Source organism: Euleptes europaea, chromosome 1 (genome assembly GCF_029931775.1).
Source record: "Euleptes europaea isolate rEulEur1 chromosome 1, rEulEur1.hap1, whole genome shotgun sequence".
NCBI lineage: Eukaryota > Metazoa > Chordata > Lepidosauria > Squamata > Sphaerodactylidae > Euleptes > Euleptes europaea.
The window spans coordinates 181,989,284-182,110,586 of NC_079312.1; the positions used below are offsets into that span (position 1 = coordinate 181,989,284).

Genomic DNA, 121,303 nt, shown 5'->3' on the forward strand with positions numbered 1-121,303 from the left:
GCTTGGGCGGCCTCAAGTTTCAGGGCAGCGGCCGCGGTCACAAGTGGTAGAAGTTCCTTCTCCAAGAGGGCGAGGAGCGGTTCAGACTCCCCGCCCAACAGCGGTTGAACCTGGGCCGCTATCGCAGGTGCATCAGTCCTGAAAGTTGGGGACAACAATTGAGACAGAGTGGCTACCGTGGTATCCTTCGTTAGTTCCACAAATAGGAGCGCTGTCTGGATAGCGATCCATTTCGCCTCTGCTTGACAGCCAGCTGCATTTGGCACTAAAGAAAAACTTGCCGGTGCGGCTCCTGCCATGGCTTCTGTTGAGTGAGTCTCACGAGCAATAAGTTTATCCAACAAACCAGTTAGTATTTGTAAATCCTCCACCGCCAATCGGGCATCATCCACCAACTGATCAAGGGCTTGGAGGTCTAAACAGGCGTTGGCATCCTCGACGTCGGACATCCAGGGAGAAGTCACTAGAGAACGCCACTGGGTCTGTATTAATCCATTTAGATGACTAACTTCCGTGCTAGTCCTGCTCAGCTCAGCTACAACGTCCCGTACGAGATTGGGATCGTCTTCCAGGGTTCTTCCAGGAACCCGCAACCCGGGGCTCACAACCGGCGGGCTTGGGGCGAACCACACGGGGCTCCAGCCCCTGTCGAATCACTCGGAGAGCGCTCTCCTCGCTCCCATCCGAGTGGCAGGCGAACCCTCCAGGGCTCCAGCCTGACAGAGGAAAGAAGGGATTGCTGTCACAATGTAAGCCCTTGGTCCAATATGAACCAGAAACCACATCAGAGACAATCAGGTCCAAAGAAGCTGGCCTTTACTGGTCAAATAGGCAAACAGAGCATAATAGGAAGGGTGACAGCAATGAGGCCCGCTGGCCTAGGCTTGGTAATATAAAAGCATAGGAAAAGGCAAGAGATTACAAAACACAAACAGCGCTGTGCTTCTCACAGCTTCAAACGGGTTGAGGAATTCATAACAGTCCTTGAGTCTGGTCAGTGGAGAATGCAACTTACAGAGATACAGAACGAAATCTACTGGGAAACAGAAACCAAGATACAGGCCTGACAGTGAGCTGGGTTCAGGTGAGCTTAGTTGCTGCTGGAGCTGAGTCATTGAAGTGAGCTGGTTCTGCATCTACTCTAGCATCCTCATCAGGACTGGTGTGTGGTTCTTCCTGTTGGGGTTCAACTTGGCCTGGATTCTTGGCCAACTGAGGTTCAGGAGGGACTGGTTCTTCCTGGCATGGCTCTTCCTCTGATGAGTCCTCACCCGGCGAGGACTGGGCCCCAACGTATAGTTTCAGTCTGAGATGCCTCCTCCGATAGGGAAACCACACTGTGATCAGCAGACAAGGATGAAGTTGATTCCCAGTTCGGTATTTTCTGTTCCAGGTTCTATGTTCTCCAACCTAACCACAAATATTATTTCACTTTAAATAGCTCTGCACACCACAGGGAATGTTTGGTCACACCAGCTGATGCATTCATATGTAGCTGCCTTGGTAACCCTCCTTGTGAATAAATAAACCCATACTGCACACTCATTCCTGGCAGTGGGAGACAATGCCCAGTGGAGTGCCCTACAGTGGAGTCCAGTATTGTGGCAATCAGTACAAAGCCCGGGGGGGGGGCATCACATAGGTTCACATGTGCTAAGTAGCTGAGGAACTGTAGGATGGATCCCACCATCCTCTAAGGACCCTTCCCCCTTCCTCCAACTTATGTGGCTGTTCTCCGATGGGAAGGCTACTTAAAAGAAAGCTACTTACTTGAGAGCCAGCCTGGAGTAGTGGTTAGGATGCTAAGATAGGATTTGGGGAACTCAGGTTTGAAACCCCACTCATGCCACGGAAGCTCTTTGGGTGACCTTGGGTCAGTCATGCTCGCAGCCTAACATACCTACCAGGGTTGTTGTGAGGATAAAACAGAGGAGAGGAGAAGGATGGAAGCTGCTTTGCATCCACACTGGGCAGAAAGGTAAATAAATAAGTAAATAAATAGAGTAAATAAGCACATCTTAACAGTGTGAGGGGGTTTGTGTATGTCAGCGGAGCTTGGAACAATACCATATGGGGGCTAGACGGGTTCTGTCAAGAGACTAAACTCAAGACAGAATGGTCACAGCTGAGACACCAGACGAAGATGCATCCACCCACTTCAGGGATCAATGGCCACGTCCCTGTCCACAGGAGGGCAACGAAGATGGTGAGGGGTCTGGAGGCCAAATCCTATGAGGAAAGGTTGAAGGAGCTGGGTATGTTTAGCCTGGAGAGGGGATATGATTACCATCTTCAAGTACTTGAAGGGCTGTCACAGAGAGGAGGGAGCCGAGTTGTTTTCTGTTGCCCCAGAAGGTCGGACCAGAACCACCAACGGGTTGAAATTAAATCAAAAGAGTTTCCGTCTAGACATTAGGAAGAATTTTCTAACAGATAGAGCAGTTCCTCTAACTGTTAGCCAGTTTTTCTCCCTTGCCCCAAGCTCAGTACTTTTTTCACCTCCCAGAAGGGTGCAGACCTCTTCCCCTTCAGCTCCCTTCTAGTTTCTCATTTTCACTACAACTCTTTAGTTTAACTCTTCTGTAGAATTAACCCACCTTCTTCTCTGCAATTTCGCAACCACCTAAACCTTCTTTGCCTCCTTGGCCAGCTTCCTTGAATGGGAGGGAAATCCCCTGGCTTGTGGCTGACCTGGAGAGAACAGGGCATTTTCTGCTCAGGACAGTCCGGAGCCCTTCGCGCCTCTATTGTCAAGCGATGCCCCTTCTCAGAAACCCCACAGCAGTAGTCATAAGACAGAACACTTTTCACCTCTCTCTTATTGTTTTTTGCATTTTTTGACAGCCGGAAGTAGAGAGAGCAGAGAGTTTCTTTCTGATGAGGCTGTTAATATTAAGACTGATCAAAAGGTGGTGTGACTGAAACAAGAGCATTTCAAAGAAGCATTATTAGCCTGAGTGCTTTGAGTTTGTGTGACCGTTATGGGTGTGGGTATTTTAGGGAGAGCTTGTGTTGCTTTCTGATTACAGGGAGCCATGAGGGTGGGGGTCGTTGTGTGGAAGGAGTGGGGGGGGGGAGTGCTTGTGTGGGACATTTTGTTTTAGCATACCTTTGCAGAACTCCAAAGAGAGACTTGTTTAAAAAAAAATACAGAATATGGATGTGTGCTTTGTTGAACTGTACAGCTTATGTGAGGGGCATACTGATCTCCTCCTCTCCAGCACAATGGAGTGTTGAGGACTTTATTTTACTGCATGGTTCTAAGTTTTGTAGGGGAAATATCCAGCATTTTTTCACAGAAGAAAAGACAGGTAGGCATGGGCAATAGCAGTCAGGGCAATAGCTTTTAAAAGTTTTATTTTAGCAGTTAACACACTTACAGAAGGAGAGAAAGAGTTAAAGCAGCCTGACTGTCCCCCCCCTCCTGCTTCTTCACATTTCCAGTAAGCAGCAGCCTATGCAAATGTATATTTCACCTTTCAGGAAGTAGCTAGAGAGGCTTAGAACTGCAAATATTGTTTTAAAAAAGCTTTGCTTTAGCTGCGACAGAAGAAAGTAGGAAGAAACATTCAGCTTTTCTATCTGCTTGAGAAGGAGAGTGCAGTTTCCATTCATTTCCTGATTGGCAGGCAGTCAGGGTCTTAGGAAAGCATTTGGGCAAAAATTAGCTCAATGGGTAAGAGCCAGCATGCAAAAAAGCAATTCTTTAACAGCTGGAGACAGAGAAAAGACTCTTAGGGATGCCTCCCTAGTTTCCCCCCCCCCCCCACTTACTTGTTCCTACAAGGGGCTGGTGGAGAAAAGTTTTTCGTTAGCCTGACTTTTCAGGAACTTCCAATATCATCACTCAACTCATCCCCTCCCTTTACACCAGGGGTGGGGAACCTTTTTCCGCCAAGCGCCATTTGGATATTTATAACATCATTCACGGGCCACAATCAACTTAAAAATTAGCCGACCAAGCCCCAAGCAGGCAGCTGCCCCAGATGACACCCCCCCCGGTGCGGGCAAGCAGGCAGGCATCCAACCGGTGGCACACTCGCCCACCTGGTGGCACAGGATGGTCTGTTGAACAAGCTGGGTGTAGCTGTCCAGTCGCACACCGGAATTGCTCTTGCTCCACATGGCCGGGGCCAGATTCTACAGCCGGCTCCTGCTACCTCCGCCTGCAGGGATGAAATGGGGACACACTGGCTAAGAACTCCCCCCCCCCCACATGCGCGCATTCTGGCCCTGCCCCCTTTAACCCCTCCATTATCGCCACTTCCACCCCCAGCCCTCTTGTAGTACAGAGGGAATACGTTTCTCCATGGCCAGGGTGGGGAAAGGTTAATAGTTTCTTGGGCGGTCCTAGCAGCTCCATAGCTAACGATGCTTCTGCAAGGGAGAAAAAAGGTTCCTTTTCTCAGCAAAACAAACTCACATCCGCCTTGAATAGAGGCTATTCCTGTCCATGGGAGGGGGTGGATCGCCAGTCTTAGATCCTTCTCAGCTAGAGATCTGCCAGGACCCACGAAGGGCCAGACCAAATGATTTCGCGGTTCCTTGAACAGCCCCTGGGCCTGACGTTCCCCACCCCTGCTCTAGGCTGATCCTGCATTGAGCAGGAGGTTGGACTATATTGGCCCCTTCCAACTCTATGATTCTGTGGTTGGATGGATCCACCCCATCACTAGGAGCTCTCCTTTGTTTTTCCAGAGAGAGCATTGCTTTTAATGATGAGATCTCTTTATTATGAATCACTGCCAGTGACTGCCACCTTTGGACTGGCAAATATGGGCTTGTAGCAATCAAGGTAGGGTTTGCCCCTATGGGCATTCTTCCCACCAGCAGTGATGGGTTTGGTGCTCTGCCATCGCCACCTACTGGGCATCAGAGGAAGTTTCAGGTGAAGCCATACTGGATCCACTAAGTGGGACCAATGACGAAATGAAGTATAGTAAAATTCTCTTCCACATATGGACTAATGCTGCAGATCTCTCTCCTCATGGTATAGCTGTTACCCTCATGGATGTAGGCACACTGCCATGCATCTTGAAAGTGGTCCTTCGTGGGTGTGTCTGCTGACTTCAGACCTTGAATCCATTCTAGTCCCAATGATTTTTTTCCACAGTTCTTGAATTTCTCCACTTTTCCAAAGCTCACAAAAGTTTGCATACCTTTCACAAATGGATAAGTACCTTTCTTCGGAATGAGTTTCTTTTGGATGCATGAAGATCCTACCGCTTGTCTCTTCAAACCAGATACCTGGAGTGGCAGGATATAAACGTACTAAGAAATTGTGAAACTTGATTATCCAGATTGACTGTGACCATTGAATGCATACACAGAGATCCTGTGTATACTTAAACTGGACTGCTTCAACCAGCAGGGTTGCTTTGGCCAGTTCTACGAAGGGAGCAGTTGATCAAGGAATCCCACTTACGATGAAGCACCTGCAACCCCCCCTTTAAGTTGCAATAAGTATGTATTTATTTCAACTAAGTTTAAAGCAGCTAATTGCAAGATGTTCTACCGTGACGCAACCACTAGGATTGGAATAGGATTGGCAATAGGCCTGAATAGTTTCAGAGGGTAGCCAGGTTGGTAGGATTGCCAGGTCCCTCTTCGCCACCAGCGGGAGGTTTTTGGGGCGGAGCATGAGGAAGGCAGGGTGAGGGGAGGAGCTTCAATGCCATAGAGTCCAATTGCCAAAGCAGCCCTTTTCTCCAGGTGAATTGATCTCTATCGGCTGGAGATCAGTTGTAATAGCGGGAGATCGCCAGCTATTACCTGGAGATTGGCAACCCTACATGTTGGTCTGCAGTAGAACCGCTAGATTCCGGTCCAGGCCCACCTTAGAGACCAGCAGGATTTTTGGGGGTGTGAGCTTTCGAGAGTCAAAGCTTCCTTCGTCAGATACAAAGCCTTGAATCTAGAAAGCTAATACCCCGGGAAATCTTGTTGGTTAAGGTGCAATGAATTTGAATCTAGCGGGCCTGAATAAAAAAATGCTTTGCCCTTTTGTGTGTGGGGGTGTGTAGTGCCATCAAGTCGCTTCCAACTTACGGCAACCCTATGAATTAATGTCCCCCAAATGTCCTATTGTTAACAACCTTGTTCAGATTTTGCAGACTACAAGCCGCGGCTTCCTTTATAGGGTCATAGAATCATAGAGTTTGAAGGGGCCATAGAGGCCATCTAGCTCAACCCCCTGCTCAATGCAGGATCAGCCTAAAGCATCCCTGACGAGTGTTCATCCAACCACGGCTTGAAGACTGCCAGTGAGGGGGAGCTCACTACCTCCATAGGCAGCCAATTCCACTTAAAGGGGGAGAGACTTCAGTGGGGGAGAATGCCATAGAATCCACCTTCCAAAGCAGCCATTTTATCCAGGGGAACTGATCACTGATGCCTGAAGATCAGTTGTAATAGTGGGAAATCTCCAGGTTGGCAACCCTATTCTGAGCAGAGCAGAGTTAACGATAAGAAGAAGAGTTGTTTTTTATATGCTGACTTTCTCTACCACTTAAGGGAGACTCAAACCGGCTTACAATCACCTTCCCCTACCCACAACAGACACCTTGTGAGGTAGGTGGGGCTGAGAGAGTGTGACTAGCCCAAGGTCACCCAGCTGACTTTGTGTGTAGAAGTGGGGAAACAAATTCAGTTCACCAGATTAGCTTCCGCCGCTCATGTGTAGGAGTGGGGAATCGAACCGGGTTCTCCAGATCAGAGTCCACCGCTCCAAACCACTGCTCTTAACCACTACACCACGCTGGCCAAGATGAGCACCGTGTAGCAACATTTGCTGTTGTCCTGGGCAGGCTGTGCAAAATGTTTTAGGGTTGCTAACTTCCGGGGTGGGGGTGGAGATCTCCTGGAATTACAAGAGGTCTCCAGACTATAGAGTTCAGTTCCCCTGGAAAAAATGGTTGCTTTGGAGGGCGGGCTCTATGGGATCATATCCCTAAGGAGCTCCCTCCCCAAAGCCCACCTTTCCTGGGCTCCACCCCCCACAATCTCCAGGAATTTACCAACCCGGATTTGGCAAACCTTTGAATGCAAAGCCCCATCTCTCCAAAGTCGACATCACCAAAGTGCCCAATTTCTCTGTTCTAAGCATGTGCAACATGAGATGGGGAGGGGGGGTGTAGCTCCAGGCCAGGAGCTGGGGTTGCCAACCTCCAGGTGGGGCCTGGAGATCTCCTGCTATTGCAATGGCTGCTTTGGAGGAAAGACTCCCCCTGAGACCCCTTCCCTTCCCCAACCCTCCCTTCCCAGGCTCCAGCCCCCAAATCTCCAGGAATTTCCTAACTCAGGGTTGGCAATGGCAGCCCTACCAGGAACTCCGGGATTTGAGTGTTTCTTCTCTCTCGTTTCAAGAGAGGCTGAATTCTGGATGGCAGAGAATGGCGAAAGACAAGTCGGGGAGTGTGGGTTAATTTTAACTTGGCATAAGAGGAGCCATCTTTAGGTTTCTCTGGCTGAAAATGAGCCTTTGTACCCTGGAAAGTTTTTATGCTGGCTTTGCTATTCTAAAAGGACCAACTGTCAAAGAAAACAAGGCCTCCGTCCTTGGGTGCTGATAAGGTGGCATAGAGGAGAGTTTAGAGTCACCCTCCCTGAAGCTACAAGAAGCTAGATACAGTTTCTAAGCTGCATGAATGCGTCAAGACTTGCGTGCGTCTGCTTGGATGGGATCCTTCCTCTTTTGCCGCTCTTCCTCAGTAGCGCTGTGATGTCATCGAACGCTATAAGGGTTCAAAATATTGTCGAAGGCTTTCACGGTCAGAGTTCGTCGGTTCCTGTAGGCTAGCCGGGCTGTGTGCCCGTGGTCTTGGTATGCGAAGCGTCAGGGAAGAAAATACCAAGACCACGGTCACACAGCCCGGCTAGCCTACAAGAACCGAAGCTGTAAGGGTTGTCTGCATCATGAGCTCCTGAGAACTTCCCTGCCTTCAAGTGACTTAGACGAGGTGAACTTCTCAGCTCGAGCTTGTAATAAAGGGGATGCACTAAAACAGGGGTGGGGAACGTCAGGCCCGGGGGCCGTATAAGGCCCGCGAAATCATTTGGTCTGGCCCTTCATGGGTCCTGGCAGATCTCTAGCTCAGAAGGATGCTGCCCTGCCTGAATCTCTTGGGTCCAGCTGGGGACAGCAGAGCTCAAGAGTGAGTCGCTCTATGTGGCAGACACTCGGAGCCGTCTCCGGTCGTGCCTCCTGGCTAAATGTTTGACCAAATATAGCAGGCTAATTTTTAAGTTGATAATTTTGGATGGCCCACGAATGATGTTATAAATGGCCCTTGGCAAAAAAAAGGTTCCCCACCCCTGCACTAAAACGAATGACAAGTCAGCCCATTGGAAGCAATGGGAGAGGCTGCACAGTACATCCCCAATAAAGGATCACTGTAAGGGCTCGGTTTTGTTTGGAGCCCCCTGCCTTGGCACCTGCAATCCACCCCCCCCCCCGTCAGGAGCATAAAACCCTGTGATCCAGGGTTGCCAACTGTGCGTTGGGGAGGGCAGGGTTGCGGGGCGGGGGGAGACCTGGGAGGGTATAATGCCACAGAGGCCCCCCCTCCAAAGAGGCCATTCCCCCCCCCAGGGGAAAGGATCTCGGCCACCTGGAGCTCGGGGGTCCTCCCGGGAGGCCTCCAGGCCCCAGCTGGAGGTTGGCCCCACGAGCGCCGCGTCCAGCGCCTCTCCCGCCGGGCGCGCCCGCCCGCAGGCTGCCCAGCGGCCGGCTGCTGCTGGAGCTGGAGGTTCCACCGGGCGGCTGGACCACTCCTCCGCCTCCTCCTCCTCCTCCTGCCGCGCGCATCCGGGCTCCGGTGGGCGTCCGCCGCGCCGCGCCGGGGACGAGGAGGAGGAGGAGCGGCGGGGGAGAGGGCCGAGCCCGGCTTGGACTACAAGGCCCGGCGTCCTCCGGCCGGGGCGGCCCCTGTGGCCGGCTGCAGCGGGTGGGGCGAGCTGGCCGGCGGGCCAGGGCAGGGCAGGGCAGGGCAGGGCAGGGCCGCGCCGCGCTCCTGCGCCCAGGTAGGTGCCGGCCGGGGGCTGCGCGCCGGAGAGGGGCTTTGCCGGGCGGGCGGGGGCGGGCGGGGGCGGGCGGCGGGCGGCGTGGCCCCTGCCCAGCCCAGGGCCGGCCGCACCCGCCGTGGGGAAGAAGGGGCCGGGGCCAACTCTGGGGAGGGAAAGACCTGGGGGGGAGGGAAAGACCTGGGGGGGGAGATGCCCTCCAGCCCTCCCTCCCTGCCAAGCCGCCCTTTCCTCCCGAGGAAGGGATCTCTCTAGGCAGGAGATCCGTTGCAAATCCCGAGAGATCGCCAGCACCCATCCCACCCCCCGGGGGTTGGCACGCCTGGGTTCCGCCAGGGTGCCCTCTAGGGTTGCCAGGTCCCTCTTGGCCACCGGCGGGAGGTTTGGGGGGGAGGGGCTTCAGCGCCCTAGAGTCCGATGGCCAAAGCGGCCATTTTCGCCCGGGGAACGGACCTCTATCGGCTGGAGAGCAGTTGCAATAGCAGGAGATCTCCAGCTACGACCTGGAGGTTGGCAACCCTAGTGCCCTTGGCTTGGCCGGGAACAGCAGGGGCGGCTTCTGCAAGAGAGGCGCGCCGGGGACTGGGGACCCCTCCGATGCCCCGCACTTTAAGCCTGGCGTGGGGGGGGGGAGCCCCATGCCCCCCACTCGGCCTTTGGAAGCGTGCCGTTTGCACCAAGGACCTAGTTTTCCCGAGCCTGACTTTTAAACCCCCCTCCCAACAGATTAACTATGGGGGGCGCGAATCCCCCCTCCCTGCAGAACTAACTCGATTAACTGTGCTCGTTGAGAGTTAAGTCCGTCTGTGTCGGAAGGGGCTTGCTGCCAATTCAGCCCCAGACAACAGGATTCCGGCCTTAGCGAGGTCACCCCTGTGCCATCGGACAGGAGCGGGCACGCGTGCATCGTGCCCCCCTCCAGGGTTGCGACCTGGGAGAACAACCCCTGCCAGCCCCAAGTGAATCTGCAAGATCGCCTTCTCCTTTCTGACCTCCCTTCCTAAGACTTAGCAGCACAGAAAGGAAACAGGTGAAGGTTTTCCTAGTATGAAGATGGAAGGTTTCAGGGGAAAGCCTTGTCTCCCGAATGGATGTGTTCGAAGCGTGGAATCGAGGATCTAGAGCTGGAAGGGACCACCAGGGTCATCTAGTCCAACCCCCTGCACAAGGCAGGAAACTCACAACGACCTCCCCCCACCACACACCCCGGTGAGTGGCTCCTACTCCATGCCCAGAATATGGCCAAGGTGCCCTTCCCTCTCATGATCTGCCTAAGGTCATAGAATCAGCATTTCTCACAGCCATCTAGCCTCTTCTTAAAAACCTCCAGGGAAGGAGAGCCCACCACCTCCCGAGGAATCCTGTTCCACTAAGGAACCGCTCTAATGGTTAAAAAGTTCTTCCTAATGTCTAGACGGAAATTCTTCTGATTTAATTTCAACCCGTTGGTTCTGGTCCGACCTTCTGGGGCAACAGAAAACAACTCGGCACCCTCCTCTCTATATGACAGCCCTTCAAGTACTTGATGGTTCTCGTGTCCCCTCTCAGCCTTCTCCTCTCCAGGCTAAACAAACTCAGCTCCTTCAGCCTTTCCTCATAGGACTTGGTCTCCAGACCCCTCACCACCTTTGCTGCCCTCCTCTGGACACGTTCCAGCTAGGCTCGAACCACGGATTATTGCAGCACACTTTGCATGCAGCTACGTTTTGACAATGCTCAGAAACTGCAAATGTCTCAGTAGTGTGAATGACGGTGGTGGACTCGTAGAAATATAGAGCTGGAAGGTACCTCAAGGGTCATCTAGTCCAGCCCCCTGCAGAATGCAGGAAATTCACAACTACCTCCCCCCCACACCCCCAGTGACCCCTACTCTATGCCCAGAGGAAAGCAAAAAAAACCCTCCAGGATCCCTGGCCAATCTGGCCTGGAGGAAAATTCCTTCCTGGCCCCAAAGTGGTGATCAGTCGGCATTACCCTGTGCATGTTAAGAAAGAGCCACAAGAGCTATCTGATGGCCATCTTGCCTCTTACTTAACAACCTCCAAGAAAAATAAGAAGTTGGTTTTTATATGCCAACTTTCTCTACCACTTAAGGAAGACTCAAACCGGTTTATAATCACCTTCCCCTCCCCACAACAGACACCCTGTGGTGTGGGTGGGGCTGAGAGAGTGTGGCTAGCCCAAGGTCACCCAGCTGGCTTCCTGTGTAGGAGTGGGGGAATCAAACCCGGTTCTCCAGATCAGACTCCACCGCTCCAAACCACCGCTCTTAACCACTACACCAAAGAAGGAGAGCCCACCACCTTCCGAGGAAGCCTGTTCCACTGCGGAACTGTTCTGTCAGTTCCCCAAAAGTCATTTCCCACCTTGTAATGCTCCCAGCCTGTCCTGAGCTGCAGTGGAAAACCACATCTCAGCTTGGCCTGATGTTACCTGCTTAAGGTTGAGGAAGCCACAGGGGCTCAGAAAACTGGCCCTGCCCAGAACATAATGGTAGTGGGGGGAGGTGCTGTCAAGTCACAGCCAAGTTATGGCAACCACATAGGGTTTTCAAGGCAAGAGACGAAGAGAGGTGGTTTGCCACTCCCTGCATAGCGACCCTGGACCTCCTGGGTGGTCTCCCATCCAAATACTAACCAGCACCAACCCTGCTTAGCTTCCGAGATCTGACAAGATGGGTTAGGCCAGGGCACCCAGAACATACAGGCAATAATAATGTAGAGCACAGTGGAAACAGAGATGACTAAAGCATCTTGTTCTCTGCAATGCATTCTGCATTTTTTCCCCTCCTTCCCTCTCAGGCTGTTTTCTGTGTTGACAAGGGGCTGTGGCTCAGTGGTAGAGCCTCTGCTTGGCACGCAGAAGGTCCCAGGTTCAATCCCCGGCATCTCCAGTTAAAGGGACCAGGCAAGTAGGTGATGTGAAAGACCCCCCCGCCTGAGACCCTGGAGAGCCGCTGCCGGTCTGAGTAGACAAGACTGACTTTGATGGACCTTGATGGTCTGATTCAGTATAAGGCAGCTTCATGTGAGCGTGTAGGAGCATTATGGGATTTGGTCTGCCCATCTGTTACCGTGTCTCTGTCTCTCTTGCAATTGCTTCATAAAGGCAGCTGACTCTTTATCACTCAGGTGCCATCTGTGTGGGTTGTTTTTTTCTAATTCCCTGGCCTAGTATCGCTGCCCTAGAAGGCAAAATTGTCTGCCTCTGCCGGCAGCAGAGGGAAATTCCCAGGCCTAACCCCCTTGAGGTTGTTCTCCGTAGTATCAACACACTGTGTGTGTTTATTTAGTACTCAAAATGCTTCACATGTGTTCTCTCAGAACTGTCCTACTTCCAGGTGGCCTGGTGAGGCTTGAGGGAGAATGAGTGGCTTTCCTGGGGCTGCCTCTTAAGTCCACAGTGGTGGGGGGTAAGATTAACCCCGGGGGCTTCCTTGTTCACAGCGTGGTTTCTTTTCCATTACGCTACAGCAGCTGTCGTAGTGCCGAGCTGTTCTCTCTCGAGCATTCGTCCTGGCTCTCACTTTCCTTTTCCCTTCCCTTGCCCGGGTGCAGGATGGCTGTCCGGAATGTGCTACTGACTGGCTGCTCCTCTGGCATCGGGCGAGCCCTGGCATTGCGCCTGGCCAGAGATGAACTGAAGCGCTTCCGAGGTAAGGAGGGGCTACACAGAGCCCGGGGGGGGGGGACACGTGGGAGTCTGGCACCTCGGGAGAAGTGGATCCTCAGCCCCAGACTTCATTCCTGAGTCTCCTGTTGCATTAAATCCTCACAAAGTTTTGTGCCCATGTAGTACCATGTAGGGGCCGTGGCTCAGTGGTAGAGCCTCTGCTTGGCATGCAGAAGGTCCCAGGTTCAATCCTCGGCATCTCCAGTTAAAGGGACTAGGCAAGGAGGTGACGTGAAAGACCTCCGCCTGAGACCCTGGAGAGCCACTGCTGATCTGAGTAGACAATACTGACTTTGATGGACCGAGGGTCTGATTCAGTATAAGGCAGCTTCATGTGTTCATGTGTACCCAACCTTTCAAATGTGAAGATGAGATGAAGAGGTGGCTGCAATGTAAATGTTAAGAACATCCGAAGATCCTCAGCGTTAAGAATATCAGAAGATCTAGATCAGACCTGTGGTCCATCTAATCCAGCATCCCTGTTCCTCTGGAGGGCCAACAACAGAGCACAGAGGCCGAGGCCTTCCCCTAATAACAACATCAGGAGATCCTTGCCGGGTCACACCTGTGGTCCATCTAGTCCAGCTTCCCATCTCACATAGTGGCCAACCGGTTTCCCTGGAGGGCCGACAACAGGGCATAGAGGCCGAGGCCTTGATAACCTCAGAAGAGCCCTGCTGGATCAGACCAGTGAGGGTCCATCCAGTCCAGCATCCCGTCTCACACAGCGGCCAACCAGTTCCTCCAGAGGGCCAACAGCAGGACACAGAGGCCTTCCCCTGATGTTGCCTCTTGGCACTGGAGTTTAAAGGTTGACTACCTCTGAATGTGGAGGTTCTCTTCAGTCACCATGCCTAGTAGCCACTGGTGGACCCACCCTCCATGAATTGGTCTAATCCCCTTTTAAAGCCATCTCTGCCTGTGGGCATCACGACATCCTCTGGCAGCAAACACCACAAATTTTAATCACTCGCTGGGTAAAGAGGTATTTCCTTTTGTCCATCCTGAATGTACTGCCCATCAACTTCATTGGGTGTCCTCGAGTTCTAGTATTATGTGAAGGGGAGAAAAAGCTCCCTGTGTCTGCTCTCTCTGCCCCATGTGGTTGTCACCTGCGATGAGTACAAATCATCTCCCTGTGACGGGGCGAGGAAGATGCTTTTCACGGTTCCTTGTGTTTTAGTTTTTCTGACCACTGATGACGAGCATGGGTAGGCAGGAGTAAATGGACTAGCAGGAAATCACCGTGAACAAGGAGCTGTTGTGAATTTACCTGCAAAGCTGAAAGTAAACAAGGTAGAGAGCAAAGTTAGAGCCTTGTCCCTGGCATAGAATCATAGAGTTGGAAGGGGCCACAGAGGCCATCTAGTCCAACCCCCTGCTCAATGCAGGATCAGCCTAGAGCATCCCTGACAAGTGCTTGTCCAGCCTCTGCTTAAAGCCGCTCTGAGCCCGACCTTCGGGTTGGGAAGAGCGGGGTAGAAATGTAATAAATAAAGGCTGCCAGTGAGGGGGAGCTCACCACCTCCCTAGGAAGCTGATTCCACTGTCGAACAACTCTTACTGCAAAAAAAATTGTTCCTAATATCCAGCCGGTACCTTTCCACACTTAATTTAAACCCATTATTGCTACCAACAGGAGCAGCTCCCTGCCCTCCTCTAATTGTCAGCCCTTCAAATACTTCAAGAGAGCAATTCTGTCCCCCCTCAACCTCCTCTTCTCCAGACTACACATTCCCAGGTCCCTCATCCTTTCCTGGTAGGGCTTGGTCTCCAGGCCCCTGGTCATCCTCATCGCTCTCCTCTGCACCCGCTCCGTTCTGTCCACATCCTTTTTGAAGTGAGGGTGCTACTTTTTTGTGTGTTCAGGAAGATGTTGTTGGTGTTCTCACGTGGGAGAGCACCAGATAAGTGACATTTCTGCTGCCCCGTGGAACAGTCCGCTCCAGGAACATATGTTTCACAAAAGGTTGCCAATTATGCATCTCTTGCTTCTCTTTTGCCTGGTTTAACCACAACACTGGACACTTAAAAAAACAAAACAACCACAATACACTAACTTGGCCTTTCGGAGCCTCCTAGCAATCGACCTGGCACGTATTTATTTATTTTACTTACGAAATTTGTGTCCCGCTTTTCTGACCTGACAGGGGCCACCAAGGCTGCTAACAATTTGAAACAGACGTGAGAAAATCGCATATTTTAAAACCATTCAGATCAACCCCTCCCCCAAACACACAGCATCAAAACAATTGAAAACAGAGTTAAATACCTACAAAACATTAAAACGGTAATTAAAATATTTGGTTAGGAAGGAGGGATCATTGAGTGAATGCCAAATGAAATGAAAAAGCCTTCGCCTGTTGGCGGAAGATGGCAACAAGATGAATCTCCTCGGAGAGACAGTCCCAGAGCTTTGGTGCCACCACCGAGAAGTCCCTCTCCCAGGTTGCCGGCCACCCAACGTAAGCCAGGCAGACGTCACCCCAGCCCATTGGCTGACCTTCGGTATTCCTGAGGGGACCCCTTCCGGACCCCTTGGCTGGAGTACAGAAGCTTCCTGGAATAATCCCCGGCTTTCCCTTTCTCTCTTTAGTTATTGCCACTATGCGGAATCTGGAGAAGAGAGAAGCCCTAGAGAAGGAAGCCGGGCCCGTCTTGGAGGAGACGTTGGAGATCAAGGAGTTGGATGTGGGCAGTGAGGACTCGATCCGCCGCTGCGTGGATAGCATCCCCCAGCGCAAGGTGGACATCCTTGGTAGGAAACCCTCTCCTCTCCTGCTATATCTCCAGGAATCCTCCCCCTTTGTTCTTGGATGAGCATTCTTTGTTTTCTTTCCAATCCTGCTGTGTTCAGCCCAAACACTGCTGGGCTTAGCCCAAAATCTCATTTGCCAGCCCCTGGATGAAGCCACCGTGGCAATTGAGCAGAAGTTGGGGAGACAGCATGGTGTAGTGGTTAGAGTGTCAGACTAGAATCTGGGAGATCGAGGTTCGAATCCCTGCTCTGCCATGGAAGCTTCCTGCATGACCTTGGACTAGTTGCACACGCTCGGCCTAACCTCCCTCACAGGGTTGTTGTGTGAGGATACAGTGGAGGAGAGGAGAATAATGCGAGCCACCTTAGGTCCACATTGGGGAGAAAGGTAGGGTATGAATGAAGTAAATAAAGTTCTAAACTTCAGAGTAAGTGGTGTAGTGGTTAGGAGCAGCGGACTCTAATCTGGAGAACCGGTTTGACTCCCCACTCCTCATGAGCAGCGGACTCTAACCTGGAGAACCGGGTTCTGTTCCCCACTCCTACACACGAAGCCAGCTAAGTGACCTTGGGCCAGTCACAGCTCTCGTAGAGCTCTCTCAGCCCCACCTACCCCACAAGGTGTCTGTTGTGGGGAGGGGAAAGGAAGGCTATTGTAAGCTGCTTTGAGACTCCTTAAAATCACAGAATCATAGAATTGGAAGGGGCCACCAGGGCCATCAAGTCCAACCCCCTGCACAATGCAGGAAATTCACAACTACCTCCCCCACACATACACCCAGTGACCAGAAGATGCCCAAGGTGCCCTCCCTTTCATCATCTGCCTAAGGTCACAGAATCAGCATTGCTGACAGATGGCCATCTAGCCTCTTCTTAGAAACCTCCAGGGAAGGAGAGCTTACCACCACCCAAGGAAGCCTTAAAGGTAGAGAAAAGCAGGGTATAAAAACCAACTCTTCTTCTTCTTCTTTCTTTGCAGTGAACAATGCCGGCGTGGGCATGATCGGCCCGGTGGAGAGTCAGAGCCTGGCCTCTGCCCAGCGCCTCTTTGACACCAACTTCTTTGGCGTGGTGCGCCTGATCCGGGAGGTCTTCCCCGACATGAAACGGCGGCGCCAAGGACACATCGTGGTGATGAGCAGCGTCTTGGGGCTGCAAGGTGAGGGGATGAGGGGAAAGGAGGAGTAATCTGGCATGGCTGCAGATGTCGAGTGGGAGGGGGAGGAAGGCAGGCAGCAAGAGGCGTTGCTCACAGCGTCTCCCATACGTTCCTACCTGGGAAACTACGGTCACAGGGAGAGGCCCTCCTGACTGTCCCATCAATCAAAGAAGTCACCTGGTGGGCACAAAGAGAAGGCCTTTTTGGTGGCAGCCTCACAGTTATGGAACAACCTCTTCAGCGAGGTCCACCTGGCTCCCCTCACTTTCAATCTTTAAAAGAAGAAAAAGAAGTTGGTTTTTATATGCCAACTTTCTCTACTGTTTAAGAGAGAATCAAAGCGGCTGACAATCCCCTTCCCTTCCCCTCCCCACAACAGACACCCTGTGAGGTAGGTGGGGCTGAGAGAGCTCTAAGAGAACTGTGACTAGCCCAAGGTCACCCAGCAGGCTTCATGTGTAGGAGTGGGGAAACCAACCCGGTTCGCCAGATTAGAGCCCACCGCTCCAAACCTCTCCTCTTAACCACTATACCACACTGGCTTTCTCAGTTCACCTGGAGAAAATGGCCACTTTGTCAATTGGACTCTATGGCATCGAAGTCCCTCCCCAAACCCTGCCCTCCTTAGGTTTCACCCCCCAGAAACCTCCCGCTGGCGACGAAGAGGGACCTGGCAACCCTACTCAGAATGCGTGCACCCGTGAAGCCGCTGTGTGTTTGCTCAGCCTGGCTGGGCCAGCGCTGGCTTTTTGGAGAGGCAGCGGCTGCAGGTTGCCAGCCAATCTGTAAGGGGTTTCCCAACCCTGCCCCTGAAACCTGTTTGCCTGGAAATTCCGGGGACTGAACCTCCAGCAATCTGGAGGTGTGGGCCGTCTGCATGCAAAACACTGAACTATGGCTTGGGTCTCCAAGGTGTGCGCGTCCTAGTCATACTTTCAAAAGACCTTCTAAGAACTTGTGAATGGGGCCTGCCTTGAATTCCCTTCTTTGAGAGCCAGATTTCCCTCTCTCCTGCAGTGAATGCAATATATATATATATTTCTTTACATGGCAATTGAGCCCTGAGTCCCAGTAAGAAACCGTGGCTATAAATTAAGTGGAAGGTGTGAGTCACCACTTGATAAGCGCACCGTGTATATTGCTGTTAGAAGAAGAGGAGGAGTAGGAGTTGGTTTTGATACGCTGGCTTTCTCTCCCACTTAAGGAAGAATCAAACCGGCGTACAATCACCTTCCCTCCCCCTCCCTACAACAGACACCCTGAGTGGTAGGTGGGGCTGAGAGAGCTGTGACTAGCCCAAGGTCACCCAGCAGGCTTCATGTGGAGGAGTGGGGAAACAAACCCAGTTCTCCAGATTAGTGTCTGGTGCTCATGTGGAGGAGTGGGGAATCAAACCTGGTTTCTCCAGATCAGAGTCCACCAAACCTCCACTCTTAAAGTTACCACCCCCAGGGAGAGGGGCTGTGGCTCAGCGGTGGAGCATCTCACTGGCAGTCTTTAAGCAGAGGCTGGACAAACACTTGTCAGGGATGATCCTGCATTGAGCAGGAGGTTGGACTAGATAGTCTGCAAGGCCCCTTCCAACTCTATAATTCTATGATCTGTTTGGCTCCCAGGAGGTCCCAGGTTCAATCCCCGGCATCTCCAGTTACAAAGGTCCAGGCAGTATGTGATGTGAAAGGCCTATGCCCGAGACCCTGGAGAGGTCCTGCCAGTCTGAGTAGAAGGTACTGACTTTGATGGACCAGACTCAGTAGACGGCAGCTTCATGTGTTGGAGAGGGGCTGTGGCTCAGTGGTACAGCCTCTGCTTGGCATGCAGAAAGTCCCAGGCTCAATCCGGACATCTCTGGTTTAAAAGGATCAGGTGGTAGGTGGTGTGAAAGACCTCTGCCTGAGACCCTGGAGAGCCGCTGCCAGTCTGAGTAGACAGTATTAACTTTGATGGATCGTCGGTCTGATTCAGTAGAAGGCAGCTTCATGTGTTCCTGTGAGTCCTCCAAAGCTTCAGTCTTGGAGCTGCTGCCAGGGCCCGATCAGGCTCTTCTAGCTCCGTCCTTTAAACTTCCAGCGTTGGGGCTGGATTCCCCAGGCAGTTAGAAACATAGAACCGTGGCAGTGCATTGTATGCACACTGGTGAATCCGCCCAAGTTTGGCACCAAGAGAAATTAAATTTTGCAGAGTTCTGTAATACATGTTTGTAAATGATTTTGGGCCATGTATTCTGTTTTGGTGGTTCCGAGGGAGAGGCAAGGTACTGTGTGGAGCACTAGAGTCCTGGAAGCTTCATTCAGCAGATTTTCTGTGACTTCTGAGATTCTGCCCAGCCTTGCTTCAAGCCTGCTTCTGAATATATGTATCTCTGTGGCTGGTTCTCCCCCAACGCCATGTTTCCTGCAGGTCTCTTCTTCAACGACTTCTACTGTGCCTCCAAATTCGCCGTGGAAGGATTCTGCGAGAGTCTGGCCCTGCAGGCCCTGAAGTTCGGGGTCAAGTGAGTTGCAGCCAGTCCTGGCTTGGGGCCGGGGGAAGGGTCCCGAGCACTGATGTTTTCCTAAATGCCCCGTTCCTTCATCCTTCCTGCATACGTTCTGTGTCCCCATCACCTCTGTTACGCTTCCCTTGGCCCTTTGCGGCTTCTCAAAAAGCTGTCAGTCCTAACTGGGCACAGGACGGCAAGCAGCATTGTAGGGATTGGGACTATCCTGGCAAGAGTTCTGAAATACACGTTTGCTCAGTCCGTCCCCAAACTGAAGGCTTCTCTTCATCCCCGGGTCCCTCTCCGTGTTGGTGTCTTTACTTTTCGCTTCTAGAATGTAGCGCTGTCCCATAATCAAGGCAAGCATTTTCCTTCATAAAGCACAGCTTTGCATACGAGAAATGCGAGCCGGGAATTTCCACGCTGGCTTTTTGAACCGCTTGATTGGTAGCCACTAAAGGATTCTGCTCCGGTGCCAGTCAGATCTGAGAGTGCTGTTCTAAAACTAGGTTATAGATGCCAGGGAATGTGGGGCATTATTAAATATGGGGGGGGGGGTTCTTGGGTCAGTCAGGTTTTTAAAAAACAGACTTGGTACCAAGTTCGTTGCATGATACGTATGATGTATACATTTGAGGCTTCCTTGGGAGGTGGTAAGCGCTCCTTCCCTGGAGGTTTCTAAGCAGAGGTTAGATGACCATCTGTCAGCAATGCTGAGTCTGTGACTGTAGGCAGATCATGAGAGGGAGGGCACCTTGGCCATCTTCTGGGCATGGAGTAGGGGGTCACTGGAGGTGTGGCGGGGGGAGGTAGTTGTGAATTTCCTGCCTTGTGCAGGAGGTTGGACTAGATGACCCTGATGGTCCCTTCCAACTCTATGATTCTATGTTGAACTGGATCAGGAGCACAGTGCTGGTGGGGGTGTTAACTCCCCTCAAAATAAATCTCCCCTCCATAGCTTGTGTTTGTACCAAAAGGGGAGAAACTAGCAAATTAAATTACCTTTAGCACCATGATGCAAGTCCTGTTCCACACACACACAGAGTTGTGTTTAAGGCAAATGAAAGAGACTGTGTCTGGTCTGACCCATGAGACACAATCCGTTCTAGCAGCAGCATAGAGACTGCATCCCCAGTTGGGATTCATTCCTCACAAGGTTCCTGTTGTGGGGAGAGGAAGGGGAGGTGGTTGTAAGCCAGTTTGAGACTCCTTAAAGGTAGAGAAAACCGGGGTATAAAAACCAACTCTTCTTCCTCTTTTCCTCTTCTTTTTCTTCTTCCCTCCTTTATCTGATTCCTCAGCATCAGTTTAATTGAACCGGGACCGGTCACATCAGAGTTTGAGAGGAAGCTCTACGAAGAGGTAGACAACATGGATCTCTCTGCGGTGGATAAAGAGACGCAGGATCTGTTCCAGGGCCTCTACATGACCTACTCCAGGGACGTCTTCACGGCACTGGGACAGTCTCCGGAAGAGGTGGCGGAGGTAAGTCCCGACCCCCGGCCCCTTTGCGCATGGGGAAAACTGGCCTCCGTTGGGGAATGCGAGCCATGCGCTGACATGCCAGTCCAAGGATACCCTCCTCTTGCCCTTGCGAGAGAAAGACGGCATATAAAAACCAACTCTTCCTCCTCCTCCTCCTCCTCCTCCTCCTCCTCCTCCTCCTCCTCCTCCTCCTCCTGGCAGCATACCATGAAGGTCATCACGTCGGAGAAGCCTCCCTTCCGATACCAGACCAACAGCCTCTACACGCCCATCACCACCCTCAAGCACGCAGACCCCAGCGGGATCCTGCCCCTCAACGCCTTCCACCAAATGATCTTCCAGCACGACCGGCTCTTCAAAGCCAGCCTCAGCCTCCTGAAGATGCTCCAGTGGAGGAAGAGGAGGGACCTGGACCACAGCAGGGGCCCCTGAGAAGGGCAGGCCAGGCCCTCAGCTCTAGAGCTGCGTAGTCGCCGCTTAGGACACTTTCTACTTTAAAGCTTCCTAGAGGATTTTTTGCGTTGAGTTTAGCACCCCCTCCCCTCGGGTTCTATATACATTCCAGATGCAGAAGCACTCCCATACCCCGCCCCGCACCCTGAGGTGAGGGGAGGAGGCAAATTTGGGGCATCCTGAAAAGGGGCAGGCAGAAATGGGGTGGTTTGGTCCTCAGCCAACTGTGCCCTGTGCATGATGCCGTTTGGATTTTCAGCCTCTGGTCCTTGGGTATTTCGGGCCGGCCCTGGGAAAGGACTGGACCCTGCTAAGGTGTCAGAGGTCTAAGATTCCACAGGGCCAAGCCACCTGTGTCTTCTGAGTACTTCTAACATCCTGAATTGGGACCAGCCGCAACATTGCTTACTCTCCTGATGTTTTAGGAATCTCGTTATCAGAAGCACAGATTCTGACCCAGGCAAGCAGCAAAACGTTGTTGGATGTATCTACTTCCCGTGGGTTTCAGTTTAGGGATGGAGAGGTGAGGAGGAATACGCATTCTCAGGCCCCGGAATAACGTGGAAAAGGACCAGTCCTAGTTTTTCCATAGCTGCCCACTGCAATGGGGGCATAGTTTTGAATGCTCCTTTTTCGTAAAAAGGCTCCCTGTGTATAGTAAACCAGGACGTGATAGAAGGGAGCTTAGCCTAGCTCTTTCTACTGACTTGCTGCCTTAGTACACGCAGAGAGGTTTATCTTCATTTATTTAACGGATATCCTACCTGTCGCATAAGGAGGGTTGTGAAAAAAACAGAAGTCATCCAGTTGAAAAAAAACCAATACTGCTTGGACCAAATTAGGAGCCTATTAAAACCTAAAACACATATACAGAAAGATAGCATACATATAATCACAGTTAAACAAACCCGTAAACCTTAAAGCCGCAGCATATATCGAACCTATAAACGATTTTTTAAAAACTGTAAAATCTCTGACCAACATATAAAACAGTAGTCCAAGGGCCTTCCTGAAGAAGTGAAGCTTTTAAGTTTCGGTGAAAGATTTGCAAAGCAGGTACTGGGAGGGAGACAACGGCTCCGACCAGAGCTTTTGGGGGTGACCCCTGATCCTGGGCGGGCCTGAATAGAGGAAGATGATCTCCCGGTACTTCAGGTCCAAGTCGTTCAGAGCTTTCAAAGTTATAAACCAGCACTGTGAATTGTGCCCAGAGACAAATGGGCCAAGCCCTGGACTTCAGCACCAGTCGGCATTCCAAGCCACTCCCTTTCGGCTCCAATTGGCATTTCCAAACCGGCTTTGAAAACAGACCCACCTGGAGCAGCCCGGACTGGACGGCCCCGCGCACACGTGCCGGCAGAGAGGGTCTGCTTTACCTGGGCCCCATCCACTGCTGGTGAGCCAGTCCGAACTGGTAAGAGGCGCTCCTGACAACACCTGTCCCCCGTTTTCTTTTTAAAATGTATTGATCCTTACTTATATGGGGGAACAGTGAGAAGCCAAGGAGCTCCGTGCCAGCTGTTGGCTCTGCTGCTTCGTTGCTCGCAACTTTGCCCACTGCCTCTCTTGCTAGTGGGAGAGGGGTGCTCGGGAGCCATGTCCTCCATCGCCCAGGTGCCCGGTGGATTCCTGTGGCCCAGCCACCCCTCTCTGCAGGCTACCAACCACGTTGGGGGTTCAAATTCTTCCAGAGCTGTCAGGAAGCCCTTTGAAACCATCTCCCCCTCTGGAGGGAGACCTTTTTGAAAGTAGCCTTTATCCTTTTAAGAGAGCTGCTGAGCCCCCACTAGATACAGATCTTAAACCTTTCCACACCCTCATTATGACTTGCCCGGCACACCCAGAACATCAAATGGAAGATATCCCGATGCTGAGGTAATCCCAGCATGGTGTAGTGGTTAAGCGCGGTGGACTCTGATCTGGAGAACCGGGTTTGACTCCCCACTCCTCCACGTGAGCAGCAGATGCTAAGCTGGAGAACTGAGCTGGTTTCCCCACTCCTCCCCATGAGTGCTCTTGCTTGAAAGTTTACTTATTTAAAACATTTTTATGCTGCCTTTCCAGCCAGGTAGGGTCCCCAGGGCGGCAAACATTCAAACATGTCAATATTAAAACAGCATTTAAAATAAAATATGTATAAAATAATTTAATAAAAACATATAAACGCACAATACCCAAACCAAGACATATAAACGCACAATACCCAAACCAAGAAGGAAGGGCCAATAACTGTTATTGGGGGTGTGCCAGGCAAAACAAAACAAAAAAGTCTTCACCGGCTGGTGGAAGACACTGATAGAGGGAGGCAGACGAATCTCCCTGGGAAGAGAGTTCCAGAGTTTTGGTGCCACAACCGAGAAGGCCCTTTCTTAGTTTGCTACCCGTATAGCTTCCGATAGTGGGGGCACCCAAAGAAGGGCTGGAGCGGATGGGTAGGTTCACATGGGAGAAGGTGCTGCTTAGCCTTTTGACCAAGATATCAAGTAAGGGAGAAGATATCATGATAGACTGAAGTTAGCCTCACTCTCCCTGCCTAAGGAGCTAGCCTTAATATCCCTCTTTTTGAATGCCAGCTCTTAGAATCATAGAGTTGGACGGGACCACCAGGATCATCTAGTCCAACCCCCTGCACAATGCAGGAAATTCACAACTACCTCCCCCACACAAACACACCAGTGGCCCCCTACTCCATGCCCAGAAGATGGCAACAAAAACCCTCCAGGATCCCTGGCCCATCTGGCCTGGAGGTAGAATTAGGACCACCCAACTTCTCTGCTTTCCTCAGAGACGCACGCCAAGTTGGTATGTTCGTCCAGGATTAAAACTTTCATGGCTGTTTTTCCCCGAATCATAACCTGGCAATGAAAACCAGAGTATGAAACTCCACAGGCTTCTTGATCTGGTCCTACTGCTCGAGAAGAGGTTCAAAAGGGAAGCAAGCCCAGACTCTCGTAGGTTCCCTTTTCGTGATCCAGCAGGTCCCATTCCCGTTGCCGTACTTCCCTCTCCTTGGTATTCCAGGAGTGTTAAAGTCACCCAAAGTGAGCATTGCCCCCTAACTATCTTCCAAACGTATAACCTGAACCTAAAAACAAAATAAGTTCAGCTTAAAAATAAGAGATCCCACCAATCCTACCACAGTAGTGTGTTTCACGGAGATCTAGCTCTGAAGGCATTCTCTCATGGACCAAACACCCCGTTCCTGCCCCCTGCGGCAACCCCAAAGGGGAGAGATTCCCTTTTGGCGCTGCCAGAGACCGGGGGAACTACCCAGCCCCTGAAAGCGGTGGCTGGCTAGCCCGGCAATCGAGTATTGTTTGCCCGATTCCAAGGTGTGAGAAAGTGTACAAGTTGGTCTTCCATCGGACCTCCAGTGCCTGCAGCGGCCGAGTTGGGAGGAACACAGTTTTCAAGGCCTGCCATTTTGCCAGACTGAGAAGAGCTAATGTTGGGGAGAGGAAAGAAGGGGGAAATAACAAGGAAAGAAGCTGCTCCTTGGGTCTTGTAAAAGCAGGAGCGAAGAACATAAAGTAAGAGGGGAAATTGAGGGGTGGACAGCAAAGAAAGAGCAATGAGTTGATAAGAGGGGGTCCGGCAGCACAAAGCAAGCAAGCAGTTGCCAGTTAAGTCTGACATCGCCAGACACCCTGGGCTGCCTCTAGGGCTGCCAACTCCAAATAGGAAAATTCCTGGAGATTTGAGGGTGGAGCCTGGGGAGGGGAGAGAACTCAGCAGGCCACAGAGTCCAAAGAAGCCATTTCCCCCAGGGGAACTGATCTCTCCTCTGGAGATCAGTTGTAATTCCTGAGGATCTCCATGTCCCACCTTGAGGTTGGCAACCTTGTCTGCCTCTCGGCTTGTCCCTTCGCACAAGAGGAGGGCTTAAGACAAGGAGGAGACGGGGCCAGTTTCAAACCACCCGCTCCCCCATGAAGGTTGCTGACAGGCTTGGGGTCAACCACGGTCTCTTAGCCTAACCTACCTCTTAGCATTGGTGTGAGGAGAAAATGGTAACCACAAGGGATGAAAATATAATAAAGTGTCTTAGGCTGATCTTCAGTAGGACGGTCTTTTCTTTTTCTGCCTCCCTGTCTTGAGTTCTTTCCTAATGTCCCTTTTATTGCAGGTGGAACAAAATCCATTAGAAAAGCGGGTTTTTTTTTCCAAGGGGGAAAGTTGTAGGGGTGTACAGGAGGGAGGCATTTGTTATCAAATACAAGAGAGTTTCCAGTTCATGGACGTGGGGTTGGATCCAGCTTGTGCTGAAGCGCTTGCGCCAACAGAAATGCAAGGAAAAGGGCTTGTGAAGTAGCCTTATTGTGTTCCCACTTCTGTTCCCGCTTGTACGTGATCTCCTGCAACCATCATCTGGGCATTAGATAGGGTGGAACATGCTAGGTGTCGCATAAGACCTGCTTGAACACATAAAGCTATCTTATACTGAACCAGGCCCTCGGTCCATCAAAGTCAGTACTGTCTACTCAGACCGGCAGCGGCTCGCCAGGGTCTCAGGCTGAGGTCTTTCACCTCACCTACTTGCTTGGTCCTTTTAACTGGAGATGCCTGGGATTGAACCTGGGACCTTCTGCATGCCAAGCAGACGCTCTACCACTGAGCCATGGCCCCTCCATGCTTGCACGTGGCGGGATCCAAGCTTTGGACTGGTTTTGGTGAGAAGCTGCCTTTGTTTTGCACATGTTGCTATTTGGTAGTAGGTTCAAGAAATCCTTCCCTCAGCTGTCTGGTGGGCTTATTAAGGTTTTCAGAGCAGTAGTGTACAGAGGAGGAGAAGTTTCTTGAATAATTTAATCGGACTTTGGGGGGAAACTGTGTTTTGCATGGCAGCATTTGCAAACAGGTAGCCATTTTGGCAAGGTCTTAGAATTCGTACTACATTTGTGGGTAGCAAACTGCGGCTGCTTGCAGGTAAGATACACAACTTGGTTTGGAGCTAATATCTCCTTTGCAGAATTTGGTTGCCTTGTAGAATGGTTAAGAAAACGCTTGTGGGATGGTTAAGTGCCGGCCAACACCTTTCTTGGTGCCCGCCAAGAGTTTTTAGAAGGTGGATGGGGCTTCTGATTGACCGCTAAAGAGCTAATTGACTATGCAGCGTATACTGACGTTGTTTCCATGGTAGCTGCCCCACAGTGTTTGTTTTATTCTCTTTTACTGCAGTTTACCAGTGTATTTTTAAAAAACTGCCCCTCTTCTCCCCTGCACTTGGTTTTCCAGCATGGTGGTTTGGAGCGGTGGACTCTGATCTGGAGAACCGGGTTTGATTGGCCACTCCTCCACATGAATGGTGGAGGCTAATCTGGTGAATGGGATTTGTTTCCCTACTCCTACACATGAAGCCAGCTGGGTGACTTTGGGCTAGTCACAGCTCTCTTAGAGCTCTCTCGGCCCCACCTCCCTTACAGGGTGTCTGTTGTGGGGAGGGGAAGGGAAGGTGATTGTAAGCTGGTTTGATTCTTCCTTAAGTGGTAGAGAAAGTCGGCGTATAAAAACCAACTCTTCCTCCTCCTCTGTATTTGACTCTGCCCCCTGCGGCAGCTATTTGGGGTTAAGAACATAAGAAAGGCCCTGCTGGATCAGGCCAAGGCCCATCAAGTCCAGCAGACTGTTCACACAGTGGCCAACCAGGTGCCTCCAGGAAGCCCACAAGCAAGACGACGGCAGCACCATCCTGCCTGTGCTCCACCACACCCAAAATAATAGGCCTGCTCCTCTGATACTAGAGAGAATAGGTAAGCAGCATGACTAGTATCCATTCTAACTAACAGCCATGAATACCCCTCTCCTCCATGAATATGTCCACTCCCCTCTTAAAGCCCTCCAAGCTGGCAGCCATCACCACATCCTGTGGCAGGGAGTTCCACAGTTTAACTATGTGTTGTGTGAAGAAATACTTCCTTTTATCTGTTTTGAATCTCCCGCCCTCCAGCTTTAGCAGATGACCCCGCGTTCTAGTATTATGGGAGAGGGAGAAAAGCTTCTCCCTGTCCACTCTCTCCAAACCATGCAGAATTTTGTACACCTCTATCATGTCTCCCCTCATCCGCCTTCTTTCCAAGCTAAACAGCCCTAAGAGTTTTAACCGCTCCCCATAGGACAGTTGCTCCAGTCCCCTAATCATTTTGGTTGCTCTTCTCTGCACCTTCTCAAGCTCTGTAATATCCTTTTTTAGGTGTGGTTTCACAGCCCTGTGTCAGAACTGCAAAGTTGTGCCAGCTTCAAGCTCGAAACAGTCGGGGTCTCCTGGAGTCATGTCCACATAGGGCTCATTGGAACATCCGACCCCAAAAGTTCCTTGGGCACCTACGGAAGGCGCTAGGCCCTGGTCACCCAGGAGAGGGCGCCAGTTGGCATACCTGCCCAAGCAGTGCCAGGGCTTTCCCCCCTCTTGGTCGGTTATTGTCTTTTAACTCCTTGCTGCCTGTAGGTTTCTTGTATATTTCCTTCAGCTGTGTCCTTGGTGAGAAAGGAGGCGACTAAATATTTCAGTCCATAAATAAAAGCACTCCCAGGCGCAGTAAAGAAAGTCCAAACCTAACCCTACAGAGGCAGATGATGGGCAACCCGGCACTCTGAAATCAATGTTTCCTGCCCCCCACCCCCATCTGTACAGCGGTCTGTTGCTCAGGGCTTGTAGTCCATTGAGTCATAGAGTTGGGAAGGGACCCCCCAGGGTCATCTAGTCCAACCCCCTGCACAAGGCGGGAAATTCACAACTACCTCCCCCTCCACACACCCCCAGCGACCCCTACTCCATGCCCAGAAGATGGCTAGGATGCCCTCCCTCTCATGAACTGCCTAAGGTCATAGAATCATAGGGTTGGAAGGGACCCCCCAGGGTCATCTAGTCCAACCCCCTGCACAAGGCGGGAAATTCACAACTACCTCCCCCTCCACACACCCCCAGCGACCCCTACTCCATGCCCAGAAGATGGCTAGGATGCCCTCCCTCTCATGATCTGCCCAAGGTCATAGAATCAGCATTGCTGACAGGTGGCCAGCTAGCCTCTTCTTAAAAACCTCCAGGAAAATTCGCAGTAGAAGAGCTGGATTCGAGTCCAGTCGCACCTTAGAGACCAACAGGATCTTTAGAATCATAAGAGTTGGAAGGGACCCCAGGGTCATCTAGTCCAACCCCCTGCACAACGCGGGAAATTCACAACTACCTCCCCACACACACACCCAGTGACCCCCTACCCCATGCCCAGAAGGTGGCCAAGATGCCCTGCCTCTCACGATCTGCCCAAGGCCGTAGAATCAGCACTGCTGACAGGTGGCCACCTAGCCTCTGCTTCCAAACCTCCCGGGAGGGAAGGAGAGCCCCGCCGCCTCCCTCTACCTAGAATGGCGACTGCCCTCCCCTCCAGAGGACGGAAGGCGAGCGGGGCCTTCGGAGGGGGAGCCTCCCGGACCCCACCCCCAAATCTCCCGGCCCGGAGTTGGCAGCCAGGGAGGGGACGCTCCCCGCCGCCGCCGCCGCCGCCTGCGCCTTTAAGGCTGGCGCCGGTGGGGGGGGCGGAGCGGGGGGGGGGCGTGTCCCGGCGGGGCGGGGGCGCCGCGAGTCGAGTCCTCCCTGCCGGGCGGCGGAGCGTCCGGAGCGCGGCGGCGGCGTCGGCGGCGTCCAGCATGGACTGGGGCAGCGAGCTGTGGGTGAGCGGGGGGGTCCCCCACCGGGGAGGGGGGGTCTGGCTTCCTCTCGTCCCTCCCCCCGCCTTGCCCCCAGCCCAGCCCAGCCCAGCCCGTCGGGGGCGCGCAAAGGGAGGCCGGGTCCCCGGGTCCGGCCCGCCGCGATCCCGTCGCCAGCTGTTGCAAGGAGAGACCGCCCCGTCCGTCCAGCCGTCTGTCCGTCCGCGGACTCCGGCCATCCCGCAGCCGCCCCGCGCCCTCCGTGGCTCTGCGTGGCCGGGCTGCGCTGGGGAGGAGGCGCTTCCCCCGCTCCCCCCCCCGGCCTCTGGAGCGCCCCTCTGGACGGGCTGGGGGGAGGCGGCGGGGGGGGGTCTGGGCCTCGGGGGGGGGTGCGGGGCGCCCCTCTCCCCCGCTCGCGGGTTGCATTGGCGGTGGGGTGCATGCCAGACCCGAGGGCTACACCAGAATATGCCTCGCGTGGAAATCGGGTCCAGTTCCCATTCGTTTCAGCGGCATTGCTTTCCTTTTTTCCTTCCCTTTCCTCCCTTAGAAGCTCCTTGAGCCATTGATCTTGAGCAGCATATGTATCTAGTGTTGGAAGGGATACAAGGACTGCAACAAATCTTGCCGCTGACAATGTAGCCTTGGGGTCCCTGTCGCTTAGTGGAAAAGGCATTATGTCAGACACAGAGGCATCGGATTTGTATATTAAAGGGGGGAGATATAGTGCAATCGAAGTTCCTCGTAAAAGCAGCGTTCCAAAACCCGATTGCATCCCTGGCGCAGGTCGGTCCGCGCCTCCTGTGCGAGACCCCAGCGGCGTTCGTGGCCTTGCCAAGCTCCCGGCGGGGCCTGGAGGGCTCCCGGAATTGCGCCTGATCCCCAGGCTGTAGAGGTCAGTTCCCCTGGAGGAAGGAGCTTTGTTGGAGGGGGGGCTCTATGGCAGTGTACCCTGCTCAGGACCCTCCCCCCCCCAACTCCCCAGGCTCCACCCCGAGGTTCCAGGAATTTCACAACCTGGTGTTGGCAACCCCACATGTTCAGCGGTCCTCTGGAAATGGGCCCATGGCGACCGGTCACCACTGTTTGAGTCTGTTCGTAGAGAGAGGTGGGCTAGAAACGTTGGAAAGAAAGAAATGCCTTTTGCTCTTGCCTAATTGAGAATACGTCGCGTAGGATGATGGCTCTGTTGGGGGCAACTCTGGCTCCTGCACCACCACCCCAACTGATGTCAGCCCCTCCCCCCCAGCAGACCCTGCCAGGGTTGGCACACAATAGAAAAATCCAGGCTACATTCAGGAAGTGGCATTTAGCAAAAGACAGTAAAAAGCAGAAAGGCATTCTAACCTCAGCTTTTTTGTCTCCCTGAAATCTGGCGCGCACCCTCCATGGGTGGTACGGATGGGTGCCAGGGTGGTTGCCTTGCAGCTGTCACATACTTACACACAAACACACACATCGCCAAACAGGGTGCTTTTAATCCTCTCCTCTCCAGTTGCGTCAGAGGTTGTGGGACCAATGCGTTCCTTGGGGCTTGGCCGCCCGAACACCCCTGGCCAGCCCACCTTGAGTCCCGCATAAGTGTGCTGCACTGATTTGTACTCAGGACATGAAAATACACCAATTTGTCTTCTGGTGACATCCCCAGGCTGGCTGGGCGTTCCCACCCATCCATCTCCTAAAACTCTCCCTCTTCCTTCAGTGACCATTTGGCTGTTGTTATGGCTGGAACATCACAGCACCAGAAGCGAGGTCTGACCCAGCAGGGCTCTTCTGAGGATCTCATCAGGGGAAGGCCTCGGCTTCTATACTCTGTTCTTGGCCCTCTAGAGCAGTGGTTCCCAAAGTGGGCATTGGGGAGGCAGCGGGATACCTAAGGGGGCAGCAGGGGGGTGCTAGAAGTGGGCCCCTTCAACTGTGCTGTTGGATAGTGTAGGGGGTGCTGGGGTTGAGTTTGTGGAACCAGGGGGGGGGCTGCCCAAAAAGTTTGGGAACCGCTGCTCTAGAGGAACTGCTTGGCCTGTAGACGGGATGCTGGACTGGATGGACCCTCACTGGTCTGATCCAGCGGGGCTCTTCTGAGGTCCTCATTCTTCATGATCCTCTTCTTCTAGCACAAACTACTGATAAGGGTTGGCCAAAGCTGGGCAAAATCTGCATGCTATTGAGATGAGCAGTTAGTGGGCACTGAAATGCAGCTGAGCCCAGTATGGAACGTGGCAAAAGCACCGTCTCCACTCTAAATGACGTTGGGCAAACGCGATGGTTTCTGTCTGTCCAAAGGGTTTGTAATTTGCCCGGTTCTCTGAACCTCCAGGGAGATGATTTAGCCCTGGATCCTAAGCAGTATGAGCGGAGCCTTCCAAGGAGGAATCAACTTCCCTGCCTCTCTTCCCCCCCCCCCGCATGGCACCCCCCAAGGCTATGCTCCTTTGGGTCCTTGGACCTGAAATGTGGGGAGCAAACTGGGCGTGTGCAGTGGGAGGCAGGAATCATTCAAAAAAAAAAATCAATGCTCTTCTTCTGACTTTTTGTAACGTAAGCCCCTGTGATCTCCTCCTGCCCTTTGGAGCAGTAAAAGAAGAGCCCTGGCCCTCTTCCATGTGGGGTGACCCTTTAGACATCCGAAGAGTGCGACCGGGCCTCCCTTCGGCCTTCCCTTCTTCTGGCTGAGCATGCCCAGGGCCTTCCCTCTTGCTTCGTGGGGCTTGTCTTCTAGACACACGGCCCTCTTTCTTCCTCCACTCTGAATCTTTTCCAGTTTTTCCACAGAGGTAGTTTCAGAGCATAGCTGTGTTGGTCTACAGTGGAAGAGCTGAATTCGAGTCCAGGAGCACCTGAGAGACCAACAAGAATTTCAGGGTACGAGCTTCCGTGAGTCAAAACTCTCTTCGTCAGCCATAAGCAGAAATGGAGATCTCTGAGTCCTTCTATCCTAGTCAGGAGCTCTGACTCCCAAAAGCTGATACCTTGAAACTCTTCTTGGTCTCTATGGTGCTACTGAACTCGAATCTAATTTCTCCACAGGTTTTCTTAAAGCGTGGCACTCAGAACAGGACACTCCAATTGAAGTCTGGATAACTAGGAGTTCTTGTGGGTTGGATCCCTGTGCCCTGGGTGCTACAGTCGGGATTAATGCTAAGAGCGCCAGCATGGTGTAGTGGTTAAGAACGGTGATTTGGAGGAGTGGACTCTCATCTGGAGAACCGGGTTTGCTTTCCCACTCCTCCACATGAGCAGCGGAGGCTACTCTGGTGAACTGGATTTGTTTCCCTGCTCCTCCATACAAAGCCAGCTGGGTGACCTTAGGCAAGCCTCTTTCTCAGCCTCACCTACCTCCCAGGGTGTCTGTTATGGGGAGGGGAAGGGAAGGAGATTGTAAGCCGGTTGAGTCTCCCTTAAGTGGCAGAGAAAGTCAGCACATAAAAACCAACTCTTCTTCTTCTTCTTCACTTAAGGAAGATGCAAACCGGCTTACAATTGCCTTCCCCTCCCCACAACAGACACCCTGTGAGGTAGGTGAGGCTGAGAGAGTGTGACTAGGCCAATGTCACCCAGCTGGCTTCGTGTGGAGGAGTGGGGAAACAAATCCAGTTCACCAGATTAGCCTCCACCACTCATGTGGAGGAGTGGGGAATCAAACCCTGTTCTCCAGATCAGAGTCCACCGCTCCAAACCATCGCTCTTAACCACTGCACTGCGCTGGCTTTACATGTTAGGTTGCCTTTAGGGAGAAGAAAGGATTTGAGCAGTTCTAACCTTCTCTTTGTACCCAGTTCAGCAGATCTTCTCCCAACACAACACAGAACATTGGAGTTATATCTTTTGCTCCTGGTGGGGTAGACTCTGTATACAATCCAGACAATCCGTGTTTTCCTTATTTATTGCATTTCTATCCCGGCCTCATTCCCGGCAAACCGGACTTCCTTCTAGGAAGGCACTTTCTGTTTCCTTGGGATGTAATTTGGGTTGAAGCTGAAATCTCTCTAGGCAATGTGGGACCATGAGAGTACCTTTAACTTTTCTATTAAAGTTGGACTTCCTATCGAATCTATGCATTTTTTAAAAATTGTGCCGTCCTACACAGGGTTACTCCAGTTTAAGCCCAATAATTTACATGGATATAGACTGAGTAACGCTGCATAAGATAGCAAGATTCAAGTCCAGGAGCACCCTCAGATTTCCAGGCTATAAGCTTTGGAGAATCAAAGCTCCCTTTTGTCAGATACCATCTTTGTCGGATTTGTTGTATCTGACGAAGGGAGTTTGACTCTCGAAAGCTCATACCCCGAAAGTATGGTTGGTCTCCTGGGTGCTTCTGGACTTGTCTCTAGCAGTCCTAAACTGTAAGTTGAAATTTTGTTTTGTTTTGTAATGTATTTTATTTACATACAGTAGTAAGTCACCTTGAGCATCATAAGGAAGAAAGTTTCAGAGTTGTCTGGCTTGTGGGCTTCCGAGAGGCACCTAAATGACCACGGTGTGAACAGACTGCTGGACTTGATGGGCCTTGGCCTGATACAGCAGGGCCTTTCTTATGTTCTTATGGAGGATGGGGCTAATAGTCCAAATGGATACTAGTCATGATGCATACCTATTCTCTCCATGATCAAAGGAGCGTGCTGAATATATTAGCTGCTGTGGAACCCAGGCAAGATAATGCTGCTGCAGTCGTCTTGTTTGTGGGCTTCCTAGAGGCACCTGGTCGGCCACTGTGTGAACAGTCTGCTGAACTTGATGGGCCTGGGTCTGATCCAGCAGGGCCTTTCTTATGTTGTTATGGTAGCCGTGTTGTTCAGAGGTAGAAGAGCTAGATCCGAGCCCAGTAGCACCTTAGAAACTAGTTGGTGCTTTTTTTTTTTATGCCAACTTTCTCTACCACTTAAGGAAGACTCAAACTGGCTTACAATCACCTACCCTTCCCCTCCCCACAACAGACACCCTGGGAGGTAGGTGGGGCTGAGAGAGCTGTAACTAGCCCAAGGTCACCCAGCTGGCTTCATGTGGAGGAGTGGGGAAACCAACCCGGTTCGCCAGATTAGCCTCCGCCGCTCATGTGGAGGAGTGGGGAATCGAACCCGGTTCTCCAGTTCCACCGCTCCAAACCACCACTACACCACCACGGTTGGTCTCTAAGGTGTTCCTGGACTCGAATGTCGCTGCCCCACTGCAGACCAACGCGGCCACCCACTGTCTGCATGGGATTTTACAGTTAGTTGTCTGTTAGGGGCTACAAGGAAATACGTACTCCTGTACCCCCTTCCGGTGGCTCAGTTATCCTGAAGTATTCCCTCCGCGGTTGTTGGGACCTGTGCTTTCTCTTGCGTCAGCATCTGTTTTTGCTTTGCCGTGAGCATTGCAGGAAGATAAAAGGTCCTCAGGGTGTCTTTCCCAGCCCTTTGAGCAAAGCTCCGGTGTCTAATCTGACTAGAACAGAGATTAGCCCCGGCCTGGTTGCTGGAGTGGAGGAAGCTATTTCTGCCATGGATACCCCCCTCCCCGCCCCACAGTAGCGAAAGAGCTGGGGCGGTTGCGTGATCCCTGGACTTGTCAGGGGAAGGAATATTTCAGCGCCCCGCAGATTCAGTTTCTTAGGACTCTCAGCGGCAGTCACAAAGAAAGCGAAATTGCTTCCACATCTGCAAAGCGTGACATAAGGAGTCTAGGGAGGAAGTGAAATTTGGCACATATCTGGTCGTTTGGCTGTTGGGCAACTTTGACCCAGGCTGTCTTAGCAGAGCAAGGACAAATTTTATGGTGGGGCCTGAATTTGTTGATGGGGAAAGGGGGAGATGTTTACTGGGGCAGGATATTCTGAACTGGAAGTCTGGTTCTAATTTAGTGGATTACCTGGGCAGGTAGCAGGGGTTGGCGAAAGAATGCAGGTGGTGTGTGATCACACTTGAGCTACACACAGGCATATGGTGTGTAAAAGTGTGGGTTAGGTCCTTTTCATACCGGTTCTGTAACCTACTTTAGATTCTGAAGGCAAACGAATTTTTTTTTTAAGGTTTCATGCACCTTAAGGATGAAGTGCAACAAAAACAAAAAGATCAGAACAAAACAGGTTTTGGAAAACCCAGATTAAAGGGCCAGCGTGGTGTAGTGGTTAAGAGTGGTGAACTTTAATCTGGTGAACCCTGGGCTAGTCACAGCTCTCGTGGAGCTCTCTCAGCCCCACCTACATCACAAGGTGTCTGTTGTGGGGAGGGAAAGGGAAGGCGATTGTAAGCCAGACTCCTAAAGGTAGAGAAAAGTGGGGTATAAAAACCTATTCTTCTTCCTCCTCTTCTTCCTCCTCCTCCTCTTCCTCCTCCTCTTCTTCTTCCTTCTGTTCCTCTTCCTCCTGTTCCTCTCCTCCTCCTCTTCTTCTTCCTCTTCTTTCTCTTCCTCTACTACTACTACTACTACTGTGGAAGGACAGAGTGTTGTCCTGAAGGTGTGTGTAAACTTAAAAATCCATTTGCCTTCCGAAGCCAGAGTGAGTTGAAAATCCTGCATGAGAGAGACCCTAGCCTACCTCACAGGGTTGTTGTGAAGACAAGACTTGGAAGAGGAAACCCTGTATGCTGCTCCTTGGTAGAAGAGTTGGATGGATGAGTAGATAAAACATGGCTGGGGAGGGTTGGCAGCCTTGGGTATGGTTCAGTGGCACTCCCGGCTGCCTATTGGTTGTCCCCCCCCTTTGCAAATGTTTTGCCCCTGAATTAAGCGGCAGGTCCCTGCTTGCCAGTCCAATGGGCAGCTCTGTGGCCGCCTGCCAGGCAAATTAGACTTTCTTTTTGGAGTAAGGGACGAAGAGGAAGCTATACTGGTTTCTTCCTGCCCCGACCTATTCAGTCTGCTGTCTATTGTTTTTTCAGCCCTATGGCTGGGCGAGGTCCCTCGATAAATGTTTGCAAGCCCTGGGGTAGCCAGAGTCTTAAATGCACGGTGTTGAAAAGCGGCTGTGTTTGTATTGTTGAGCTGGGCGGAATCAGAGCTCCGTCCTCGGCTGCCCCGGTGGCAGCTGTTGGTGTGTGGTGGGGTCCCGTCCTCCCCCTTTCACATTTCCCTTGGCAGGCGCAACCTGTTTGGAGGCCTGATGTGCTTTGCTTTTCCCCATGGCCTAAGAGGGTGTTTCCTGCAAAGAGTTACCAGAGTGACCCTGGACGATTTAGAATCATAGAGTTGGAAGGGACCACCAGGGTCATCTAGTCCAACCCCCTGCACAAGGCAGGAAATTCACAACTACCTCCCCACACACACACACACACACACACACACGCACAGTGCCCCCTACTCCATGCCCGGAAGACGGCCAAGGTACCCTCCCTCTCACGATCTGCCTAAGGTCACAGAATCAGCATTGCTGACAGATGGCCATCTAGCCTCTGCTTAAAAACCTCCAGGGAAGGAGAGCTCACTACCTCCCGAGGAAGCCTGTTCCACTGAGGAACCGCTCTGACTTTTAGAAAGTTCTTCCTAATGTCCAGACGGAAACTCTTTTGATTTAATTTCAACCCGTTGGTTCTGGTCTGACCTTCTGGAGCAACAGAAAACAACTCGGCACCATCCTCTGTATGACAGCCCTTCAAGTCCTTGGAGATGGTTCTCATATCACCTCTCAGTCTCCTCCTCTCCAGGCTAAACATACCCGCCTCCTTCAACCTTTCCTCCTAGGACTTGGTCTCCAGACCCCTCAACCATCTTTGTTGCCCTTCTCTGGACACGTTCCAGCTTGTCTACATCCTTCTTAAATTGTGGTGCCCAAAACTGAACACAATACTCTAGGTGAGGTCTAACCAGAGCAGAGCAAAGAGATACCGTCACTTTGCAGGGCCTTTTCTCTTCCCGTCCTTCCTTCTCTTCCCTGCCTTTGTCCTTCACTCCTTATCTCTCCCTGGTTAGGGATGGGGTGAGGAAGCAGCCACAGCGAGGGTACCCAGCCTTTTTGAGCCCATGGGCACCTTTGGAATTCTGACATTATGTGGCGGGCAGATGAGAATCTGTTTATAAATACAGTTCTCGGGATTTTTTTTTTAGAATGCTTTTTGCAATATCAGTCTTAATGCATTATCTCCTACACACAAATATTTGGATTCCTGCTTACTTGTGTGCACTTTCTCCCTAATTTTTCCCCCCAGGTGACGTTTGCACAGTTGTATTTAACTTTAAGTGGTTTTTCTATCTGGGCACAACCTTGGCCTTTAGCGAGGATTAGTTTCTCTTTTTAGGCATGGTAGGCACAGTGACACAATTTCCCAGGGGATGTTTTACTCGTCTTGTCTGAAGCCTGAATTAAATTCCCTGCTAGAGCAGTTCCCCAGCTAGAATGGAAAGAGCACCCCTTCTCTGCTTTGGAGGGCCACGTGAGGACAAATTTGTTAAATGAGTTGTTTTGGCTTCAGTGAAGCTTCATGTAACTCTCATTACATTCAGGTATTCTTTTCAAATTAAAGGGAAAAGTAATGAATGCAAGGCAGGTCTCGATTCCCTTCCACCATTAGAAGAACAGGGGTGTACCAGAGTTGTACCAGACTTGTAGTCTCCGTTTCTCTTCCTTTCCCTTTCCTTCCTTCCTTCCTTCCTTCCTTCCTTCCTTCCTTCCTTCCTTCCTTCCTTCCTTCCTTCCTTCCTTCCTTCCTTCCTTCCTTCCTTCCTTCCTTCCTTTCTTTCTTTCTTTCTTTCTTTCTTTCTTTCTTTCTCACTCTCTCTCTTTAGGAGCATGCTTAAGACAAGTTGCGCTCTGACATTGAAAGCTTTAAAAGAAAATTCCTGCACAGAATTGTGCCAAGAGGTGCTGAAGCCAACCTATATCCCTTTCTACCACTCCGTGCCATGCAGCAGCTAATGTTGAACTGAATGCTGCCGAGCACCAATGTTGCTAGGGCTGCCAACCTCCAGGTGGGGCCTGGAGAACTCCTGGAATTACAGCTGATCTCCAGACTACAGAGATCAGTTTCCCTGGAGAAAATAGCTGCTTTGGAGGATGGACTGTAAGAACATAAGAACATTAGAAAGGACTTGTGGATCAGACCAATGTCCATCAAGCCAAGCAGTCTGTTCACACAGTGGCCAATCAGGGGCCTCTAGGAAGCCCACAAACCAGACGACTGCAGCAGCATTTATCCTGCCGGTGTTCCACAGCACCTCATACAATAGGCCTGCTCCCCTGATCCTGGAGAGAACAGGTCTGCATCATGACTAGTATCCATTTTGACTAGTAGCCATGAATCCCCCTCTCCTCCATGAACATGTCCACTCCCCTCAAAGCCTTTCAAGTGGCAGCCATCACCACATCCTGGGGCAGGGAGTTCCACAATTTAACTATGCGTTGTGTGAAGAAATACTTCCTTTTATCTGTGGCATTGTACCCCGCTGAAGTTCCTCCTCTCCAAAAACCCACCCTCCCCAGGCTCTACCCCCAAATCTCCAGGAATTTCCCAACCTGGAGATGGCAACCCTAAAAACTGCCCTCCCTGTGCCGCCCTCCCCACCGTACAGCTGATCAGCGGCTCACTTGAGCAAACTCCCTTCATTAATCAATGCCTCAAGATGCTCACAAAGTTTTCCTGCCTAACTTATTTTTGAGAGTTCTATTTATTTTAAAACTTTCAAAGTAATCGGACAAAGAGACGAGGTTTTATTAGTTCATTTATTCTCAGATAAACAACTCTAACACTGGTGCGGCTTGCTGCCCACCCAAGGTTGGGGGGGGGGTGTCACCCCGGCTCCGAGCGTGGCCAGCGCTGCTGCCTTAGGATCTTACCTGTCTATTTAAACAGCTGCAGTTTCTTCCCGAGGGTCAGGTTAGCACAGTGATGGCGAACCTTTTAGAGACCGAGTGCCCAAACTGCAACCCCAAACCCACTTATTTATTGCAAAGTGCCAACACGGCAATTTAACCTGAATACTGAGGTTTTAGCTTAGAAAAAACAACTTCCCTGGACTACCTGGTGGGCAGCGGGGAGTCCAGGGAAGGGGGCAGGGCCTTTGAACTGCTCCACGCTGCCTGCAAAAACTGCATTAGAACAAAAACTGCATTAGACCTAATATAGATGGGAACCAGACATCCATAGTGGTACCTTCACATTCAGAGGCAGTCTACCAGTTGTGGGAGGGCTGTATTCTCCATTCTTGAGGAAGTCCTGGAGAGACCTAGCAGGCATTTGCTGGAATCAGGAAAGTTTTCAGGGAGGGACGGAGGGAGGAAAAGGAAAGGAAGAAAGGAAGGAAGAGCTTTCTGGCCAGGGAAGGAAGGGGGCTTCTGGGCTGGTGAGTAGGGCGGCAGCCACCTCGTGCGCCAAGGAAAGGGGTTTTTGGTGGGGAAGGGGGCTTCTGGGCCAGCATGAGAGGCAGCTGCAGCCTCTCAAGCTGAGGAAAGGGGCTTCTGGCGGGGGGGGGGAGAATGAGGCTTCTGGGCCAGCGCGCTGCCACCTTGCGCACCCAGGAAAGGGGTTTTGAAGGGAGAGGGGAAAGGGGGCTGCAGGGCAGCTGCCTTGCGACCCAGGAAAAGGGTTTTTGCCCATGGAAGGCACCGAGGGAGAAAGGGAAGAGGGCTGGAGGGCCGGCTCGCGAGGCGGCAGCCGCCTCGTGCGCCCTGCAAAGGGTTTTTTGGCCGGGAAGGGGGGAGGGAGAGGGAGAAGGGGGCTGGAGGACGACAGCCGCCTCGTGCGCCCTGCAAAGGGGTTTTGGCTGGGGAGGGAGAGGGAGAAGGGGGCTGGAGGACGACAGCCGCCTCGTGTGCCCTGCAAAGGGTTTTTGGCTGGGGAGGGAGAAGGGGGCTGGAGGACGACAGCCGCCTCGTGCGCCCTGCAAAGGGTTTTTTGGCCGGGGAGGAGGGAAGGGGGAAAGAGAGGGAGAAGGGGGCTGGAGGACGACAGCCGCCTCGTGCGCCCTGCAAAGGGTTTTTTGGCCGGGGAGGAGGGGAGGGAGAGGGAGAAGGGGGCTGGAGGGCGGCAGCCGCCTCGTGCGCCCTGCAAAGGGGTTTTTGGCCAGGGAGGGGGGGAGGGAGAGAAGGGGGCTGGAAGACAGCCGCCGCCTCGTGCGCCCTGCAAAAGGGTTTTTGGCTGGGGGAGGGAGAGGGAGGCCGGAAGACGGCAGCCACCTCGTGTGCCCTGCAAAGGGGTTTTTGGCCAGGGAGGGGGAGAGGGAGAAGGGGGCTGGAGGGCGGCAGCCGCCTCTGCGCTCTGCAAAGCGGTTTTTGGCTGGGGAGGAGGGGAGAGAAAGGGAGAAGGGGGCTGGAGGGGGACAGCTGCCTCGTGCGCCCGCAAACGGTTTTTTGGCCGGGGGAGGGAGAGGGAGAAGGGGGCTGGAGGGCGGCAGCCGCCTCTGCGCTCTGCAAAAGGGTTTTCGGCCGGGGAGGGGGGGGGAGAGGGGAAAGGCTGGGCGGCGGAGAGTCCAGGGAAGGGGGCGGGGCCTTTGAACTGAGCAGTTCAAAGCTGGCGGCTGGGAGGGCAGGGGCCCCGCCACCCAGCTGAGCCGTGCGTGCCAGCAGAGAGGGCGACGCGTGCCGGAAATGGCACGCGTGCCATAGGTTCGCCAACACGGGGTTAGCATCATAAGCAAAGTGGTTCATGGATGCAAATCCTTGCCGATGGTCCTGGCAGTCAAAGCAGCTATCTGCCAGGGAAGCTGTAAGCTCCGCAACAAAACGAAACACCCCAAAAATGCCATCTCTGGCCCTGAAACTGACTCTCCAGCGTTTCCTTCCAGGACATTGGCATTTCTTATAAAAGCAGCTGACTTCCTGGCACGGGTTGCTGTTCCTTTTTTGTTTGCTTGTTTGTGTTGACTTGGATACAGTCTTCTGATCTCAGACTTTCTTCCTGGTCCTTAGCCCGACCACATCTGTATACAGGCCACGGGGTGGGGGTGGAATTAGATTAAGCAGAGCTTTTTCCTAGGGAAGAAGCAGGGTTATGCCAGATGGAATCGAAACTGGTCGCTAACATAAGGGTGCTCATAGCAAGGGCTTGTGTGAACAAGGAAGTGGAAAATTCTCTTGTGCCCTCCTGAAAGTGTCCCCCCCCCTCCCGTTTCTAATAATGGGACTTTTTGCTCTTATTTTTGGAGCGTGTTAAGTTTTGTGTTTCATTTTCTTTGCAAAGAATGGAAGGGTTGGGTTTTTTTTGCATATGTCTAGCAGGAAGTAATTGATTCAGAGTACCAGTACTGAGTAACAAAGAGCTGTTTCCTAGTTAGTTTCTATGGGAGACAACCTCTGTAGTAGCCAAGGAAGGGAATTGAGAGAGAATAAGCCTTAGGCATAATGGGGGAGGGGGGAATTGGGGTATTTATTGTATTTTCTCTGTGTTAGATTTGGATTTGTAAACTGACCCAAGGGAAAGATGGGGTGTACCTATTTTAATAAACGATACACAAATATAACTCAGATGTACAGATTCTCCTGCGTTTGTTCTTCTCTTATTCGCAAATGACAATTCTGCAGGTACGCCTAAAATACAAAATATGAAATATGAGCATTCTGTAGGGACTGGAATTGAATCATCTGCCTCTTGAGTATACCTTGCGTGGCAAAGCTAGGTTTGCCCTGTGTATCACGTAAAGATGCAAAAATTTCTGGAAATATTGCCGCTGTTGTGGGGGGGGACAGGTGTGATTTGGGGGGGTTGTTTTTAAAAAAAAGGAAATTTGAGGAGAAATTCAAATGTATGCAATTCTTGCTTTCCTGTCAAACCTGAATTTATTCAGTTGTTTTTGAGAACATAAGCTGCTTCATTTATACAATTGCATATACAATTGTACCGTTTATCATGATGGTGGCATTTAAAAGGATAAATGCATTACAGTCACATCCTAAGCCAAATTACCTCCTTCAAATCTAGGGTTGCCATCTCTAGTTTGGGAAATACCTGGAGATTTTGGGGGCGAAGCCTGTGGAGGGTGGAGTTTGGGAGGGGAGGGGCCTCAGCAGGACATAATACCATAGAGTCCACCCTCCAAAGCAGCCATTTTTCCCCGTGGGAATTGATCTATGTGGCCTAGGGATGATTTGTAATTCCTGAAGATCTCCGGGTTCCTCCTGGAGGTTGGCAGCTCTGTTGTAAGCCCCTATTTCAATGAACCCAGAAGTGTGTAACTCTGCTTAGGATAATATGGTTAGTTTTTTACAAGCAACATCTGGACAGAAACCGTTTCATGAAACAGATAGGGCTACTGCCAACATTTTCCTATCAAGTTTGTAACACTGAGAATACCGCAGTCTTTAACGAGGATAAATGATCAAAGATGTTAAAGTATATTCATTGTTGCCAGAATTATTTACATTTAAATGAAACCATGTTATTTGTTGTATACATAGGAATTATCATTAGCTAATGCTATAGGTTGTCTTGCATTAAGTTCGTGTTTTGAGTGAGTAAAATCTTGTCTTGATAAGCATTTTACTAATTTATAATAATAATAATAAAATAATAATAATAATTCATAAGAGTTTTTCCCAGTTCTCCCCAGTTTTTCCATCTGAAAAATTGGTCCGGAGGGGAGGGGAGTCTGGGTGGGTGCTTTTAAAAGAATTGCAAACTTTCACATTATGAACTGAGACAGATCACGAGAGGGAGGGCAGGAAGGGTTGTGTTAGTGTTTGGCTCTTGCAGCCCTTTCTTGCATGCCCAAGGTAAGTACCAATCAGCACTTTGAGGGTCAGGAAGCAATTTTCCTCCAGGCCAGATAGGCCAGAGATCCTGGAGGGTTTTTTTTTGGGGGGGGGGCATCTTCTGGGCATGGAGTAGGAGTCATGGGGGGTGGCGGAGGCAGTTGTGAATTTCCTGCATTGTGCAGGGGGTTGGACTAGATGACCCTGGTGGTCCCTTCCAACCCTATGATTCTCTGATTTGATGATCATGTCTAGAAATGTGTGAAATAGCCTTCTGTGCTTTGGGAGCAAAACTAGCAAGAGGACAGGTCCGTCTTGTGGGTGATAGGAAGGAGAGTGAGACTATTGCTTTGGTAGCAGGTTCTGTCCCTAGGCCCCAGCTGATGGCTGGGCATTAGCTGAGACCGCAATTGCATACCTATGGGAAAGTCAAGGAAGGCAGAACTGTGAATGTCAGTCACTCTGTCCTTACAGCCATCTCTCCGTTCAGGAACCTGCTACAATCGTGTTTAGAGCCTTTCTCTGTTTTGCTTGTAAACACTGTTAGTTGGTAAAGGAGGGCTGGAAAGGCCTTTGAGTAGCTCGTGTGAAGTTGGTCTTAAAGCCATGATCTGCATCTGCATGGGGATTTCCCCCCCTGCATGGAATATGGGAAGCCCCAATTTACTGGGAGCCTCCATGAGATTCTGAGCTCATTCTAAGCATGACTCCTCAGCCTCCTGGGTCTGCTCTTTCCCCTTTTTAACACCTCCTTTGACATGATTCAGAGGGCGGCTGCGGGTGGAGCATCAATGTGGACTCTACAGGGAGCAGAGCTGAACTTTGCTTGCCGAATAAGAACCAATTCCAATCTCCTTGCTGGATCAGACCAGTGAGGGTCTGTCCAATCTAGCATCCTGTTTCACGCAGCTGCCAGCCAGGTGCCCCTGGAGGGCCAAACGAACAGGTCACAGAGGCCGAGGCCCTTCCCCAGATGTTGCCTCCTAGTAGTATTGATATTCAGAGGTTCACTGCCTGTGAATATGGAGACTCAAAAGAGTTTCCGGCGAAACATTGGGAAGACAGTTAGAGGCTTCTTTGGGAGGTGGTAGGATCTCCTTCTTTGGAGGTTTTGAAGCGGAGGCTAGATGGCCATCTGTCAACAAGGCTGATTCTGTGAACTTAGACAGATCCTGGGAGGGAGGGCAGGAAGGTTTGTATCAGTGTTTGGCTCTCATGGCCCTTTCTTACATGCCCAGGGAAATGCCGATGGATCGCCGCTTTTGGGTCAGTGAGCCAGGCCAGATTGGCCAGAGATCCTGGAAGCATGCCCCCCCCATCTTCTGGGCATGGAGTAGGGGTCATTGGGGGTGTGGAGGGGGAGGTAGCTGTGAATTTCCTGCATTGTGCAGGGGGTTGGACTTGGTGACCCTGGTGGTCCCTTCCAACTTCATGATTCTATGATTCCTTTTAGTCTCCGTGGCTAGTGACCATGAATCTGCCTCATCCTTAAGGTCCGTGTTTCCTTCTTTTCCCCCCTCTGCCGCTTTGGTCCTTTGAAGTGGCTTCCTTTCCCTTTCCCAGTTGAGCCATGCTGTAGGTGGTTTAGCTGGGAAAGGAAACAGAAATAGAGATTTGCTGGGCTGGGGAGCGGGGGCAATCTCCCTTGCATTGGTGGGGGCTACGGTCATGTCATGTGCACTCCAGTCCTTAACGGGGCCCAGTATCCCGGTGGGATTGCCCCTCTGTTCACTCAGAAGAAGCGAATCGTGAACACGTCTCTTTGCCTTGATGCCATCCTGCTCCAAACGTGGAGTAATAAGTACAGCACGGGTCTGTTGCTGCGGAAGACATCCCTCTTGTTTAAATAGGGAGGCAAAGTCCATCGACATCCTCCGTTAAACATTTCATGGGAGAGAGCTGTGAGTTAGAAGCATATCTGCATGTGGGAAAGAGCTTGGCTGGTATCAGAGAGACTGTGGCCAAGACGTGTGCTTTTTTCTTCTTCTTTGTAGCTGGCGTAAAAAGTTGACTTGGGCCTCTTGCTTTGGCAGAATCAAGATATGTATTCTGCAACCCTCTTGTCAGTCGTTGGGTTCGTGTTTAACCCAGCCAAGTAAGAATAGCTCTGTCGGGGCTGGCGGGCCAACCAGGTTCCAGCGAGGACATGCTTTTTGGGAGCCGAGTAACGGGATCCCTCCGGAGCTGATGGCTCAGCACGGTCATGTCCACGGTCAAGGATTCTTGGCTTCGCTCGCAAAGGTTCAGAGTCCAGCCGATGTCCAGCTGCCGCCTTCTATTGTACCTTGGAAGATGGGCTTTGCCCGGTGACCTGGACATCAGGGCAAACTAGTTAAGGAAGCTTAACTGTAGTTTGGTACGATGTCTGAACGGACAAGCCGTGGTTTTTGATCAGCTGACAGATGCAGAAACCATGGTTTGAAGGGTTTGAAGGCTGCAAGCTGTGGCTTGTGCTGTGGTTTGGCACCGTGTGCAAATTGACAGATTGTAGCTATAGTCGCTGCTGCAGTGTGGAAACAGGAGGGCTGAATTGCTGGGAAACTAAACGAAACAAGCGGCTGGCAGTATGGATCGGGTTTGGAATGAATGGATGGTAAACCACTGTATGTGGTGTAGCCAGTGTGGTGTAGTCATTAGTGTGCTAGACTAGTATTTGGGAGACCCAGGTTCGAATCCCCACTCTACCATGGAAGCTTACAGGGTGACCTAGGGCCAGTCACACTTAGCCTAACCTACCTCGCAGGGTGGTTGTGAAGATAAAACGGAGGAGAGGAGAAAGATGTACGCCGCTTTGGGTCCCCATGGGGGAGAAAGGAGGAGTAGGGAGGGGCTGTGGCTCAGTGATGCAGCATCTGCTTGGCATTCAGAAGGTCCCAGGTTCAATTCGTGGCATCTCCCATTAAAGGACCTGGCGCCAGGTGATGTGAAAAGCCACAGTGGTGGTAGCTACCACTGAAACAATGATATTTTAATCTTCCCAACCAATCAGATCTGTTGTGGCCAGTTGGGAGCCCTGTTGGGCAAGTACCCCACCCGCTTTCTGAAAAGACTTGTTGGGCACCACGAAAGGTGTTGGTGGGCGCCATGGTGCCTACGGGCACTGCTTTGGGGACCCCTGCTGGAGGCACAACAGCTAATGCTAATGCTTGGTCCTTTGCAATTTTTTGCAGACAGCTTTCAAGGTGACCCAGGCCGGTGTGGCGGCCACCTCTTACTTAGGCAGAAGTGCCGATAGATTTTGTCACGCGTACACCTGAGCCATGCCCTGGCCTTTCCCTTCCCTCCCTGGCACTGAGAACTTCTCTCTGTGATTCTCTCTGTGGCTGGAATTGTTTCAGCACAGTGGGCCCCCTTTGCTGCAGATGGGCTGGGTCGAAGCGGGCGATAAGTGGGCCGTCAGAGGTGCTTGGATCTGCAAGCGAAGGGCTGTCTGAATCAGCGGCTGGCGCTGCGAATGGTTTAGCAGACCGGTTCTTTCCTCCTTAAGTCTGGGGCAGCTGCCTTGCCGTGAATTTACGCCTGAACTTCTCAACTTTCTGTGCCGCTCTGCCCTGCTTGTATCCTAAAAATAATCCATGGTGGAAGCGGTGGGTTGGCAGAGGCACCGGGCAGCAGATGCCAGCTTCCAAGGGCAACTCTGAACGCCCTTCTTTTTCCATATCGCTGGCAAATGAGCAAGAGTTTAGATGTGAAAATCTTGGGATTTCTCGGTGGCCGGCTTGGCCAGCGGCTTACAAAAAGGATAGGATTCCCCAGAAGAGAGGCGTGTATCAGACGAGGAGGATGTGTGCTTCGCTGCCGTTCTTTTCTCTCTTTCTGTAATCTCTCCCCACGTGACATGGCCTGGATCCAAAAGGCCTCTAGAAAAACAAGCTTTGCGAAGGCACAAACGTTCCCAGGCGGCTGGCTCAACCTCTTGCCTTCGTCCTGCTTCTCCTTTTTGTGAAAAGTCCAGGCTTTGGGGCTTTCCTTGATACAAAGAAAGGGGACTGGCTGTAGCTTTGTCAGGTTTGGCATCCTGTTCAGCATGGGTACCTGACTTCTTTCCTGCCCTGGGTCCTGTGATTCAGGTGTGAGAGCAGGAAGTTGGGGACTCAGGCTCTCTTTTTGGTAGGTGTAGGGGTTTATGGAAAGCCAAACTTCACAGTCCATCAGGTTTCTGGACCCTGGTTGAGGGTCTGGGGTGGCACAACCAAAATGATTAGGGGACTAGAGCAACTGCCCTATGAGGAGCGGTTAAAACGGTTGGGGCCGTTTTGCTTGGAAGGAAGGCTGTTAAGGGGAGACCTGATAGAGGTCTAGACAATTATGCATGGTGTGGACAGAGCGGGCAGGGAGAAGCTTTTCTCCCTCTCTCATAATACCAGAACGCGGGGGGTCATCTGCTGAAGCTGGAGGGTGACAGATTCAAAACAGAGAAAAGGAAGTATTTCTTCACACAACGCAGAGTTCAACAGTGGAACTCCCTGCCCCAGGATGTGGTGATGACTGCCAACTTGGAAGGCTTTAAGAGGGGAACGGTCCATGGATTAGAGGATGATCAATGGCTACTAGTCAAAATGGATACTAGTCATGATGTATGCCTGTTCTCTCCAGGATCAGAGGAGCACGCCTAATATATGAGGTGCTGTGGGATACAGGCTGGATGGTGCTGCTGCAGTCGCCTTGTTTGTAGCTTCCTAGAGGCCCCTGGTTGGCCGCTGTGTGAACAGACTGTTGGACTTGATGGGCCCGGGTCTGATCTAGCAGGGTCTTTCTTATTGTCTTAGGTTCTTATTATTCTGGACCAGAATATTGCTCCACCAACAAGGAGGGGGACTCCAGGGTTTCATGTTTTTGTGCACCGAGAGAGATCTGAGACACGGAGACATCAGAAGGAATTGTGGTTAAGCAAGCTGAAGGCACTGTTGTGTGTTTCAAGCTTGACTAATGGCTGGCTCCCGGGGCAAGTTTTGGAGCCGGACGGGAAGATCTGAAGCGCACTGTTTCCTTTGAGTGTTGAGATACCGCCAAGCACTATTGTGCTGGGTTTGCAACTTAATTCTCTGCCTGACAGTCGGGCAGAGTCATTCCCTCCTCCCCCCCCCACATTTTTGAGTGAAAGAAGGAAGAAGAAGAGTTGGTTTTTATATGCCGACTTTCTCTACCACTTAAGGAAGAATCAAACTGCCTTACAACCACCTTCCCTTCCCCTCCCCACAACAGACACCCTGTGAGGTAGTTGGAGCTGAGAGAGCTGTGACTAGGCCAAGGTCACCCGGCTGGCTTCATGTGGAGGAGTGGGGAAACCAGCCTGGTTCACCAGATTAGCTTCCGCCACTCATGTGGAGGAGAGGGGAATCGAACCCGGTTCTCCAGATCAGAGTCCACCGCTCCAAACCACCGCTCTTAACCACTACGCCATGCTGGCTTTCCCTGATGCACAATACTAGACTTCAGTGGTTCTCTGCCACTTCTAATCTTACTGCATTATTGGGGCCTACTTGCCAAGTAATGGCACAGATCCCCCCCTGTCTAAAACAGAATGATCTCACTTCAGTTAACCCTGAACAAGTTTATATTTTAATTCTTATTTTAGTGTGTCATGTACCATCAAGTTGCTTCCGACTTATGGTGACCCTATGAATTAACGACCTCCAAAACTCCTTTCCTTAAGAGCCTGGCTCAGGTCTTGCAAACTGAAGGCTGTGGCTTTCTTTATGGAGTCAATCCATCTCATGCTGCGGTCTTCCTCTTTTCCTGCTGCCTTCTACTTTTCTTAGCGTGATTGTCTTTTCCAGTGACTCTTGTCTTCTCATAATGTGACACGATAGCCTCAGTTTAGTCATTTTAGCTTCTAGGGTCAGTTCAGGCTTGATTTTATCTATAACCCATTGTTTTGACTTTTTGGCAGTCCACGGTATCCATTAAACCCTCCTGCAACACCACATTTCACAGGAATCAACTTTTCTTCCTGTTGGCTTTTTTTCATTGTTCAGCTTTCAGACCCATACATGTGTGTGTTAAGGGCCATCAAATCACTTCCCATTTATAGCGACCCTATAAATGACTGACCTCCAAAATGTCCTTTTCTTAACAGCTTTGTTCAGGTCTTTCAAACGTAGACCGTGGTTTCCTATTCATATAATCATAGAGTTGGAAGGGACCACCAGGGTCATCTAGTCCAACCCCCTGCACAATGCAGGAAATTCACAACTACCTCCCCCCCACACACACCCAGTGACCCCCTACTGCATGCCTAGAAGATGGCCAAGGTGCCCTCCCTCTCATGATCTGCCTAAGGTCATAGAATCAGCATTGCTGACAGATGGCCATTTAGCCTCTGCTTAAAAACCTCCAGGGAAGGAGAGCTCACCACCTCCCGAGGAAGCCTGTTCCACTGAGGAACCGCTCGAACTGTTAGAAAATTCTTCCTAGTGTCTAGACAGAAACTCTTTGGATTTAATTTCAACCCGTTGGTTCTGGTCTGACCTTCTGGGGCAACAGAAAACAACTCGGCACCCTCCTCTCCATGACAGCCCTTCAAGTACTTGAAGATGGTTATCATGTCCCCTCTCGGTCTTCTCCTCTGCAGGCTAAACGTACCCAGCTCCTTCATTTATAACATTTCTAAATATATAGCATCATCAACCAACAGACTCTATTCATGGTCGTTTCTCTTATTCTGCAGGGGCAAACCCAAATTTGCTGTTGAGCTTCTGAATGCTTCTAACTGCCAGGTTTCCCCCCGTCCCCAGCAATGCAGCCCACTTAGGAGAGTCACAAGGCCCACTTTTGAGAACCATTTGGGAACAAGCTGCCTGGCAGCAGCATCTTGAACTTTGACTCCCTAGATTTTCCAGTTGACAGGAGAAGCAAATCCAGAATTCTAAACTAATTTTTAAAGAAGGGCACCGCTGTGGTTTGGGACACTGCTGGTTTTCCTGAGTCAGAAATCAGAATGGCGATGTTTTAAAAAAGTGACAAAATACGGGTGGGCCTTCCTCAAATGACCAAACTTTGCATTTTCTCATCCCACCAAGAAGTTGCTGAAGTTTACGGTGGGTTAGGGTTGCCAACCTCCAGGTACTTCAAAGAACCAGAACTTCTTTACCACCAGTGCTGGTTCTTTGCAGTACCTCAGCATTTTCAGCACAAGGCACACTTTGAGTTCTCAGCCTCCAGGTACCAGCTGGAGATCTCCTGCTATTACAACTGATCTCCAGCTGACAGAGATCAGTTCACCTGGAGAAAACGGCCGCTTTGGCAATTGGACTCTATGGCATTGAAGTCCCTCCCCTCCCCAAATGCCACCCTCTTCAGGCTCCATCCCAAAAACCTCCTGCCAGTGGCAAAGAGGGATTTGGAAACCCTGCAAATGGAGCCTAGAGATCTCCCGGAATTACAGCCAATCTCCAGATGACAGAGATCAGTTCCCCTGGAGAAAATGGCTTCTTTAGAGGATGGACTCTATGGCTGAGCTTCCTCCCCTCTCCATGTTCCACCCCCAAATCTCAGGAATTTTCCAACCCCAAGATGGCAACACTGCTGTAGGTGAACGTGGCATTCAAAGATGATCCTGTTTCATTGTTGTGGGTTTTCCGGAAAAATTTGAATCAGGAAACTTTCCTGGTAACATTTAGATAAATAATTAATTTTTGCAAAAGGAGGCAAACATACCGTGTGCAAGCCTGCCCCATGTACAGGCACTGGGGGGTTCGTCCAGGGGTTACCAACCTCCAGGTGGGGTCTGGAGATCTCCTGGAATTATGACTTTTCTCTAGACGATGGAGATCATTCCCCTAGGGAAAATGGCTGTTTTGGAGGGTGGACTCTATGGCTTTATGGCCTGCTGAAGTCCTTCCACTCCCCAAATCACACATTCCCCAGGCTCTTCCCCCCCACCACCAGGAAATCTCCGGAAATATCCCAGCCTGGATCTGGCAACCCATGCTTTTACACCCACAACTAGCCTGCCTAACATGTAGGGTTGCCAACCTCCAGGTACTAGCTGGAGCTCTCCTTCTATTACAACTGCTCTCCAGCTGATAGAGATCAGTTCCCCTGGAGAAAATGGCTGCTTTGGCAATTGGACTCTATGGCGTTGAAGTCCCTCCCCTCCCCAAACCCTCCCCTCCTCAGGCTTTGCCCCAAAAACCTCCCTCCAGTGGCAAAGAGGGACCTGGCAACCCTACTAGCATGATTGATTTGCAGCTCCGCAGCCCGGACATTTATAGATAGATGGGCTTTATTTACATTTGTGGAGCAGGAAAAAAAATACAGCATTGGAAAAGTTTCCGCCCCAACGTCACCGGCCCCTCCGCATCATGTCATCTCTCTCGGCAACTTTCCAGCAAGTTGCAAGACAACTCAGCCAGGCCTTTGGGTGAGGGGACGGTCGAGCTGAGCTGATTAGTGGGGGGGGGGGGGGGTTTGCCAGAACAATGCATTCCCATGACTCAGTGGGTCGGCCTCATTAGAATTCCTGCCCTGTTTATCCAGGCTGGTGAAGTGCATTCCAGGCCTCTGTGCAAGGCGGGATAAGGGGTCTGGACCCGGGGCCTCACGCTCTCACGGGTTCCTCTTTTCCTGACTGCCCCGCGGTGGCTCGCAGTTTTGCTCTGCAAAGGTTGCCGCTTAGCTTGTAATTCGTCGCATGCCAAGGAGCGCGAGGGGATTTTAATTCATCGATCCAGCATGTCGCTGATCCTGTCGCTGCATAGCCTGCCTGTCTGAACACATGAAGCTGCCTTATACTGAATCAGCCCCTCGGTCCATCAAAGTCACTATTGTCTGCTCAGACCAGCAACGGCTCTCCAGGGTCTCAGGCAGAAAAGGGTCTTTCCCATCCCCTACTTGCCTAGTCCCTTCAACTGGAGATGCTGGGGCTTGAACCTGGGACCTTCTGCATGCCAAGCAGATGCTCTAGCACTGAGCCACAGCCCCTCCCCAAGAGAGTTGCCGTAGCAGCCAACAGACTGAGTTCTGAATCGGGAAGTCCCTGAAGCCAAGAGACCGAGCTAGGAAGTTTCCCGTTCAAATGTCAGGTGTTTCTTTCTGGCCCCAGAGGGGATTTTGGCTCAGTGGAAGAGCCTGAAAGTCCCAGGTTCAATCCCCGGCATCTCCACGTTAAGGATCAGGTAGGAGGTGATGTGAAAGACCTTTCTTTGCCTGAGACCTTGGAGAGCTGCTGCCAGTCTGAGTAGACAAGACTGACTTTGATGGACTGGGCTTAACTCAACATTTGGGGAGGGGCCGTGGTTCAGTCGTAGAGCATCTGCTTGGCATGCAGAAGGTCCCAGGTTGGATCCCCGGCATCTCCAGTTAAACGGACTAGGCAAGTAGGTGATGTGAAAGACCTCTTCCTGAGACCCTGGAGAGCCGAAGCCGGTCTGAGTAGAAGAAGAAGAAGGGTTGGTTTTTATATGCCGACTTCGTCTACCACTTAGGAGAGACTCAAACCGGCTTACAATCACCTTCCCTTCCCCTCCCCATAACAGACACCCTGTGAGGTAGGTGAGGCTGAGGGAGAGAGGCTTGTCCAAGGTCACCCAACAGGCTTCATGTGTAGGAGTGGGGAAACAAATCCAGTTCACCAGACTAGCCTCCGCTGCTCATGTGGAGGAGGAGTGGGGGAATCAAACCCGGTTCTCCAGATCAGAGTCCACCGCTCCAAATCACTACACCACGCTGGCTCTCAATATTGACTTTGATGGGCCAAGGGTCAGATTGACTATAGGGCAGCTTCACGTGTTTATATATGTTCATCTCTGCCGTGACTAGGTGGCCTCAGCTGAAACATGTCTGGGCTTCGTTCCTGATGCAATACTGATAATAATACTTCTTTGCAGGGTGCTTTCTAGGGTTGCAAGACAGGAGAGTGACACGCTTAAAGAGCCAAACTACATGTAAAGCATTGCTGGAGTTACCATTGATAGCTCACGAGGGGCTTTCTTTGCCTGACCCAACGTTTTGCAGTCGTGGCTCGAGGAACAAGGTCTTATTTCAAAGCAAAATAAAGTGCTTTGATCAAAAGGAGCTCCTTGTGTCTTGCTCTAACATAATCCTATGAAAAGAGCCAGAGTCCAGTAGCACCTTAAAGACTAACAAAATTTATTACTGTCCATTGACTCTTGCCAGAGACTTTGTGCCAACCTTGGGAAAGGTGTGTGTCTAGCTTGGCACCCAGTCTGAAAAGGGTGAGTACATTTTCCTCCCCCACTCCCTACGCAGCCAGGCGTGGAGATGCCGTCTTTGTCGTGGGAGTCTGGAATTGGCCTTTTCTTCTCTTAACTGGGAAAACCAGGCTAGCCGCATTCTCCTCATCTGAGCACTTCAAAGAACCGGGAGGGGGGGGAGAGATAATGCATGTTTGACCCTGCAAACGCTGCTGGCCAACGTAAATCGCTTTTGTGCTCTGGGCATGGCTGCAGAAGGCTTCTTGCCTGAATGAAGTCTATAAGAAAGGCCATAGAAGCCACAGACGGACAAATCATACAATCATAGAATCATAGAGTTGGAAGGGACCACCAGGGTCATCTAGTCCAACCCCCTGCCCAATGTGGTAACCTCCTGGACAGACACCACCCGTCTTTTGTATAAACCTGTCTTTTAAAATCTGTATTAAGCACAGATTGCTTTACAGTTTGTCAAAACAGACAAAAACTGTAAGTTGACGCATTGGGTGCTGGGGAAAACAATGTTAATACCTCTTTTTCTTTAGGATCAGCCAAAATATTATAAAAAGAGTATATGCAAGTTTTTGAGTCCCCTGGTTTTCAAAGGCAGAGATTCTGTTTCCCCCCTTCTTTATTCCAGGAGCTATGATGCACATTGAAATCCGTTGTGCATTCCTGAGAGAAACAGCATGGTGTAGTGGTTAAGAGCGGCGGACTCTAATCTGGAGAACCGGGTTCGATTCCCCATGCCTCCATGTCAGCAGCGGACTCTAATCTGGAGAATCGGGTTGGTTTCCCCACTCCTCCACATGAAACCTGCTGCGTAACCTTGGGCTACTCACTGCTCCCCAAACTCTCTCTGCCCCACCTACCTCACAAAGTGTCTGTTGTGAGGAGAGGAAGGGAAGGCGATTGTAAGCTGGTTTGAAACTCCTTAAAGGAAAAGAAAATAGCAGTATAAAAACCAACTCTTCTTCTTTAAGGGTCAAAACCAACAGGGTGTTGTGCAGTATGAGTGGAAGGAAGAAGAAGAAGAATTGGCTTTTATATGCCGACTTCCTCTACCACTTAAGGGAGACTCAGACCGGCTCACAATCACCTTCCTCTCCCCACAACAGACACCCTGGGAGGTAGGTGAGGCTGAGAGAGTGTGACTAGCCCAAGGTCACCCAGCTGGCTTCATGTGTAGGAGCGGGGAAACAAATCCAATTCACCAGATTAGCCTCCGCAGCTCATGTGGAGGAGTGGGGAATCAAACCCGGTTCTGCAGATCAGAGTCCACCGCTCCAAACCACCACTCTTAACCACTACACCACGCTTTTCCTATGTGCTGAAAGTGCGCGTGTTTTCTTGGTCCTTACATTGCGGCTCATAGCTGTGGGTGGGAAATCCGGGTGCTGCGTTTGCGTCTGGGAGCAATGGGGGCTGGGGGAATGCATGCCAGGGGGAAGGCGGTAGCTGTGGAGTTTTTGTACAGATGACTGAGGATTGTTGAGGGTGGTGTGAAGGACAGAAGCCGCCTGCAGGAAGAGCGCAAGGCAGGGTGAGGGCTATACAGTCCTGTGGTCTCTGGCAAACTCTCCTCGCTGCGCCTTGTCCAGAGGCAGGCGCCGGTTTGGAGGCTGTATCGATCCTCTGAAAGGTTTGCTCAGATCCGCTTAGCTGCACTTATTAATCAGTTGCTGTTGCAATGGAGGACGATGCAGACAATTCAGGAGTTCATTATCTGAGCTGACCATGAGCCAGAAAAAAACCTGTGTGCTTTTAAAATCCCTCACAATAACATCTTGTGGCAATGGTGAGGACCAGAAATCCTTCCTGTATACCTATGTTGTCCTCTGCAAATAACTCTTAGGCTATTTATGCAGGGTCAATTTTGATGCTTGCTCAAAGCTCTTTTTTAAAATGCAACCTTTAAAATGCCTATTCATGGTCTTGATGCAAAAAGAGAAATTCCACCACCAAAATAGGCAATGGTTCCTCCAGTAAATGCTTCGGTGTGTGTGTGTGGGGTGGGGGAGCAAATACAAAAGGTCGCGTTAAAGAGGCTCTTAAGAAATGCGAAGCAGGTATGCGCTGGCTTCGCAGTGACTTCCTAAATGACGGTTCAGCATGAAAAGCTAAAAAAAAAAATGCAGGGCACGTCAGCCTGGAACGCGCTGCTAATTACCAAGCATAAATGGCCTACGTTTGGGTGCCTAAGGTTTGTGTTTCCATATCGCGTCCTTCAAGAGAAGGTGAGCTGTGGCAGTAGGGTTCCCAGCAGGGTGCCTGCTAATGGTGGGCAGTTCCCCCCCCCCCCGATTCCTGCCGCTGCCCGCCAATGCCGGGCACCTGCCAAGGTAGTGGGCAGAAGCAGGCCAGCCGAAAGAGGGTTTTTTGGGCAAGTGCTAGAGCATCCTCCCCCCCCCCCCCCGGTGCGATGCTGGTGCTTCCACATTAAACGTCATTGTGACGTCATTGCATGCACGCGATCACCGCCCCCTGTACCCATTCCCCAGATCTCCCGCCGGTTGCCAGGAGGGATCTGGCAACCCTATGCCCTCTGCCGTCTGGGGCAGCCATTTTTTGCCCACCCCGTTGCGTCAGAATTCCATGTAGTGATTTTATTGGGGGAAACCACCCGTCTTTTGTTACCCCAGCGGTAAAATCCGTGCAGGGAGGATGGGAAGGTTCCCTGGTGCTCCTCAGAGGAAGAGCAAGATACACAGTGAAATACTACTTGCTTGTAAGCCCAAGATCCTCCTGTCGATGGTCCAAACTAATCTTCCCAAGATACCTGCCCTGTATCCTGAGAACCTGTTTTATTTATTAACAATACTTGTAAGTGGCTGTTCAGCACTAGCTTCCAGAGTGGAGAACATGCAAGCATCTAAATATGCAACACCATCATCAGCATGTCTACTGGCAAAGTCCTAGCTCTGGGTGGGTAGCACAGGGGCCAAGTACGAAGGGTGGGAAAGGTTCTGCAATTTGGGGGGGGGGCATCCATGTATGCAGAGGGAAAAAATCAAATTACAAATTGAACTCCCCCCCCCAAAAAAAATTGCACAGTTCTGTCCTCAAAAAAAGTCTGGTTGCCAAGACTACCAGAAATGGCATCCAGAATCTCGCAGCCTTTCATCTGCTATTTTTGGTTTCCATGACAGCCCCTCAGGATACCGAGATGCCCTCCTTGTGTTGTGTTTCAGGGGATCTGTATAGAGTTCAGTGCCGCCTCTCCGGTTTCTTGCTCCCACATCCTGGGCAGTGAGAGGGGCAAAGCCAGGGCCACGGGGAGAGCTGAAGGGGAGGGGGATATGAGATTCCCCCTCCCCTGCTGCTCCTGGCTGTGCCTCTTAAATGCAACTTAACAACCAGTCCAAAAAAACCAGTAACCTTTCCAGTATGTATCTCCTAGGGTTCTGCATTCTGCAGAATTGGGGTGACGACCAAGAATTGGGGTGACACCTAATAGATACCAATCTCGCATTCATAAAAGATGGTATCTTGAGTAGGGTTGGCAGCATCTAAGAGAAGGTGCTCCCTGAGGTAACTGAGATCTATTTATTTTTTAAGCTAGGATCTTGCCCTGTGCCTAGAAACATGCTGGCAGTCAGTGGAGATCTCGTGGGATCGATATCATATAGTCTTAACCTGCTTGTACCAGGCAACAGCTGGTTCTGAAATGTCTGAACACTCTTCAAGGACAGACCCATGTATAGCGTATGGGTTTAATTTGGGCGCATGGGTCAAATCTGGGAGCCCACTCAGATTCATTTGCCACCCCAGGGGATGGTTGAGAGTGCTTCTGGGTTGGGGGTCAGAACTGTTGATACTTGCCCTGTCTGGGGCGAGTTGTAGTGTATCTACCCTGTTGCTTACATAAAGAGCCAAAGAAGCTGCCGTTTTGGGTGGCACCTGCTACTTTCAAAATCCCAAAAGTACCTACAGTCTCAACAGGTTCGGGGACGCCTGATGTAGCAGGTTTGGGGACCACATGAACACATGAAGCTGCCTTCTACTGAATCAGACCCTCGGTCCATCAAAGTCAGTATTGTATACTCAGACCGGCAGCGGCTCTCCAGGGTCTCAGGCTGAGGTCTTTCACATCACCTACTCGCCTAGTCCCTTTAACTGGAGATGCCAGGGATTGAACCTGGGACCTTCTGCACCTGGGACCACTTAGTTGTCTTTTCTCTAACCTGGGAAGCCCTGGACTCTTGGGCCTTTCCTCACAGGGAAGGTGTTCCAACCCCTTCAATATATTGGTCTCCATCTTTCCTAGTTGTTGAAATGGGATGACCAGAACGGTACACAGTATTCCAAATTGCAGCCACACCGTACATGTGTGTTTTGTGTGTGTTAAGTGCCGTCAAGTCGCTTCCGACTCATGGCGACCCTATGAATGAAAGTCCTCCAAAATGTCCTATCTTTGACAGCCCTGCTCAGATCCTGCAAATTGAAGGCTGTGGCTTCCTTTATTGAGTCAATCCATCTCTTGTTGGGTCTTCCTCTTTTCCTGCTGCCCTCAACTTTTCCTGGCATGACTGTCTTTTCCAGTGACTCTAGTGTGGGTGTGTTAAGTGCCGTCAAGTCGCTTCCGACTCATAGCGACCCTATGAATCAATGTCCTCCAAACTGAGGGCCATGGCTTCCTTTATTGAGTCAATCCATCTCTTGTTGGGTCTTCCTCTTTTCCTGCTGCCCTCAACTTTTCCTAGCATGACTGCTAGGAAATTTTCACCCCACCTTCTTCTTCGTACATGAGGGTATTATAAACCTGGCCCTCTTCAGTTTCTTTCGTAATAACTCGGATGGAGTTTACCTCTGAGAGACCGCACTGTTTATTTCCTTCCATTATGAGGATTGTTTCAGTCCGTGTTTATTCCTGCTCTCTGCTTCCTGTCGTTTAACCAGTAACTAATCCATGAGAGGTTGTGACCTCTTATTCCATGACTGCTAAGTTTACTCAGCAGCCTTTGCCTGGGGACTGGTGTCAAAGGTTTTTTGGAAGCCCAAGTATATAATGGTTACTGGCTCACCTTGGCCAAGTATTTGGTAACCCTCTTAAAGGGCTCCAAAATTCTGGAGAGGTAAGATTTCCCTTTTGAAGAAGCCATGCTTATTGTTCCTTTATCACTAAACCTCATGTTGAACTAACTGGACTCCGTGTGGGTTTAAGCGTCACAAAACTGGCCCACCAACAGACAAGGAAGGGGTCTTTCTATAGTTAAGGTACACAAAACAAACAAAAAAAGAATCTGTTGAGATGTAAGTGTTCCCAATGCTCACCCTCTTCTCCAATGTGAATCGCTCGAGACAGAGGGGTGGATCAGAGGGGGAGGCCAGAAAAGGGAAGGCAGGGGCCGTGGCTCAGTGGCAGAGCATCTACTTGGCATGCAGAAGGTCCCAGGTTCAATCCCCGGCATCTCCACTTAAAGGGACCGGGCAGGTAGGTGATAGGAAAGGCCTCCGCCTGAGACCCTGGGGAGCCACTGCCAGTCCGAGTAGACAATACTGATCTTGATGGACTGACGGTCTGATTCAGTATGAGGCAGCTTCATGTGTTCCAGGCAGAGGGTTTGCCTCTTACTTCACCTGCAATGGGGATTTGTCAGGGAAGCTTCCCAGCTGCAGAGGCAGCAAAGGATACACATGGGACCTCGGGGTGGTCTAGAGCCAGCTAGTGGGGTGGTTGTCAGGGCCAGAGGCAGAAATCTGAGCGGGACTCAGCAGAGGAAGGGAGCGGAGACCCAGGGCTCGTGGCAAGACCAGCCAGAGCGGAGCGCCATGTGCATCGCTTAGGGACAGATTCTGCTGCCGATTAGAGGACTTGGAAAAGAGCAGAATTCAGCAGGGTTGTTTTTCCCAGGCTCGGGGAGGGGAGGAGAACCGAGGTGAGCTTGGAGGGGAGTTTTCAGGTTGGCACAAAGGTGTGGCGGAAGGAGTTGCGGGGAAGAGGCTTGGTTACCTCATTGGAATGTGGGGAGTTTCTTATCGAGCAACGTGAGGAAGGAAACGTTTGTTAACCAGGAGCGCTGAGGTGGCCGGAGTTGTGTTTTTTTTGGTTGGGGTGGAATGTAAGGAAATGAAGGGTGTCACAGTGACAGCAGACGCTTTGTTTGAGTTGCTGAGAGGACGTGGTTGCTAGTTTTGATCTGTGCTTGAGGACACCTGTCTCTCTTGAGCTTGTCAAGGTGCGAGTGCGCTATGATGCATTTACGACGGACATACCTGGTTGGTTCTCCCTCTTCTGCTGGCTCTTGTCCTTTGTGCTACAAATGCCCAAAAACTGTTTCGTGATGTCATACAGGCATGAGGGAAAGAGCATTTAAAGAGCTGCTTAGTGTTTGTCTTGACAATATGCTCCTCCGGTTCTCAGTTGGCTTGCCTCGGCTTCTGTGCCCTGTTGCTGGACCTCCAGAGGAACCGGTTGGCCACTGTGTGAGACGGGATGCTGGACTAGATGGACCCTCAGTGATCTGATCCGGCAGGGCTCTTCTAAGGTTCTTGACAGGGGAACATCTTTGCCTCCGTGCCCTGTTCTTGGACCTCCAGAGGAACTGGTTGGCCGCTGTGTGAGACCGGATGCTGGACTGGATGGACCACTGGTCGTCTAATGTTCTTATGTCTTCCGATGTTCTTAGGTTCTTAAGCCCCGAATGTAAGGGGCACAGTGCAGGAAGAACGTATTTTTATGGGCGAGCCAGGAAGCGGGGAGAACTCATGCGCTGGGGAACCCACGCCTCCCAATAGGCATCCCTTTCCCCTAATTCTGCCTCAGCCTTTTGAAACCAGTGAGCTGGGACTGGAGTAACCCTTGCACAGGGGCTGGCCCTCTTGGTATGCGTATGTGCTTGAGCGTGACTAATTTCCCTCCCAGCCTAATGGAGGGTGATTTCCTCTCCCGGCTGTGCTCCTTGGGTTTTTTCCCCCTCCCTCTCCTGACTAATGGCACAGGGCCGTAACTATCCTTGATGCTGGCTTATCTGGTCTGGGTGTTTTTTGTGTTTTTTTACAGTGGCCTTCTTAAGGGAGACCATCAGAAGGAGTGGGGATTGGATTTGGCGGCGGGGAGGGAAGGTTACAAGCTTGTCATGGAAGCCCCACCTTAACATGGCCTCCAAAGATTACAGTGGATGGTGGAGACAGAGATGTCAGCCGCTACAGGGGAGGATTGCAGGGAGTGATGGATGGGTGGAAGTATAGGTGGAAATCTGCACTATGAGCCTTTGTGTTTTGTGCCAGATTTCGTCCGGTCTCCTTGGACGGGTTTCTATGATGATTATCTTTAAAATAATGCTTAGGTTTTATAGCTAGATTGAGGCCGGGAGCACCTTAGAGTCCAACAAGATTTTGGGGGTATAGGCTTTCGAGAGTCAAAGCTGCTTTCTGTTAAGTATGTAGGGCTGCCAGCTCCAGTTTGAGAAACACCTGGAAGTTTGAGGGCGGAGCCTGAGGAGGGCAGGGTTTGGAGAGGGAAGGGATTTCAAGGCCATAGAGTCCAGTTGCCAAAGTGGCCATTTTCTCCAGGTGAACTGATCTCTATCGGCTGGAGATCAGTTGTAATAGCAGGAGATCTCCAGCTAGTACTTGGAGGCTGGCGACCCTATATGTATGTAAAGGCCTTCACATACATGAGCATAAGAACATAAGAAAGTCCATGCTGGATCAGATCAAGGCCCATCAAGTCCAGCGGTCTGTTCACACAGTGGCCAACCAGGTGCCTCTAGGAAGCCCACAAACAAGACAACTGCAGCAGCACCATCCTGCCTGTGTTCCACAGCACCGAATATAATAGGTATGCTCCTCTGATCCTGGAGAGGATAGGTATGCATCATGACTAGTATCCAATTTTACTAGTAGCCATGGATAGCCCTATCCTCCATAAGAAGATAAGAAGAGCCCTGCTGGATCAGACCCAGGTCCATCAAGTCCAGCAGTCTGTCCACATAGGGGCAAACCAGGTGCCTCTAGGAAGCCCCCAAGCAAGACGACTGCAGCAGCAGCATCCTGCCTGGGTTCCACAGCACTGAATAGAATGTAACATTTGCCCACCTCTGCTCTTAACAAGCATCTCCAAGTCCCCCCCACCACAATACTCAAGGACCGCAAACCAAACCGTTGCCCATACGAGACCACTCCATTAAGAAAAGTCTGACAGCGCCTGGAGCTGGAGGAACCTCCTCCTGTGTAAGGCCAGGAGGCCAATAATAAAGTAAGGTCTGCCGGTTCTTGCCCTCGTATCGGAAACTGGAGGCGGGGAAAATGAGGCTACCTGCTGAGTTCATGGCAGAGGTGGGACTGGGACCTTCCTGGGTTTCTAGACAGCCCAGCATTAAGGAAGGCCCAGTGCTAAGAGGAAGCGCGTCTATCGTCCCAGGTTCATTCCCCAGCATGTCCTGTTAAGGGATCTTGGGCTGTAGTACAGTGAAGGCCCCTTTCCCTGGTGGGTAGTGACTCAGAGTAGACCAGCAACATAGACCAGTGGTCTGACTTGATACAGCTGCAGCTCCGTATGTTCATCTCCTCTTCCTGGGGGAAGCCAGCTGTTAGTCGGGGGTCTGTGCTTTGGTTCCTGGACGACCGTGTTCCAGCGCCCTGGAATAATATCCTCTTTTCTCTCCGTGCCTGTCTCTCCAACAGGACGAGCGCCGTTGCTGGTTGCTTTCTGCTCGCCAGACTTCTGCGCTAGGTTTTCTTCTCAGTAAACATTGCCCCCAAGTTGTTTTCTGTCCTGATGTTGCTGTGAGTGGGAAGATCGGCATTTCCTCTCGTAATCCCTCCTTAGGATTTGAGCTCTGGGAGGATCTCGCTCTGAGATTTGCTTTCAGCCAAGCCTTCCCTTGCCGGCCAGCGGACTGGCCATCCTTCCTGCCAGATGTCCAGTTCCCGGGAAGCAACAGCTTGTTCTCAGCAACTTGTTTCAAGGATGATTTTTCTTTTTGGTCAACAATATTGTTTTGTGCTGGCAGCCAGTGACTCCGTTGCTCTTTACTTAACAAATCTACAAATGAGCTGCAAGTACCCCTGCCTGCCGGCCGGCCTGCATCACAGCTTGAAGTCTTTTGGTGGCTCAGGCAGGGAGGCGATGGTGCACCTCTTGCTGCTGTCGGGGAGGAGATGAGCAGCTGAGCCTTTGGAATTCTCTGTGTATTTGAGCAGAGGCAGGTCGTCTGGAGGTATCTCACCTTCCTACCATGTCCAGTTGCTGGCTGAGAAGACATGAGCCCAGGGTTGCCAATCTCCAGCGTGGTGTAGTGGTTAAGAGCGGTGGTTTGGAGCGGTGGAACAGTGGACTCTGATCTGGAGAACCAGGTTTGATTCCCCACTCCTCCACAGGAGCGGCGGAGGCTAATCTGGTGAACCGGGTTGGTTTCCCCACTCCTACACACGAAGCCAGCTGGGTGACCCTGGGCCAGTCACACTCTCTCAGCCCCACCTACCTCACAGGGTGTCTGTTGTGGGGAGGGGAAGGGAAGGTGATTGTAAGCTGGTTTGATTCTGCCTTAAGTGGTAGAGAAAGTCAGCATATAAAAACCAACTCTTCTTCTTCCTCTTCCTCTTCCTTTTCCTCCTCACTGGAGATCTCCTGGAATTAGCACTGGTCTCCAGACTGGAGAGATCAGTTCCGTTGGAGGAAATGGGAACCTCAGAGGACGGTCTCTACGACACCACATCCCCATTGAGGTCCCTCCCTTCCCTAAACTCTGCCTTCCCCCCCCCCCCGACCCCCATGCCCAGGCTCCATGCCTGAATCTCGAGGAATTTCCTAACCCCAGCCATTTATGCAAGGTCAAGCTCCCTCAAAGCTCTTTTTTAAAATGCGACCTTTATAATGACTGTTCATGGTCCCCCCACTCGCGTGCTCCTTTGTTCCTTCCATTAGCCAATCGCCCTTTTGCATAGCAAATGCGCGGCTGTCGTTTTGCATGGTTCCTTCAGGGGATTCTTCGGTGTGGCATCGGAGCAAACACAGAAGGTCGCGTTAAAGGGGCTCTTAAGAAATGCGAAGCAGGTATGCGCCGGCTTCGCAGTCACATGGTTCACCATGAAAAACTCAAAAAAATATGCGGGGCAGTTCAGCCTGGAGTGCGCTGCTAATTACCAAGCATCAATGGCCCCGGAGTTGTCAACCCTACATGATGGGCCTCAACAGCTCTGGTGACTTGGCCAGTGTGTGGGACCCCCCCTGCACATATCCTGCCCAAGAGAGACTGGACAGAGCAAGATGTGATTTCTAGTTCCAAAGCTCTGTTTCCCCAGCAGCTCTCTTGGTGGTGGCCTGGGGAGGGGGGAACCAAGTGAGAGAGAACTAAGCAGCATCCTCAGTTGTGCAAAAGCGATGGCAGAAGCCAGCAGGATGTCCCTGGAGACCTCCCCTCCCGTAAGACAGGCTTCCATCTGCTTCTCATCTGCAAACGGCGGAAGAAGCAGAGCTGCTGTCACGGTATCAAAACTCTTAAGCTGTTGGGAGAAAAAGTTGAGCGTTAAACTTTCTGAACTGCTTTGCAGGGCAGAGGGACAAGGAAAGCACGCGGCACCCCAGAATTCCCTGGAGCAAACCAACCATGCATATCCCTCAGGATCTTGTTTCATAGGCCTGCCACTTTGGGGGTTGCTGGAACTTGGTGGGAATGCTTTGCAAGTTAGTTGTCTGGTAAGGCTTTGAGGGTCCATACTTTGGCTTTCCCACTGGGAAGACCACATCCCCCGCTCTTGGGGTTTGTCAGCATCCTTCCTGCTTTAAAACACAAACTTTCCCAGAGACGGCATGTGCAGAAAAACTCACAAAGCCCTTTGAATGCCTCAGGGAGGAAAATTCTCGAGAACCAAGGGTTGACTTGCTGCCTCGGTTTACGGGTGGCCTTATTCCATCGGCCGTTAAGCTAGGGATGTGGGTTTGCAAGCAAAGTAGGGGTGAGTTCTCAATACCCTCACACTTTGATCTGGTTGTCTGCAAAGAACCAAAGAAGGCAGTTTTGTCTGTGTTTCTGGAAGGACTCGCTGTGTCATCTGTTTTACTTGAAACATATATTTTTGCTGACTTTTCCCCACTGTCTGCATTGAGGAGTGTTCAGCAAGCCAGTCCAGGTTCTGTTCCCCATTGCAGGGTGGTCGTGAATGACCCCAGCAATGAAAAGGTTGGAAAAGGAAGGAAAGTATTTCCTTTTGACAGGCAGGAAACTACCGAGTGGTAATCGGTGTCTTGGGTTGTTCTCATTTCCTGGAGACATCTCTGGAACTGTTCCCTTTACATTTAGTAAATGGAAGTTGAAAATTACGTCTCCCTTTTTGGGACTACAGATTCCAAGGGGGAGTGGGGATAGCTATTTTCTTTCCTCCAGCCTTCATGTCATAAGAACATAAGAAAGGCCCTGCTGGATCAGACCCAGGGCCCATCAAGTCCAGCGGTCTGTTCACACAATGGCCAACCGGGTGCCTCTAGGAAGCCCCCAAACAAGACGGCGGCAGCAGCATTTATCCTGCCTGTCTTCATCTCATTTTAAGTGAACGGGGACGGCTTTCACTGGGATACTTACCCTTAGCCTGGGAATCCTCAAACGCTAGTATGGGAGGTGGATGCTTTAAAAGATGTCACCTGCCCTCCCTTTTCTGTTTTACTCAGTAGGGTACATCTCCATAGGATCGTCTCAGTAGAACTGTCTCCCATATGTCCCAGTGCACCAACTGCAGCCATCAGACAGCCATCTGGTTAGACCTCACCTTGAGTACTGTGTTCAGTTTTGGGCACTGTAATGTAAGAAGGATGTAGACAAGCTGGAACGTGTCCAGAGGAGGGCAAAGATGGTGAGGGGTCTGGAGACCAAGTCCTAGGAGGAAAGGTTGAAGGAGCTGGGTATGTTTAGCCTGGAGAGGAGGAGACTGAGAGGGGATCTGATAACCATCTTCAAGTACTTGAAGGGCTGTCATATAGAGGAGGGTGCCGAGTTGTTTTCTGTTGCCCCAGAAGAATCGGACCAGAACCAACGGGTTTACATTAAATCAGAAGAGTTTCCTTCTATCTAGACATTAGGAAGAACTTTCTAATAGTTAGAGCGGTTCCTCAGTGGAACCGGCTTCCTCGGGAGGTGGTGAGCTCTCCTTCCCTGGAGGTTTTTAAGAAAGGGTTAGATGGCCATCTGTCAGCAGTGCTGATTCTGTGACCTTAGGCAGATGATGAGAGGGAGGGCATCTTGGCCATCTTCTGGGCGTGGAGTAGGGGTCACTAGGGGTGTTGTGGGGGGAGGTAGTTGTGAATTTCCTGCATTGTTCAGGGGGTTGGACGGATGACTCTGGTGGTCCCTTCCAACTCTATGATTCTAGTGACCTGTGGAGATGAAGTTGATGAACTGTGGAAATGAAGTCTCAAAATCCCAGCTGTTTCTTTCCCCGGAAATTTCCTTGCTTTGCTAATGAATTGGGCCCAGGAAGGGAAGTGTGTTTAATAGAGCGGAGGACAGCGAGGGATGGTTTGGGGAGGATTTCACTGCTTCAGGCTGCATGTAAAAAAAGCTGGCCTTCCCTGAGCATACCCAGCACACCTCCCCAGAAACACACCCGGCTGCCCCCGTCACGTCTAGCGTCGCCCCGAGTCTGTCTGTTGCCTGGGATTTTAGTTTTGTCCTGTCGGCAGAGCCAAGGTTTGAGTGGATGTGCCGAAATTACTCAGGGAAATGGCATGAGAATGATTCACTCTGGCGGGGATCGCTTCTTCCTTCGTGCCGGCCAAAATCCTGCCTCCCCTCTTGGACTCGAAGATGTCCTTACATAACAGGCAGCGGTTTGTAGAAAATGTGTTGGTGCTGACGGAAAGTAGGACATGGGACTCCTGCAGGAAAGAGGACCCCCGGGGTCATGTTCTCATCCGTAATGTGCTGGGCGGTCGTCTTGTGTTGAGATGATATCGTCTTGCGGGTTTTCTCATCAGCAATAGCTGATGGATGCAGGGTTGGAAAAGTGTAACTTTGCAATCTTGCTCTAAATAAGAAATTTATAGTGTACTACGGTTTGCGCTTGTGATGATGCCGTCATTGGGAAAACCCTCCCTTGCGTTTTCACCCTCCGTTATGTTTAGTTGGTAAAAGAAGAGGCATTTAGCAGACCCGAAAAGTGGTAAGATGAAGGATGACAGAAGGCTGCTAATAGAGTTTGGAATCGATGTGGTAGAGGTTAACGCGCACTCTTCATGTGTTGAAATCAAATCAAAAGAGTTTCCGTTTAAACATTAGAAAGAACTTTCTCACAGTTAGAGCGATTCCTCAGTGGAACAGGCTTCCTCAGGAGGTGGTGAGCTCTCCTCCCCTGGAGGTTTTTAAGCAGAGGCTAGATGGCCATCTGTCAGCAATGCTGATTCTATGAACTTACCGTAGGTATATCATGAGAGGGAGGGAACCCTTGGCCATCTTCTGGGCATGGAGTAAGGGGTCACAGGGAGAGGGGATGTAGTTGTGAATTTCCTGCACTGTGCAGGGGGTTGGACTAGATGACCCTGGTGGTCCCTTCCAACTCTATGATTCATTCCGACACCTAGTCTTCTTCCATTAAGAAGAGTACGCAAGTCATAAAACTTTCTGCAGCGTTCTTCTGTCTTTTAAGGTCACAGTCGAGGCCAAGTCTTGTGACTTTCTGGTACAAGCTATGCTGCCAGGACTCGGAGCATGTTTTAAAAACCGAACGATATGAGGGATGTTATAGGCTGCTTATTTCCCCTTCTGCATCCCAGATGTGCAGATCACTACCAATCAATCTTGTTGGGTAGCCGTGTTAGTCTGTCACTAGCAGTAGCAAAGAGTAGGAGTCCCGTAGCATCTTAAAGACGAACAAAATTTCTGGCAGGGTGTGAGCTTCCGTGAGCCACAGCTCACTTCATCAGATACAGCTAGAATGGGAGTCCATCTATCCTTAAGTAGAGATGAGTGAATTAGACCCACAATGGCAATGTAAATGCCAAAAGCAAGTAAATGACATTAGCAGGCATGACTGGATTAGGTGTGATATGCAGAGGGATAGTTGGGCGTGGAGAAATCAGCATTGGTAATGAGACACGAATCCCAGATCTCTATTCAGTCCCGGAGAATACATAGGCTTGAGTTTCATTATTAGTTGTGATTCAGCAGTCTCTCTTTCTACACCAGTGTGGTATAGTGGTTAAGAGTGGCGGTTTGGAGCGGTGGAGTTTGATCTGGAGAACCGGGTTTGATTCTCCACTCTTCCACATGAGCGACGGAGACTAATCTGGTGAACTGGATTTGTTTCCCCACTCCTACACCTGAAGCCAGCTGGGTGACCTTGGGCTAGTCACACACTCTCAGCCCCACCCACCTCACAGGGTGTCTGTTGTGGGGAGGGGAAGGGAAGGTGATTGCAAGCCGGTTTGAGTCTCCCTTAAGTGGTAGAGAAAGTCAGCATATAAAAACCAACTCTTCTTCTAATCTCCCCTTGAAATTCCTTTGTAAGAGAACTGCACCTCTTAAATCAGCAACTGAATGTCCTGGAAGGTTAAAATGTTCCCCCCACTGGTTTCTGAATGTTGTGGTTTCTGATGTCAGACTTATCTCCATTCAGTCTTTGTCGCAGGGTCTGGGCCTGTTTGCCCAATGTAGAGGGTGGCATCTTGGTTAGGCTCAGAGGGAGGCCTTGCATCTCCAAGGTATCTGGCATGCATTGTGATGATGCACCAGGAAAGGGAAGAGCAGACGCCCTCACCTGGCTGTGCCGTCCAAAACACAGGGTGCTGGGCCACGGCACCATTCCATTTCCCTGCTGGAGAATTGCTCCCTGTCTTGGTCTACTTGGAGGGGTGCCCTGTGGATTTTCCATCTCAAGGCATCAAGATGTTTTCGGCCGGCGCTATAAAAAGAATTCTGTCCAGCTTAGGGAGATAAGGGACCGATGCGGCTTGTGGGCAGAGGAGTAGCAATCGGCAACGGGAGAGTGGTGAGCATATCTGCCGCTAAGCCTGCCTGATAGAACTTGGGCATTGGGCCAGATAGAACAGGTCAAGATAGCTGAATAAGTCATTCTCCATCCTCAAGTGCCATGTAACGGACGTGTGCGTACGCTTGTTCCTCTGGCTCTTCCTGTGTCCTCTTGAGGGCTTCTGATGTTGGCCTATCCTTTCCTTCAATTAAGGAAAGATCTTGAGCATCAGATGTTAGCCGGCTTCTCCCTGAGATGGTAGACATGTCTCTGGGCAGTACCGCTTCAGCCTGCTGGTAGGGCTTCCGTGACGGATTTCTCTTCTGGACCAGAGTTCCTGCACGTTATAGGTGGTCAGGGCAACATGCTAGCTTTCTAGGTGCAGGGTGTGTTCAGACGTGTGTGTATGTGGAGGAGAAGTTTGTCACTCGATTCCCCTCTCCGGTCAGGACTGGTACAGCTCAAAATCACCACAAGAACAAAGCTCTTGTGACTTGGTCCATTCTGGCCTCTTCTAGGGTTGCCAGCTCTGGGTTGGGAAATACCTGGAGATTTGGGGGGGGGGGCGGTGGAGCTTGAGGAGGAACTTTAGCAGGGTATATGCCATGGAGTCCACCTTCCAGAGCAGCTGTTTTGTCCAGAGAAACTGATCTCTGTCACCTGGAGATTAGTTGCAATCCCAGGAGATCCCCAGCCACTACCTGGAGGCTGGCAACCCAAACTGCTTCCTTTACTTTCTGCTGTGGTTTGATAACACTTCCCTCTTCTTCCCCCTTTAGGATCAGTTTGACACCATCGAGCGCCACACGCAGTGGGGCCTGGACCTGGTGGAGAAATATGTCAAGTTTGTGAAGGAGCGGACGGAGATCGAGCAGGCGTACGCCAAGCAGCTGAGGTAGGCCTGCAGGGACTCCGAGGGTGGTGGCACCTGAGCAGGTGATGACACCACTTGGAGAGGAGATTTAAGGGATTGAAAGGCAAGATTGGGCAGTGCTTTGGTTTATGCCTCGTTTGGGGAAAGAGTGCCGGAGGGTAAGAGCTGGGAGCCCCTCCTGAGATACTTCTCCCTGCCTCATGTTTTATTTATTGACCTAAAACATTTATTAGCCGCCTTTCTTCCTTATGGAGCTCAAGATGAAACAAAGTGCATACAATTGAATTTTAAAAAATTAAAATCACAATTTAAGGCTGCTATTAACTTCATTAAATGCAGTCCTAAATACTATGTGACCTGAGGCGAGTGAGAATCCCACCACCTCCTGAGGGAAGAAAAAGAAGAGTTGGTTTTTATACTCTGATTTTCTCTACCTTTTAAGGAGAATCAAACCGGTTTACAATCTCCTTCCCTGCCTCTCCCCACAACAGACACCTTGGGAGGTAGGTGGGGCTGAGAGAGCTCTAAGCTCTAAGAGAACTGTGACTAGCCCAAGGTCACCCAGCTGGCTTCGTGAGGAGGAGTGGGGAATCAAACCCAGTTCTCCAGATTAGAGTCCACCGCTCCTAACCACTACACCACGCACGGCCCCTCACCTGAAAGCATCTTGCTCTGTTATTTTGTTTGGCAGCTTGGCTGCCTTCTTTCTGCTATTTAAATTCGGAATGGAGCAAGATCCTGCAGGGCAACTTGAAAAACAGGATAGATATTTTTGGCTTTTTAGCAGTTCAGCGTAAAAACGGTTCTAGAAATGTCTAAGCTTTTTATACACACACAAACAGAAACATTAAGCAGCTCAAACTAAAGAAGACACATGATTGGGATTAAGTAAGTAAGTAAAGGTCCCCTGTCAAGCACCGGATCATTCCTGACCCATGGGGTGACGTCACATCCCGACGTTTCCTAGGCAGACTTTGTTTGTGGGGTCGTTTGCCACTGCCTTCCCCAGTCATCTTCCCTTTACCCCCAGCAAGCTGGGAACTCATTTTACCAACCTCGGAAGGATGGACGGCTGAGTCAACCTTGAGCCGGCTACCTGAAACCGACTTCCGTTGGGATCGAACTCAGGTCGTGAGCAGAGCTTGGACTGCGGTACTGCAGCTGACCACTCTGTGCCACGGGGCTCTTGATGATTGGGATTACTTTTTCTTAAAAAAAAATAAAGGCTGAAAACAGCTGCAGCCCCACGCCAGCTTGGTTTGGGGATGTGTTATAGGGGAGTTAACCCCTCATACAGACATTGTTTTCAGGTGCATGTCACCCTTCCATGCTGCTCTTTACTCCATGGGGGAATTTGGTTACCCATATTGTACCTAAATAAAACACCCTGACCCTAACCCTAGGCCCATCTCGTCAGATCTCAGAAGCTAAGCAGGGTCAGCCCTGGTTAGTACTTGGTTGGGAGACCAGCAAAGTAGTCCGGGGTTGCTACGCAGAGGCAGGCGATGGCAAAACCACCTCTGTCGGTCTCTTGCCTTCATCTGGGTGCCCCAGGCTAGCCAAATCTTGTCACATCTCAGAAGCTAAGCAGGGCCGGTCCAGGTTAGTACTTGGATGGGAGACCACTAAGGAAGTCTAGGGTTGCTACGCAGAGGCAGGCAATGGCAAACCTCCTCTGTTGGTCTCTTTCATGACCTAGATATCCCAGGCTAGCCCCATCTTGTCAGATCTCAGAAGCTCAGCAGGGTCAGTCCCAGCTAGGACTTGGATGGGAGACCACCAAGGAAGTCCAGGGTTGCTACGCAGAGGCAGGCAATGGCAAACCACCTCTGAATGTCCTTTCCCTTGAAAACCCTATGGAGTCCCCATAAGCCGGCTGCCACTTGACTGCACTTTATATACACACAAAAGAGGAGACCAGTGGTACCATAAAGATTTGACAAAAACTGTATTCCTGCATGAAATCTTTTATGAGTCTGAGCTCGCTTCATCAGATGCATAGGAGTGTTCATCCATTAGGCTGAAGCAGTTGTGTTGGCAGCTGAAAGGGAGGAGGGAACAGAAGTGTTAAAGAGAGGGGCCAGTGTGAAAGAAAATGCAGTCCAAAGACTAATCCACCCACTCAGAGCGGCCAGCTGCTGTTACGGAGGCAAAATGCGAAACCTAGTCCAGGATGAGATGCAGAGTGTCTGTCTGGAAGCCAATCCAAGGAGGGAGAAGAGCTAAGTAATGGCTTTAAAATGGCAGAGCTAAGCTCTGCTTTTCTCCCCTGTTAACAGCCCTTTTACGAGAGCCAGCGTGGTGTTGTGGTTAAGAGCGGTGGTTTGGAGCGGTGGACTCTGATCGAGAGAACCAGGTTTGATCCACCACTCCTCCACATGAGCGGTGGAGGCTAATCTGGTGAACCTGGTTGGTTTCCCCAGTCCTACACATGAAGCCTGCTGGGTGACCTTGGGCTAGTCACAGCTCTCTCAGCCCCACCTACCTCTCAGGGTGTCTGTTGTGGGGAAGGGAAGGGAAGGCGATTGTAAGCCAGTTTGATTCAGCCTTTTGATAGAGAAAGTCTGCGTATAAAAAACCAACTCTTCTCTTTTTAGTTCACAGCTGAGCTGTCAGAATTTACATGAAGGTGAAGCTGGCTGGGGTCCTAGTGATGGCATTTGGAGGGCAAAAAGTGGGCCGTGGGGAAGCGACAATCTACATTTGGGAAAAGATGTGGAGAGAAAGGGGGAAAGCAGTTCCTCAGTGGAACGAGGCTTCCTCGGGAGGTGGTGAGCTCTCCTTCCCTGGAGGTTTTTAAGAAGAGGTTAGACGGCCAACCATCAGCAATGCTGATTCTGTGACCTTAGGTAGATGATGAGAGGGAGGGCATCTTGGCCATCTTCTGGGCATGGAGTAGGGGTCACTGGGTGTGTGTGTGGGGGGGGAGGTAGTTGTGAATTTCCTGCATTGTGCAGGGGGTTGGACTAGATGACCCTGGTGGTCCCTTCCAACTCTGATTCTAAAAAAAAGCAACCCTGTCCCAGCACCAAAGCCCCATCTGAACCCATCACCGCTGTGGCTGCTTGGTTAGCCTGTTTTTCAAAAGAAGATTCTAATTGAGTCATATTTCATTTAACCCTCGATCATTTCAAATTGACAGAAGGCGTGAATGTTAATAACGTTTTGAAATCAAGCCGTGCTTGTTGAGGCGGCTGGCAACTTACCCGTCAGTGTGTGGTTTACACTCCTAACGCAATATATCAGCAGGGCTCCTCAGAAAATGCTCCCTGGGTAAGCCTTATTGACATGAATGGAGAATTCCCGGTGGAGTGTGCCTCATGTCTCTGTACCTCCCTCCCCATCTCCACTCCCGGGAGATCCAGAGAGGTTTTTTCCCCCTCATCCTGTAAGAAAGGAGGTGGTGGACAAATGTTTTCCTTCCCAGGCTGCCGTCTGTCTTCTCTTCCTTTCTGTGCCAGAATATTCTGTTCTACAAGAGGCAACTCAGCTACGATTGCATCCTTATTTTAAAATGTGCCAGATTTGATTCTCCTCCCCTCCGTGTTCCTGGTATGGTTTTCCTCCTCCCAGATTCTGCAAGGTGTTCCATTTTAAGCTGGAAATTTTGAAACATACAATGTGATTTCTCAGGGTGTGTCACACAAAACAATTAATATTCAAAGGAAAATATTTGTGTTCAGGCTAACCCAGACATTGGGCATGTAAGCATGCACATACATTAAATTCGAATGTAATCAGCTTGCTGATTGACTAGATAGTTCTATTGTACTTTAATCCATCTTCAGTCCCAGTGAGAAAGGTGGACTAGAAATGAAAGATAGATACATTTTTTAAAATACACATGAAAAGGGAGGGGAAATCAGTCATGCCTAAGGGACCCCAGAGATAACCTTCTAGGGATATGTAGCCAAAGGAAATAGTCACACAAAATTAATCAGACCTTTGGTTTCATAGAATCATAAAGTTGGAAGGGACCACCAAGGTCATCTAGTCTACCCCTCTGCATAATGCAGGAAATCCACAACTACCTCCCCACCCCACCCCCAGTGACCCCCACTCCATGCCCAGAAAATGACTAAGATGCCCTCCCTCTCATCATCTGCTTAAGGTCACAGAATCAGCATTGCTGACAGATGGCCATCTAGCTTGTGGTTAAAAACCTCCAGGGAAGGAGAGCCCGCCACCTCCCGAGGAAGCCGCTCTGTTAGAAAATTCTTCCTAAACAATTTGTCTACAGAAATCAATTGCTCAATAAAGAAGAGACCAATGTTTTGGCCTGCCTCCCACATGTTTATTCTTCTCTCTTTTTGGACAGGAATCTTGTAAAAAAGCATCTTCCCAAGAGGACGGCGCGGGAAGACCCGGAGTCAAAGTAAGGATGGTTCTGGTCACGCTTTTCTTCAAGGAGGCCTGACTTGTTCCCACTCAATCCTGTGCATTCTTTAAACAGAAGAATCTGGGCTGATAACCTCGATGAAACATTTTTCACATTTCTTGGCGAGATCTAAACATGGAACTGTGCCTTAGCATAGTTTGTAACTCAATCATTCGCTTTGGGAGACGGGATGCTTTGGTGCAGGTTATTTGCCTTGTGTCCGGTGCTGTTGGGAAGTGTTTTACTTCACAAAAGTATGTGGCTGAGGACATATACTCATAATGGTTGTACATGATAAATTATATTTATGACTACCTATACATATGGACTAAAACACATCCAAGGTTACTATCCACAATAATTCTACTGGCATAGAATCAAGAGCCCCGTTCCAGTCCTTTAAGTTTGTTCTTCCATATGTCGTGGATATTTCTTCAACGATGCAACACCAGTAGATCAGTAGATCTCAAGTGGTTAAAGGTGTGCAACTGATAGAATTTGTAATTATATAATGACCTTGAGGGTGGGTAACTGTGTAAATGGAATGAGGAGTTTGTCAGATCATATATTATTCTGGACAAAGAAAGTCAATATGAAGTTTGCTATTGTATGTTAACCTTTATGGTAATTAGATGCATTGTTGTATGAGGTTTCATATTTGATTATAGACAAATGTGAAGTTCTGATGAAGATCTTTACGAAACGGGATTAGGAGCCGGTAGAATAATTGTGGATTGTAACCTAGGATGTATTTTAGTCTGTATGTATAGGTAGTCATAATGTTTGTACATGATAAATTATATTTATGAGTATATGTCCCTCAGTCTCATACTTTAGTATTTTGAGGTTTAATTACAGTGTTGGGGTGGCAGAGCTACTGTTTTGTCTAGATTAAGTGTTGTTTCCCCCACACACACACACTGTGTGGTGTATTTGTGCACCTCCTGGGGTTTCCCCAGCTTTTCTCTGATCTTTTTGAAACCTGACTCGGCCCCAGTTTTTTGTAAACGTTGCAGCAAAGCTTGGGTGGCAAAGTTTGGATTTCCCTGGTCCTGCCCAGCCATTTTCCCCACAGTAGCCATTTCTTCTCCCTACTGCAGAGGGTCTTTCTTTTCTTTTTTTACTCGACAACTTAATTGCATTATATCAATATACCATTATACCAAAATAGGCATCACAGTCTCTGAATTCCCAGCTTTCATTTTGGTGCAGAGATATACATTTTCCCATATAACTCCACAAGGAAAAGGACTAGAGACCTTTTTTAAAAATGAAAGCTGGGAATTCAGAGAACCCGGTGCATATTTTAGTAAAAAGAGATATTGATAACAACACTATTAAATCGCTATCTTAAAAAAAAAAAAAACTACCAGGGAAACCTGCGATGCGTTAGCCTGTTGCCGCTGCGCTGTATTAGCAACCACAGCAGCAACAGGGAAACGGCACAAACCTGTCCTCAAGTGGGAAACGCCAGGATGTGTTTAATTTACTCCTCTTGTGTTGTTTCCCTGATCTAAATCGCCCTTTCCTAAAGCTACAGTTGAGCTTTGGGGAGGGGAGAGGAAAGACAGGGGCTCACCCTTCCCCCCCACCCTAGTTGCTAGAAAGGATTTGTAATGCTCTCTTCCCCCTGCAAAGCTGCAAAGCTGTTAGCGGCTTCAGGAGGCAATTTAGATAGGGGCCCAGAATGGGATGAAAGAGTCAAACACCCCTCTTGCCCTCTTGCCAGTTCCCTGATTTCCAAAGCAGTCTCCTTGTGTGCTGGGTAAGTAGTTTTTTTTAAAAAAATATTTTATATAAGAAGGGTACAGAAAGGAAAAAAGAGAGGGTGGGGGGAAGAAAGATACGCCATCCTCCAAGCTTCCACATGTGTGTGTGTGAAGTGCCGTGATAATTTCAAAAACGCGATTTCCAACACACAGTTCAAAACAATCTATACAAGTTACAGCAAACAAGTCAAGATTTTCCTGTCCAGCAGCAACAGACCTCTGATGAAGCTAATGCAATTAGCGAAACAAGGATAAGATTAGCGAAACCTTGTAAAACTTGCATAGATTACCAAATATTGTACCATTCTAAATATCCCTCCATCTCAAGATGCTCTAAAATAAACCAAATTATGTTTCAACCGCTGAGCCTCCCCAACATCTAAATGTCTTAAAAATATCTTCTGTTATCAACTAAACATCTTAAACATATGTGTACTTTCTATACCTCTATAAATGCTCTTTTAAGTTTCATTTAGCCTTATTGAATAATTTATTTACCACTTAGATTATCATCCTAGAAAGGCTGCCGTCTCATCACAAAGTAGTTTTTTTAACCTCAAATGTGGCCCCTCTCTGTATGCAAAACAATTCTTCTCTTGCTGACCTCCCCCCCCACACACATATCTTCCGGTGACACCTTCGGTGCCCAGGGGTCCACAGAGTAGGTGCCGTCTTCCAACTTGGTAAACGTCTTCCAACTTGGTAGAGGGGCCGGCCAGTTTAGGATGAGATCCAGCCATGGACTGCGGCTGTTTCCTTCTCTGCAGGTTCTGCCAGTACCAGGCCTTCCTGCAGGTGGTGCGGGAACTGAATGACTTTGCAGGGCAGCGGGAGGTGGTCGCCGAGACCCTCGTGACGCGGATATGCGTGGAGCTCGCCAAGTACTCTCAGGAGCTCAAGCAGGAGAGAAAATCGGTAAAGGATCCCCTCCTAAAGTACTCGAATAACAGTATGCGGTGGCAAAACCTGGTTATCAATCTGGTGAATCAGAGGTAAAATCTGGTTCTGCTCCTGCTGTCCTTGGATTTCAAGATATCTCTCTCGAGTGGCCCTTTTAACCACTACACCATGCTGGCTATATATAGCGTTATAATGCTATCGTGCTCTAGCAATTCCTGATTTTTTAAAAAACCCTCTGTTGGAAGGGGGAAGTGGTTGGGGGTGAGGCAAGCAAGATAGTACTGATGTGGGTGGTACGTGGGGAAAATGCACACCTTGCGCCCCACCGGGCATCCAAAGGTTCTTTGACTGAGATCTTCCCAAAAAGATCTGACTAAGGCCATTTATGCAGGGTCCGTTTTGAGGCTCGCTCAAAGCTCTTTTTTTAAATGCGACCTTTAAAATGCCTATTCACGGTCCCTACGCAAAAGGAGAAATTCCACACACACCCCCCACTCACCTGCTCCTTCGTTCCTTCCATTAGCCAACCGCCGTTTGCGTAGCTAACGCGCGGCTGTGATTTTGCATGCTTCCTTGATGGGATTCTTCGAGACGGGGGCAGAGCAAACACAAAAGGTGGCGTTAAAGGGGCTCTTAAGAAATGCAAAGCAGGTATCCGCCGGCTTCGCAGCCACTTCCTGAATGACGGCTCAGCGTGAAAAACTAAAAAAAAAATATGCGGGGCAATTCAGCCTGGAACACGCTGCTAATTACCAAGCATAAATGGCCTAAATCACATTTGGGAAAGATCTCAGCAAAGAAGGGAGAAAGGGACATGGAAGCAGGACAGATACAGTTTGGCGTGGTGCAGATGCTTCCTCCGGATGCAATTATGACACTTCTAAAGGAAGACTTCCTTTCTCTTAGCCTTTCCTTCTCTTCTTAGCACTTGCAAGAAGGCCGAAGGGCTCAGCAGCAGCTGGAGAATTCCTTCAAGCAACTTGAAAATGTGAGTCTGTTCTTAAGACGACGAGTAATAACTACATGCCTTGTGCCTCATGTGAGGACCATATGAATGGAAGGCCTACAGCTAATTCTGTTGATTAGGCTGATGGGACGGAGCTGTGGAGGGCATTATGACCCTTGAAAGTCTCCAGACGCTTGGTGGACGGAAATGTCTCGCAGAGCTTGAATGAGGCCTTTTAATCAGAGAATGTTTCCACCATCACTTCGTTAAAATAAGTATGGAATTAGTGAAAGAGGGTATCACAGCCGAAAGCAGACGTACGGCGAGAGGGGGCATCCTCTATTACAACTCTGGCTTTTGGGTGATAGGCTTTCCCCAAAGATCCTTGAGTCGGTAAGCCCGCGAGGGCCACGATCCATCGCTCCACGTGACTGTTTATGTGCCTCTTCCTCGTAGAGCAAACGCAAGTTTGAACGTGACTGCAGGGAGGCGGAGAAGGCCGTGCTGACCGCTGAAAAACTGGACCAGGACCTCAACGCCACCAAAGCGGATGTGGAAAAGGTCAGAGACTGGCTTGGAGGGGCAAACCCCCCCCTCTTCCCACCCCCCACCACACCCCTTTCAAGTGCTCGAAATAATATCCATAAGGCTCTTTAATATTTGTGCTTGATAGTACACCATATAAAAATTAATAACAATACAGTACAGACTGCATTCATGGATACTAGTCATGATGCATACCTATTCTCTCCAGGATCAGAGGAGCACACTTATCATATGAGATGCTGTCGAACACAGGCAGGATAATGTTGCTGCAGTCGTCTTGCTTGTGGGCTTTCTAGAGGCACCTGGTTGGCCCCTGTGTGAACAGACTGCTGGACTTGACGGGCTTTGGTCTGATCCAGCAAGGCTTTCCTTATGTTCTTTTGGAGGATGGGGCTATTCATGGCTACTAGTCCAAATGGATACTAGTCATGATGCATCCCTATTATCTCCAGGTTCAGAGGAGCAGGCCTATTATATTAGGTGCTGTGGAACACAGTCAGGACAATTCTGCTGCAGTCGTCTTGCTTGTGGGCTTCCTAGAACCACCTGGTTATCCACTGTGTGAAGAGACTACTGGACTTGATGGGCCTTGGCCTGATCCAGCAGGGTTTTTCTTACGTTCCTATGTTCTCATTATATCCTAGGTAGAAAATTCATCTTCGTTACTGTTAATTTTCCAAACCAGAGCAATGTGTGAATCGATCAAAAGGTAGCCTTCTCTCCCCAGCGCGTGTGTAAAGTGAGTCATTTGGACTGTTTGCTTCATTTAAAAGGAATCTGCAAATGAGGGAAGCTGAACGCTCCTCTCATCCCCTCCCCTTGCCTTTGAGTTTGGAAGGTTCCTGACCACTCCCAAATGTCATCATTCCGTTTGGATTCAAAGCACTTACAGTATTTGCAAATGAGTGGTGTTCACATCAGACCTTCACTAGCAGATTTCCTGTTTAACACCTTTAATGTGCATCACCTTTTACTGAAATTATAGGTTTAAATGGGAAACTTGTATTGGCGCGACCATTCTCCTCAAAGAATAGTCCTGGGTTGGACCGAATACACCTCAACATTTGATCAGTAATAACGTGACACTCCCTGGATAGAACAGCTAAAGACGCTTTCTGAGAAGTGGATACCGCGATATCCGCTGTCAAATAGACCGGTCAGTTGCGTGAGAGATGTGGCTACTTTTCTTTTACATTTCAAGGAAAAATTAAATTTCATTTCCCATTTTTAAAATGTGAAGTGGTTGATGGCTAGCCAGTGGCTGTTAAATCTAGGGAAAGGCATGATAGTAATAATGTGAAAGGAAACTTCTATGAAATGCAGTTTTGTGGGTTCCTCACACCCACCACCTCTCCCCAGATGTATAATTTATGACCTTTAATTTTAACCTTTTAGAAATGGATCTTGAATAACCGTTGGAGAACGGACACGGGGTACGATGTTTCCATCAGTGGAAGGAGGTATCCTTGTAAGGTTTATGTATCTCGTTTTCCCTACAAGGTGGGAACATACGTAAATGAATTTGCAAGGCTTCGACATCCATCCTAAGGCAGGCAAACCCCCCCCCCCACCAGTCTGAGCCCTGCCTGCTGGTGGCCGTGCCTGGCAACCAGTGGGGATTGAGGGAACTGGAGGAGGGCTACACTTCCGTGAAGTGGCGCAGAGTAGTTTTAGGAATCGCCAAAAACACGTTTCCAAGTTTCCTGTCAAGAAATCCAGTCAGAAGAAATTCACTCTTGCTGCCTGGTGATTTTCTGTATAAACAATACCAGAAGGGGAATGGTACCTGGGACACACATATACATGAAAATACCACTGATGCACTGAATATGATGGTTTATATAATTGCAAAAACATGATTTCCAACAAATAGTTCAAGTTATGCAACAAAACAATCTATGCAAGTTACAACAAAACAATCTACGCAAGTTTTACAAGGTTTCTCTAATCTTATCCTTGTTTCGCTAATTGCATTAGCTTCATCAGAGGTCTGTTGCTGCTGGACAGGAAAATCTTGACTTGTTTGCTGCAACTTGTATAGATTGTTTTGAACTGTGTGTTGGAAATCGCGTTTTTGAAATTATATAAACCATCATGTTCAGTGCATCAGTGGTATTTCATGTATATATGTGGTGATTTTCTGTAGCTTCCTCCAGTTCTTCTTAGAGCCACAGGCCTTAACAAGATCAACTGGGAGGGGGCCGAAATAAGCCTCATCACTCCCTCCTGGCCAAGTATCCCATGCATTCTTTGACCTAGTAGGCGAGGAAGCCGAAATCTCTTGGGATCACAGTCATGGCATCCTGTTGCAAGGCGCTCTGGTCTCGTCCTACCAGGGCTGTCTCCACCTGCGAATTAAAAGAAGAATTCTGAACTCAGCTCGCAATCCTAATTAGCTGATATACAGATGTCCTCCTGTCACGAGCAAGCTTACGCAGCGCTTTGGCTCTCGTGATGCGGTTGCAAAAAAGGTTTCATTTCCGAAGCTATCGGGATTCAGGAAGTGCCTCTTCCTCCCCGGATGAACTGGAGCTAAGCCTCTGCCTCAACACTCTCAGACGCCCCTTAGCTGCCCTTCCTCCTGTCCTCAGCCTGGTGGAAGGCCGCTCCCCTCATAGCAACACCAAAGGTTTCCTCAAGGGAGTGTCGGTTTTTGTCTCTGCGCATATTCCACAAGGTTCTTGGGACATAAGAAACGTAAGAAAAGCCCTGCTGGATCAGACCAAGGCCCATCAGTTCCAGCAGTCTGTTCACACAGTGGCCAACCATGTGCCTCTAGGAAGCCCCCAAGCAAGACGCCGGCAGCAGCAGCATCCTGCCTGGGTTCCAAAGCACCTCATATAATAGGCCTGCTCCTCTGATCCTGGAGAAAATAAGCATGAACATAGGATCATAAGAAAAGCCCTGCTGGATGAGACCCGGGCCCATCCAGTCCAGCTGTCCGTTCACACAGTGGCCAACCAGGTGCCTCCAGGAAGACGACTGCAAACAAACAAGACGACTGCAGCAGCATTCTCCTGCCTGCGTTCCACAGCACCTAATATAATAGGCATGCTCCTCTGATACTGGAGAGAATAGGCATTAACATAAGAAGACCCTTGCTGGATCAGACCAAGGCCCATCATGTTCAGCAGTCTGTTCACTACGGGGCAAACCAGGTGCCTCTAGGAAGCCCACAAGCAAGACGACTGCAGCAGCATTGTCCTCACCATCTTTGTTGCCCTCCTCTGGACACGTTCCTTCCCCACCCTCCTGGGGGCTAAGGAAAATTCAAAGGAGCAACCTTTGATTCAGATTTAGCAAGGTTCCTGATTGCCCATCTTACCCCATTTCCCCCCTCTGTTTTCCGGGTTGTTTCCAAGTTATACATTCTGCCTGGTGTTCGTGCGTCTGGGCGAGTTACTTCCTACCTGTTGGCTTGGCAAGCCATGAACTGGGGAATCTGCCTCCAGCCAGATGTGGAAGCCGTGCAGACTAATTTGTACGTGCCCCTTCCTGGCAGAATCTCAGAGAATTTCAACTCGCTTGGTGGGAGGCAAAGGACATTTATGTCTAGGAGGTTTTGCTTTGGATTTTTCGCTCTCTCGATGCACATTTTCCCCATCCAAATTCTCAAAACTACACAATAAGCCCCCATGCAGAGTTTTGAGAATTCGGATGAGGAAAATGTGCATCTAGAGAGCAGCAAATCCAAGGCAAAACCTCCCATGCATAAAACAGTTTCTTGCAGAAAGATATTTCACATTGAAACCAATGGGAATGTTACTCGAGGACAACCACAATCCCAAACACTTCAGAACAATATTAAAGAATCCAAACAAAATGTTTAATAATTGCCACAAGCTGAATCTGAACCCAAACAGGCGCCTGTCCTCTTCCTCTAAAACGTGTACTAAAACATGATCTTCCCACTAATTCATTTATACCCTGCCATTCTCCCCCACAAATGGACTCAGCAGCTCTTTTCTGACTTCTTCCAGGCCAAGCTGCAAGCAAACCTCCGTAGCCACATGGCCGAGGAGAGTAAGAACGAGTACGCGTCCTGCTTGCAGAAGTTCAATCACAACCAGAGCCAATTCTACTTTCTGGAGATGCCGCAGATCTTCAACGTGAGTTTGCGCAGCTATACAGATCAGTTTGGTCTAGATGGAATCCTTGTTCCACTTTCCTGCTGTAGGAAGGGCCCTCAAATGTGTTCACAAAAACCAGTAAAAGCCATCATAAAATAAAATATCAGAATTTGCCCTACACAGTATATTCTTAAAAACATGAATCATCTAAAAAAATTAACAGTGGCAACATACTAGAATCTAATTCTAGAGAGCCAGCGTGGTGTGGTGGTTAAGAGCGGTGGACTCTAATCTGGAGAACCGGGTTTGATTCCCCGCTCCTCCACATGAAGCCTGCTGAGTGACCTTGGGCTAGTCACTCTTCGAGCTCTCTCAGCCCCACCTACCTCACAGAGTGTCTGTTGTGGGGAAGGGAAGGTGATTTTCAGCCGGTTTGAGTCTCCCTTAAGTGGTAGAGAAAAGTGGAGTAGAAAAACCAACTCTTCTTCTTCCTTTGCGCTTCCACTCCAATGACTCCCTGTGTTCTTCTCTGTGTGTGCCTCTCCCTTTCCTTTCACCCGTCCTCAGAAGCTGCAGGAGATGGACGAGCATCGAGTCCAGCGGCTCAAGGAGGGCTACAGCATCTTCTCGGACACCGAGCAGCAGGTCATGCCCATCATCGGCAAGTGCCTGGAGGGCATGAAGGCGGCCGCGGACGTGGTGGATGAGAAGAATGTGGGTGCCCGCCAGACCAGTCCTAGTATCCACCCTCTGCTCTAGAGGCTGAAAAAAGGGGTAGCGTGCTTTCTAACGGGGAATGCCCAGGGTGTGATGCATTGCCCTCTGCCCTCTGAAAGCCCCGTAGTAGTGTGAAAATGAACTGGGGGGGATGAATGAATGAATTCTCTGGTTAGACCTCACCTATGGTATTGCGATGAGTTTTGGGCACCACAATTTCAGAAGGATGTAGACAAGCTGGAATGTGTCCAGAGGAGGGCAACAAAGATGGTGAGGGGTCTGGAGACCAAGTCCTATGAGGAAAGGTTGAAGTAGCTGGGTATGTTTAGCCTGAAGAGGAGAAGACTGAGAGGGGATATGATAACTATCTTCAAGTACTTGAAGGGGTGTCATATAGAGGATGGAGCCGAGTTGTTTTCTGTTGCTCCAGAAGGTCGGACCAGAACCAACAGGTTGAAATTAAATCAAAAGAGTTTCCGTCTAGACATTAGGAAGAATTTTCTAACAGTGAGAGCGGTTCCTCAGTGGAACAGGCTTCCTCGGGAGGTGGTGAGCTCTCCTTGCCTGGAGGTTTTTAAGCAGAGGCTAGATGGCCATCTGTCCTCAGTGCTGATTCTATGACCTTAGGCAGTTCATGAGAGGGAGGGCACCTTGGCCATCTTCTGGGCATGGAGTAGGAGTCACTGGGGATCTGGGGGAAGGTAGTTGTGAATTTCCTGCATTGTGAAGGGGATTGGACTAGATGACCGTGGTGGTCCCTTCCAACTCTATGATTCTATGAATGAATGAATGAATGAATGAATGAATGGTTTATTTCGGTCATAGACCTGCATAGCTGTAAGTGGGCATCTCCCCTGCTCCATTCTGTGTAGATTCTGTCGGGGAAGCAGCTTCTTTGTCTTTCCCAGCCCTGCCTTTGGAGATCCTTTGACCGGGAAATGCGTGGATCTCGCGCATGCAAAGGATGTGCTCTGCCACTGAGTGACGATCCTGTCCCAATTAGCAATCCAGAAGTCTGCCTGCTTCCACATTCTGGTGTGTTGCAAAGCAGTTGAAATTCTTGGCACAGAACTGTGTTCATTTCATGAGGATTAAACATTTTATTGCATTAAAGCAGGGGTCCACAATGTTCCTGGAACCCGCCACATGCCTTTAGGAAGTGAGTACAGCTTGGTACGCAGGCCTTCTGATGGGTTATGCAGATTAAAAGGCATCTTGTTGTAAAGAACGTCTGCCTGAAATGTTAAATAATTGCTATTTGTTATACATAACCTTGCTCCGTGACATTTCATAGCTGGTTCCGCCTCCCACAACAGCCATTTTGTGGCTGCGCCCACCACCCTTTCTCAGAATCCCAAAAGCGCCTGCTTGGAAAGGTTGGGGACCCCTTTAGGGGAGGGGCCATGGCTCAGTGGCAGAGCATCTGCTTGGCATGCAGAAGGTCCCAAGTTCAATCCCTGCATCTCCAGTTAAAGAGATTAGGCGAGTTGGTGATGTGAAAGACCTCTGCCTGAGACCCTGGAGAGCCGATGCCGGTCTGAGTAGACAAGACTGACTTTGATGGACCAAAGAGGGCCTGATTCAGTATAAGGCAGCTTCATGTGTTCAATTCTAAGGGGAGGGGCCATGGCTCAGTGGCAGAGCATCTGCTTGGCATGCAGAAGGTCCCAGGTTCAATCCCCGGCATCTCCAGTTAAAGAGACTAGGCAAGTAGGTGATGTGAAAAACCTCCGCCTGAGACCCTGGAGAGCCGCTGCTGGTCTGAGTAGACAATACTGACGTTGAAGGACCAAGGGTCTGATTCAGTATAAGGCAGCTTCATGTGTTCATGTGACCCCTGCATTAAACAGCGCATTGCATTAAAAGATCCTAGGCTGCTTGTATAGAGGGTTTTGCTGCTTCATAATGACTTCAGGTTGCCGACACCACTAACCAGGACTCTCTCCTCCCACTAGGACTCGCAAATGTTGGTGGAGCTTCACAAATCTGGCTTCGAGAGGCCGGGAGACATGGAGTTCGAAGACTTCAGCCAGCCCATGAACCGCACCTCATCAGACAGCAGCCTGGGCACCCCCCGCGGCACCCTCGATGGCCGGCTGGACCCCCGCCTGCTGGGCAAGAACAAGGTCAAGCGTTGGCCCTTCAGCAGGAAAAACAAGGTGGGGGCCTTGAAGCGGGGAGGGACACCCTGGGGCAGGGTGGCTTCCCCCTCCTCTCGCACTCTGTGCCTTGGGTTTGCTGGGACAACAGGTTTTTCTGACCGGCTCTGGCTGTGCAGTGGGGGATGAGGAGAAGCAAGATGGGCGCTGGGGTCGCTCCTGCCCGCATGCGCCATACGCTTGCAGAACCCTGAATCTCCAGGAAGGCATTTGGTCCAGGGCCATGCAGAGATTGTTCTGTACTACTAGTACCACCCCCAGCCCCAACTCAAACATGCCCACGGTGACCAACCAACAAGACAACGACCCTTGACTCAATTGGAAGCAATCGGCAGGGTGCCGCCTACCCTTTCCCCCGCTGTTCAGCTGCCTCCCGTGTCCTTTCCGGCTGTTTGTCCTTGTGAAATACTTGGTTACTTTTCCTGCACCCACTTCCTGGGCCTGGCTGTACTGGAATAACCTTTGGCCGTCGCGTCTGGGCTCGGAGGGTTTTGTCCGTAGCGCACCCCCTCTCTTCAGCTGCCGGTCCTGCCGGCCTCCTATTGTGCATGTCTCCCAGACCCCGGCAGCCTTCTCCCACATGCGATTCTCAGCTGCCTTCTGTCACTCAGAGCTGGAGGGGCAGACTGTGCTGCTCTTCCTCTGGTCCTTGGCTGACCTCTGTGCCTTTTACTCTGGAGACAGAGGACCAAGGCCTCTTTGGGCAAGTTCCTCCTCTTTTTCTCCAGAGGATCTTTTGTAACTTCTGCATGGGCTCTTTCCTGATGGGAGGCTTGTTGGCCAAGGCCTCCTTGTGGCCCTTTTGTCTCACCCATCATGGGCATCCTAGAATCATGGAGCTGGAAGGGGTCCATAGAGGCCATCTAGTCCAATCCCCTGCTCAATGCAGGATCAACCTAGAGCATCCCTGACAAGTGTCTGTCCAGCCGCTGCTTAAACACTGCCAGTGAGGGGGGGCTCACCGCTTCCTAGGAAGCTGATTCCACTGTTGAACAACTCTTACTGTAAAAAATATTTCCTAATATCCTGCCGGTATCTCTCTGCCTGCAATTTATACCTATGTTGCAAGTCCTATCTTCTGCTGCCACCAGGAACAGCTCCCTGCCCTCCTCCAAGTGACAGCCCTTCAAATACTTCAAGAGAGCAATCGTGCCCTCCCTCAACTCTTCTCCAGACTAAACATTCCCAACTCCCTCAACCTTTCCTCGTAGGGCCTGGTCTCCTGAAGGTGGGTCCTTCCTCCCACCAGGAGGGTGGGCTTTGCTTCACTTTCCAACTCCCCTGGCTCTAGATCTGGCCTCCAATCTCTCCTTTTAGCCACATCTGCCCTGTAACTCCTCCAGTGCAGAACTCCGCTGCCTGGACGCTCGAATGTTGCTGTCCTTCCCTTTGGCTGTATCGCTTTTGGGGCTGTGTAACTCCCCTCCCGAAAAAAATCATCAGTGCTGCCTCTGGACACCTGTAAGCTTGCTGCCTGCTTTACCATTTCTCCTTCTGTTTCCACAAACACTTCTGGGGCAAGAGGAAACCAGTATGTTCACGGGCGTTTTTAAAAGCCTCCAAAGGAGTTTAAATCTCAGTGGCCATTTTTGCATGATAATTAGCAGCTCGTTCCAGGCTGAATTGCCCCGCATTTTTTTTAAAAACATTTTGCACGCTGAATGGTCATTCTAGAAGTGAGTGTGAAGCCAGTGCATACCTGCTTTGCATTACTAAAGAGCCCATTTAACGCAACCTTTGGTGTTTGCCCACGAAGAATCTCCCTCAAAGAACACTGCAAAACTGCAGAGGCGCGTTAGCTATGCATATGCTAATGGCTATGCAAACAGGAACAAAAGAGGCAGGTGAGTGGGGGAGAGTGGAACTTCTCCTTTTGCGTAGGGACCAAGAAAAGGCATTTTTAAAGTCGCATTTTAAAAAAGAGCTTTGAGCGAGCATCAAAATTGACCATGCAAAAGTTGCCAGTGTCTTTGAGCTGTTCTGTGAGGAGCAGCCGTGGCCTCCACCACAGATGTTTTCCACACCCAAGAGAGGATCCGTTACTTCTTAACAGCTACCCAGCCATATTAACTTCCTGCATGTCCCTGGCTTACCCATCTTTCATTGCATGGGAAATTTGCAAATTTTGCAAAAAACAAAAGCAACCAAACCAAATACACAGGTGTTTTCCATCCAAAATGCATTGATAAAATGAATGCAAACTTTGCGCTGTTGTTTAATTTGTGAATACATCTTCACTTGAACTTCTTTTTCATCATTCAATATTATGGCAGGAATAGGTGGGAAAAGATAAGAGTCATGCAGCAAAGGAAATGAGATAGAATAGGAAGAAGAGTTGGTTTTTATATGCTGATTTTCTCTACCTTTTAAGGAGACTCAAACTGGCTTACGATCTCCTTCCCTTCCTCTCCCCACAACAGACACCTTGTGTGGTAGGTGGGGCTGAGTGAGATCGGAGAGAACTGTGACTGGCTCAAGGTCACCCAGCTGGCTTCATGTGGAGGAGGGGGAAATCGAGCCCAGTACACCAGATGAGAGTCCGCCGCTCTTAACCACTACACCACGCTGGCTTTCAAAGTCCAAAAAACGGTGTGGCGTTATCAAGCATCTGCCCGCTCAGAACATATTTAGTAGTAGCAGCAGTAAAATATTAGCATTTGTATGGCTAATATGTATTGTTCAAAGCATGTTCAGTTATATTACCCCCATAATCTTTACAGCGGGAATACTAACTCTGTGGCTCATGGAGAGCCACATTTGCAGTTGTGGTGGAAAGAAGTAAGAGAATGCTGAGCCCTTTCTTCTCCCTATCCTTGCTCTGTCCTTGCAGCAATCCTTGGAAGAGGTTAGAGTGAGAGTTCTGAGATAAACATGTTTTGAAGAAGAAGAAGAAGAGTTGGTTTTTATATGCCGACTTTCTCTACCACTTAAGGGAGACTCAAACCAGCTTACAATCACCTTCCCTTCCCCTCCCCACAACAGATGCCCTGTGAGGTAGGTGGGGCTGAGAGAGTGTGACTAGCTCAAGGTCATCCAGCTGGTTCCATGTGGAGGAGTGGGGAAACCAACCCGGTTCACCAGATTAGCCTCCGCCGCTCATGTGGAGGAGTGGGGAATCAAACCCGGTTCTCCAGATCAGAGTAACCAGAACACTCCCACTCATGCGCGCACACATGCTCCAGCTTGATGTTGCATGTAACATGAGTGCACCACGGGGACTTGCAGACAGATGATAACTGCAGATTCCCTGGGGGAACTCAATTCTGCTAGCAATGCCCCCAGAGCTGTTTCAGAGCGGGGAGATGGTGTGGGGAGGAAGGCTGAAGCCCCCTCCCCGAGCCCCCATCATAATCAGGCCCCTGCAGAAATGCAGAAGTGGGCTCCCCACAGGGAACTTGCAAGTGCCATCTGTCTGTAAGTCCCCATGGCGGATTCATATTACACATAACACTGAGTTGTGGGCCTAACAATGGGGGGAGATTGAGGGTCAACCTCTCTCTGCCATGAAGATCATGGAGCTGCCTTAAGTCAGTGACGCTCTTGCCGCCTAATCTAGTCTTCCCTTGGGGTTGTGAGGTCAAAAGGGGTTAGGGTGGAGAGGGGAAAACCTTGCCATGTTTGTGTGGAGGAACAGCAAAATGAAGGTTAAGGATGAAGTCACCAAATCCTGCACTGTAGCACCTCAAAGGATGGAAACACTGGAAAACACCTACATTGGTCTGTGTGGGCATACAGTTGTCCCTTATATGTGAATGCTTAAGTGGCCTAAGAGAGCCAGCGAGGCGCAGTGGTTTGGAGCGGTGGACTCTGATCTGGAGAACCGGGTTTGATTCCCCACTCCTCCACATGAAGCCAGGGTGTCTGTGGTGGGGAGGGGAAGGTGATTGTAAGCCGGTTTGAGTCTTCCTTAAGTGGTAGAGAAAGTCAGTATATAAAAACCAACCCTCCTCCTCCTCCTCCTCCTCCTTCTTCCTTAACTTTGCTAACTCCAGGTGGGGATATTCCTGGCGATTTGGGGGTGAAACCTGGGGAGGACAGGGCTTGAGGAGGGGAGGGACTTCAATGAGGTATAGACAGAGTCTGCCTTCCAAAGTGGCCATTTTCTCCAGGGGAACTGATGTCCGTCGTCTGGACATCAGCTGTAATTGTGGGAGAGCTCCATGCCCTGCCTGGAGGTTGGCAACCCCGTAGGCCAGGGAGCTCGGCCTTTTGCGCGTGGCTCCCCCGTGGCCTCAGAATTGTAGCCCATTGAGGGCAGCAGCCCTGGAGAAGATTTTGGGGAGTGGTTCTGCAGCTGCTGCAATCCCATGTCCGGTTTGCATAAGGAGCTGTTGGTAACGGGGTGGAGCAGAGAGCTGCTTTTCATTTGCTTCCTTGCCTGTGCAATCCCAGAGGTGCCAGGGGTCAAGCCCAGGACTAGTGAATCCTTCGGCCCCCACCCCCACTCTGTGCTTTGGGGAGAGCACTCTAAAGGGAGGGGTCAGAGGGGGGACACATGGCAGGAAGTCAGAAGGCTCAATTGAGGCAGGACGAGTGAGAAGGGACGAAGAAGAAGGGCTGTTTTTTATGTGCTGACTTTCTCTACCACTTAAGGGAGAATCAAACCGGCTTACAAACACCTTCCCCTCCCCTCAACAGACACCCTGTGAGGTGGGTGGGGCTGAGAGAGCTCTAAGAGAGCTGTGACTAGCCCATAGAATCATAGAGTTGGAAGGGTCCACCAGGGTCATCTAGTCCAACCCCCTGCACAATGCAGGAAATTCACAACTACCTCTCCCCCGCACACCCCAGTGACCCCTACTCTATGCCCAGAAGATGGCCAAGGTGCCCTCCCTCTCATCATCTGCCTAAGGTCACAGAATCAGCATTGCTGACAGATGGCCATCTAACCTTTGCTTAAAAACCTTCAGGGAAGGAGAGCCCACCACCTCCCGAGGAAGCCCGTTCCAGTGAGGAACCGCTCTGACTGTTAGAAAGTTCTTCCTAATGTCTAGACGGAAACTCTTTTGATTTAATTTCAGCCCAAGGTCACCCAGCTGGCTTCATGTGGAGGAGTGGGGAAACCAACCCGCTTCTCCAGGTTAAAGCCCCACCACTCCAAACCACCACTTTTCTCCACTGCCCCACACTGGCTTTCCCAGTGGGGACTCAATGGTTCTTGTGCAGAGCAGCCAGTTTGGCCAAAGCTCCTTCCACATGGGCACACGGAGCTGCCTTCTGCTGAATCAGGGCCCTTGGTCCACCAGGCCCAGGATTGGATACTCAGACCGGCAGCGGCTCTCCAGCGTCCATTCACATCACCCTTCCTTATCATTTTAACTGGATACACCAGGGATTGAACCTGGGACCTTCTGCATGCCGAGCAGAGGCTCTGCCACTGAACGACAGCCCTTTCAAGTGGCTGTTAGTATCGCTTTTAACACTGTCCCCCATCCCTGTTCGTGGCACTGAGATTTTGGGAGATCTTAGCCTTCCCCAGCCTCCATGCCCTAGGATTAGAGTTTGGGGGTGGGGTGGGGGAGTGTCAGAGGACATGTTGGAATGAGACGCTTGCTTGCATCTATCGGCCCCTTCACCCACCTACCCACCCACCCCTGGGAAAGTCCGCTCTGCTTCTTGCATGCCTCCGTTCCTCTTGCGCTGCCTGGTGGCGAGGTGCATTCCATGCTGCTCCCCCCCCCCCGCTGTCCCCTCCCCCAGTGTATCTTGATTTGGATTACAGTGCATTCTTCTTATATTGGCCGCATGGGTTTGGTGTTGCCTAGTGGGGAGGGGGAGGCAGCGTGAGCCGTCAGTAGGTTCATCCGTTGCAACGTCAGGCAAATGGTTAACAAGGCGCTTCGGCCCACTTGCTGCCTTCCACTATAACCATGTACAATATAACTGGAATGTACTGTAGTTTCCCTGTTTCACATGTTTTGGGGTGGTTTTGTGTATGTGCCTTTTTATTTTCTTACAGAGTTTTCTCCGTTTTCTGTGTGTGTTATGTTTTTGTTTCTTGTCTGTGGCCCTTGTCCGTCGCTAGCTCCCGCCCCCTCCCCTCTCCCCCTTAAATTGCCCCTCCTCCTCGTCTTCTCCCCCCTCCTCGTCCGCCAACAATGGACCTCCGTCCCCCAAATTCACCCGTGACCCCCTGTCTTACTGTTTGAACGAGATCAATAAGACAGTCAAACCCCGCATCACGTCCTTCCGCAGCCTCAGACGGGGGGTAAGTGGCACCTTTTCTTCGATAAGTTGGCATCCTTTGTCTGCTGTTCGAAAATGCCCCTGTGAGCAAATGCCCCGTGGGAAGGCACTCGCCAAACACGTCGCCCAAGATGGCACAGGGCATTGAGCTGAGCGCCACCCTCGTCATTCAGACCATGCTTACCATCCATCCTTTGTGGGAAGGGTCGGGGTCATGGGCTTGGAAGGGGTACAGAAAGAGCATTTTGTCCCGGGGCAGGATCTGCCCTATTTCTTCCCATCCAGCCTCAACAGCAGCTGGATGTCTTGCAGATACAATACGATAAAGTTTATGGTTTGTGGCCAAAGGCCTTTACACTGTGTCGTATAAAACCTAGTCATAAATCACAATGGGTAGCCGTGTTCGTCTGTCACTAGCAAGGGAAAGAACAAGAGTCCAGTAACATCTTAAAGGCTAACATCGTTTCTGAAGGGCTCATACCCTGCCATAAATTTTTGTTAGTCTTTAAGGTGTTACTAGACATTTTCTGTTGCTAGTCGTAAATATGTTAAAACAGCCTGACCCCAAAAAGCTAATCATTGAATGCATTGAATGCACTGATTAAATACAGCTTTAGCCCAAATTTTCCTGGCTGCTAAGGCAGAGAGACACTCTGTAGGAGACAACTGGATCAGCAAAAGAGCAGCTTCTCTGAATCTGAAAAGAGATTTAGGTCATTTAGAAGTGCTGTAAGAAATTTAGCTCTGGGCTCTGTATAAAGAAGACAGAATAAAATGTAATGCATTAGGACCAGATCATGCGAAGTGATGGCATCGCTTTACTCTGCTCTGGTTAGACCTCACCTAGAGTATTGTTTTCAGTTTTGGGCAGAGGAGGGCAACAAGGATGGTTGAGGAGTCTGGAGACCAAGTCCTATGAAGAAAGGTTGAAGGAGCTGGGTTTTATTTAGCCTGAAGAGGAGAAGACTGAGAGGGGATACGATAAGTACTTGAAGGGCTGTCATACAGAGGATGGGGCCGAGTTGTTTTCTGTTGCCCCAGAAGGTCAGACCAGAACCAACGGGTTGAAATTAAATCAAAAGAGTTTCCGTCTAGATATTAGGAAGAACTTTCTGACAGTTAGAGCGGTTCCTCAGTGGAACAGGCTTCCTCAGGAGGTGGTGAGCTCTCCTTCCCTGGAGATTTTTAAGCAGAGGCTAGATGGCCACCTGTCAGTAATGCTGATTCTATGACCTTAGGCAGATGATGAGAGGGGAGGGCATCTTGGCCATCTTCTGGGCATGGAGTAGGGGGCACTGGGGATGTGTGGGGGGGAGGTAGTTGTGAATTTCCTGCATTGTGCAGAAGGGTTGGACTAGATGACCCTGGCGGTCCCTTCTAACTATGATTCTAGCACTCCTTGACCACATCGCCATGGTAGGTGGGACAGATTCAGGGGGTGTTTAGACAAGTCATGTTGATGAGGGAACTAGCTTGTTCTCTGTTGCTCCAGAGACTAGGACACAGAGTAATGGATTGAAACTAATAGAAAAGCGATTCCCCCAAAACATTAGGAAGAACTTTCTGACGGTGAGGGCTGTTCAACGGTGGAATGTGCTACCTTGAAGGGTGGTGGAGTCCCCATCTTTGGAGGTCTTTAAGCAGAGGCTAGATGGCCATCTGTCGGGAGTGCTTTGATTGTGGGATCCTTCATGGCGGGGGGAGAGTTGTGGTCACTGGGGGTGTGGGGAGAGGTAGTTGTGAGTTTCCTGCATTGTGCAGCGGGTTGGACTAGATGACCCTGGTGGTCCCTTCCAACTCTATGATTCTATCAAGTTCTAAGCACCCCAGTCCTAAAAGGCAGTGTGGATACTCATCGAAAAGTTGCTTGGCGGGGGGGCGCAGGGGAGGTTCCCTTTCTCCTCCTCCTCCGTTATTATTATACAATTCTGCGATGCCTGGCATTCTGCTCCCATTGTCTTCCAGCAAGGAAAGAGATTTTGAGAAGATGGATGATGATGTTTGTGCCTGGAAAAAACCTATTCCTTTCAAATTTATAAATATGCATTCTTGGAGTCCTACAAGAAATCACATTTGGAGAGGGGAGGAGGAATAAACAATGAGAATTATCTTCCTTCGGAGGATTATTGTAAGCTCTTAGGGGCATAAGGAGGCTATTTTCTCTGTCTAGGTTGTGGAGACACACCCACCCCACAATAGTTTTAGAGGGTAACTGTGTTGGTTTGCTACAGAAGATCTGGATTCAAGTCCAGTAGAACCTTAGATTTTCGAGGCATAGGTTTTTAAGAGTCACAGCTAGTGTGGTGTAGTGGTTAAGAGGGGTGGTTTGGAGTGGAGGACTCTGATCTGGAGAACCGGGTTGGATTCCCCACTCCTCCACATGAAGCCAGCTGGGTGACCTTGGGCTAGTCACAGCTCTCTCAGCCCCACCTACTTCACAGGGCATCTGTGGTGGGGAGGGGAAGGGAAGGTGATTGTAAGCCGGTTTGAGTCTTTCTTAAGTGGTAGAGAAAGTCGGCATATAAAAACCAACTCTTCTTCTTTAATCAGAGATCTGTCAAAGGGAGCTGTGACACTCGAAAGCTTATGCCCTGAAAATCTTGTCGGTCTCTAAGGTGCTGCTGGACTCGATTCTAGTCCCCCCTTCCCCCTGAACTGCTTTCAGCATTCTGGGGGGGGGGGGGCATTGAATGCGCTCAGTTCTCATCAGGCAGTTTTCCTTTAACTTACAAACGAATATTTTTGCACACCTGGTGAGTCTCCCAATTATGCAGAAACCCCAGTGTGGTCTTTGGGGGGGGGGGGGGCTGCTTTCATAATAGACAGTTAACGCTGAAGTTTGCTATTGAACCTCCAGAGTACTATAAGCTCCTAAGGGCTTCATCAGGCCCATTTCTACATCTCCTTCCCCACCTGATTCAACCCAGGCTCTGGGCCAGCGGGGCAACTCCGTGCCCTTGAAGTGGGCCTTTAGCCCTTCGAAACACATGTTCTCGGGCCATTGAGGCAAGCCGCAGTGGGACGGGCTGGAGGGGCACAGGAGGCTGACGCCTGTTTCTCTCTCTCTCTCTCTGGGGCCAGACGGTGATCACGGAAGACCTCAGCCACCTGCCTCCAGAGCAGAGGAGGAAAAAACTGCAGCAGAAGATCGAAGAAAGGAACCGGGAGTTGCAGAAGGAGCTGGATCAGAGGTGGGAAGACCGAAAGCCAACCCAGCACTCTCTGTGGTTCCGCTTCCAGAAAGAGACTTAGAATCATAGAGTTGGAAGGGACCACCAGGGTCATCTAGTCCAACCCCCTGCACAATGCAGGAATTTCACAACTACCTCCCCCCACACACACACCCAGCGACCCCCTACCCCATGCCCAGAAGATGGCCAAGATGCCCTCCCTCTCATGATCTGCCTGAGGTCACAGAATCAGCATTGCTGACAGATGGCCATCTAGCCTCTGCTTAAAAACCTCCAGGGAAGGAGAGCCCACCACCTCCCGAGGAAGCCTCGTTCCACTGAGGAACCGCGCTGTCAGAACGTTCTTCCTAATGTCTAGACGGAAACTCTTTTGATTTAATTTCAACCCGTTGGTTCTGGTCCGATCTTCTGGAGCAACAAAAAACAACTCGGCCCCATAATCTCTATGACAGCCCTTCAAGTACTTGAAGATGGTTATCATCTCCCCTCTCAGCCTTCAGGCTAAACATACCCATCTCCTTCAATCTTTCCTCATAGGACTTGGTCTTTCCTCATAGGACTTGAAAGGGGCAAAATTAATTGGGCATCACTTTTTAAACTGAGGTTTCAAAATGTGGGCCTATCAGAATCCACAGTTAAAATTCGACAGGGACAGACATGTCCTGGTCCTATCAATAAGTTATGCTAGTATGGAACAGTGCTCGCATATCACAGAATATTCTCCACCGGAGCAGCGCTCCTGTCTGCCTTATTGTCCTAAAGTATGGCTCTAGCAATGTCCTAGAGACAATGACCAAAGGCATCCATTTTCTCCAGGTGAACCGATTTCTATCAGCTGGAGATCAGTTGTAAAAGCAGGAGATCTCCAGCTAGTACCTGGAGGTTGGCAACCCTGTTTATTCAAGTTTTTAGCGTCTTGGCCAGCAGGTAGAGACGGATCCCCGCCAGCCTTTTCCAGCTTGAGAATTCATGTGGTTTGGCTGGATGAAATGCAAAAAAAGAGGGCATTTTAACTCTATGACTCCCTTCTTTCAGGGATGCCTTAAATAAGATGAAGGACGTTTATCAAAAGACACCCCAGATGGGAGACCCCAGCAGCTTGGAGCCGAAGATCTCGGAGACCCTGGGCAACATCGAGAGACTCCACCTCGAAATCCAGAAGTATGAAGTAAGAGAAGGCGGGGGGCGGCCAGCTGCCTGGCTCTTTCCAGATGTCTCTTCCCTTGCAGCAGCACAGTCACCCAGCACTCATGCCCAGATGTGGCTGGCGGTGGACTACATTCCCACTGAGGACCAGTCCCAGGTTTAGGAGGGCCCTGGGCAGAGAGTGGGGGCCCTTCTCCTCCTCTGGCCACCGCCAAGGCCCCTGTTCATGCTTCCCTTCCAGCTGACCCCCAGCCTCCTGAGTGTCCTTCCTTCCCAAGCCCGTGGTGAGCCTTTGCACTGATGGTGTGTCCTTTTGCCAGGGGCGCTGGGTGGGGTGTGCAGATGGGAACGCCACCACTACGTCTGCCTGGAGCGCCAGCATTGTACACCCCTGTAATCCTTCCTTGGCAGTGTATGGTTGGAGGGCTTTGTGGCCGGGGCCCTGCCAGACACTGTGGGCTCTGGCAGCTGCCCCACCTCAGGGTAGAAGAAGAGTTGGTTTTTATACCCTGCTTTTTTCTACCAAAAGGAGTTTCAAAGCTGCTTATAATCTCCTTCCCTTCCTCTCCCCACAACAGGCACCTTGTGAGGCAGGTGGGGCTGAGAGAGTTATGAGAGAACCGTGACTAGCCCAAGGTCACCCAACAGGCTTCATGTGTAAGAGTGGGGAAACCATCCCGGTTCTCCAGATCAGCCTCCGCCGCTCATGTGGAGGAGTGGGGAATCAAACCCTGTTCCCCAGATCAGAGTCTGCCGTTCCTAACCACTATGCCTTGCTGATGCTGGCCCTTTCCCCACTCAAGAGCACCCTCCTGCTAATTGCTGCCACTTCTTAATGATGGCCCTTTGAGAGCCCAGCATGGCATAGTGGTTAAGAGTGGTGAACTCTAATCTGGAGAACCGGGTTCAATTCCCCATTCCTCCACCCCACCCTCTTGAACGAACGCTACGCAGCGAAACCCTAACCCGTGTCCATCTTCTGGGTCCGTGCAGGCTTGGCTGGCAGACGCAGAGGGAAGGATGCTGAATAACCGCCCGGACACGGTCACACGGTATAACCGCCACCTGGATCACGCCAGCGCCCTGAACAATAACAACTGTACACACGAGAAGGAAAGGTGAGAGCAGGTTCGATGGCGGAGGGGCAGGAGCCGAGGTCCTCTTCTGGCAGCCTCGCAGGTCCCTGTGTGTGGAGATCATGGGAGAGGGGGGCTTACAAGCACCTGAGACCCTCACAGTGTGGGGAGGTCTTCAACTGCTCACTTGCTTCTTGGTCACCAGTGGGTGGGTGAAAAGATCCAACACCTGACCTTGTGGGCTGCTTTGATGCGCGTCGGTGATTTCAGGAATATCTGAATTCTCCACCTAAGCCCCTGCACATTCACTTCTGATGGCAGGTTTGTTTATTCATTCATTTACTTCATTTACACCCATCTTTCTCCACAAGGGAGGCTTGAGGTGGCTTGCGTTGTTCTCCTCTCCTTCATTTTATCCTCACAACAACCCTTTGAGGTAGGCTAGGCAGAGAGTGAGTGACTGGCTCAAGGTCACCCAGCAAGCTTCCTTGGCAGAGAGGGGATTCATACTTAGAATAATAGAATGTTTGTGGGCTTCCTGGAGGCACCTGGTTGTCCACAGTGTGAACAGACTGCTGGGCTTGATGGGCCTGGGTCTGATCCAGCAGGGCTTTCCTTAAGTTATTATGGCTATCCATGGCTACTAGTCCAAATGGATGCTAGTCATGATGCATAGCTATTTTCTCCAGTATCAGAGGAGCATGCCTATTATGTGAGATGCCAAGGAACACAGGCTGGATAATGCTGCTGCAGTCGTCTCATTTGTGGGCTTCCTGGAGGCACCTGGTTGGCCCCTGAGCTGGTTGGCCCCTGAGCTGAGTTCAGGGCTTGACAAATCCCAGCCACCATGGCCCCAAGTATTTTTGGGGATAGCAATAATTAGAAAATATCCCAGGGCTAAATTTCTTGCTGGGTTGGTTTTTGGCCTAAACACTTGTCCTAGTGCTGAGAAATGTGTGTGTGTGTAAAGTGCCATCAAGTCGCTTCCGACTCATGGCGACCCTATAAATCAATGCCCTCCAGAATGGAGAAATTAGTATTTTTGTTAAAAGCCACAGATGGGTTTGTTTTTTATAGGACCTCCCTGTATGCTCTGGCAGCAAAGAAAATAAGGTCCAATATGGTTGCTAAGAGAGCTGAACCTTTGGGTTGATTTTAATGGTTGCTAGGTCGATCGGGACACCACCACAATTTTTACTTATTTCTCTGAATGCATCAAGTTTAGCATAGTTTTATTATGTATATTTTGGCATAGTTTTTTTATAGTTATTATCAATCCAGAATTTTACTAACCTTGTATTTCTTTATTATGTATCTGTGGTATCCTTGACATGTTTGTAATAGCCTATGGCTAAATGCAAATAAAACCATTCATTCAATTAGAAAATATGGTTGTAAGTAACCCTGAAGGCTAAAATTGGAGCCTGGCAGCTTCTGGAATAAAAACAAATTATAATGGCCCCCCCAAGGTGTGATGCAGTTGCGAAGCCGCCTTCTGGAACGGCTCTGGTCTCCTTCAGGGGTCAGTTTCCAGGAGAGCTCCGAGAGCGGAGGGAAGCCTTTGTCTGGGGAAAGGTCTCTTTGGGATGGTTTTCAGCCTGCCGGCGCAGCTCCCACAACACTTGCCCTTTCCCCGTTGCAGCCCGGACGCCCCCCTCCCTGAGGAGAGCCAGGACACCCTCAACCAGCCCATATACACGGAATTCGACGAGGACTTTGAGGAGGACTTGGCCTCTCCGGTCGGCACGTGCGTGGCCATGTACCAGTTTGAAGGTACCTGCTCAGCAAAGTTCCCATAGTGATGGGGAGGCAGATCCTTCCTCTTTGGCACCCCTGGCTTGGGAGGGTTTTTTCCACTCTCCCATCATACCAGAACGCGGGGTCATCTGTTGAAGCTCGAGAGTGACAGATTCAAAACAGATAAAAGGAAGTATTTCTTCACACAACGCCTAGTTAAATTGTGGAACTCCCTTCCCCAGGATGTGGTGACTGCTGCCAACTTTGAAGGCTTTAATAGGGGAGTGGACACGTTCATGGAGGAGAGGGCTATCCATGGCTACTAGTTAAAATGGATACTAGTCATGATCATCCCTGTTCTCTCCAGGATCAGAGGAGCATGCCTATTGTATGAGGTGCTGTGGAACACAGGCAGGATGGTGCTGCTGCAGTCGTCTTGCTTGTGGGCTTCCTAGAGGCACCTGCTTGGCCCCTGTGTGAACAGACTGCTGGACTTGATGGCCTGGGTCTGATCCAGCAGGGCTTTCCTTAGGTCCTTAAATGGCTGTTGCCACTTTAGATTTTAATCTGTTCTGGGCTGCTGACACATTGAGCTGTGAAAAAACTTCCTCCTCCCCTCTGGCGGTTTTGTACCATCAGGTGGTTGTGAACTGTTCTGTCTTTTGCCCCCCACCCCTTTGGCACACCCGACTCGCTTTATTTAGAGCTCGCCTTTCTTTCTCCCCAAGACTTAAAGCGGATGACACAGCTTTCCGTCTCCTTTTTTCCCCACACCAGGTTCCAGCGAGGGCACCATCTCCATGCAGGAGGGCGAAGAGCTCAGTTTGATGGAGGAGGACAAGGGGGACGGGTGGACCCGCGTCCGGCGGAGCAAAGGGGGCGAGGGCTACGTCCCCACCTCCTACCTGCGGGTCAGCCTAAACTGAGCAGGGGGAAGAGGAGCGAGTGGAATCACAGATGCTGCGGCTTGGACCTTGCAAACCAGCCTTGGGGGCGGGGGGTTGCCGGGTTTCAACTGGCTCAGTATCTGCTGCTGCGTGTGGGGAAACGTAAGAGAAGGAGAGCCCTGCCAAATTACCACTGCAGAGAGCAGGGGGGTGAGATAATCGTCTTCCTCTAAAAAAGACAAAAAAGATCTTGGATGGGAGTGGGGCTTCCTTCTGCTCTTCACCCAACTAGTCATTCTTTTTCTCGCACCTGCTTTTGACGCAAGAAAAGCCCTGTTATAGTCCCGGAGACCAGTTCTCCAGCCGGGAGTGAAGAGCTCAACCCCATAACTCCGTGGCCATTAGAAACAGTCATGCAAATAAAAACAGGGCCGCCCCTCCTTTGCTATCTCTAGCGTGGTGGGATCAGCCGGTGGCGGAGAGACTCCCACAAAAAGCCCTTCCTTCCTGCCGGGAAGGCACAGGCTGACGGCAGCAGCGCTACCTCCCTCCTTCTCGATGCTGCATTTGGTACACTGGGCCCATAACCCAAAGTGCATCTTTGCATTGTGCCTCTGAGAACAGGCCTGGGCCTCACACCCCTGCTATTGCTGCTACGCCTGCCTCTGGCTCTCCTCTTGGAAGGGGCCCTGCCTCTCCATGTGAGGATGGGCGTCTGTAGAACCGGGCAGGGGGGACGGTCGCGTGATTGGGGAGGCCGGCCATCCGCCCTCGGTACCGTCCATAGGGCGTGGTGATCCCCGCCTGTGAGGATCTCTGCGGGAAGGGCAGCCTCCACGCCAAGACTGGCTCCTCGCGGACATCTGGATTCTCTTTCCTTTAAATGCACTTTACTCGGCCTGGACTCAATGACCTGGCCCCCTCCGCCATTTTGAAAGTGCCTGCTATATTGAGTTCCTTTCCTGGTGGCCTTTGCGGCCAGGGACGCCTGGCATACTGTGCCCCCCCACCAATTCCTTCCCTTCTCCCCCCCCCCCTCAACCTCTGTATTTTGTGTGGTGTCTTTAAAAAAAATACTAATGTATTAGCCTTTTTATACAGTGACCCATTTATTTTACTGCTCGGTTTAGCTTATTGACTGGTGTAACCTGTGCATACCTGTGGGGCCCCCACTCTTCCCCAGTGCGGGAAGGAAAAGGAGGGTCCTGAGCCACTTTCTCTCTCTGTTGACTGGAATGTATTTCCAGGTCAGCCTGGTGCCTTTTTACACACCCTGTAAATATCAGATAAAATGGAGCTGGTGGGTTGACTGTGCAGTCCGGGAGTTTCTGTTTGTTTGTCCCTCTAGCCTCCCCGCTGGGGCGGGTTTTTAAATATATATATAAATGCTCTTAGCTTGAGAGTTTTGGACACTAAAAGTATCTTGCTCTCTCCATCCAGAAACCAAAACCAAAACACCACACACAGCCTGAGATAATTGGGGACAGGGGGGTATCCTCTGGTCCACTGAACAACCCTGCTTCCTCATATCCAGCCCTGGAGTGCCTCCTTTTGTTCTGAAGGTCCCCGCCTGCTTCTCTGTCCTCCACCTGCCATCTTGGAAATGCCGCTGCAATTCAGACTAATTGCAGCCGAGGAAAAGGGCCAGGCGAGGAAGCAGAGGGACAGTCCCCGTCTGCGGGAGAGCTAAGGCCCGAAGCCCCCGAAGCCTCTGCTCCCCCTTTATTACGGCTGCCCACTGTAGAATTAAAGGGGGAGGAGGATACCCAGATGCCTTTAACAATAAGGGTGGGCAGAAGGGGCCTGCGTCCTCCCCCATCAGCGGCTATGCTGCTTGCGGGGAGTGGACATGTTCATGGAGGATAGGGCTATCCATGGCTACTAGTCCAATTTGATACTACTCATGATGCATACCTATTCTCTCCAGGATCAGAGGAGCATGCCTATTGTATGAGGTGCTGTAGAACACAGGCAGGACAAATGCTGCTGCAGTCGTCTTGCTTGTGGGCTTCCTAGAGGCACCTGGTTGGCCGCTGTGTGCACAGACTGCTGGACTTGATGGGCCTCCTGGGTCTGATCCAGCAGGGCTTTCCTTCTGTTCTAACTTCTGCCTGCCAGCTGGGCCTCACAGCAACCTCTCGGTGTAGGACCCTGCTTGTCTTTACCGCAAGGAGGAGAAGAGAATTCGCTTGCTCGCATAAAACCAGAGGAACAGGCCCTGCTATAGAGGCAGGGAAAGGCGGGCTTCTGGGACACACAGTTGTTCGGCTGGTGAACGTCACAACTCCAAATGCTGCTCTCCATCCAGGCTCCGAAGCTCACTACAGCTGACGGACGCAGCAGCCCCAGAAGGGGTTCCCGGGGATTCTTCCTGGACTCGTCACCATTCCAGCAAGGTTGCTTTCATTCCCAGCGTGGTGGGAGATGGACAAGACCGATGCTGCCCCAGCCTCGTGGTTCACTCTAGTTTCTGGGAAAGGACGGTCAGGATCCTGTCGAATTTCCGGTGCCGTTCAGTCCGGTCTGCTTCGGCTCCTTTGCTACCCCAGAATAACAGAAGGGCAAACTCCGTTCGAAATGCTTCCAGGAGCTCGGGGGAGGCTTCGAATCCTGGAGGGGGGACAAGACCGATACCAAAGGCGTGAGCATGGGGGAGATCGGGGTGGGCTGGGTGCAGTGGCAGAGTGCGTGTTCAGGGGGGCCATGGTGCAGCCCGCTCAAAGAACTGTGAGGCCTCAACGATGCCCTGAAAGTGCCCGCTGGAGGTGCCAGCTTGCCACGCCGGAAGGATGGCCTATATATGGATTCTCTGTTTAGTCCAAAGTTATGTAGAATATTTATGCACCTGTGAGGAAAGGCGCCTTAAAAAGTAAAAGGGGACCCCAAGCGAACTCAGAACAGCACCACGGGGGGAGAAAGGGCTCCTGCGCCCACCCACCCCCCGAACCATTTGCCTATGCCAAAACAGCAGCGTGGGAGGAGTCCTTCCCCCATTTTTGTTGCTCCACGTCCACCTGGAACACAACAAAAAGGATCTAACCTCCCCCCACCCCCCGGAGCTATTTGGGAACCTGGACTCTGTAAAAACCGGCACGTCTAGCTTGGGCCTAAGCTAGATACCAAACACGATCAATCATTGTCGAAGGCTTTCACGGTCAGAGTTCATTGGTTCTTGTAGGTTATCCGGGCTGTGTAACCGTGGTCTTGGTATTTTCTTTCCTAGGAAAGAAAATACCAAGACCACGGTACACAGCCCGGATAACCTACAAGAACCAACGATCAATCATCTTTATTACGGTCATTGACCAGCACTGCAAACAATAATAAAAATCAGTCCAGCTGCACAAAACTTAGTTTATGGGAATAAATTTAAAATGTGACCTTTTTAAAAAACCATTTAAGACCATTTAAAATCTGCTGCAAGTATAGTTTTCCGGATCCTACTTATCAAAACACAAAATCTATAATTGAAGGACCAAAATTATCAATTTAGAAGCCAAGCAGGGGTGAAGGGGTGGGGGTTGGCTCAGACTCGGAGAGCCAAGGATCTCTCGTGACCCTACCTTGCAGCTTCGCCTCTGCGTTGGCATGAAAGACTCCAGCGTTGGTAGCTACGAAGCGGGCAGCCGCCAGGATGCGCAAGAGGACATCGCAGCTCTCCTCGCTCTCCCCCCGCCGCTCTTCTCCTTCCATCAGGCAGAGGAGGGGCAGGATGTGAGGGACGGCCACCTCCTTCAGGGAGGGGACCGCATTCCCTGTGGGGACAGACACAGGACAGTCACAGGTCTATGAGTGATGAAAAAGCCGCTTCGAGGCAGAGGGCGCGTTGGGCATGCAGAAGGACCCTGGGGGTTCGACTGAGGAGACCTCCAAAGGGTTAAGATCGCAAGCCACAGGGCTGAGAAAGACTTCTGCCACCACCACCCCCATCAGAAAGGATCTTCTTCTAGAAAGAGGATCAAGGACTGACAGGATAAAGCAGCTTCACAACGAAATGCACAGAAACTCATCGGCAGAGTACCACGGACTGTCTCCCGTCTTCCCTCATTGCCGCAGCAAGGCGCTATCACTGATGGAGCGGAGCTCAAATAGCTCCGGTCAATCAGTCCTCCCTGAGAAGGGCCATTTCCAGGTTTGCAGCTCGCACTGTGGAAGCCGTCAAACATACCTGCACGGCAGCAGCACTTACCTAGGTGGACCTATGGCTGAAGCAGACATGAAGTTGCCTTATACTCACTCAGATCATCAGTCCATCCTTTCAACTGGAGATGCTCACAGGGATGGAACCTGGGACCATCTGCATGCCAAACAGATGCTCTTCCACTGAGCCATGGCCCCTCCCCAAACACAGGAAGCTGCCTTATGCTGAGGGCTTTTCCACATTCTCATTTGTTTGGCTTGTATGTTCCTGTTTCTTGGGGGGAGTGGGGGAGGTTCCTGTCCTGCACGTGTTTTGCTCCCTCTAGTGGTCGATTCAATATCAGGCAGGTTTATGTCCGGCATAAAAACCTGCAGGTTAAATCTGCAGGTTAATAAGCCAGACATAAACCTATGTGATATTGAATCGACCCCGAGGTGGAGCAAAACACATGCGGAACTGGAAAAAACACCCCAAAGAGACAGGAACTTACAAGCGAGGAAAATGCGAATGCGGAAAAGCCCTTAATCAGTCCATCTAGGCCAGTCTTGTCTACTCAGACTGGCAGCGGCTCTTCGGGGTCTCAGGCAGAGAAAGGTCTCTCACATCACTTGGTGTCTGGCCCTTTGTAACAAGATGTCAGCGATTGAACCTGGGATCTTGTGCATGCCAAGCAGAGGCTCTTCCACTGAGCCACGGCCCCTCCCCATAAGCACATGGAAAGAGCTATCCAAAGTCAACGGTTGTTCCATGAAGGGCCACCACATGGGCACAAAGGTCTGCATGTCGCAGCTTCCAGTCCCTCCACCTCACTAGGTGCAAAAAAGCAAACCCAGATTCACCTTCTGCCCGGTTCAGCCGCCCCATGAGGGGCTTGAGCTCCTTCTCAAAGGCGATGGCGCTCTGAGTGTGGTTCTGCCGCAGCTGGCGCCATGTTTGGTCTAGCCGTGCGATCTGGGGGAGGAGGAACAAATGTAAGTCACCTCCCAGGCCATGTGAACCGACTACAAGTTGTGGGTGGGCCCAGAAGACCCCCTCCCCTCCCTCTTCCATATGGCCCTCTGATACACATGGACACAAGAAGCTGCCTTCTACTGAATCAAACCCTTGGTCCAGCAAGGTCAGTATTGTCTACTTAGACTGGCAGTGGCTTTCCAGGGTCTCAGGCGGAGGTCTTTCACAGCACCTACTTGCCTGGTTCTTTTAACTGGAGATGCTGGGGATTGAACCTGGGACCTTCTGCGTGGCAAGCAGAGGCTCTGCCACTGAGCCACGGCCCCTCCCCTATGCACTTCAGACCATCCCAGCCTTCTGCTCCCTCTCCACCCCTTACCTGAGGCAGCTGCAAGGCCTTCATCACAGCAGAGAAAGCAAAGAGGTCCCCTGCCGACCGCCAGAGTTCCTCCGCCAGCTGGATGATCTTGTGCAAGGTGGCTGCCCGCTCAGCCACAGCCCCTGTGCAGCCCAGGATGTCCACCGCAATGCCCAGGGCGATTAGGTGGTGCCTGAAGGTGGGCAAAGAGCACAGAAGAATCCTGAGCACGGCTCCTGCCTAAAGCCCCTTCCTCCAGACCCTGCGAGGAAGCACTCTGCCAGAAACGGGAGAATCTGCACCCTTCTTAATGCTCTAGGAGAGTCAGTGACCCATGCTAGGCTTTCTTTCTGTCTCCCCACACATCACCACCAACACCTTTCCTCCCCATGTGTCTGTGCTCCAGCAGCAACAACTCCATGTGGCACCAGAAGGTGATGTGTCACGGGGCGCAAGTCAGAAATCCCCAGCAGGCAGCCAGTGGCCTTTTATGCATGGCTGTTTCCTCACGGTCACCCCGCCAACTACTTCTGGGCTTTGTTTTGATTACGCTTGCATTTTCCGACTGTCAGAGGTCGCCTCACTCTCCCCGTGTGATTCCGCAGGTTTTCCCTGCGTTTTCTGGATGCTGGCTAAACACAAATCCAGAAAACATGGGCAACATGCACAGAAACACAGAGGGGAGAGTGAGGCGACCTCTGACAGTCGGAAAAAGCAAGCATAATCAAAGCCTATGTTCACAGAATCAGCCATGCTGACAGATGGCCATCTAGCCTTGCTTAAAAACCTCCAAAGAAGTCCTCTGGCATTAGTTTGGGTTACGGGCCCAGGTATGTGGCTTTCAATTACCTCTCTTTTCCAAGCAAAGGCTGTGGAATGAGTGGACAGAGCTTCTCCTCTGCCATTCCCCTCCAAATGGCTCTGGCTCCCAACTTCCAAGGATGGCTTGGGAGCTGGCTGTTCCTTCTGGTCTTAACTGGACAGGGGGAAAGGAATCTACCCTTGGCCTGTCATCCCCCTTCTGCTTTTTATCCAAGTTCTGATTTTGCTTTGGCTATATGAAGGAGGTGTGCCATTTGTGAAAAATATGCCACCCCTCTGGCCACCGTGCTTTGCAGTGTCGGTTCCAGTGCTCGACAGCCAAGGCACAGAGAAGACTCTGAAGTTGGTACCTTTCCAGCAAGTCCTTCCGCAGCTGATGCCCTTGAGGCAGCGTTATCAGCTCCAGGCCTGAGCTGACCCCCATGGCCTGCTGCTGCTCCTTGGAGACACCAGTGATTCTGACAGCCTGAGGAAAAGATGAGGCATTTAGGGAAATGCTAGGAGGAGGAGGTAGATGACCTTTCTCCACGAGGAAGCTTCTCTTGTGGAGTGCTAAGATGTCAGGCTAGATCTCAGCTAAAGTTTCTACATGCACAAGAAAGGGCCACTTTCGTTGATTCCCCCTTCCCCTGGCAGACTTCTCCTGACTCCCCTCCAACCTATTCCGGAGTCCTCTGCCTCCCCCCAGAACAACTTCAGGCTGCGGGGGTGGGGGACTTAAACTTTAGGAAGCCTCCAAGCTACCATTGCTCCCAACCTTAAGATAGCACAAAGCCAATTTATGTTCTGAATGGACGCTCACTTGGATCGCTCAAGAATCCAAATCACCCAAGTGTGTTTGGGTTCTGCATACATCCTCATATTTTAGTCCCACCATGTTAGAACCTGCCCCAAGTCATTAGGAGATAAAAGAATTTAGGTAGCCAACATTTCTTGTAATGTTGAACGACATATAATTACAATACAACAGTCTTTCACCTGAACCTAACTCCAGCTTAAATTCAATTGAGTGCTCTTAGGGTGGAGCAGACTGCTGACCATCACTGAAGGCCAGCAAATGGTAAAAATATCAATATATCTAATTCCCAACATGGCCCCATCTGTGGACACTTAAATCTAGAGACTGAGGCCATGATCAGACAAGACAGATCTTTCCACAAACCTGAGGGGGATGGAATCAAGTTTGCAGAAAAAACAGAGATTAAAAAATTAAAATTGGTGGTTACCCCCCAAACAGTAGAAGCAGCATCTGTATCAGATGCCCTCTGCAGAGGCTTCTGACCTTAAATAGGCCATGCATGCAATCCAGTTGAATAACAAGTGAGTTCCAGAAGCCATATTAGTCGCACAAAACATGGAGAATTTGGGGACACCCTAAAGACTAACAAGTTTACTACAGCACAAGTTTTTTGTGGGCCACAGATCATTTCACCAAAACCCCTAAAAAGAGCACCGTGTATTTTTTTTGTAAAGCACCTGTACAGGTGCTGTACAAAATTTGAAATAAAATAGGCTTGACAATCTAGCCATAAAGGGTATGGTTGTTATTCAAATTCTATTAGATTTCAAAAGAAAAGGATGCACCATGCTGCTCTGTAAAGCCAGGAACTCTTGGGCTAAGAATTGAGGGTCCTGGATTTAGCTCCCACTTTGAGAAGGGAACATTTCTCCAATTCCTGGCCCAACAGCTTTAAGCTTTCTCCATCCTGGTAGTCCAGCCCAGACCATTCCAGAGTTCAAATTATGCTCAGCTGTTAGCCCTTGGGAGAGGCAAAAGCCATCAGCCTCAGTTCCCCCATCTGTAAAATGGGACTTGCCTCATTATAGGGAGGGGGAGCAGCAGGAGGAGGAGGAGGAAAAGCGATGAGCCACAAGTTGCCCTCACCTGGCAGTCCACCTGCAGAATGTGAAAGGCTGTTGCTCGGCAGTCGTGCTGGGAAAAGATGGTCTTGAGGCTCTTGAGGGCGTTCGGATCCAAGGGCTTATTGTCTGGAGGCAAGAGCAGCGAGCGGAAGAGCTGAGGCTGGAAGGAGGAGACCGTCTCCAGCAGGGGCCGTTCAAATCCCAGCTCCTCCGTGTCCCCCGAGCAGGGCGAGGGAAAAGATCCTTCCGAGTCCAGGAACCCAAAGGAGGTCTCCGTGATGTGAGCCCGACCGCGCCACCTCTCCTCCACTCTCAGGCGTTCCACGTGGCTCCGGGGGCCTTCGGGGGCCTTGGGGACCAGTTCGCAGTAGTCGCTCACCAGCACGGAAGGGGCCCGGGGGGGCTTGAGCGGGGCCTTGGAATGGAGCCGCCCCTCAGAGCCGCTCAGCGCCTGGCCCCCCTGTGCGTAAGACGACGGGGCGTTCGGCCGCAGGACAGGGTCACTGCCTGTGCGAAAGACAGGAGACAAGGGGGGGAGCGGGCTACGGTCCTGGACCCCGGAAGAAGGTTCTGGGCCGCCTGTGCACGGGAGAAAGAACAGAGGCTGATTTGAGGAGAGGTTCAGAAGGTAGCCGTGTTGGTCTGCAGTAGAGGAGCTCAGTTCGAGTCCAGGAAGCACCTTAGAGACCAACAAGATTTTCAGGGTCTGAGCTTTTGAGAGTCCACAGTTATCATGGCTCCTGAAAGCTTTCACCCCGAAAACCTGTTGTTTTCTGTTGCCCCAGAAGGTCGGACCAGAACCAACGGGTTGAAATTAAATCAAAAGAGTTTCCGTCTGGACATTAGGAAGAACTTTCTGACAGAGTAGTTCCTCGGTGGAACAGGCTTCCTCGGGAGGTGGTGAGCTCTCCTTCCCTGGAGGTTTTTAAGCAGAGGCTAGATGGCCATCTGTCAGCAATGCTGATTCTATGACCTTAGGAAAATGATGACAGAGGGGGCATCTTGGCCATCTTCTGGGCATGCAGTAGGGGTCTCTGGGTGTGTGTGGGGGAGGTAGTTTGAAATTCCTGCATTGTGCAAGGAGTTGGACTAGATGACCCTGGAGGTCCCTTCCAACTCTATGATTCTATTCTATGAACCTGGTTGATCTCGAAGATCCTACTTGACTCAAACCTTCCATGAAGATAGTTTCAGAGGGTAGCTATTATGCTGGCCTGCTGTAGAAGAGCTGAATTCAAGTACAGAAGCAACTTAGAGACTTTTCTTTGCAACCCCCCTCCCACCTTTTGACTGGGATATAACCACATGGGGATCTCCAGTCCTGCTTGTATCTATACGTGTGTCATTCTTTCATGCCAGAAACAGAGGAGCTTTTCCAAAATACTTGCTGGGAAAGAAATACACTGAGCCAAAACCAAAACAAGCTGAGGAGAGGGTGCCTACCATGGATAAAACCCATTCTTTCATTGCAAAGCAGCTAAGAATTTTCAGGGGCGTGTCAGGCATTAGATTCTGCACTAGTTTTGCTCCCAGAAGGAGACCGAGGAGAAACCGGAATCTGCACAATCTCCCCCACCCTGTACCAAGCAGCATGTTTTGAACCTCCCCTTCCCCCCCCCCCACTCACCGGTCAGCAAATTGCTGTCCGAACGGGCGGAATGCAGCGAGGGCCTCCTGTCCAGCTGGTCGAGGCTACTGGGGTCACTTCCTCGTCGATCTTTTGTCCTGCCGGGAGGGAGGGAAAATGAGAGCTCTTTGATCGAGTGGTCCAGACCCCCCCTCCCTTTACGAAAACCTGAAGTCCACATTGCCCATGTGCTGATGAAGCTGCAGGCAGCCCAGCCCAAGGCAGGGTTATTTGGACACACAAGGGAAGAATTCCACCCCAAGGCATTACAACTGATGAACCCTCTCAAACCGCCTAGACTCAAAATGAAAGGGAAACAAGCAACGTGGGTGGGTTTTCTGTTCCTGGTCTTTTCTTTCTTACATGATTTATTCTGGACCAGGTATTCAGGTTCAGCAGGATTGTGACCACAGGAAATGCAGGACTGGGGGTGGGTAGCCACTTGCATCTCTGGATACAGAAGGGCAGCCCCACTGAACAAAGGGGGTTTCGGCACCCAGGCAGAAGAAGAGTTGTTTTTATATGCCAACTTTCTCTACCACTTAAGGAAGAATCAAACCGGCTTACCATCACCTTCCCCACCCCATAACAGACACCCTGTGAGGTAGGTGGGGCTGAGAGAGCTCTAAGAGAGCTGTGACTAGCCTAAGGTCACCCAGCTGGCTTCGTGTGTAGGAGTGGGGAAACCAACCCAGTTCACCAGACCAGAGTCCACTGCTCATGTGGAGGAGTGGGGAATCAAACCCGGTTCTCCAGATCAGAGTCCACCGCTCCAAACCACTGCTCTTAACCACTACACCACACTGACTCTCCTGGTGTTCCTGGACACAAATCAGGACAAATAGGGTTGCCAGGTGGTGGCTGGAGGAGCTCCAGGGATTACAACTGGTCTCCAGGGAATAAGAGATCACCTGGAGAGAATGGCCGCTTTGGAAGGTGGATATGGCATTATAACCGGCTGAGCTCCGTCCCCTCCCCACACCCCGCCCTCCTCAGGCTCTCCCCCCCAAATCTCCAGGTATTTCCCAACTCTAAGCTGGCAACCCTAAGGACAAATCAGCACCAACTATAATTACTATGCTATGAAAAATCATGGTTTAGAATCCTAGTTCAGCATTCCCCAATAAACCAACGTTTGTTGGGCAATCATCCAGATGTTGCATTGAACTGGAGTTCCATTAAACCGGCTGAACCAGCTGAACCACCTTGAAGAGCAGCTATACACGGAACACACCACAACACTCCAACTCCAGCTGGAGATGACTCCCACCTGCTCAGCCAGAGAACTCCCTGGAGAACTAGGAGGATGGTAGGTCTCAGCCTGGCCCAAGATCCCACAACGAGGAACACAGTTGAGTCTGGCTACCATCTGTAAACCCTTGGTCCATCAAGGTCAGTCTTGTCTACTCAGACTGGCAGCAGCTCTCCAGGGCCTCAGGCAGAGAAAGGTCTTTCCCATCACCTACTATGTGGTCCTTTTAACTAGGGGTTGAACCTGGAGCCTTCTGCGTGCGATGCAAGATGCTCTATGGCTAAGCCGCAGCCCCTCTCCACCATTTGACCTCACATCATTCCCACTTTACAAATGGGGGACTGAGGCCAAGATACAACGTGTTGACCAGTTACTCAGATGCAGGTCTTGCTTCCCTCAACGGTTCTTGCCTTCAGGCCACACCACTTCCTCACTGTCAACTTCCACAAGCCCTTTCCCCAACACCTCCTATACTTTCATGAACACATGAAGCTGCCCTTTTACTGAATCAGTCCCCCCTGGGTCCATCAAATTCAGTATTGTCTACTCAGACCGGCAGCGGCTTTCCAGGGTCTGAGGCAGCGGTCTTTCCCATCACCTACCTGCCTACTCCCTTTAACTGGAGATGCCACTGGAGATTGAACCTGGGACCTTCTGCATGCCAAGCAGATGCTCTACCTCTGAGCCACAGCGGTTTCCTTACCGGAGCACGTTCACCTCCACCATTTCCTCTCCGGCTGTAGCTGTGCGGAAACTGGACCATCGGGCAGGCGCTCCATCCTTCTTGACCGGTCCAGGGAGCTGGCCGGTGTCCCCATAGCGTTCCTCCAACCAATGGAGAGGCACGTTCCTGTTGACAGGCCGGGACACCACAGCCGTCGAGGTGTCCGAGATGGCCTTCCGGTTGCCCACGTAGAAGCGGACCAAGGCTGGCACGTTGTCGAACTGCTCCTGCTCAAACTGGAAGAGGGTGCGGGAATACCCCTTCCGGGGACGGAGGACAACCCGGATTATCTTGAAGTGCAGGGCCTGGCCGCCCCAGAAGCAGGAGAGAACGTAGTCTCCCGTGCTGGACCGCGAGTCGCGGATCAGGAAGTCTCCATCCTCCTGCAGCAGGGACTCCGCCTCCTAAAATTTCAGGAGAGTGGGAAGGGAAGAGAGCAAGAAGAGTTGTCTATGTGTCTGTGCCCTATACCGAGGAATTGCCTGTTATTGAAACGGTCTTACATTAATTCTTACATATTTTGAATGAGTAAAACCTTGTTTTTAAAAGCATTTAGCTTGGAAAGAAAGCTGTTGAGGGGAGATGATAGAGGTCTATAAAATTAAGCATGATATGAAGAGAGTGGACAGGGAGAAGCTTTTCTCCCTCTCTCATGATACGAGAACGCGGGGTCACCTGCTGAAGCTGGAGAGAGAAATTCAAAAGTGATAAAAGGAAGTATTTCTTCACGCAACACATAGTTAAATTGTGGAACTCCCTGCCCCAGGATGTGGTGATGGCTGCCAACTTGGAAGGCTTTAAGTGGGGAGTGGACATGTTCATGGAGGAGAGGGCTATCCATGGCTACTAGGTAAAATGGATACTGGTCATGATGCACACCTCTCCAGGATCAGAGAAACATGCCTATTATATGAGGTGCTGTGAAATACAGGCAGGATAATGCTGCTGCAGTCGTCTTGTTTGTGGGCTTCCTAGAGGCACCTGGTTGACCATTGCTGGACTTGATGGACCTTGGTCTGATCCAGTAGGGCGTTTCTTATGTTCTTATGCCTATTATATTTGGTGCTGTGGAACACAGGCAGGATGCTGCTGCTGCTGCAGCCGTCTTGTTTGTGGGCTTCCTAGAGACACCTGGTTGGCCCCTGTGTGAACAGACTGCTGGGCTTGATGGGCCTCGGTCTGATCCAGCAGGGCTTTTCTTATGTTCTTATATAAAAGCATTCCACTCATTCCAAAACAAAGGAATTATTTCATAGGCATCTCTCCCACCCCCCGCAAGTGATTTTAGCTACATATATTTGGGGACTTCTCTATGTTTGGGCTTTGTGTGTGTTACGTGCTATCAAGTCACTTCCGACTCACGGTGACCCTATGAATCAATGTCCTCCAAAACATTCTCTTGTTAACAGCCTTGCTCAGGTCTTGCACACAGAGGGCCGTGGCTTTCTTGATTGAGTCATTCCATCTTATGTTGGGTCTTCCTCTTTTCCTACTGCCTACTACTTTTCCTAGCATGATTGTCTTCTCCAGTGACTCTTGTCTCTGTAACATCTTTGAATATTACTCGGCCTGTACCCCATTTCCCTCAGTTAAACTGTACTTGATTATTCTCTCATATTCTCACTTCAGTCTTCTCTGTTCAAACTTGTTCTTTGATTTCTGAAAACAAGCGCAGGGAGGGTCTAAGTCCAGGTTGGAGCATGTCCGCTCTCTAACCGAGCGTTAAAGCCTCAGCCGTCAGTTCCTGCTCACTTCAAGTGGGTTAGTAATTAATTCAGAGTCAGGAAGGAATATCATGAAAAAGGCTTCATTAACAAATCAGCTTGAAACACACATGAATCTGCCTTACACTGAATCAGACCCTTAGTCCATCAAGGTCAGTATTGTCTAATCGGGACTGGCAGCGGCTCTCCAGGGTCTCAGGCAGAGGTCATTCACATCACCTACTTGCCTAGTCCCTTTAACTGGAGATGCTGCCAGGGATTGAACCTGGGACCTTCTGCATATCAAGCAGATGCTCTACTACTGAGCCATGGCCTCTCCCTAAAGACTTATATCAGACCCTTGCTCCATCACAGTCAGTATTGTCTACTCAGACCAGCAGCGGCTCTCCAGGGTCTCAGGCTGAGGTCTTTCACATCACCTACTTGCCTGGTCCCTTTAACTGGAGATGCCGGGAATTGAACCAGGGACCTTCTGCATGCAAAACAGGGTCTCTTCCACTGAGCCACAGCCCTTCCCCTCAACACACTCATTCACTCACTCTCACTCTTTCTCTTTGCTTCTCTGCTGAGTCACTTCCTGAAGCTCTTCCCTCTCACTCTCTACCTTCACAGGTGTCCCAGAGTTATCCCCCCCACCTACTTTCCTAACTCACTCGGTTCCACATACGTGGATACACCATGGAGATGGGAGCAAGGGACAGGAGAGATTTGCTTGGCTACTTGCCCAAGATACTGGGTCCAGTCTAGGAAGCCAGCTTGGTCACACAAGACTCGGTGTCTACCCAAAATGTGCACAGATCAGATGCTTATGGCAGTTCCGAGGCACAAATTCACCCATGTGTTTTTCACCATCCAGCCCCCAGGAACACATGAAGCTGCCTTCTACTGAATCAGACCCTTGGTCCATAAAGTCAGTATTGTCTACTCAGACCGGCAGCGGCTCTCCAGGGTTTCAGGCAGGGGTCTTTCCCATCACCTACCTGCCTAGTCCCTTTAACTGGAGATGCCAGGGATTGAACCTGGGACTTTCTGCATGCCAAGCAGACACACTACCACTGAGCCACAGCCCCTCCCCAAAGATATCAACACACGTAAACACATAAACACATGAACACCTGAAGTTGCCTTCTACTGAATCAGACCCTTAGTGCATCAAAGTCCGTATTGTCTACTCAGATCGACAGCGGCTCTCCAGGGTCTCAGGGTAAGGTTTTTCACATCACCTACTTGCCTGGTCCCTTTAACTGGAGATGCCGGGGATTGAACCTGGAACATTCTGCATGTCACTTAGCCACGGCCCCACTCCATGGCTCTCCAGGGTCTCAGGCAGAGGTCGTTCACATCATCTACTCGGCTAGTCCCTTTAACTGGAGATGCTGGGGATTGAACCTGTGACCTTTCTGCACTGAAACGTGTCCGCTGGGCTAGAGACTTTGGAAAAAACAAGCAGGGAAGGGAGAGAGGTGCATTTTGCTTTCCCAGCTCTGAAAAGGGCAGTGGGGCAAGTATCCCCCAGCCCAAAGAGGCTATCCTGGCTAATGCAGAGCCACCCATTTGGAGCAGGTTCGGGGTGCTTCTAACAGACTCCCACCACAGGGCAGAAACGGCCCAAGGAAAGGGCCGGCCGCCTCCCTGTTCTCGCATCAGCCACGGGCTAGTACCTTCCGTGGCAGACAGCCGTGGTACCAGGCATGGCTGCGCAGCTGGTCCGTGCTGAGTTTCAACTCCTCCTCCAGCTCCTTCCGTAGTTTCTCGCTGGCCGGTTCCATGTTCCTGGGGATCACGCCGCCTGGGAAAATCAAAAGACAGAAGTCCTTGGCAGCGCTGTAAGACCGAGGACTCTCTGGACACCCTGGCAACCAAGACAAAGCATGGAAGCCCACAAAAGTCACCCCCCCGGGCCTTCCTAGCATGCCAGGCTTTGCATGGGGGGGGGGGGGAAAGCCCAAAGTGGCAAGGATAAAGAATTTTGAGTATTTATATTATCCCCCTTTCTCCCAACACAGGCAGAAATGAACAACAGCAAATACTACACACACAAAAAAAACCATCTACTAATATTACTAAAACATATTATTAAACAGGTACTCTGCTCTGGTTAGACCTCACCTAGAGTACTGTGGTCAGTTTTGGGCACCACAATTTAAGAAGGATGTAGACAAGCTGGAACGTGTCCAGAGGAGGGCAACAAAGATGGAGAGGGGTCTGGAGACCAAGTCCTATGAGGAAAGGTTGAAGGAGCAGGGTATGTTTAGCGTGGAGAGGAGAAGACTGAGAGGGGATATGATAACCATCTTCAAGTACTTGAAGGGCTGTCATAGAGAGGAGGGTGCCGAGCTGTTTTCTGTTGCCCCAGAAGGTCGGACCAGAACCAACGGGTTGAAATTAAATCAAAAGAGTTTCCGTCTAGACATTAGGAGGAATTTTCTAACAGTGCGGTTCCTCAGTGAAACAGGCTTCCTCGGGAGGTGGTGAGCTCTCCTTCCCTGGAGGTTTTTAAGCAGAGGCTAGATGGCCATCTGTCTGCAATGCTGATTCTATGACCTTAGGCAGATGATGAGAGGGAGGGCATCTTGGCCATGGAATAGGGATCACTGGGGGTGTGGGGAAGGAGGTCGTTGTGAATTTCCTGCATTGTGCAAGGGGTTGGACTAGATGATCCTGGTGGTCCCTTCTAACTCTATGATTCTATGAGATGTGCCAGAGGTCAATCTATGACTGTCAATCTGCCCTATAAGCTGCCTTGAATAACTCTTTTTTTACAGGGCTGCCATTCGTCAGCTGCAACTTGACGGCTCTTTACACACACAAAGTTTTAAATTTCAAAAACAGCATTTTTTTTTAAGAGCGGGCTCAGCGGGCCCTTGGGTGCCCCACAGAGGCAAACCCCAAATGGCACGCGGGAGTCCCAGGAGAGGCAGGGGTGCCGAGAGGTCAGGATGGAACAGAGAGACGGGTTGATCGTGGCAGGGTGGGCGGCGCTTGAACTGCCTCTCAGGGCAGCTTCGGCACTGCGTCACAGGATGGCCGATCCCACAGCAAACACATTTTATGCATCCACCGTACATCCCACTTCTCAGCCAGAAGGTCCTCAAAGCAGCTTAGAAAATTGCTCGGGAGGGGAAACCGCCTTGGGCTGGCCCTGAAATAATGCAAACAGCCACTTGTCGCTTCCTGGAATCGATTCTCCAGGGCAAAGTTAACCATTAACAAGAGAAAGAGAAAAAAAAACGCGATGTCCAAAGGTGATGAAACACAAGCCACTGGGCGTGCTACAGTTTCCAGCCTGACAAGCCGGTCAACATTTCTCAGCTAACAGCAGCTTCCATCATTAAAGATAGGCCGCTATTACCAATAGCACCATTGTTCAGAGGAATTTAAAGTCAGCTCAGCGTGGTACAAAAACGAAGCATTGACGTTTGTTCTTTTTTTAACATCCTGAGTGACATTCATATTTAATGGCAATACAGGCATGTTGAATCAAGAGGAGGCATGTCGGAGGAGGAGGAGGAAGAAGAAGGAAGAGTTGGTTTTTATATGCCGACTTTCTCTACCACTTAAGGAAGAATCAAACCTGCTGACAATCACCTTCCCTTCCCCACAACAGACACCCTGTGAGGTAGGCGGGACTGAGAGAGCTGTGACTGGCCCAAGGTCACCCAGCTGGCTTCGTGTGGAGGAGTGGGGAAACAAATCCAGTTCACCAGATTAGCCTCCGCCACTCATGTGGAGAAGTGGGGAATCAAACCCAGTTCTCCGGGTCAGAGTCGTCCACTCCAAACCACTGCTCTTAACCACTACACCATGCTGGTGTAGAAATCCCGCTATATTATTTTGATTGGAAAACATATTTGCTCCCAAAAAGAACGGCAGCTAAGGACCCCAAACAACGCTTGGGATCAAGTCCTAATTTAGCCTCCAACCAATGGAACAAGAGTGTTTGCCTTTTCTATGAAATCTGATAGATTTAGCAAAAGCACACCACATTCGTTTTATACTGGCTTCCTTTCATAGTGGAGCATTTTGGAACAGAAGGCCAAATTTTAACCGCTCATTATCCTCCGATAACTTCTCTCACACATTTATTTCCCAGGGTAGAGAGGACAGCTTCGCTCGCAAGGAAGTAAGTTGTCATCCTCTGCCCTCGCTGTGTCCTGCAGTCACAAGATGCCCACCAAAACTGGGCATGAGTGTTTTCGGCAGAAAAAGAACCGAGCCCGGGGTCTAGGCTCCCTTCCAACTACTTCCAGATGTCCTTCAACAAATAAGTCAAACGATTTTCTGGATTTCTCTTCTGAGAAGGAAGTATATAAACAGGTTAAAAATAAACTATGCAGAAGGTGCAACGTACCGACCCGTCCTGGTGAAAGAATGCATGAAGGCATTCCCCAGCCGCAGACGCGTGCCCAAGTCCTCCGGGAACACTCAAGAGTTATGCACAGGAAAGGCATCCAAGTGCCAGCTCATTTACCAGCCTCCTCCCCAAAAACACGTCGAACTCTGCAGCCTTGCCGAAAACATTTCCTTTTACAGGGGCAGAAAAGGTGATGCCAGACTTCGGATTAAATTCCCACAAGGGGAGAAAACCGATTTCACAAAGTGTGTCAGAGGGAAAAAAGAGTTGAGCACGAACTCCCTAACCCCAGGAGGGCAAACGTTACCCCGTTGGCTGAAGCAAGCGTTAACAAGAAATCGCCGGAAAAGCTGCTCTCTGCTTATAAACAGAGTAAGAAACCCGAGGAAAACTGACTCACAGCAGACACTGGGGGAAGAGAAAAAGGGTTGGTGGGTTAAGCAAAGTGACAATTGTGACGCGACTCTTTCAGTGTAGTCTGAGTTTCACAAGAGCCACTCCAAGCAAGATAGATTAGAGTCCAGGAAACCAACCAGATTTTCAGGGTATGAGCTTTCGAGAGTCAAACTCCCTTCGTCAGATCTATCCGATGAAGGGATCTTTGACTCTCAAAAGCTCATACCCCCCCCCAAAAAAAACCCTCTTGTTGGTCTCTAAGATGCTACAGGATCTAGCTCTTCTATTGCAGACCAATGTGGCTACTCTCTGAAACCACGTCCAAACAAGTTGTATTCACAGGTTCGAAGCATTGGCTTGAGGGCAGGAGGGAGAAGACAGGGGGTTAAATGGCTTTGTCCCATCCCCCCAACTTCGTAGCTAGAGACAAACTGGAAATGTCTGATGCCTCCAGCTGTTGATGTAGGCTCTGATCCCAGAAGATAGTGATCAGAGACTCTCCCTGATTGGTGAAATACAGGAAGCAAAAATAATGACCCTTCCGCTCTTCCGTTCACGCACACACACACACACATACCTTTGCTTCAGCCAGGTGATTGTTCTTTAGGACACACACACAATAGACAGGAAATGTCCCCTTTGCAACATGCCACGCCTCTCCCCTCCACACACACACACACACAGAGCTTTGCTCACCAGTCCATCAAAAGAGCAAAAAGCATTTTCACAGGAGGGCACAGCCCCACCCCCAAAAAAAAACCTGGCACTTGCTCTAAAAGTTGCCACAACCCATGCACTATCACATGGATACACAGTGGTTAGAGGGCTTGAAAAGGCCCACATTCTTCAAATGTTCAGCATCAAGCAAACTGAGTAACCTTGGGCCAGTCTCACAATCTCATCTTAACCTACCTCACAGGGTTGTTGTAAGGGCGGAGAGGAAAGTGATGAAAGCTACCCTGAGCTCCTTTGAGAAAAGGCAAGGCACAAAGGCGACATTTATCTCCTTTATTTATTCGCTTAATTTATACTCTGCCTTTCTTTCCAACAGGGGCCCAAAGCCCTTATATCATTCTCCTCTCCCCCATTTTATCTTCCTAACAACCCTGTGAGGTAGGTTAGGACTGGCCCGAGGTCACCCAACAAGACTTCCTGGCAGTGTGCCACCTCTGTATGCCTTTGGCCCCAACCTGGATGGCTCAGGCTAGCCCAATCACATCAGATTTTGGAAGCTCAGTCCCAGCTAGGACTTGGATGGGAGACCACCAAGAAAGTCCAGGGTTGCTATGCAGAGGCAGGCAATGGCCAACCACCTCTGTTTGTCTGCCCTGACCTGGATGGCCCAAGCTAGCCTGATCTCATCAGGTCTGGGGAGCTACACAGTGTTGGCCCTGGTCAGTAGTTGGGATGGGAGACCACCCAGGAAGCTCAGGGTCACCACGCAGAGGCAGGCAATGGCCAACCACCTCTGCATGCCTCTTGCCTTGAAAACCCCATGAGGTGGAACGTTGTGGGATCACCCTAAGTCAGCTGCAACTCAATAGCACGCTATCATCAGAGTCATCTGCAATATTCTCCCTGGTTGAGACTGACATGTTCAGGCAACAATTATGCACATTTCCTTCAGAGGAAACATTCCACGAGCATACCTGAGTCAACGTACACACAGATCGACAACTGGATGCACACTCACAAAGGGGCTAGACCCTGCGCCCTACTGTAGGGTACAGCCTCGTGCCAGCAGCAAGCAGCTGGCGTGGAGGGGCCACCCAGGCCACGATCAGGAAACGGGAGGACACGGAGCTTGCAGTGATGCAGGGGGGTGGGGGGTCGTAGGGAAGGGGAGCAAACCCGAAAGCCAGAAAACTTGCAAGTTTATGTGAGAGGCTGCAGTTCAGAGGACCTTGAAAGATCCTTGCTGCTGAGCCAGGGAGAAATGTGGAAGAAGAGCAGGGGTGCGAACCCAGTTGCCAACCTCCAGGTGAGGCCTGGAGACCTCCCAGAATTAGAACTGATCTCCAAACTGCAGATCTCCAGTTCCCCTGGAGAAAATGGCTGCCTTGGGGGGGGGGTGGACTCAGGGCATTATACCCCTCTGAGCTCTTTCCCCTCCCCTCCCCACACCAAACTCTGCCCTCCCTAGGCTCAACCCCCAAATCTCCTAGAATTTTCCAACCCAGAGTCGGCAACCCTTGGTGCAAACTGCGTAGGGCCCCCCAGGTGCAAACTGTGTGCCCCCCCCCCATATTCTTATTTTCCTACCACTGGTAGGAGTAAGGAGCAAGAATTTTTTAAAAAGCAAAACCAGGACAGCGCTGCTCAGCCGAACGAGGTCTTTCAAGGCGTGTCCACCTTGCAGGTTCAGAACAATCTGATGAGGGTTGCCAACTACAGGTTGGGAAATTCCTGGAGATTTTGGGGGGTGGAACCTGAGGAGATCAGGGTTTGGGATGAAGTTGGGGGGGGGGGCTTCCAGGACTTATAACGCCACGGCGTCTGCTTTCGCCCCTCCTAAGCAGCCATTTTCTCCAGGGGACTTGATCTCTGCCTCCTGGCGGCCAGGTGCTCATTCCAGATCTCCAGCCCCACACCTGGAGACCGGTCAACCTACCGACGATGCCCCCAGCAGTCAGGGGCCTCCTCCCCAGGAGTGAAGGGCAAGAGTTGTAGCCGGCACGCACAACCGCCCCAAGATCAGCTGGGCATCCTCGACAGAATTAGGTCCGTCGAAGTCCACTGAGGCCAGCGGCGTCACTCCGCTTCGGAAGGCAGGGAGTGGCCAGCTCCACGGATTGGGAGAGGAGCCGCAAAGGGGGTCCGTTTTTACACCCCCCCCCCAAGAGGCCGTGCAGAGCATGGGGGAGGCGGGGGTCCCTCGACGGGGCGCCGCCCGCAGCAGGCAGAGAGGCAGCCCTGCCCTGCCCTGCCCTGCCCTCCCCTAGGCTCGACGGGGCGGACAGACCCCCTTCTTCCGCGGGCTCCGGGACAGAGCGGAGGGCGGCGGCCGGCTCACCTGCGGGCGTCGGGGGGATGCGTGGGGCCGGGAAGGCGGCGCGCGGCTCCGAGGACCCTCGACGGCTCGGCTCAGCCCGACTGCCCGGGCTCGGGGCGGTGTCTGCCCGGCCGCGCCCCTCGCCCCGCCCTGCCCAGCACGAGCCTCGCCCCCCCCCGGGGGTCCGTCCCGCAGCGCCCCCCCCGCCGCCGCCGCCGCCGCCGCCACCGCCGCCGCCACCACCACCACCCGGGATGGTTTCGCTTTGTCGGCGCGGAGCTGGAGGGGAGGGGAGGGGGCGGGCAGGGGGTGGGCGGCTGGCACGGCGCCGGCCGGGCACCCATCCGCTCCGCAGGGCCCCCCGAGACGGAGAGGGGAAGCCACCCGCCAGTCACCGGGCGGAGGGGCTGCGGCTCAGTGGCAGAGCCTCTGCTTGGCACGCGCAAGGGCCCCGGGTCAAGCCCCGGCAGCATCTCCACTTCAAGGGACCAGGCAGGTAGGGGGTGGGAAAGACCTCCGCCGGAGACCCTGGAGAGCCGCGGCCCGTCGGAGTAGACAGTACTGACTTGGATGGACCCAGGGTCTGATTCAGCGTAAGGCAGCTTCATGTGTGCCTTGGCCTTTGCAGAAGGGCCCAGGTTCAATCCCCGGCAGCATCTCCAGTTCAAGGGACCAGGCAGGTAGGTGATGGGAAAGACCCTTCTCTGCCGGAGACCCTGGAGAGCCACTGCCGGTCAGAGTAGACAAGACTGACTTGGATGGACCAAGGGTCTGATTTAAGGCTTCCTTTAGGCAGAGGCTGTGGCTCAGTGGTAGAGCCTCTGCTTGGCATGCGGAAGGTCCCAGGTTCAATCCCCCAGCAGCATCTCCAGTTCAAGGGACCAGGCAGGTAGGTGATGGGAAAGACCCCTGCTGGAGAGCCGCTGCCAGTCGGAGTAGACAATACTGATTTGGATGGACCAAGGGTCTCATGTAAGGCTTCCTTTAGGCAGAGGCTGTGGCTCAGTGGTAGAGCCTCTGCTTGGCATGCGGAAGGTCCCAGGTTCAATCCCAAGCATCTCCAGTTAAAGCAGAGCCATCTTAACACATGGGCCCAATGGGCACTTGCCCGGGCTCTATGCTAATCTGTGTATGTTAAGCGACTTGCCATCAATAAATACTACTGCACAGTAGTCTAGACTATACTAAACTATAAAGTAATATTTGCTGCAATGTTATTGTGTTACAAATGGACATTGTGATTTGTCTCTGATTATCGACCGTTTACTTTTTATTCCTGTGAGTGGTTGTCGTAGGGGCCCCAGCACACTGTTTTGCCCAGGGGCCCATAATGCTCCTAAGACAGCCCTGGCCAGCATCTCCAGTTAAAAGGGACCAGGCAAGTAGGTGATGGGAAAGACATTTATGTGCCTGAGACCTTGGAGAGCTTCTGCCAATCTGAGTAGACAAGACTGACTTTGAGGGACCAAGGGTGGGAAGGGGCTGTGGCTCAGTGGTAGACCATCAGCTTGGCATACAGAAGGTGCCAGGTTCAATCCCTGGCAGCATCTCCAGTTAAAGGGACTGGGCAAGTAGGTGATGTGAAAGACCCCTGCCTGAGAACCTGGAGAGCCACTGCTGGTCTGAGTAGACGGTACTGACTTTGATGGACCAAGGGTCTGATTCACTAGAAGGCAGCTTCAGGTGTTAATGTGTTCACCATACCCTGAATGGCAGGGATGGTGGAAAAGCCGAGGAGGGGTGACGGCAAGTGAACAACCCAGAATGGCATTGGGACAAATGATGGGGGGATGCTGACACCTTGGGGGCTGACTTCTGGCAACCCCTCGGGGTTTTTGAGGCAAGAGACCAATGGAAGCGATTTGCCATGCCTCTGCAACCCTGGACTTCCTTGGTGGTAAACCAGGGCCCACCCTGCTCAGCTTCCAAGATCTGATGAGATCAGGCAGAAGACTTTAAATGCCTAGTAAGAGACTCTCATGGGAGCAGCTGGGACCTTATGTTGGATGATGAAATTGACATGCATAGATATGCTGTGGTTTTCTTGTATAGTTTCATAGATTAGTTAGATGTTAGGATTGTTGTGCATGTGATTGCATATATTTCTGTGTGAATAACGTGTTTGAATACAAGATGTTAAACTTTATTGGAGCTTGATGTAATTTATATAAGTTTTTTTTGCCAT

The 121,303-nt window shown here is 50.8% G+C and overlaps 3 protein-coding genes across 4 annotated transcripts; 2 read left to right on the forward strand and 1 right to left on the reverse strand.

The window, feature by feature from the left end:
* The first annotated feature begins 12,578 nt into the window (after nucleotides 1–12,578).
* Nucleotides 12,579–21,017, forward strand: LOC130489758 (retinol dehydrogenase 8-like). Its single transcript, XM_056863553.1, has 6 exons — nucleotides 12,579–12,676; nucleotides 15,290–15,451; nucleotides 16,431–16,610; nucleotides 19,011–19,104; nucleotides 20,391–20,574; nucleotides 20,776–21,017. Exons 1-6 carry the CDS (start codon nucleotides 12,580–12,582, stop codon nucleotides 21,004–21,006), a joined length of 948 nt encoding a protein of 315 aa, XP_056719531.1. The 5' UTR covers nucleotide 12,579; the 3' UTR covers nucleotides 21,007–21,017.
* A 7,647-nt stretch (nucleotides 21,018–28,664) lies between these two features.
* TRIP10 (thyroid hormone receptor interactor 10) lies at nucleotides 28,665–97,953 on the forward strand. 2 transcript variants are annotated; one of them, XM_056852364.1, is made up of 15 exons: nucleotides 28,665–28,695; nucleotides 68,112–68,227; nucleotides 72,525–72,581; nucleotides 75,121–75,268; nucleotides 76,179–76,241; nucleotides 76,656–76,760; nucleotides 80,726–80,854; nucleotides 81,383–81,529; nucleotides 83,488–83,691; nucleotides 89,717–89,899; nucleotides 92,959–93,068; nucleotides 94,104–94,236; nucleotides 95,208–95,332; nucleotides 96,933–97,063; nucleotides 97,805–97,953. In XM_056852364.1, exons 1-15 carry the CDS (start codon nucleotides 28,672–28,674, stop codon nucleotides 97,951–97,953), a joined length of 1,824 nt encoding a protein of 607 aa, XP_056708342.1. In that variant the 5' UTR covers nucleotides 28,665–28,671. The 2 variants fall into 2 exon arrangements, with proteins under 2 accessions (XP_056708342.1, XP_056708350.1); XM_056852372.1 differs by lacking the exon at nucleotides 89,717–89,899.
* A 2,419-nt stretch (nucleotides 97,954–100,372) lies between these two features.
* On the reverse strand, nucleotides 100,373–113,145 carry SH2D3A (SH2 domain containing 3A). The gene is made up of 9 exons (XM_056856454.1): nucleotides 113,038–113,145; nucleotides 109,632–110,056; nucleotides 107,677–107,774; nucleotides 106,072–106,628; nucleotides 104,537–104,652; nucleotides 103,386–103,557; nucleotides 102,895–103,006; nucleotides 101,478–101,669; nucleotides 100,373–100,524 (listed from the first exon to the last, which is right to left on the reverse strand). The coding sequence occupies exons 1-9, from the start codon at nucleotides 113,143–113,145 to the stop codon at nucleotides 100,373–100,375; spliced, it is 1,932 nt and encodes a 643-aa protein (XP_056712432.1).
* Nucleotides 113,146–121,303: the final 8,158 nt, after the last annotated feature.

Excerpts from the sequence above, each read along its gene's own strand:
- LOC130489758 (XM_056863553.1), top strand. The coding sequence starts at position 12,580 with ATGGCTGTCCGGAATGTGCTACTGACTGGCTGCTCCTCTGGCATCGGG. Across the intron at positions 15,452-16,430 it reads GCGCAAGGTGGACATCCTTG|TGAACAATGCCGGCGTGGGC; the intron begins GTAGGAAACCCT and ends CTTTCTTTGCAG. Across the intron at positions 19,105-20,390 it reads GCCCTGAAGTTCGGGGTCAA|CATCAGTTTAATTGAACCGG; the intron begins GTGAGTTGCAGC and ends CTGATTCCTCAG.
- TRIP10 (XM_056852364.1), top strand. The coding sequence starts at position 28,672 with ATGGACTGGGGCAGCGAGCTGTGG. Across the intron at positions 93,069-94,103 it reads CAGAAGGAGCTGGATCAGAG|GGATGCCTTAAATAAGATGA; the intron begins GTGGGAAGACCG and ends CCCTTCTTTCAG. Across the intron at positions 97,064-97,804 it reads GGCCATGTACCAGTTTGAAG|GTTCCAGCGAGGGCACCATC; the intron begins GTACCTGCTCAG and ends TCCCCACACCAG.
- SH2D3A (XM_056856454.1), bottom strand. The coding sequence starts at position 113,145 with ATGGAACCGGCCAGCGAGAAACTACGGAAGGAGCTGGAGGAGGAGTTG. Across the intron at positions 110,057-113,037 it reads ACGGCTGTCTGCCACGGAAG|GAGGCGGAGTCCCTGCTGCA; the intron begins GTACTAGCCCGT and ends CTGAAATTTTAG. Across the intron at positions 100,525-101,477 it reads CGCAGAGGCGAAGCTGCAAG|GATTCGAAGCCTCCCCCGAG; the intron begins GTAGGGTCACGA and ends TCCCCCCTCCAG.